This window comes from Pithys albifrons, chromosome 8 (assembly GCF_047495875.1).
Source record: "Pithys albifrons albifrons isolate INPA30051 chromosome 8, PitAlb_v1, whole genome shotgun sequence".
Classification (NCBI taxonomy): Eukaryota; Metazoa; Chordata; class Aves; order Passeriformes; family Thamnophilidae; genus Pithys; species Pithys albifrons.
In genome coordinates, this window is record NC_092465.1 from 24845299 (window position 1) to 24989477 (window position 144179).

Sequence of the window (144179 nt, forward strand, 5' to 3'; positions counted from 1 at the left end):
ACTTTGCTCAACATCATTGCAGCACTTAGTGTCATCTGTTTTGTATCCAAGACAACTGATCTGAAACATCTCTAACAGTTCATGTGTGACCATGAAGAGATGCATATGATGTTCAGCCGTGACATGTTGCATTTCCTCACAACATGCCTCATGTAGAGAAAAGTTGTGATGAAATTGAAACATGTCAAAACTGTAGCAGACTGCATGGAAATCAGGTGGTAAAAACATCTTTTAAACCTATGAATGCACTAGTTGTATTTACTTATATTTACTGGGGTAAGACAGAGGTCTTGTCAAAAAGCAGGCTCACTCTGTGTAAGAAACAGGTTTTCTTGACATGAAAGGAGAGGGAGAGCTTGATAGCTTATATTGCATATTCTATAGACAGTAACGTGGACCCTATTGGCTTCTATAATATTTTGAAAATGCATTCACAATAATATTCTATTTCCATGCTAGCAATGTCAGTGGGAGTCCTGGTAGTATGCTATTTAGGCGCACTGAGAAAATAATAGGATTTACAATAGCTGGCAATTTGTTTTCTACTGCCACAATGTCTGCTTTTGTTACAGTCTTTGTAGCTGTTAGAAATTTCTTTCTGGCTATTCTGTTCATCTTTTGCATGGAAACGTTTCTTCAGTGTGAATCACTTCAGTATGAATTGGAGTAGTATTGCTGCCATAAGTTTTCTTTCCTAGGACTAATACAAATAGTGTAAATGTTTTTCCAGAAATAGTCATTCACATTTTTTAATGTTTATTAGTTCTGTCTATGGGCCTGATGGATAGTCTTACCAGCAGTACTAGCGTACTATTTCAGAAGGCAGAGTATACTGTGAAATACTGGTAGAATGATTATTGATTGTCTTTTCTTCCTTAATCACTTCCAATTATTGGAGGGAGCCTCCAGGTCTTACTTTACCAGTTGCCAGACCATTTTGAGGGGTGGTGGTGGTGGTGGTGTTTTTCATATGTGATAAAATAAGAAGGGAGGCGATGGAAGAAATAGTGTTTGTTTGTCACATTTTAAATAGAGAACTGTAGTCCTAAACTTCTTTTTGAAAATCCAGTCCAATCCCACAGCAAATTGAGTGTTGCTCTGGTCACCTACCACAAAAAAAAATAGTAATTAACTTCTTAATTGCTAACCATTTTTTCAGGTTAGTCAGAGCTGTCTTCTTACATAAGTGCCCAAGAGAACTCAATCCAGCGCTTGGACCCATACACCTAGCCAGTCTCAAACTCAGACCTATCCAACTCCATCTACTGACCAAAAGGTGCTTGCAGTCAGTGCCTGGCTCCTAAAGGTGTGTCTCATTTTGTGGCCTCATCATCTGACTCAGCAGCCAGTTTTTTGAGATGGATAGGGATGAGTCCAGAAGAAGCCAAACAACTAAGTGTAAGGCTGGATTCAGGGCCAGCCCAGTTAGGTGCAGTATAGGAGACTCCCACCTGAGCAAGCACCATGGGACACAGCACTTGGTCCCCAGGCTGGAGTCCAGGGGTTTCAATGGCCCAGTCTCAGAGGTACCTTCTGTGGACTAGAGGTAATGCATTTAAATGTTCTGTCTTTCTATACTCAAGACTATAGAAATGTAATTAATAATAATAATAATAATAATAATAATAATAATAATAATAATAATAATAATTATTATTATTATTATTATTATTATTATTATTATTATTATTTAATTTGCTGTATTTTTCCTGCCAAATTACCAATTAATGTAGGTGGAAAGAAATATTTCAGAGATGTATAATCAAGCCCAAAAAGGAACTAGAGATTCAATTGGAGCCTCTAACTATTAATGTATTAAATTATCCTCATGTATCTTCAGCTGATTATATCAAGTACTCTTCTAGAATTTGCAAAAGTAGTAATAAATTAAATTATAAATTACTATTGATTATTTTTAACTTATTATCCTCTAGATTTTGATATGAATATTGTGAACGGATGCTGAGACAGTGAACATAGGCATTGGTTTCAAACAGGTACTTAACATCTGCATAATAATTGTGTATCAGGGTTGTGTTTTATTCCATGCTCCATTGGCAGGTAATGATGCATTATGGCTCTTCTTTTCAGGCATATATGTATGCATCTGTGCACAATAGCAAGTTCCCTTCAGATGCAGAAAGACAGCTAACTAAACTGTTTTCATTCTTCTGTTAAGGATGTTCAGTGGGAGGTACAGAGGAGGAAGAAGAGAAGTACAAACAATTTTTCACATCTCATTGCCACACCATACCCCTTTTAAGCACCAGACCCTATGGAGCCATTACCAGAAAAAATCCTTTAATTTTTAATATAAATTTTTTAAGGGATCATTTCTCGCCTTCTCTTCCCTCCTTTTTGCCTTCTGGCACCCACAGAACAAGTCAACGTAAGAGGCAGCAAGTATGTACTTTCCCTTGGGCGAGATGCACTTGCTTCAAAGGGTACATAGATTCTTGGTTTGCCTGTTTCATTTTTAAAAAAATAACCCACATGGAATAAACATTCAATCAACATACATTTAAACAGATCATATATACAGGTATATATGCACGACAGAACGATTCCAAGAGTCAAGTTTGAAGATCCAGAAGCCATAAAATGTCATTGCCAACACGTTTTGTAAAGTATGATAATAAAAAAGTTCTGAAAATGCCACTATTGGCATACAAGTCATGGTGGTAGCATTAACCGACACAGAGAAATATCATTCTAATCAGTAATTTTCTAGATGTCAAGTTCTTTTGTTTCAAAAACATTTTGTTTATCTATAGAAAACTGCTATCAACAGTAGGTTTTAATGCAGAAAATTACTAGGCTAGATAATAGCTTCTATGACACTTAAATAGTATTATTCGTATTACTACAGTAATGCTAATAAATATGTAATTTCTTATTAATTTTGGCATAATAAATGCAGTCATTTTATAGCACATAAGGGTATCTTACTGGTCATTACAAAATTCCATTTCCTTCCAGATAGCTCCCTGCAGTTTTGTCTCCCAATTACAGAAATACTCTTGAATGCATTTTTAGAGAGCCACAAGTCAAACTAGCTAAAAAGACAGCTGAAAACTGACTTGTGAAAATGGACAGCTACTTGATTAAGTTTTTCTTAGCAAATTTGGCCTTGACATGCAATCGCAAATTAAGGTTTCACAGGTTGGTGGAAAAACATCTTTGCATCCTACTTGTCTCAGGCTGTCCACATAATCAGCTTTTAATAGGGAGAGAGAAGCAGATGCAGAAAATTACCCTCCCTTGACAGAGGGTCTTGTGTGAGTCCAGGTGGCCATGTGGCATCAGAACACTTTGGCACCACAGTGGAGAGTAAGTGCAGTTGGGACACCAACAGCAAACAGATACAGAGCTCTCCTACACAGCTTCACACCATTCCACTGTCCTTCGCACAGTCCAAGCACACAGTTGTGGCTGTGTTAGGTCCTTGTGCACAATCAGCTGTAGATAGATAGATGTATGATGACTGGAAATGAAAGTGTAGAGGACTCTGAAATAACACTGAACGAGTCAATTTCAAGGATAGGAATTAATACACTGTAAGTGAAGTACAGGTAGGATGTAGATGGATGGAACAGTCATCCAGTTAAAATGGAAACAGTTTCTGAAGTTTAAGCTCTAAACTGAAATCCATTTTGCTGTCATTACAGGAAGCTGTAAAGTTAAACTTAGCAAACAGGCTAAGCAACATCAACTGAAATTTGATTTCATGTATATCAGGTCAAATAACACATTGCAAATAAGATTTACTATGAGTTTAGTGTTCAGGAATCATTTGTGAACATATTTTTTGTATTTTTAGGCACAGAGCAAATAGCTTCTATATAAGCATGCCACAATCTTCTGCACTGTTTGAAAATCACTCATATTAACTATTCATAGCATGTCATTGATCATTTATCTCACAGGCCAAAATTTCCATTCTTGAAGGATGTCTTAGAATTTCCGAATAAAATAGAGATAAAATAACAAAGAAAAATACACTTGTGATATGTATGTGCAGATGAATACTTGTATTTTCTGAAATTTTAGTAAATATTCAGCAAAGACTAGACAAAAAAGTGGAAGTAAATACATTGTAGTCTTCATTGCTTAAGTCAATAACTAAGGGATGGTTTTAAGCTATAATCCCACAAATTTATCAGAAAAAATCATGTAGAAATATTAATTTTTTCCAAAAAGCAAGGAAAAAATAGCACTGAGTATAAAGAGTAGTCTTTGGATTTAAAAAAAAAAAACCAACAACCAAACAAAACCAAACCTGAAATAGTATTAATTCAATGGAGAAAGCAGCATAATAAAAAAACTTCATGAAGAAAATGAAAATGCACAAGCCAGCAGAATATAACTGAAAAATTCTGGGAATTAAAGAGAAAATTAACTTCTAGTTTATAGTTTTTTTCCTTTCTCTCTTTTCTCAATGGGAGGGGGAAAGAAACTGACTCTGTGATGGGCAGTTGGCATTTTGCCAGCTCAACCCAAGACAACTGTAAACTAAAATAATTAAGGCTCTATAGTCTAATTAATGTGCTTCATGCAAATGAAGATATAACCAGCATCTTTCATGGAAAAGGACAGACTACTAGAGAGAAGCTGCAGAAGTAAGAGAAAGAGGTTACATGAAAACAATCAAACAATGGTCTAAGAAAACATAAATGCAATTCCCTGAGAATAAGAAATTTTATCTGAACCAGAAACTACTAATAATTCAGGAATGCTAAATTTGTAGAAAGTTTTTGAGGCAAATCGAAAGATTGTGTCAAAAACCACCACAAATCCTTCCTTCGTCAGAAAGATAGATCACCTTAATGTTCTTACTCATCAATCAACCTTAATCACCACTTATAATGATTATTTTGTATTTTAACTTAATAGCCATGAAAATGAAAACAATTGTGATCACCATCTTCAGAAACCATGTGAAAATGTTCTGGCCAGAATGGGAAGAAATAAAGCTAAATGACAATTTGTTAAAAAAAGACTTGAGAAAAGTAGCAGAGTGATTCTACTATGAAATTAAAAATATGGCAATGTTCAAGAAGTCTAACGAGTCAGAGGACATTTCTGAAAAGATGTGTTATTCTAAAGAAGATATTTAAATTTCTTCTGGGTAATGTGTAAAATCTTGCAAGACAAAATTAAAGACATTTATCTTATTCAGTACTTATTAACTTTCAAAATAATAAGTAGACTCAATGATTCTATCATCAACACTATAATCAGATGTCCTATTTTCAGTTCAGAAAGAGAAAAATTTATTTCCCTTTACCAAAGAGCTTTATGAGCTTTGGTAAATCAGTGAGTCATGAGATCACAGTTCTTTGTCATTTTTTCCTACTTTTTTTTGGCTGCTTACTCTCTTGCAAGTGAAACATGAGTGTACAACAGTGGAAGCAATAAAAATCTTGAAAAAGTAGCCTGGCTCACAGAATACTATATTCTAATGTTCACATCAATAAAAATCAAGATCGCAATAGTTCCTATGAATAAAGGACTTGTGGATGATGGAGTTCACTCTTTCTAAAGGCTCAGGATAAACTCTTTCTCTGGTCACAGTGGCCTTGTTTCCTTCCTGAACGACATGAACTCAAAGCAATGGTAGACAATGAAAAGGTTTTTGTGAATAGCATAAAAAATATATTAACTTCTCATGCAGTGTGACATCTTTCCTGTTGTTATTCATTATTATATTCAGTAACAGGAATAGGAAATGCTACAATTAAACCCCCCACACCCACAATGGATCCTTCACCCAAAGTTAGTGGAATACTGTTGTGTTTGATGGTTTCATGCAATTCAGCCCCAGGGGGTTATAAAGCCACTAACACAGTCAGGATAAGAATCAAAAGAAGAAAAAAGAGCACGCAGCATTGAAGATCATTTTGCAGCTGACATTTTAACAGGCAGATGACATAGCCAGACATCATTTAAAGCAAGAAAAGCAACTGTTTAGGGAACTGTGCATAGAAGAGGAGCTGAGTATGTACATGTAGTTGGTGTATGTAAATAAAAACTGATAATAGAACCAGGGTTTTCTATTATCTACAAAATTTAGATAACCATTTGGCTTAGATAAAGCAAAACAGATAAAATCAGAATGCTCCTTCCTGGCTTAAAGCAGCCCAAAACAAAGGGGCTAATGTCTTTGAATTCTTTTTGCTTGTTACCAGCACTGACAATAAAAAAAAAGTTGCACAAATTTGCACAGATTTTTGTAAGGCATGTTTAGGTGGTTTGCTATTAATAAGACACTATTATAACATTGCTATAGCAACCCAAGAGTTATGGTTGAAAAGACAGTTTCTAAGCCTTTCTACCCAGGTGCTTCTAACTTCTAAAGCTTTTGAAAATTGTTTAAAATGCTAACTGGTTTAGCTTAAGTATTTCAAGTCTGTTGTTAATAGCAAACACTTTAGAAAAGATTTTTGGAGGTGAAGTCATGCTTGATGAGTCTGTGTGTACAAATATTGCACTTTGCATTAAGATGTACGTTCAGAAGATGGGAGAGTATTCAGTAAAAAGGAAATGAAAGGCAAAATACATGATGAATAAGGCTGTAAGTTTATACAAAAAAAAGTAAGCCAGTAAATTAAAATATGTGATATCCTCAACACCTGTAATGCTATCCTGAACAAAGAGATTAACATACTAAGCAGTGCACCATTAAATTACTAAAGTAAGGAGCATACACAGCAATACAAAACACTATGTAAGCACCAGTCAAGGTTATTTCGGGAAACAATTTCTCTACTTGTGTGTACAAATCCTTATGCTAACATAGGATCCAATTTACTCTGGCAGAAATGAAGCAGAGATGAGAAGAAGCCCATAAGCCTGTCATTGGGAAGTTTACCCTTCAACAGGTTGTTTCCCCTCAAAACAACAAGTTTTCACTCTACAGACATACGTGCAGGGCCAGTGGATCCGCTTGGTGGTATTTCTTGGCTACCGGGAGAAGCAGCTCCACTTTGTCTGCCAGACATTCAAGTCTCCAGCCCTCAGATCATCAACTGGTGACTGTACCATCATTATTTTTGTTTCCTGGCTAAAATGAAAAGTCCTAGAGATTCAACTCTCACCATAGTCTACCAGGAGCTCCATAAAACAGCAATATGCTGTGGATAAATTTTCCACATGGATCATTTCACACAGCTCTTTGCATAGAAAAGGACTCCTCAAAGGCAAAGCAAACTAATGACTCAATATGTGGGCTGACAAGGGGGCAGGTAAGTAAAAACAAACTGGTTTTATTTGAAAACATTTGTATGAACCACTTAGTTAACAATGATTCAGAAAACACTGTTTTCCCCCTCTTAGGATCCAGTTAGTCTTTTTCCCTGCAAATTCTGTGGTGTTCAAGAATTTTTGAAAAGTCAGAAAATAGTTAGCAATTACATTTGATAACTAGTCCCTTATTGTAAGGAAGGTTATATAGAAATAAGTTTGCTGTCAAAAGTGTTAATTTATCACTCACATGACACCTAGGAAACATAAGTATGCTGAAGCGCAGAAACAGTGCACTGGAGTTAAAACATTTTTGTTTCTTCTTTTTCTTCACACCTTCAATGAAGATATATGATGTTGCTACTGAAAACCTATTCATATTTGGAACCAGGTCATGTCTGAAACATGTGTAACATAGTCTATGTAAGGAAAAAGATAAGTAAATAAGAATAGTAATTTATTTTCTAAACCCCTGCAGCTACAGTATAACTTAACCCACTGCAAAATGTTAACCAAATAAGAATTGTGACATTCCACACAGGTGTAAATGAGTAATTACACACAGGACACAGAATGTACAGCAGACTACACAGGATGCAAAACTGTTACCCTTTTTACTCAGATTACTTTTTAACTGTCACTAAATCCCCCTAAGTAAAATGTTCAGGGTTTTTTTTCATATTCTTGGTTTTGACTCTGTGTGTGTCTGTGTGTGTCTGTGTGTGTGTGAAAATATCTCACATGTACTCACTACTTCTATCAGACAAAATAGGGTGAGTTACACAGGTACATCAAGAGTCCTCCAGGAATAATCGAGAAAAATTCTCTTCATGAAAAACAGATTTATTCTTTTAAACATGTTTTCTGGTGTTGTCCAAGTATGAATTTATAGACAGGAGTGATTCCCTGCCATTTTTGTTTGTCCTAGGTTAACTCCCTGCAAGATGAGTCCATTCTACTGCAGACCACAGTCATTTCTCATCATTATACACTGCACTGTACAACAGCTACTTTACTGTAATTCATGTTTTTTCAAATGATTTAGGTATGTTCTGCCTTGATTTCAACTGAGCTATTACTTATCTTTGCTCATTGTTTCTTACAGCATGTTTCACACTTGTAAGTTCTATACTCTTGAGAAATGCCTGTATTAAGAATTTCATAGTACCACATTAAGACTGAAATATTCCAAGCATGTGTTAAAGAATCTTCAACTTATACTGTCAAAAGGCAGTGCAACTGAAAGCATATGTTCTCTTTAATCTTCCTAAAACATACGTAACATAGAGAAATGTTTAAGTACTATGGGAACCATTTTTCTAACTATAGCCATTGCTTACTATTCCAATACAATATAGTGGTCAAAAACCCATGATGATCCCTTTTCCCAAATATTTATGATCTCAACAATACAATAGATTAAGAAACAAGCACCAGAAAGTAGTACTTCTGTGAATATCAGAATCCACGAAATCTTCTTGGTACTGGAGTTGTACATTATGACTAACTGGTTTATTACTCAATATTACCAATATACTGTGAGTTCAATTGTCATTGGACAGTAAAGAATACACAGGAGAAAAATAATTTCAAAGGTGCACCTATGGGAAAACCTAAAACCAGAGTTTGCATCTGGACAACTCACAGAGGAGATAAACCCAGACTAACAATATATCTAATACTGGAATAATTTTCTACTCTCTAGTAAAAATGAGGTCCATCTGCATTCTTTCTGTTCAGAGGATTACTAAATAAACTTTTCTTCTCTGTGGCCATCTTCTTTGATAACACTTAAAGACATTTTGCCAAAGGCTTACAATGCATTCATACAGTATAATCACAGGTATTTTTTCCTCAAGAAACTAGGCCTAAAACCAGCTGAAGGAGGCGCTAACAAGGAGCAGTTGGTTTATTATGGTGAGAGGTGGCGAGGCTGGACAAGCGGGCAAGCAAATGCAAAGAGCAGATCTGGAATACAAGGTGAAGTGAGGCAGTGAGTTGGGAGGCCAACCTGACAAATGAGAATGTAAGGGGAGGAAAGCAGACAAATGCAGAGAAAGAAAGATGAGAAAAAAATCAAAGAGGAATAAATAGAGGAGAATGGATGAGAATATAGAGATTAAAAGCTGGTTTTTTGGGGAGTAAAGATTGACATTACTTAACAAGTAGTCCCTCTGGAGGATATTTTCTCAAATTATTTGCAAGAACAAATTTATGCAAATTATGAGAGGAAAAAGAGGATGGTATCTCAGAGAAGGTGTTATTCACTCAGCCCTTCCACTTCTCTGAGGAAACAGCATCTGCTCAGTGCTTCCAAAGCAAGGAAGTGAAAGCTATCTTTATATAACAGCTGCAGATGTAGACTGCCAGGAAGTCCAAGTAGTTCATTTTTCCTTCAAGAGTCCCAAAGTTCACAGCTCCTGTGATCCACTGGAAACTTGTTGGGGGCTAAAACATAAACAGCTTGAAGAACCCTCCTGTGGAAAATATCAAATGTGGTAGCACAGATGAGTGATGCAAGCAATGGAACCTACAAAAGGAAAAGAAATCTATATATTTCAGGTGACTTAAGAGATGGATGTGATCAGAGACCCTGGATGTCATTGATACTCTCCAAGATGCAGCGAACAGGTTAAAAAAAAAAGAATGTTGCATACTACAATTGCAAGAACGAGAAGCTGCTCAGCACAGATATTTGAATGATATTGGAAAACAAACTTCAAAAAAAAGAAGGCTCATGCTCCAGGATTGCCTTGGGAAAGAGGTGATGGTGAGAGGAGTTAAGGAGCTTTACGACAGCTAATGAGTAATTAATGATCAGCAATGTATGTAGCCACTGGTACTGTATCTGTTTTGGAAATGTTACAAAAAATGGGAATAATTGTAAAGATTAGAATTATCTTGATCTAGGGATAAAAAATTATTTTGAGTTTAAAGTTCAATTAAAACACAAAAATGCAACTGAATGATTTTAATTCTTTCTCGATATTGGCTTAATGACGGTCAGAACATTTCATCAGCTCTTGTACTCCCCTTGCTCTTTGGAACATTGTGGTAGGCAGTGCTGAACACGATGTAAGACGCAAAACCCTCCATAACTGCCCATGCCCACCATGCCCTTCACACATCACTGATGGAAATCACATCCTGCACAAATGTGGAAAGGCAGACATCAAGAGAGTAGCACAAGAGTTACCATTCTGTTTCCATCACCTACTCCTACAGAGATTAGATCTCCTCATTTCTCTATTGCACCTTGTCCAGAAGAAACGCCATAGTTTGACCTTTCCTATCACAGCAACTGCTGAACAGTCCTTTCTTTTGGTGGCAAGTAGATGGTATGGAGGGAAGAGGCAAGGTTGGCATCTTATTTTCAGCTTTTGTAAAGAAAAGAACTTTTTCCTTCAAAAGAAAATGTCGATTTTATTTCCAGAAAATAGTCTCACAAGGATCGCAAGCAGTCTGTGAGGCTTGACTGTTTTTGATGGAAATGGGGATGGAGGGATAAGCACCACAGCAAACAGAAGCGTGTATTAGCAGTGCTCCTCTGCCTTAAAATTAGATGTGTTTCAAAAAACCCCTTCCTTCTTCTACTTTTTCAAGCTGATTATTTTCCAAGAAACTTTGAACTGAAAGTATCTGTTTTCTAAATTAATTTGGCTAGAATATATATAGATGGAAAAGACAGCCCAGAAGACACAGGTTATTCTGTATTTCCTACTAGTGGTCTCAATAAGCTCTATCAATACACACTGATTGAAGTTTCCAAGGACCCTGAAATGTACATAGTAACAATTCTCGTTTTACAGATGAAGGAACTCAGACCAGTTCTGTGACTGCTGGGGTCAGAGTGCAGCAATGCTATCTCATCTGTCAATCTCAGCTGCCCTTTCCCACAGTGTATGATCTTCTCTCACAAATTAATAACCAATATTACAACAGGCCACAAGTCTAAATTCACTCTTTCCTTTCCTCAACAGGGTTTATCTAACCTCTTTTCACTCTCCATTCTGACCTTTTCTGCTTTCCTCTTTTCTTCATTCATGCTTTAAGCTGTGTACATTGTGGGGAGAGCAAAACCAAATAACATTGTATTTTACCCTGAAGACTGTGATTATTCTTACCTGTTTCAGCAAGGGGTTCAAAAGTCTTCTATGTCTTCTACCGTCATGAGACTTACCCTTGAGGTTAGGAAAAACACTGTTCATAATGTAAAGTAGATGGCAGGAGAGAGAGACTGAAAATAAGTTGTTCTAGGTAGTGGCTAAAAGCCAAAGCTTTTAAGTTGAATAATGATATTCTGAAACTGATCCAAATTCTGTGGAGGGCCAGCCTATAGAGGGAAGCAAACCCCAAGATTCCAGGCAGCAGGGTAACTATTAGGGAACAGGTACACCTGAAGACAGAATATAAATCCCCCCTTTCCAATGCTTGGTGGGAAAAAGACTATTTATTTGTTAGTTTTAAGTTCTGTGGAATGTGGAAATCAGTCTAACTTAAGCGCAGTTCTGAACAAAATATAAATTTGCTTTTTCAGATATGATCTGGACAATCTCACAGCTCCTTTGTCATGTACTGAAGAATCCAGCAGCAAAGGTGGACAGGCATCACCCCAAATCACAAATAGGCATACTGTACATTTCTAGGGAGTGCCTTTTCCCAGAAACCTGCAAACTTCTTTGAAGGATATTAACTCCTGTGACAGTTGCATGATTACTGTCCATCAAAGAAGGTTGACCTAATCTGTAAATATGCTCAGGTCTCCTTACAGTACAGGCCTGTATTTGTAATTGAGTTTGTGACGTGACCAACATATGCCAAAGTGGTTACCTGAATGAATATCATGTGACTGACTGGACAGACAATTTGGGAATGTCTGAGTATACAGTCTTCGTGAATACCAAAGTGCCTTAGGAAATGAGCTTCACCAGCATGTAAAACCTATAAGCATCAAAATTGGGAACCCTCTCTTGTGGTGAGATCTGAGCTTGAAGGTAGATATATTTAAATTATACTACTTCCATTTTAGCCCTTTCAGCTGAACAGTATAGCTCACCTGCTCTCCTTGCTGTTTTGAACACCCCAGTGCACTGACTGGCACCATCTCATCTGGTTTTGTTAATGAAGGTCACAGTGGAGCTGTAAATCAACTCTGAGGTGGAAAGTCAAGAGTTCTGTACCTTGCACTCAGCAGCATGAGTTTTCTGTTAATGAAATACAAAACCAAACAGACATATTAGTTCACCTATGGAGCTCTGTAGGGTTTTTTCTTTACTGTGTAGCAAAGGACAATGGTAACAGAGATCTAGACACCTGAATGTGTTTCAGGAGATGCTTTCTCCCAATCGTTTCTCATTTTTCTCTTTTTATGGGGGGCAGAATCACAGATTAGGCCTGTTGGTCCTGAGCCTCAGCACAAAGGCTCTTCCTATTCTGCTGGATGTTACCTGTATGAACTGTGCTTTTTTGGTAGAATGATCCCATCAATAGCATAGTAACTTTTAAGACACAATGCAAAGAAAATAATTTGATTTGCACCTTTTCCATGTACATGTCTAAAATAAATTTGTGAATATAAAGACTGACTTGACTACTTCTTTAGTGCAAGATAACAATGAAAAACCATGTATAATTAAAGAGTTTTGCTTGCTTCTGTATTTCACACATTTTGAGTCACTATCCATGTCACCAAGTTTAATAGCAATTAATTTGATAAAATCCATCAATGTCATTGTATTTCTTCACTGAAAGAGGTATCAAACAAGTGTTTTAGCCAGTTATATTAGCACCATAGTACTTCAATATTAAGTTTGAGAAAGATAACTAAACAGAAAATAATCTATTTTTCTGGAGACTTAAAATGCACATTGCAAAATGTCCATTATTAAATGGATATGCTGATAATTCTGATTAATAGAACCATTTTGGTTCTGCATCTCCTTTATCCTTGATCTGATGCTGAGACAGGAAAGTACCATCCCAATACATCAGGTATCTACACTGGATATTAGGAGATATCATATATAAAACATTGATGTGAGTTACTAGTTTTTTTTCAAAACAACCTGGCCATCTGTTTATATGCTGGCATTTAAGCACTTAACTTTAAATACCCGTGTCCCAGTTCAGATGAATTTGATTCCATTGACCAAGATGCTCCCTATTTTAAAATTTCCACTCCTAGGATTAATACAGTCTACTAGCAGGAAGATTACTATTTAAAATCATGATCAGCCTGACAGCAAAGGCCAGAAGTTCATTCTCACACATAGCTGAAAGAGGGACAAAAATAAGCAGATCTTAGGAATAATGATCTCCATTTAGCTAATTAATTAAAACAACATAAGGTAACTTAGCAATAAGAATACCCCCGAGAATTTTTTTCATGGCTTTCAAGATCATGGATACAGTACAAAGTAAAGTCATCTTTTGATGTTAGATGAGTGGAGGCAGCTTCACTGGCATATTTTTTCTGCTGTTTTGAAGTTAGCACCATGTTCTTATTTATTCTGTCTTAGTACAGTCCCCTCTACTTTTTCAGCCAAAAAGCACTCTTAAAACTGCAGTATGTTAATATGCATATTAAATGTTATTGAGAACATAGTAAAATGGTAGTAATGATAACTTGGAAATTCAAGTATGAATAGGCAATACTGTAGTTAATCTGATCCAAGCAGAGTTGACATGCATTAAGCTTGCACTTCCTAGACTTTCTTACCAGTATTGCACAGAACACAAGAGCATCATTTCAGCCTAACTCTGGTTGGAAATTTCAAGTTAAGTTTTAACTGACATTTTCATTGTGCTAATTATACTTCAAACTTCCACCTCCTGCCCCACTGTGCCATCCTCATGAACAGCATACTCAGTGATATACAAGTGCAGTCATACAACCCTCCTACCTGAAAAGATGGAGTAGGTTAATTTACATATTTATCACATATTGTAAGTAAAAGCACACACTGCAGTGCCATACTGCATTGTGAGAAAGGGCTCCAGTAGCAGCTGGGATTACTGCACTGGAAAACACACAACAGCCAGTCTGTTGACATACATGTGCAAAAAGGTAGAGAAGTGACACAATGGGTTTTTAAGACAAAACATTTTGAGAAATAACTTCATTTGGCAGTGTAGCTGTGCTCTGCAGGGGCCTGGGGAACATCCTTGATCTCTCATTGTCTGCTGGGAGTGCAGTAGAGACAGGACACCTGGCTGGTCAGGAAGGACACTTATCCATCAGCTGCTCCCCAGCCAGCCTAGAAGTAATTAGGGACTCCAGAGAGAGGCTGGTTCAGTTCTCACTCAGAAAGGATGTTGATCCAAAGTGTAAAATGGAAATTCTCATTATAAAAAGAAACAAAAGCTGAAAGAAGAGTTTGTTGTTGAAACCATAGGACAATAGTAAAATCAAACTGGTCTCACACCTGCTAATCATAACTTCTTTCCTGGGCAAAAATTTCTGGCTGATGATACTGTAAGAGCTACTTGAAGATAGTTACATCTTGACATCACACAGATGGGGGTAATAAAAATGACTGTAACACTTAAAGCAGCTCATTTCTAAGTCTGCACCACTTCACTACTCAAAATACTTCAGAGAAACATTTCAACAAGCTGAATTACAAACAGAAACTCTCTGCCTGCCCTGAGGATCCAAGGCTTTCTTGCCCTTGAGTTTTGCCAGTGTATCTCCAAGGCCTAACTTTCCATCTCAGATGGCTTCAGCTGCAATTATTTAAGGCACTGCCACCCAAGCTCTCCACTTGGACGTAACTGCTCCAGCACAAGAGGTAACAGATCAAACTGGTGGAAGGTCTTTAGCTAGGACTGTCTTCTACCCCAGGCCTCACCACCATGGTGGGTGGAGGTCCATTCCTGACACATTTGCTCCTGCTGCAACCGCTATGGGAAAAACTCCCACTGACCAGGACTCAAAAGAGACTTCTAGGAGTTGCAACACCTACTTCTATTACAGAAACTGCCCAGCACACTTAGGAGTCTGGGCTGTGGAAGATCAGCCCTGCCCAGTTATTTGCAGGGGTGATTTATCATGATAGGGCCCTGACTTGTCTTTCCTGTCCCTTTGTGGGAGGTTAGGCCTCCTGAAGCAGGAAGGGAGTGGATGAATGCAGACAATAATGTTCCTAGTCAAAAAGCAAGATACCACAAAGTTACTCCACAGGAGTGTTGGGTAATCCTGGTCTTTATAGCTAAAAAAGGTATTGCTTCTTTACAGTAGAACAGGTATCAGCCAAGCTGGTCTTTTATCCAGTGCAGGCATGGTAATGGGAAATATGTATGGGCCTTTCCCCATAATTAGGCTGCATTCAGAAGTGTCACTGGCTTTCCAGGCAGGCAAATGTAAAGCATCGTGACTCATCACTAAAAGGTGTGACTGCTCTCAGGGAATTTGTAAGATTTTCTTTAAATGCTGATCAGTTCCTTCTTCTTCCCTGGGATGTCAAAATTTGAAGAGCCTGATGGGGACTAAAGTGTCAAACTGCTGATAAGCCAGATAAAGCTATTTGTGCCAATTGTCACAAGCCCTAAAGGCGATGAAGGAAATCTTTTACCCATCTAACCCCAGGGAAATAAATAGGTTAGTCAGACTGAAGCAGTAAGGAGCTGTCCAGGATCTTTTTCTTAATAACACACTCAGGATGGGCCAATGTAGTCATGTAAATTTTAATTATTACTTTTTTATAAAAACATCAATCAGCTTATGAATCACGTCTGCCTCATGTGTACGTTTCTTTCTGACCTCAGCTCAGTCAAGTGAGTTTGACTTTATAATTATCTTGCCTTCCTTTGGCTGGCATGAATGAGGATATTGGCTCAGTTACTACCAGCCCATTAACTTTCTGCTTTCACTCAAGCTTTGGTCTTTTGGAGCCAAAGCATTTACAGAGCCAAAGGTTTCCAATCTAAGAAGTCTGTACATAGCAGTAAGACATATGTTTGTGTATATACTTACAGATAATTCAATCTGAGATGGTTTAGGGGTGGAATATCTCTGTTTGTAACAGATATGAAATGAGAGTTTTACTAGGCCTTCAACATTTTTCACTACAACAGCTTCCATAGCAGATTATCACACACACCAAGAATGACAATACTATTTTTCTACACCCATGTGAGAAAAGGGGCAGATTTAATACTGGAAGTTTTCTAAAAATGCTGGTCTGCCAGGATTGTATCTATACAGCCAAATTCCCCCTAACTTATGATTTACACACTGCACTTTTGAATATATACCACAAAATAATTTTATTGAATTTGTGAAGTTCCTTATAGATGTATTGTTCTCGCACTTTGGCAGAGGTAAAAGTCTGCCAGTATTTACATTTCACTCTATTATAATCAAGCATCCATGATACTGTACTAAAAATTAAATATGTTAAAGCAAACTGAACCCACACATATCTATACATCAAGGATAATATTTCAACTAAAATTTCAAGGGAAAAAATTCTCTTTGTGACATTGCTTGCGGGTGAAATAATGCTTATTTATTGAGTGAAATATTCTTATGAAATATAAATTACTATTGTCCAGTAGTCAGACCAATCACTCCTGAATTTTCTTTATTTAATTTTTCTCATTTTTCCTATGGCTTTCCAATTAAAATGAAAATTATAGAGGTTAAAAGCTTGTGAATACAAGCTGCCTTCAACAAAAAAGTATGGTTTTTTTTTAAAGCACTGATACTCATTTGACATGCAGACACTTGATTGATATGAATGACTACAGGAACTCCAAAGGGGCCACTATGGTTTTTTTTCTTGCATCAATAATCCACACACAAGGAAAGAATTCACATAATAGAACACAAGAACTTTATGGGAACACTGAAATACAAACATTACACACATGACTTTGTGCCTCAAAAACATGCATTTACCTGTTATGTTTTTAAGTGCTTAATGCTAATCTGCCCATTAAAAGTCAGCACCCAACTGACCATTTAGTCTTTTAGTGTGTAAAATACAATTGTCAAATACAATATATACCAAACAGTAGGACTTAGTGTCTACTTCATAGGATTATGATAAAGATTAATTAATATCTGAAGTGCTTTAGTGCCCACTATTTTCCTATGGATTTAGATATTGCAGTTATCCAACATTATAAAGAACCCTGGCTAAACAGCTAACTCCTGTGTTAAAAAATAGTTGGTAAAATTCTCCTCCTGGCTTTATTCAAGCACATAAGGATTCAGAGAAAGTAAAGATATCCTGAAAACTCCTCTAAGAATCCCAAGTTCCAGGCATTGTGACAGGCTGCATTAGAGCAGTCTCAGGACTATTGCTGAGTTATAGCAGCCTCCAAAAAGTCATTCTTCAAACAACTGAAGCACAGCAGTTTTCTGGCTCTTACCTTCATCTCTTCCCCTCAGCCCCCTACCCATCCTTCCTCCACCATATTCCCATGCCAGGATTTGTAAGGTGGCAACACAAACCCAACAGATGGCCAAAACACCAGCTGACAAAGGGACCGGGAGGTGGTTTCCTAATGGTTGATTCCTGTCCACTGCCACACTGATTTTATCTCTCAGTTTGAGGACAAAAAGCTTAACCCCACTGTTCTTGTAAATTCTTGAAGTCATAAATTAATTGAAATATAGTAGCAGTATTGTCCTTTAGGGGCTTATCTTCATAAACTGCAATTAGGCCACCACATCACAGTGTAAGAATAATCCCATTTATTGTGAAGATTTTAAGTTTAAGGTATGACAGGATGAGCTGCAGCTACTGACCCTATAGCAGGCTTCCTGTACTCACTTCTGTAAGTCACTATATCTCTTTCTTGCCCAAGATTTTTGCCTAATCTACTTTCTTAGCACTCTGTTAAAATTGTTACTTATCTTGGGAAAAGACACGCCAGGTATTTGTACAAGATCTGCCTTACAAGGAGCACGAGTTGCAAGTTGCTCTTATGACTTGCTAGTATGACACTAATTACTAATAAAAACAGAATCTAAATTTTACCCCATATACTTAAAAATAAAATTAAAATTCATTAATTTCCTGGTTCTGCAGCCTGTGCCATTTATCTGTGGCACTGCAGCAGGACTCCAACAGGGGCTTTAACACAGGCTGCAGTGGGAACACACATAGAACAGAGAGATACATTGCTAGGTGGAGATGTCTCTACTGTCAGGAAAGAATGATTTTGTAAAGAAGATGAAGTATACAACTCTAAACATTAAGAATAATTTTCAGTTGAGCTGCCCTTAATCATGAAAAATGTATGCTGGCCTTATTTTACCATCTGTACACCCCTAAAATGGTTGGGGCAAGATGATCAAGCAATGATTTCCATCCCTTATGGTTTTCTTTTGAGAAGCAGAAAATGCCTTTCACCCTAGTTCTGGTCCCAGGCATTGCATAGTTTGCTATATAAGAACTTCATGTCAGGTGAAGGAGACTAGAAAAGTATTTTCAGGTGTCTGTGCAGTCCAAGGCAGTTGTTAAACTACTGTGTGCTATCAGAAACTTCTTACCTGGGCTCTGACAGAACAGGGATGGAGACAGACTCAAAAAGACATTAAGCTTCTGAAAAAAACATCTACTACCTTTGCAAGCAGGGCTTGTTAAAAAAACAAACAAACAAACAAACCAAAAACAAACAACCAAAGAACACAACAGCAACAAAACACAAACAACACAGGCAAGTGATTGAGGAAAAAAATACAGGCCTCACATAGGACTTCCTTAGGAAGGCTCTGCACTTCACAATGCCAACAGCACTTCCACAACTTGAGCACCCAATAAACTTGACAGAAGAAAGCATTCATGATGGGGGCATCAGTTAAAATTACACTGAAGTCAAATCATGAGGTATATGAAAAGCTAGAGAGGTTATTATGAGTAGATTTGTAACAATGGCTATTACAATTGGCATTTCTCCCTCTCCTTCAAACTGTACCATAGTTCTCAGTGCAGCACTCTTTCTGTGGATGACAACATAACAAACATAGCCAAGGAAAATACAACCTCCTAAGAACGTGTCATCCTATAGACCCAATGGCAAATGAACAAATATTCAGTCAAATAAATATCTGTTATAGCCACATGTTGCTGTAGTAAATCTGTTTTAATATAGTACAAAAAGCTGGGAAAAAAAATCTAGGTTAGCTTTTCCAGCAGTCTTTGTTAAATGGGCTTAATTTTCACTTTGTATCCTGAAAGCCACAGAAGCCACACAACATGTAGCAGCTGATGTGGTGTGCAACTCTTGACCAATCTACTTACTTTCATTCCACAGAGGCAAACTCTTCTAGCACTTTTTTTCAGATTTCTGTAAATTTTCACCAGAAATAAAATAAAATTTTAAACACTTAATCCTGACTTTCAAAGCTCCAGCAAGTCTCATCTTGAGCATCATCAACAGAAAGGGGGGGGGTGGAAATGTTGCCATGCTTCCCTTTTACTAATTATGCCCAGATTGCTCATCATGCCAGATACTGTTTATGCTTGGAATTTTCTACAGCATACCTCAGGGGTGAATTGCCTGTAGTGGTGATCTGGGAATTGTCTATAGCCTACTTTGACAAACAAACTTCTAGTATTCCTCCACATCACATCATTCAACTCTCTTGCCAAATCCTCAGCAGTGTTCAACTGAGCTCATTTCAGCTACCCAGAGAAGGGTATTCCCCGACACACCACTTGTTTATTCCCTCTAGAGCATGATATATGCTCTCTGACCCCGTCATCCTGCACAAGCTAAGAAAACATAGTACTTTTAAGTCATTAGGTTGTTGCTAAAGAAAGCCCTTTAGGTAAAAGCCATCTAGGCGAAAGCCCTTGTGCTGGACATCAATGTTAGCCTTGAGGTTCCACGTAAATTTCACAAACATTTACAGTAATTGTTAACTCTTTCTTGGTGTAAGCTAGCTATCCAATACCTCTTCTACCTTTCAAAGATATACTAAATCTTCTTTTACAAAACTGGATTTATTGCCAGTGCGCTCAGGCTCTAAGTTTGGAATATTTGTGTTCTCTCTGTTGGTGGGTTGCTTTGAGCACAGGTGTACTTGGGCACATGGCATGAGAAGCTCTTCCAGCACACACCAGCACCGCACACTTGTGATGGGACGGCAAATAAGCCTCATCTTCAGCCTGTACCACCTTCCTGTGACACCTACTGCAGCTGCTATCAATTACCCCCTTTCCTCCTTGAAACATTTGATTTGGAATGCTGGCTGCTCACGGAACAACTAACTCTGGTTTTGACACTGAATGCTCCTCCTTGGAGTGGTGAGGCTGCAGCGTGGCCGGTGTTTCTCCAGTTCCCATTGTTTCTCCAACGTGCTAAGGGCAGGGAGTTTTGGTGGCGGGGCGAGAAACCACCAAGGTTCCCATCGCTGTGTGGGCCTGCGCTGACACTGGGCGCAAGGCACGAGGTGAGAGGTGAGGGATGAGATGTGAGGTGGGGCGGCTGACAAGGCCAAGACTTGCGGAGACCCCTGGGCTTTGCGGTCGCTGGGCACTGGCCTAGCGAAGCCCGCGGCGATTCCCGCGCGAGGGCGCGGCGGGCCAGAGGCTGGAGTCCGGGGGAGCCCGCCGGGGCGCTGCGGGAGGCGCCGATCCGGGCCGGGCAGAGCGGCCGTCGAAGGGCGACCCCCTCGCGGCCGCCGCTTTGTCCTTGCCCGGCCCGGAGCACGCGCGCCCCCGGCCGCAGCGGGAACGCGCTTGCGCGCACCCCGGCAACCGCCAGGCGGGAGCGAGCGCCCCCTGTGCTTCCCCTCCCCCGCTGCCCGGGAGCGCCGCGGGCGGGCGCGGGGCCGGGCGGGGCCGGGGGTGGCCCGGGGCGGCCGGAGCCCCCTGCGCGCCCCCGCCCCGCTCCGCGGCGCGCGCCCGCCGCCCCCCCACCCCGGCCCCCCGGCCCGCCGCGGGAGCTCGCGCCGCAGAGCGGAGCCCGCCAGCGCCACCCGCCGGCCGCGGGGCTGCACCGCGCCTCCCCCCGTCCCCCCCTGCTCCGGCTCTCAATGTTCCACACTGCCCGGCCACAGAGCCGCCGCCGCCGCCGTAGAGCCCCCCGGCCGCCTCCGTCCCCTCCTCGGGCGCCGCGGGCCCGGCCCGGCCCCCCGCCATCCCGCCCCTCCGACCCAGCAGCGGGACAGGACGCCGGCGAAGGTAAGGGAGCGGCGGGCGAGACGGCCGCGGCGGCTGGGCGAGCGCGGTGGGGGGAGGCGGGGAGGAGGCGGGGGGGCTGGTAGAGGAGCTTTGTTCTTGTTTTCGGCGCTCGCTGCCTGGCGGCGGCCGGGGGCGCAGGGCCGGCCCGAGTTCACGCCTCACTTGGTGCACACGCAGGGTGCGGAGCGGGGCCGGGCGAGCCGCCGCCGCCCGCCGAGCCGAGCCGGGCTGAGCCAAGCCGAGCCGGGCTGGCGCTCCCCACAAAGCGCGGCCGGGCGGCCGCCTGGATCCAGCCCTGCCGCAGCTCCCGCCGCTCCTCCTCGGCCCCCCCGGCCGCCGGGGCAGCCCCCTCCTCCCCCCCGCCCTTCCCGATCGGCGGAAAAATGTCGGTCTGCCTGGCGGAGCTGCGCGGGGAGCGGCGGCGGCGAGAGCTGTGCAGAAGGTGCAGTTTGAATTATGCTTCTTCCCCCTCCGGCAGCTCTGTGGTGGCCAAATGCAGTTCTCGCTGCTGGCCATGTAAATAACCGGGGCTGCTGCTGCCCCAGTGGCTTTAAATGCATCGCGGGGTTTGTCCCCTTCCTAAAAAAAACCCCACCACCAACAAAAAAACAAACCCTGTCCTCCCCCCCCCCCGCTCCAGCACCCTCGCCAGCCCTTTAAATGCACAGAGCAAGTGTACATTTCCGTCTGAAATCAACCCAAGTGTTACTGGCAATGATGCATTTTCTCGGAGAGAGGGAGAGAGGGGGGATCTGGCGTTTGGACCCAATAAAATGCTTTGCTCCAGTGTAAATATTTACAGGGTATTAGTGACTTTTTAAAAAACATTTTCAGTGAGGTCTGTTATTTACAATGTGTCATAAGTTATTAATGTTCATTGCCTAAGTACCCTGCTAAATCTGTCTCATGCCTTAGAACAAAGTCGACAATTGGCATATTGTTTAAAGCATGAAAAAAATGCGAGTGGGTTTAAAATTTGGAAATATCTGTATTTTCAGAAGTGTAAATATTGCTTTGTGGCTGTCAAACTGCAGCCCTTGGGGATGAGACAAAGGAGTACATTTTGATTAATTTCTCGTTGAAACCGAGTTGACACCTATTCAAATTGTTCCCTAGAACCTGGGGAATGGCAAGAGAGAACCCTGCCTGTTCTATGAAGTCTGTCTCTTTTCTTCCCCAAAAAAGTTTCCCATGATGTCTGGTGATAGGCAGAGATCAGTGGAACTTGAGGAGTGACAGGAGAGAGTCCTGCCTGTTGTGTTAACTTTGCCTTTTCTCTTTTGTTTCCCCCAAAAAGTTCCCCACGATGTCCAGTGATAGGCAAAGGTCAGATGATGAAAGTCCAAGTACCAGCAGTGGTAGTTCAGATGCTGATCAAAGAGATCCGCCTGCACCTGAACCTGAAGAGCAAGAAGAACGAAAACCCTCTGCCACCCAGCAGAAGAAGAACACCAAACTATCCAGCAAAACTACTGCTAAGCTATCTACTAGTGCAAAAAGGTAATGGGGAGAATGAAACATACTGTACTATTTTTTCACAGTATTTGGAGTCGTGGTACTTGCATTGAACTTTTCAGAGCAGAGGGGTTCTTCTTTCAAAGCTGCATGGAAGGGAGCGAAGTACCAACTTCGGTAGTACCGAAGCCCACCAACAGTGTTTTCATTAATCCAAGTTTTGTTGGGGTAACATTTACACAGACTTGTCATATGTCTTTTGAAGAGTTGTTACAGAACCCATAACTTACAGCATGGCTGGGAGGGGAGCACATGAAGACGTTTTGTATTTGCAAAATAGTGAGAGAGCATCAGCTTTGGCTGTCTTTTTCTCATTTAAGTTTCAAGATGGGTATAGGGTGGAGTCCTCTTGGTGTATTTTATTATGGTCTGTAGACTGATGACAGGCAATGCTCTGTAATTAAAGAAGTCACAAAACACCAGTGGTTTCTGTAGGCCTCATGACTGGCTTTTCATGTTGATGTGCAGGAGAGCCTCACACACCTTGAAAGAATGGGTTCATTCTTCAGTTCTTTCAGGAGAAACTTAAGGGAGTTTTCTCCCTTAGGATCTGAGGATTTAAACCGTGAGGTCCTACAGGTAGCCTCTACCTTTAAATATGAGAATCTAGTTACACTTTTATTTGCTTGTAAGGTTACTGGCAGTCTCGCTCTCAAGATGTGTACTCTGGTAATTTTTGTAAGATCAAGTGAAATATGCAAACATTAAATCCCTTGATTCCAGTGATCTTTGGAGATGAAACAACTTTTCAGTCTTTCCCCTGGAGCTGCTTTTCTTTACAAACATCTCTAAGTATTCTGAAGCAAGAAAAGTTGTAAAATAGCTGTAGTAGCTTAAAATTTTGCTTATTCAGCATGAATGCTGTAGTTAAGACTTTTAGGAACACTTTAGTAATTTTGTATTGGGTTTAAATTTAGTAAATACTCCTTGAAATATGCCAAAATTCTTGCAGAGAATGACTGAGTGGCCTTAATGACTTTTGAGCTTGTTAAAGAAACCTTTTGAAATAGGACTGGCTAAAGAAAGAAAAGTTCTGGAACTACCATGTAGGCTTTGCAATTTGTTATTACTTACCTTTATTTGAAAAGCCGAGTTGCAGGCTTTTGGTACCTTTTCCTGTTGTCTTGCCTTTATTTTACTTTAATTGTTGCAAGTCTAATTCCAGTCATCTTAAATAGTTCAGTAGGTTTACTTAACTTATTGGTGGTAGTGCAAGGACATCCAGAGCAGTTTCTCTTAGCTCTTATTTTAACACCTGCTATTTGCTAAAATTCACCTGCTAAATTCGTTAAAATTCACAACGTTGCTCATATGGGTCCTTTTAGGAAGAGAAGTCTTACTTGATATTTTTAAGAGGAGTTTAATATGTGCCTTTTGAAATTGCACCTCTTATGTACCTGACTAACCTGTTAAATTGACAAGAAGTTTTTGATATTAATTTTCCAGATCTTAACTCCTTGGAAATGGTTGTAATAGAGTAAAGCTACGCAGGGATTATTTCAAGTTATTATATTTGCTTTTTATCATGTAAATACAGCTACTGTATAAGGTTGAGAGAGGAAAGGCAGCAGAAGGAGTGGAAACAAGTAAAGTTGATGCAGAGAGATTATTCCAGTAACAGAGACAACCTTGCAGATCTGCAAATCCACTTTTTAAACACGCTGCAAAGTAGTAGGTAAAATATTGTGAAAAGCGCATGTGTGCTGCCAGCGCGGGTCACTCGAGCCTCAGTCACAGGTCCGTAGCGCTGGGTTAAAGTCATTGTCAAATCTGCCCGTGCAGGCTCCCCCCCGCCTCATTTGCATATTAGCTTGAAAAGAAAATCTCTCTGGTAAAAAGTGCTCGGACGTGAAAAAGAGTTACTTTTCTGAATACTTGTGGGACATTTCTACCTGACACAGTTGTAAGTGTTCTGTTTACATACAGCGTGGAGCAGGAAAAAAGCTGCAAAGTTTCTCAGCTGTGGGATTTGGGTTATGCCTCTGAGAACAAAGAGGAAGCAGCCATGTTAGCATTACTGAAGGCAAAGCCAATCTTGCATTTAACTGCATGGTGGTAGAGGGCAGTGTAATTCCCTGATTTATTCTATAGACTATCTCAAATGCTTTGTGTCTGTTCTCATTTCACCAACAGAATCCAGAAGGAGCTAGCTGAAATAACCCTTGATCCTCCTCCTAACTGCAGGTATGTAACGGCTTCTGAAATTGTGAACAGTGGTAGGAGGTTAATGTGCTCAGGCTAAGAAATGGGAAACTTGGTGTTTATGACTGGTGATTGTTAAACAAAAATTGTGTACAGCAGAGTGAAAAACCATAGGAAACATTTGAAACTGAAGTTTGTTATTTTGTCTGTGTGTTGGAGGTGTAGTCATTAGTGATTGATGTACATAGTAAAGTGTATTCAGTTTGTTGTTCATAGCTGGTCTCTGCCTTTGTGAAACAATTATATGAACTTCAAAATATTTTGAAGCTTTCAGTCTAATATCTGCGTGCAATCTGAACTGCTTTTTGAGTGCTGAGTTTATAGAGTTTTCATGTCATTGAAAAGTAAAGAACTGTATATGATTTTTATATGATTTCTTTTAGTATGTTGCATAACAGATCAGCTGAAGTATTGCCTTTAAATTTATGTGTCTGTTAGTCAAAGTAGTAGTCTCTCGATAGAGAATATTTTTAAGGACGTTCTCGACTTGGGAGACACTTGTATTAGGCTTTAGATAATGAAATTTTAAGTGTGGAGGACTGTGTGATTTAGTCTCAGATAAAGTGACAGTTGGGAAGCAGGGCACTTGATCTGTAGGAAAGTTAAATAATGGCATAGTTTAGTTAATTTCTTTCAATCTTTTGCATGCTTTACTTTTGTTTAAAGGATGCATAAAAATTCTTGTTACCTGCAAGCATCTACTGTTCCAATTTGTAATAAAGCTACATTTGAATAATGTTGCTTTCATTCGATGTATCTCAATAAAATTTCTTAGTGCAAAATATCTCATTAGTCGATATGTAACAGTGAGCCTTGTACATGTTTTAAAAAATGTTGCAAATGCTTTCTGATTTTATGTTGGAATTGTTTGGCTTTTAAATAGTCAGAAAGGTTTGGTGCACATTTTGTGAATTTGATAAAATGTGAGCTGTTCTTCTGTCACACTAATCCATGAGCACAGGGACTAACCAGAGTGGTGTTGATTGAATGTGTGGTAGAAGTGTCTTACCCTGAGGATTGTGCTGTAGGCTGCCTGTGGCAGTCTGTTGTATTTGAATGTGGGGTCTGTGGCTCTCATTCAGTAAAGGCAAGATTTTTGGAGAGAGCAAGTGTCTGTTGCCTTCGGGTTTACTGTTTGGTTTTGTTTTTTGGGCGGGTGGGTGGGTGGGTGCGCTAAGTTTGTTTTTGTGAGGGATTTTTGTGAGGTGTTTTTGGTTTGGTTTGGTTTTAAATAACTGCTTTAAGTAACTTTTAATAAATTACTGGGAACTAGTTCTGTGAGAGTCATGCATTTTATACTTAGACCCGGATGGTAGGAAAGAAAGTTTTAAATGAAATAGAACACTGACACTTTGCCTTAGAGTTGCCAAAAAGATATTTGTAGCAGTTTCTGGTACAGCAAGTTACAGCTTTTAGAAAGAGGAGCTTCCACTTTCACATTCTCCAATACCATCTGATCCTTAGCTCCTTGGAAAAGCGTGTTCCTCTCGTATTAGCACAAGAATATTGCAGAGTGTTTTGCTTATGAGCTGGTACAGCCAGATACCCAGTAATGCTGTTGAGAATGATGAAAACCCCCCAATGTGTCCAAAATTATTCAAGTTTCTCTCCTACAAAGTGTAGGGGATAATATTATTTTTTGCCAGTGAGAAAGTCAATGCTTCTATTCCTGTAGATATTTTTAAGAGGAATTTAGGGGATTTACTCAATAGCATCCTTATGATGTGAGGGCATTTTTACCTTTTACAAAATAAAAAGTATTTACAAGAGAGGTAGGCTTCTTAATAACAGATGTGGGTTTTCTTGATGAACAGTTTGAACAGAATTTCAGTGCCCAAAGGATTACCATTAACATTGAAATTGACTTGTTAGAATGAGTCTTTCTGGTATCAAGAGGTAGATGCATCTGTGTGTTATGTGGAGAACAGTTGATCCTTGTAACATGCTTTCTTATAGGGCATAGTAGCACAGATTCGGCTACAGACAGACACAGCAGGCATATGACACCTTCATTCCTCATCATGCAACAGGCAGCAGAATGCAACTTTCTACATTTCTTGTAAAAGGAAAAGAATTTGTAAAAAAGGACCCATTTAAAAGCCTGTGTAACAGGCATATTAACATGTGCTTTAAAAATAAAAACCTGGTGTCATAACTTCTCCCAAAGACAGTTTTTCATGCACAGTTGTTTCTCATGGAGTTCTAGAGCACACGCTTATCATTTGCAGTCCACATGTTTTAAGCTTCACAAGAAGACAACTGCCAACTGATGCTCTTGCATGCTGATAGTCCTTCTGGTTACTTAGTTACATAAGTAATAAAAAAATAGCAATTTAAAAAATACAATAATGTGTTTTAATATATATTAAACATAAAATGTTACTTTAGCAGGATACAGTACAAATACTGGAGATTATGTTGAATTCTCACATGGCGTGTTAAACACTGATGTCTGCTGCCACTTCTCACCTACCAATGCAACTGCCCATGGAGTCACCCCATCAGAGTGGCCTCAGGCTGATTTAGCTACTTTAAAATGACACTGAGTGGTTGCACCGTGATTCTCATGCAGAAGAGGTGTAGGTTTCCCCAGCAGTTCATTTTCCCACAGTCACAGCTATTGCTATAACATCTGTTTTATAAAAATGCCAGATCCTCAAGTCCTGGGACTGCTGAGCAGGTCTGGGCTACACATTAACTTCCATTTTAGGTACAGGAACAGCAGAATGACAGGCACGGTAAAAATGACTAAATAGTATTTTTTGCTTGCCTGTCTCAACAGTAAAGATTGATTTCTGATTCTGTTAATTGGACAATGAACTGTTGAAAAAATCATGTTGTCATGCATCATGCTGTCATGTTTGTGAGTAGTGAATACGAACTGCATCTCGGGGGTACCCAGTATTAAACTTAGTATCTTTGTGCTGATAGCTTTACTCTTTAAAATGCAGTAATACTGAACTCCTGTGATTTTGGTGTGATTTTCAAGAAAGATAAAGCATCCAAACCAAAAAAATTAAATTTGGTCTTAGGGTACTAAACATGTTGGATGAAAAATAAGTGCTGCTTTTTACTCATATTTTCTCCTGTCCAACAGAAGAGCCTGAAACAAGTCAGTTACTGTCCAACATACACCGTAGCACTAGAACTCATAGTTAAACTGAGGACACAGGTATCTGATTCCATTTTTTTATTGCTTTTACTGGCTTAACTCAAAGCTGTGCTACTTGGTGCAGTGTGCTGTATTTAATTTCTTTTGTGCTTTTAATAGCATAAAGCAAAGCTAAAAAGATCTTGGCCCTATTGCTCCTAGGCAGCTCAGTTTCAAACCATGGCCAAGCACTTAAACATACTTCAAGGTGTGGAAGTGTGCCAAACCCCACCGTTACACATTCTCAGGAAAATGCTGCAAAGATCTTGCACAGACTGCATGGTAAATCTGGGCTGCAGAGATCCTCTTAAATAGGTTTGACATATCTGGAATAACTATTTTCAGCTTGTAGCATAAAACTGTTTAGATCAGAGGTCACTGCTCTGTAGTTAAGGTTATATCTGAGGCTGCTGTTCTGACTTGCCCAACTTGGAGGCTGCAGCTCAGGTGGAGCAGGGCACTGCTGGCTCCAACACTCATTGTACTTCCCAGATTTTAGGTCTGGCAAGTGGGGCCATTCCCAGGGGTACTGTGATTAATAACAGCTTCCTTTAGCTGTTTCTGGCTGTCCTGCTGATTCGCAATAGCAAAAATGTGTATTCCCAGTCTTCTTTGCTCACACTTCCTCATTTCCATTCCAAAATTAGTCATTGTTCATCTTCATGGAAAAGTTTTTGAAGCTGAATTTAGTAACAGTCATGTCAGCTTAGTTTATAGTTTACAACCCGTTTTACAACAAATCCACTTTAGTATAAACTTTGTCAGAAATGAATACAAAGACCAAATTCAGTGTATCCACTCAGAGCTTAATTCATGTGGTTTAAAAAGAGGTGAGTTGAAATAGTGCATTTCCCAGGCAAGTGGGAGAATTTAAGTATTTTGTATCCTCTTCTATCAGTTGGCTTTAATCTCTTCTCCTTAAATTAAATATCAGGTATTTGAAAACAAGTGGTTAAAAAGAAAAAAGTAAAGAAGAAAGGCCAAACAAAACACATGCCTTGGAGCACTGGTTGGAGAGATAACTTGCTTCATTCATAGCTGCTGGGAAATTAGATTTTTTAATGAGGGAGAGCTGCATGGATCACCCCAAAGGCTGCCTTCCCCATATCATCCTCTAGCCAGCGAGTGCCTGACCTGATAGGTTTGTTGGAAAGATTTTCCTTAATAGGGATTACTGTATATTTTCAGGCCTTGTATGCTAATATATACTTATGTGATTTCTTGAGCAATACTACAAAAGTTTATGATTTTGCTGTTTGTAGCCTCTCTCTAGATGTGCAAGTAGGCTGATGATTTATGAGTAGTTAATTTTAAAATTACTTATTTTAAAGTAACACTCCGAAGTATGTGGACTAAGCACAATTGGGAGCAAGACATGTAGGGGTTTTGTTTTAATACAGGATTCTTCTACTTCCTAAGGCCTGCATTTGTCCCTTTTATTGCTGCCACATCTTGGGCTAATTCTGCACTGCAGAGTGTTGCCAACCTCATGGTCTGGAGTTTGACAAAAAGAATGCCTGCAAAACCCTGGCAGATGAATGCTATTATTGGTTTAGTTATGGACCCATGAGTCCAGATGTTTGTAACTGTCTTACTGTGGTTGTTATTCCATCATTGTGGAAGCACTGCAGTATGTATTTAAAGCAGTATTGTGAAGGTATTCTGCAGAGCAGCAATGTAAGCTCTTTCAGCTGAGCTGTCTGAAACAACAAGGAGCAATGAACAATTGTGCTGGTGGTGCAGGCTCTTCACATGCAGAGGTAGTGCTGGATTTGAGTGAATGCAGCCTTGTATTTGCAAGAAAGGTGCCACAGCTAAGCTGGTAGAAGCCTTCCTTTTGTTAACATACTCTGTCTACAGTAAGGTTATAGGCAAATGTTTACTCTGCAAACACTTGTGCCTGTTGAAGATGTTACTGCACAGCTATGGTTTGCTCCAGTTCTGCCACAGAGGTGACTATTCCAGTCAGAAAGTGAAGCAGATTCATGTGATTACTCTGTAAGGCTCCCCAGGGAGAGGGAAAAGAAAAAAAATCATCCAAGTTTGCTTAAATGGTTTAAATAGGTGATTCAAATGAACTCTGCTGGGTTTTTCCTCTAACCCCTCAGAGTAGGCATTGTTCACACAAAGCATTTTGCTACACACACCAGGATATGAATAAGTCAATCCATTCCTTTGTCTCTCAAATGTGGTAAGTTTCCATCTCCCCTTTGTAAAAGCCAGGCATTCTGTTGCTTTTTTGAAATCTGGGGAAAGAACATTCTACATGCCATCAAATAGCAGGTCCTTATACAGTAGCACAAGTGTGTGCCCAAATCTTCACATGTCCTTTTTTTTTCCACTCAAGCTGTTGACTTTTTAGGTGAATGTCAGTCCCTTGGTTTTGTGTTTATTCTGTTAATTTATTATTGGACAAATATATTCATATTGCTAAATCTTGAGTTTTATTGAAAAATAAAAAAGTCATTTTTTCTTGGTTTCACCTCTGCAGTGAAAACCCCCTCTGTGAAAACTGTATGGTTGCCTATATAAGTTTATTAACACATGTAAGAGAGAGTTATGTTAGGAGTATGTGCAAAAATGTGCTGTGCTGAAGCTGAATGAGCAAAATTTAAAAAACATCACTCAAACTCTACTTAATAATGTATTTTCTGTCACATTATTCTTTTTATTGTCTCTCCATGCCCAGCACTTTCTCACTACTGAATGCAATAAATGCACGCTACAAGAAAAGAAAGCTGAAGTTTGCAGATGGTTCTGAGAACACAAACCCACACCAATTTTTCTAACACTTCCTTGCCTATGTAGAAGTTTGCAGTTAAAAAAATACAATGAAGAGGGTTCACAGGTCCCATAAGAACATGTTTGAAGTAACTCTCAAATTAATATTGAAATTCTACTTTTTAGTACTGTCCATCTCTGAACCTATTCCTGTGGTTCCTTCTATATCAATTCTTTCATTACTGAAAGAATTAGTTACTGAATGTAAGTCAGTGACTCACAGTGATTTAAAGATATGTTTATCAGGTAATAGCCCTGATTTATCTAGAATTATTTCTCCTAAGCATTTTCTTCTTCCGTTCTCATTCTTTCGTCCCTCTTACTTACCAGGTTATAGTCCAGGTCAGAGTGGGAAAGAGTGGTATAATTTAGCACAATGGTCAGAAATCTGGTGGGTTTGTATTTCTGTCCAGTTGCAGCAACAACTTTCTTTATGTGTGCAGAGTGGCTTTTACCTTATTTGTCAGCAGTCAGTGAAACTGCTTAAGGAGCAGGGTTGATGCAAATTTAGAAAGGCATTTCAGTAAAACATTTAAGTGTTAAGTAGAGCCAGTGTGAACTGTTATTTAACATGATTTTATTAAAATTGGGATAGTGGAAGACTGTGTAACTCCTGAACATTTTAAATTATGGGAATATTTAAATTACTTTCTTTTCAGTTGAGGAGAGATGACAGATCCACTAACTCAAAATGCCTCATATTTTGGGTTTTTTTTCCCCCGTGCTAGTATTGGCCTCTTGCAAGCTATAAACCAGGGTTTTTTACCAGCCCCCACACAGTGAATTTCTCGTGCCGGTATTCTCAGTGGCATAATTAACGCAGGATTATGCAACACAAATCAACATCTCTACTCCTGGGAGTAAGTTTTCATGCCTGCAGTTTTGCAGGTTTGACACTTGCATGAGCAGTGTCCACAGTGCAGTCCTACATGCTCCTAAATGTCTGTGTGCTAGTCAAAAGGTCATATAAATATTTCACTAGTTTTCATTAACATCTCTGTCAAAATGAAAAAAAAAATTCTTGGTTGTCTGTCTATTCTAGAGATGGGGAAATAGTTAAACACTTTTCATTCAGCTTCGATATTAAAGAACTGATGCTCAATATGTCTAAGTTATATCTGGAAACAATAAAAAAACCTGACAGACCAGGTTTTTAAATTATTCTTTAAGCATTGTTGTGCAAAAAATTGTAAAAAAAAGCCAATTAATATGGCTTTAGAGTTAAGGAGAAATCTGCTTTTTGAATATCTGTTTGTACAAAGCTCCTCAGGCTCTATGATAAAACTGACTGAAATACGCCATGTGTATGTGTGTATATAGGTACATATATATATTTCTTTTTCAACTCAAACTGTGCATTGCTCACCACTGCCAGCCTGTCATATGTAGTTTGTGATAAACAGCATGTGTGGCAGGGTTCTAGCACTGAATTCTTCTCTGTCAGACTGACTTGCCTCTGTGTATCGGTTCTTTACTCTGTTGCAGGCTTGGAACACCTAGTTTTAATCCAAGTTACCAAAGTATAAAAGAAGAGAATCAGCTAAACTGCATTAAAACTTTTATTTATAATTGCCTGACTACTTCCTATAGAACTGATGTATGGAGATTTCCTGGAGCTAGTGTAACTCAGGTTTGCATAGATGTGAACATTTTGAGACAGGTAATAGAGACATCATGAAAAATACCTTGTGCTTATTTTCTTGGGTTCAGGGCTGGGTAAACAGGAGCAAGGTTATCCAGCTGCCATCTCAGACAGGAGCATCTATACCATTAAGCTAGCCAGGAATGATCATGTTATTTTAAAATGCCTTACTTTGAGCCAGTAACTGCTAGTGATAAACAAGTCCTAGCCTGCTTGCATTCATTTGGGTTAATTTTCCTTGTGCAGAGTGCACTTCAGTGTTGCCTAGTTCAGAACTGTGGCTGAAGCAGTTGTTAATTTTGTAGCACTTACTGCAAAAACAGATTGGACAGATCTTTTAGAAACTCACACACAGATTTAGTTGACAGCATTGCAACTACCATTGTAAGCATCACTTTCAGAAACAAATGGGAGAAATTTCATTGACAAAACACCATGGTGACCTGTAGTTACCAGTGAGGCACTTTCAGGTTGGAAAATGTGTAGAGAGTGTCTGTAGAGGACCATCCTGCAATCCTTAGCAGTTGATGTTTTCATTATTGATGAGGATACTGGACTAGAGCAGAGAAATACTACATTAGCAGTAGACAATGGGGAGAATGGGGTTGTAGTCATATTGGAGGACAGGACTAGAGTGCAAAGTGTGGGCAAATATAGGAGGTGACCTTGAAAATACTAGGTAATTTAATAATGAGAACTGCAAGGCACAGCACTTTAGTAGGCATAATCAACTGCACAGGTCCATGGGGAAAAAAAGACTGGATGAGGAGCAGTTCTTCAGAAAAGGTATAGCCGTCTAAAGATCATGTGCTTTGAAGAAAAGAAGGAAGAAAGAAAGAAAAAGATCTTTTAATATAGAAGAAAGTTGCTGCAAAAGGAAATAAGGCAATTGTTGCTAGTCCAGAGTTGGTTGGTTGGTTGGTTGGCTATAGAGAGCAGGTTAAACTGCCATAACAGAGACCTAATTCAGATGTGAGGAGTACCTAGCTGTAAGAATAGCATGCAAAAGGAGGTTTGGGATCTACATCACCAGAGGTTTTTAAGAACAATTTAGGCAAATGACTGACAGGAGCAGTTTAGATACAGTAGGTTCTACCTTTAAGCAGGAAATGGACTAAGTAACCTCTTAAAGACCTATTTGACCAAACCATCACTATACAAGATTTAAATGAGAATGTTAAAGGAAAGCTCATCAGGAAGTGATTTTTCCTCTCAATTAAAAAGCTGTATTTTAAACAGGATTTTGTAGTATAATCATCCTGGAAAACATACGGGTTCTTTGATTCCAAGCAGCAACAGCAATTACTAAAAAAGTCACTGGAAGCACAGATTTTGTCCCGTTGTCAGTTAAAAAAAGCAAATGTGTTTTGATTTTTCTGCTAATTTATTATACTCTCCCTCCTCCTCCTAGTTTTGACTTAGTTTTGGGTCCAGTCCTACTTGAATTGCACGAAGTTGTCATATTCTGCTAACTAGAAGTAAGCTAGACATGTGTCATTGGTTCTCCAGAGGTGTATCACCTTTGTGAGAAATGAACAGCACTGGTCGTGCAGCAGGTCTTGATTTTTGATAATTCATGAGGTCTGTGCTTGGATTCTCTGCTTTTGTTACACAGGCACATAAGTACCTCAAATACTGCACTAAAAAAAAGTAAGGAACACTTTTTTCCTTCATAGAGACAGTTTGCAGTATATATGCAAGCCCTAAAGTGTCTGTGCACAGCACCCCAAATGGATCCAAGCACATCAGAAAAACTTGTATGCTATACTGCCTCTGCCCATGGATCCTGTCTTGAAGCCCCTCTGTAATCAGGGCTCAGAGGATTGTAGTGAGAATGTAAGCAGCCTGGCAGGTTTCCAGCTGATGAGTTAATGCTGCTATAAACTTCAGTAGTTCCTCTCTGAGGCATGCAGAAGGGTGTAGGCACTGGGAGGGTGGCCAGCAAAGTCAAAAGAACAGATGGCACAGCTGAAGGCCAGCCTCAGGGATTCACAACACAATTGTCTTGGAGGTAAGCTCCTCCCTTGCCAGAAACCCTTCATGTAGCTTCAGTGGCAGGGCTGGAAATCAGTCGGCAAATCAAGGTGTGCATTTAGTGCAAAGCCAGCCTGCCTTTGGGAAGCTGGAGTAACACAGCTGGAGCAAAGGCTGCTCAGCAGTGAAGCCAACCCATGGAGTAGTAGTACAGGGTTCTGCAGAAAGGCAGGGATTCTCAGTTATGCCAGGTCACTTCACTGAGCTTAACTGAGGTGGTTAAGGGTTGAACTCAGGTTATCACTTCACTCTAAAGCATAGACATGGAAGTCACCAAAATGTTGAAGCTAGAGTAAATCAGTAGAGCATCAGCTGGTCAGATTTCACTGGACAAATGGAAAACAAACACCAAAGAGAAACATGAGTGTTTTCCTTTCTGTAAGGGAAGGTTAGCAGGAGAAAGCTGTTATTGTTTGCAATTTGAGTAAAGCATTTACGCCTCTTACTTTCAAGTGTTTGGGGTGGCTTACTTACTTTTCATGGTAATACTGAAGACTAACATTATTTAAAGTCTTTGGTTTTTGTTAAGCCTGCTTGGTTTTTTTGTTTCTGAAATAGAAGATGGAAAATAATTTCTTATCAGTTTGAAGGTAAGCTAACAGTAGCAGTTGTCAGCTCTATATGGTTATTGTAGGTTGTGCACTGTGTGCTTCTCACAGATATAAAAGGGCATTCTGGGCAAAGTTCCCATGCAATGACCAGTTACTAGAAATTAGTGAAGGTGGGGTCAGGAATGGAGGAAATAGAGAGATGTGAGCTATAGCACTCAGATAAATGTACTGTTATCACTTTGTTTTCTTTCTGTATAGGATGAGACTTCAATAGGTCTGATAAGGGGTGAAGAAACTGGGAACTGTTACTTCCTGTTAACTGCACTTTTTTGTCTTTTGTGTGATTTTTTTGTGTTTTACATACAATGTCTGAGTAAAGCAAGAAGTAATTATTGGGTGAAGGTCTAATAAACCACATTTGACCCGGCATTGTGCAATGATGATCCTTACTGTTCTCTGCAGTGTACTAATGCAAGTGAAAAGGAGGAGCTGGTTCTGCAAATTGATGCCCAGTTATAAAAGTAGCACCTGTGAAACATTTTGTCTGTGGAACCACGAGTTTATAACCCTGAAGTTGTAGTTATAAAAAGTACATTATAGGTGTTTTCAGTAGTATATTTTTTTTAAGATATTAGAATATTGTTTCTTTTTTTTTTCTTTTTAACAGTTAGAAGGGTTGCTATTTTAGGCACTTTTCTTTAGGCAGTTGTTGGCTGGAGAGATGGAAAAGGTTTCTCCTACTTTAGCTGATTTTCCTCACCTTTATCCTTCTACCCCTTCAGACACAAACAGTGAGAAAGTACATTAGTGTTGGCTTCTTAATACAGTTATTGTGTGTTTTCAGATTCTCCTCAAAGTTTCTCTCTACCCCTTTTCTGTGGGAAAATGGTTACAATAACCTGTGTCTTGTTTGGGTTGTGGAGGTTTTCTGGCTCAGGGATTTGTTCCAGGTGGTGGATACAGAGAGGGCCCCTGGAGCATGGCAGTGCTGTGCCCTACACCACCCACATCCCAGTCTCTGCAGCCAGGTCTGTCACCGCACTCCAGAATAATTCAAATGCTGGAGAAGCAGATGCAAATTTTTTTTCTTTTAATTCTGTGTGGTGTCACCTTCTGCTTTTCATGGAATGAAGTTAATTTTGCACCTTGCATACTTGTAGTTGAAGGATGTGAATCGAGTTAGGCAGAGGGGTTGTAGAATGGATCAAATGTGTTTCCTGACTACTTCTGTTAGGTGATCACTAGTTAAACAGTTATATGGTGGCATTTTAACCCTCAGACTGAGATTTTTATTTGGAAATCTTGAATTCCCTGTGTCATTACCCCATTGAAGCCTTGGGGAGAGTTCTGTAATCTGAGACAGACAAAGCTTTGCTAGCCTAGAAATTGTAAGCCAAAATTAATTTGTCCTTGCAAATATCTAGGCTGTACCTAACACTGGAAGAATAAATCTTTGAATTTGTAACTGAGTTTTCTGGGTTTCTTGGCTATTTGATTCACATGGTTGTGGGCACATCACATTGTTGAGATCCCTGATATGGTGCTGCCAACTGATACAGCCTAAGTCCCAGGAGAGTGAGAGGACTGTGTGCTGGCTGGTTGTTCCCCTCTAACTAATGGGTACCTGTACCTTCTGCAGGCTGCTTAAGTACAGGATTGTGTCATTCAGTGGATAAATGTGACTTCTCATCCTGCTGGATGCTATTTAGGCTGTTTGCATTCCCTCTGAATTTCTCTGCAGGCTGTGCTTGATCTTTGTGTTGTAGGTGACTATTGCCTGCTTTTCATTCAGGCAGCACTGTAATAGAGGTTTTGGCAACTCTTCTTCATTCTCTGACAAATGCAAGTTAGTGTGCTTAATTTTTCTTTATTCTTACTTTGGAATAAATGCCAATAAAATCTCTTATCTGGATTGTCAGCCTCAGCTGTGCTTGCACTCTCTTTGTGTTTTCAAACATGGGAGTAAGGAGACAGGAATGACAGTGAGCACACCTCTTCCTACACCTGACATAAGTTGGATACCTCCCCTTTAAAATCATCTATCCAGGCTGGGCAGCTTTCCAATGAAGATGGCACATGCCTGCCAGTGTGACAGCAGCTGGTTTCAGGAGGTGGGATGATGAGTACTGTTTGAAAAAATACTGCTGCACTAATAGAAATAGCACTTTGGTTTTCTGCTTCTTGAAAGTGCAAGAACAGGTAATTATGAGAAGACCATATTTCCCCAGGTCTTAGTCCAAATCCATTTGTGCCCAGAAGCATTCAATGTTTGTTAACTTTGAAAGAGCCATAGGCTTTTGAAGCCTGAAGGAAAAAAAAGGCAACACTGAATTCTGCAGTGAGTAGTCTATGCAGTGCACTAGATGTTATTTCTGAAAGTAATTCTGTTGATCTTTTTCTGAAGTTGCTTGCTGATCACAGAACTGAGGGGTCGGTTTGGGTAGTTTTGCAGTAGATGCCATAAGCAATGAATGCTTGATGAGCAGTGTCTGTGAGATGCTGTGCTACATCTGCCTGTGCTTTCCGTATGCAACATCTCTCTTCAGTTCAAAGTCATCTGGCAGAGTGCAAAGCGCTGTGAGTCATCCTGGAACTTCTGGAGTGTGTAACTACTAAGCTAGGGGCAAGCCTGCCTTTTATCTGGTCTGTATGCAGAGCAGGACAGTCCAACAGTGAGAACAGGACAGAAAAACACACCTTTGTGCTGTTCTCTCCTAGGGTGGGTGGATGAACTGCAGTATTTTGAGTGCTGTTTGAAACTGCACCAGCTGCATGTGGTCCCAAGAGGCTGAGACCTCCATTAGGAGTGAACATGTTTCTAGGGTGCCCTGACTCTGTTCCAGAGCCAATAGCACAGCACTGACTGTGGCACCTCTTTCTCCTGGCAAGGGACAGCAGTGGCCCAATCTGCCAATGGTGTAGCTGTGCTCTGCTTGTAGCATCACTCGAAGGGACTGTGCTAACAGGTACTGTGCCCCTCAATCTGTCAATATTTTTTTCCTACCCTGTAACATTTTAATGTTTGAGTCTGGATCACCACTGAAATAGAAATTTGGAGAAAAAGATTTTCCTAAGGGAAGTTTGAAAGATGGAAGCTTTACAATAAAACCTTTCTGTTCTCATTTTTGGAATCTGCAATAAGTTGTTCCTGGTATTATTAATTCTTCTGGCAGGTGGAGTTAATTTGTGTATTAGTCTTCATGCTGCTGGATGAGTTATAGATTTAATTATGGTCCAGGTGCTCAGAGCTTTGCTGTTCTTCTAAATGTGAAATATAAAGAAAAAATAAGTCTGAGTAATTTTTTGGCTTATTGAATAAATGTAAACACCAGGAAACCGTGCCAGAGTGCCAGAATATAAATAAAGGGAGGATTTACTTTGCAGAGAATGTAATTATCTACTCCAGGGTATTCTGCTTTATGGAGAGGATTAGTGCTCTGCTTTATACGCGACACACCTTTTCACAGCTACTACTCTGTGTAGCAGAAGATTAAAAACTTTTCCAGTAGTTCCTTGTATTTCCAAAGTTTCTTTTGCAGTTACAGCTGATTACTAGTGGCCAAAGGTTGATTGGAGTTAACACAGCCGTTGTGAGAAACATTCCCTGTTTTCCCAGTAGGTGTAAATAAAGTGTTCCTCTTCATGTATGTTAGTTTTTCCTTCTCTGCCTGACACAGTTTTATTCACAGTCCTTGAATGTTTTCATACTTCTTTCAAAGCTACCTATATTTGTTTGTTTGTTTTCCTAGAACAGTTTTCCATCATACTTTCTCCTAATCTATATGAAAATTTGCTTTTTGATTGCAATTTAGTTCCATGAAACTCTTTTCATAACTGTCTGTTCACAATTGGGCTGGATACAAGATCTGTGAAAAAAATTCTGGTTTTACTGATATTTCATAGGATATTCGGGCAAGGGCAAGTGCATGAGCTATATATGAATTAACTGGGACTTATGTCTCTTCATTCCTCTTTTGTTTCTACCTTTTTAATTACTGCCTTTCTGCTTTGTGGCCCTGAGTCAGAAAAAGCACACCTTTCTCGTGCGTTCCAGGAAACGTGTATGTGTGTGTTTAAATGCTTTTCTGGAGGCAGTGTGAATTGACCCTGTTTCAGCTGCCACTAAACATCACTTGGCAGAGCTTATGGAATAATATTCCTGTTTTTCTGCTGCAGTATTGGAAAAAAAAAAGGACTAAAGACTGCACTCATTTAATATATTTCACTAATATGATATGCCATTTATTCATGCAGTAGTATGGCATTTTCAGATGAGGGTCAACTCATCTGCTCTTGCAGTTGTCCCCTTATGCTTCTGTAATTTGTGAGTTAGAAAAATGCATGTCATGATTTCATTTTTCTATTGGGGGCTGCATAACAGCTACTCTCAAGAGTCTGCTGTTCTTTGGACAGGAATAGCATTATTTGATGCAGCTCCTGAGGAAGCAGCCAAAAGTGCATGTTCTGACCTCATCTTTAAGTTTCTTCATTTCTTTTACTGACACTTAATGAACTTACTATCACAGCCATTAAAGATAATTTTATAGAAGTAGATGGTGTAATTATTGCAGTTGTGCTGGTTTTAGTACAAAGTCAGTTATTGATGTTGATTCTTCATTTTGGTCCAGTATGGCAATGCCAGTTTGCTGTGGTTGTTGGATATGAAGTCAGTGTTGGGTATTTGAGTTTGAGGTGGGTAGGGAATTTGTCCTGAGGAAATCTGCATGATTTAGTGCACTTTGATACTTTTGTTTGAGATAAGAAATTGAGTTACACTGAAAGGACCCTTTAATGTCTCTCATTTTCCCCCCAATTTGCTTAGTGCAAGGGATCATTTCCCAAAATTTTGCCAGTATCACTGGAGTCAGTTCTTTTTCATGGGTATTGACATTATGGAGAACTGTGAAATCATGTTCAAGATATCCCTAGTGGTAGTGGACCTGCAAGTGCGTTCTTAGAATTTTTTTAAGCTCTATTGATGCACTGCAACTTTTGGTCGGGGAACGTACACATGCAATTTCCTTGTTTGATTACATCTTTAATGTGTTTAAGTTTGGAATAAGATTAGGAAGTAAACTCTTCATTGGGGTTTTCCTATTACAGAGCCTAAATTTAGCCTCCTTTTATATACGTGCAATTTTGGATCATTCAGTACCTGCATTTTGTGGGAGGTTAGTGAATGAATGAACTGGGGGCTGATGGTGTGTAGACTTTCAAATCCTTTACTCAAGAAGGAAATGCAATTGATGTCAGCATGTTAATTTGACAGAGTGCATTTATAGGAGGCTTTATATAGCTGTTGGGTGTTAACTTAAAACCGTGTCTTCGTTTGCTACATTTGTTTGTCGTTTGTTGTGTTCTTAGGTTATTTAATAAAACATTCAGGGAAACACTAGAAGAGCTCCTGGACTTTGTCTTCCAAGCTGCTATTGCTGTCAGTGTTAATGTTCTTCATGTCTTAAAAGAAGCAGTCATTTTTCTTTACAGTGAAAGTATTATTCTGAAGAGTTGTTTACGCTTCATGTATTACTATATATTTTTATTTTAAAATGGAATTATATAGATAATGGCTTTTCCCGATGTTGAAAGTAAAATAGAGTGCACTGTAATTTCTGGAGATAAAAATGCTACTGTATAAAGTCCTTGTTAATATAAAAAATATGCAGAGAAACAATTCAAGATAGTGCCACACACTCCTCAGGTTCCTGTTGTTTCTGGTGGCCACTTTGGGTTTCAATCATGTATTTTTGAGACTGGTGGTATATAGCTGCACACAGTGGTGCAGTGCATGAAACAAGGTTTGCTTTGCACCACTGAATTGTCATCAGTTTGAGCTCGTTATTACTCATAAATCTTGGTTTGCTGTGAGCACACTATAGATGCTCCCTGTTTAGTGCTCAGCAACTCCTTCCTTGGAAATTGTGTGCCTTTTTAATGTGTCATGGCTCAATTATCACATTCGGTTTTGGCTGCCAAAATAGCCATATATATTGTCTAGCAAGTGACAGCCTGGGCCTTTATCTCTTCCTGGCTGTTTGCCAGCTGTTTAATTGCAGCCCTGTGTTTGCTGTGTGTCACATCTTATGGTGGTCTATTATACCCAGCTAAAACAATATTTTGAAAATGTTTCAAATGTAAACTAATTCTGTGAGACTTTACATCTTGTTATTTACATGATCTACTGAGGACCTAATGTAGGTCATTTTTCCCCCCTACAAATACAAACATTTGTACCTCCAATCATCTTAGGAATTTCCAAGGCAGAGAGAAGACATGATGGGGACGCAAAAATACTATCTTGTCCCCTTGAGAGGTGTAATTAAAGCTGTATCTTCTCATGCAATTTTTCATTTGTAGTTTCCAAGGCATTTTTAAAGCCTAATATTCTCTTTGTTCTGCCCTTTAGAAAAGAACAAACACACAGAAGCCAGGTGAGATCTCAATGGGAGTAGCAAAGCCTGTGAGCTGTGTTTCTGCCCAAATAGATACTTCGGGTGAAGACGCTGTTGGGTTTTGAGTGAATGGTGTCTTGGAGGGGCAGAGAATGATGCAGACACTGTACATAACACATTCAGTTTGGGAGCCACCTGCTTTCCAGCAGGAAGGACTTCTATCCTACCACCCCACATCACCTGGAACAGAGAGCCTGTGAAACCAGAGGGTTTCCAGAGCACTCCACAGCACTTAAGTGTGAGAGGAATCCTTGGGCTAAGTGCGAGTCCAGTTTTCCCTGCTCCTCTTTGTACAGGCACTAATCTCTTGCTCCTTTTCTCTCCGAAGACATATGTCTTGGAGCGTTTCAGCTCCTGAATGGGATTCCTATGTGGTGCAAACTGCTTTAACCCTGAAAGCAATGAAGGTACATTAGCTGACATTCTTGACTATGTAGATTTTTTGAATGAAACTTTGCTTTTCCACTGCTTAAAGAGGAAATCAGGATTTGTTCTATTGCTTGTTTAATAGGAAGAATAACTGTTTAACAAGAGAGACATGACGAAAGTCTTGGGAAACAGCTTTGCAGTTCTGAGGAGGACAGAACAGAAGACAGCTTAAGAAAGATCCTATTTTTGTGCAAAACACTAAATTTATAATTAAGTAGTAAGGGTTAGCTTTAAAAAAAAAGAAAGAACAAGATACCCTGTGGGCAGGATTAGATCTACAGGATTTTTTCTTCTTAATTGGAGAGGAAAAGGTCCCATCTAGCTAAAGCCATCTTGTGTGCTGAAAGAGGTTTGATATTAAAATGGCTTTTTTAAAAGGAAATAAAATCCTTAAGAATGCTCTTAAACCTACTTTGTGAAAAGTCTAATATTGTGTGAGAATAGCATACTCAAGTGTGTGCATGTTTTTTTTTCTGGTTAAACTGCCAGAAAAATTCTGGCAAATAACCCCCCCCACATACCTTTTTGAGAAGCTGACCTGTTTAAGTGGAGTTACAAAGTGCGTATTAAAAGATGTTTAGGAGAGGGTTGTACATATATAGGGCAGCTGGAGTGAGAGTAGTCGTGGCAGTTCTGCTGTGCTGTCACTGCATGTCTTTTCAAGAAATGCATCAAAACAGTTGCTAGTATCACTTTGTTGTAGCAGGATCTTCATAATTCTTGTAGTTTACAATGTGACTGGTTTATCTACTGTCAAAAAAAGGCCACTTTGCCATGCTTCAGTTTCTGCTTGACTAAACTCCTCGTTGTTCCATTAAGCTTTTGTGTAAGTGCTGTATTTAGTATGTTTTGCATGTGAACTTATTATATATCTCAAATCACGTTACTTTCTGGTCACTCTGAAGACATCATCAGCTAAATTTTTTAGTATACAGATAAAGTGGATGCTGAAAGGCAGCCTGACAGAAATCCTCACGCTTTATGTGCTGCCTGGTTTGATAAGGCAGGTGTGTATGAGTGCATTGACACGGAGGCTTTAGGCATCCCCTGATGTAGATGTTTACATGATTTGTTAAGAAGTCGTTATTTCTGGCGAGTAGTTGCAACACCCAGTTAAGAGATACCATCTCATTGAAAAACACTTGCTTATGTGTTAGATGTGGTCATTGCAAATTAGTGGTGGCCTTGGTGAAGTTTTTTTTACTATTTGAAATCTTCAGGTATGTCTTTGAGTTAGATACAAGGAAGTTAAATCCCAGCAAGGCTTATACAAAGCCCAGCTGGCAAATGATGCCACTTCCTTGTCATGACTGAACATTCAATATCTGCTTGACAAAGGACATGAAGGAGGATGCGATCAGGATGGGTCACAAGAATGCACAGCCTGTATGCCACTACACACTCATGAAGGCCTGAATATTGAAATAATGAAGTATTGATCAAATGCAGAAAACTGGTGGAAAGCAGGGTGTGCAGCAGAGCAGGGTTAGAGCAAGTGCCTGTGCTGCATTTGCTGTGGAACTGTTGAAAGGTACAATATGGTGCAGCCAAAATGCAGAACTGCCGTGAGCCGATGGTGTTTGGGGTGAGTGTGGGCCAGCTGCAGAACTGGTGCTTCTGGGTTTTGCTTGGCTTTTCATACACCAGGCTCTGCTTCCTCTTGCAAGTCCTGTTTCACATGCTGCCTTTGTTCACCATTTCTGACTTTTTGTATCTTCTCCCTCCCCCATCTCCACAGCTCTGAAGTGTAAATGGGACTGAACACTGGCTATTTTTCAGTGGAATATTTCTTTTATAATAATAGTTACCTTCTCTGGGGAATAAAAAAAAAGGAAAAACTATACATCTTCTGCAGGAACATGCAGCGTATTCTGGGTTAAAGCAGGCCAGGAAAAGGGACACTTCCCTTTCTTGTCAAATTGGCTTTGGTTTCTTAGATCCATCACACTAGAATGCAGTCCCGAAATGCCAATTTTCTTGTAAGGAGGAAGCAGAGCCAATTGATTTAAACTTCTAGTTGCATCTGCTGGCAATTTCCACCAGAAGCTAATTACAGCTCACAGCTATCTGCAACAGATGACTGACTGGTTCCACCTCTCAAAGAAAAAAGTTTAAATCTGCACAGGTTTCTTTTGCCTTGAAATTGTAAGGCTGGGATAACATTTTTTCAAACAGCTATTTTACACACACCAACAGAAATCTTCAAAAATAGGTACATTATTTTATCATACAAATACTGTTGGTAGCTCTTTTGAAATCAGGAAGGTCATTTATTGGGCTTTGCACTGTATTCCTCTTATGATTTCAATGCTACATGGTGTGCATGTTTAAATTCTGATGTGATTAGCCCAGCTCTCTTTTTGTGTTGTTAGTTCTGTAAATTACTTGAGGGTAACTAAAGTGGTTCAGAATTTTATGCTAAGTTAATTCTGCAGGTTTGAAAATGCTCATAAGTACTGAAAAATTTGCAAGTCTTGATACTGTAGTTCCACTAACAAGAATTTTTCAAGAGTGAACCTTTGCAATAAAGAATGGAGCGTGATTTTTTTCAACTGGCATCGCTAGATGGCGTTGTCTAGTAGTCTAACAGCTGAGAGTTTGTTTGAAATTAGATTAAATTAATGTAAATTAATAGAGTAATTAAAAATACTTAAATCTTTCAGTGTGTGTCTTAGGTATTTTTTTTCCTTATCAGCCATGCTTCTAATTGCTCAAGAGAGGGTGTCTCATTTAAGTCTTAGTTCTGCCTGTTGCAGCTTTGAGCAAGTAGTCTGCTGTAGCAATTTCTGCTGTGGTTCTTCACTCTTCCTTGGCTTGCTTGAAGACTTCCTGAAGTCACATGCTGAAAGACCAAGGCTCAGCCAGACCCTGTGCCACTATTTCATGCATGGTTCTGTATACAATTAGCCTCTTTTAATTGTATGCTGAAATATTAATGGGAGGACTGCTTGGAGGCTGCCAAGAGACACACAACAAAAAGCCATACCAGTGTTACTTTACAGAAAGCTCCTGGGATGGCTTTTCTTTTTTCCAAGTATGACGTCCACTGTTATTACCGGCAACATGAAATTTAAAAAAATGCTGTTTAGGGTTTTATTCTGTTGTTTATTTTGTGGTGCAGACACCATGCACTTTTTTTTTTTTCTGGCTGGTTTCCTCTATTTTGTCCGTGATCAGTCATGCTCTGGCTGCAGCACTGGCATGACACCACTGTGCCTGCACGTTTAGCATGACCTTGCCTGCACACTGTTCTCTGGCATGCTTTTTCCCAGGCAAGGGAAGAGGAAACCTGCCTTTCATGTCAGCAGTGTATTTAGCTGAAAGCAGAAAGACATCAGGCAGGTGGGTTTATTTGGAGAGGACGGTGAGGAGAAATGATGAACCAAGCAGCTTTTGTTTAGGGCTTTCAGTTCAACTCCATCGTCTGCCTCTTCTAAAATGTGAGAATTTGGCATAACCTACTCCCTTTTCTAGTTCATGAGCACTTTTAATTTAAGAAATCTCCTACTTGAAATTACAGTTATTTTAAAATTCTTCCTTAACTCATTGCAAATGTCTTTATCAGTCTACTTAAAACTAAATAATTGTTGTTGGCAGGAATTGGTGTAACTCATTTTTTGGTTTCTTAGTTTAAATAATGTTTCTAGTTTTTATCAATCAGTTTGTCTGTAATTCTACATTTAGATGTAGAGCGGGTACATCTATAGTTGTTTTAGCAGTTATATTTATGAAACAGTATCTTCAAAGACTTTATAGTAGAATATTAGTTGTAGGGTGATGTTGAGGATTTACATTAAGGCTTGGACACTTGTAAAGCAGTATCACATTTCACAAAACAATGAAAAATAAAAAAGCCAAATTAAAAAAAAACCCACAAAACTAACCAATAAGCATGTACCAAACTGTATTTTGATGACAGTTGGTCACTAAAGCTTCTGTTCACTTAAGAGATTTGAAATTAGATACTAGACCTGATTTGAGCTACTTTCTGAAAATCTCGGCAGTGTGTTTCTGTAGGTTAATGTAGTTCTTTGTGAAGCCTCACTTCAGAGAAATGGCAAGTGAGATTTAGGGGAGAGAGCAAGGTTGTTTGAGAACTGCAGCGCGATGATTAACAGCCTCCTCACGTGTGCTGGGGGGCTGTATAGGAATACCAGGACAAGAAAACCCTCAGTCTTCTTTTACATGTCCATATGTTTTTAGATCATAATAATTGGAGTAGCTATAAAGTAATCAAATCACTTTATGGGCTGATTTTCCATCACTTTGTTCAAGGTAATTGATAATAAAAGTACAAAATTAGGTACAAAAGAGCACTGGTGGGAGAGGTCTACATTCATTTGAACACCCCAGCCAGTGAAGTACTGAAGCACTTGCTTGTCTCTTATTGAGGTTGGTGAGTTTTAAGCACATGCAGAAACATTTTGCTGAGCTGGATCCTAGGGAGGGGAGTTAGTTAAGTGGGGCCAAAAGCAGAAAGAAGAGGGGAAACCAGCAGGGTGACCATGAGTTAGAAATAGCTACTGTGTTCATGATTTTACAGGGGAAGGCTCTGCCTGTAGCTGTGCAATGCATTGCTAATATTTGTACCAGATCTCAAAACCTCGTCTTCAAATATATGTGCTCCACCAGTGGCTCCACAAGGGTTTAGCCCTCTGTCAGGTCAGTGCATTTGGAAAGCACAGCCTTTGGTGCCTGAGCAGAGTGAGGAGAGAGGAAGCAGGGGAAGTGGGACCTGCCTGTTGTCCTCTCACCTTTGCCAGCCTTCTTGTAGCAGTTTCAGAAATAGACCATTCAAAGGAATAATGTTTCTGCCACATTTCCATCCCAGTGTGCTGTCTGCAAGCAGCAAGAGGTGGAAGTGTGGAGCCAGAAGTTGTGAAGAACCGCTCACTACATTCCTGTTTCATGAGCATAAAATCAAAGTACACATTTGGTGCTGGTTTTTTCACCTCAATTTTATATGAGAGCTGAATGCTCATCTAATCCTGTTTATTTGGGGGCATTCAGCACATAATACTAAATGTGCTTGATTTTTTTTTTTATTTGCAGGTCACCTTTTAATGGAGCTGTAAAAGTAAGTGTAAACTGCACCTTCTTTTGTCATCAGTAAGTGCTGAAGCATGTAATGCTCAGGGCAGGAGTGTCTGGGCTCCCATGTGGGAGAAGGGTGGGCAGACCACAGCACTACCCAGAAAGCAATGGGGTTGACAGGCAACATGGGCTCTTGTTCATTTGCATTGTCTGTTTGTACACTCCTCAACACTGCAAATACCTTTTGTTTTTTTTTCTTGGGATGCTTGTCAGAGGACCCTGTTGTGCTAATCCTAACAAAGACATGTTCAGAAGGAACAGTTTTTGCTCCAAAGAAGTTATCTGCAATAACTAATGGTTTTCCTGCTTGGCTGAAAAAGAGATCTGGATAGCTTGTCTTGATGACCTCCAGGTCAGGCATAATTAGGAAACAGAGCTCAAGTCATTACTCTGCATAGAGAGGTAGCACTTATCCCTTTCAGTGTCTTAGAGAGGATCTTTGTCCTTGGTTGAAGTCAATTAAATACATTTTCCACATGATGTGGGCAATTCCTGTGGTTCCTATCTAAAGTGAAGTGAGTATTGTCTGGATGCACTTTGCACCTATGCCAGAAATGCTGGAGTAAGCCAGCTGAAGCAGTCATAGTTCTCAACCCCCTTTTCTCCTGCCTGATTTGCAGCTGTTGAATTCATTAGCAGAGCACATAAATGGGCAACGACCCAAAGAAGGGTCAAATTCACAGTACTCTGTGAATGCTTTGGGCTGTAATCTGGAGTGGTGGTGGAAGAAAAAGTCAGATCAGGAGTCAGAGTGTCTTTTTGAACTGTCCTCTCCTGTAGCAGGAGCAGGTTGTAACCCCCAGCAACTGCTCCTGCAGACCCTTCTCATTCACTCCCTTCCTTGGCAGCTCTTGTGTTTGAATAGGCAATGTCTGCATATTCACGGTGATGGGAGGAGATGAGCCTTAGGGTGCTTCACCTTACATCATCCATCCCTTTCAGGCACCAGGCAGAAATAAGTGATGTCTGGAGGTGGCTGCCCAGCTGCCAGTGTTCTCTGTGTGTATCGGCCTTGGCCTGGGTGCTGTTCCTCCAGCAGTTGTGTGATCACTGAAATTGGAATTAAGTTCTCATTTCTTGAAGAAACTGTGTGTGTTTATTTTATATCACAACTTCTTGGAAAAAAAACCCAACTGTTTAACCATGACATTTCCAGGAGAGTGGGAAAAATCCTAAATGGAAAGAAATGTAGTTTTTAGTGGCTGTGAGAAGCACACTTGAGATTCTGTGTTTGAAGAGGCTGCCTTCACTGCAGAAGCTGTCTTCCTCTGCACAGAGCTGAGCTTCCCAGTGTAATGTCAGCATTGCAGATCATCTAAAGTAGACCTGATGTCTTACCTCAGTGCCAGGCATGTGAATTTCTCTGTTTGCTTTGAATTAGTTGCAGTAAAAAAAAAACATTTTGGTTTGCTCTCAGCACCTGAAATGCACCTTTATGAGATTGCAGGTGATTTCATCCCACTTATGTTTTTTCAGATCAAAACAGCTTGGATGACATTTGTTGGGTCTGTTCTGTGAACATGAGAGAAAGTCACATTAAGTTCCGGAAGTTGAGAGCTGAGAAAGGCCTCAGCCTGTGTTTGGGCAGGGCTGTGGTGAGGGCCACTGTGGTAAAGCCATAAATGCAGAGGATCAAAGGGCATCACACGACAAACCATTATGGTTTTAGGTAGAATGCCGTTTATTGACACACTGCAAGTGGTTTATAATAGGGTCAAAGCTATGTGCTGATTGGCTATAGTAATTTTCACACCATAAAGCAACATTTCTTATTGGTTATATTCCATATCTCACAACTCCAGTGTTTTGATAAAACATCCTGACAGTTCCCAGGTGCATCTCAAGAGTCCCGTGAGAAACTTTCAAGAGTTTTTGTGAGAAAGTCTGAGGAGTTGCCATGTGAACTCCTGGGGAGTGATTTCTTCTTTACCACTCAGCAGCAGCTGTGCCTTTGTTTATTCCTTGCTGGTAGCTGCTTCAATCTCACAGAGTCCATACAGTCTGGATCACTCACACGGCCATTTTCTGTAAGAAATCCCTCAACACTGTGGCCTCAGCAAGCTCTTATGTGGAGTCATGGACATATTTTAAAAGTACAGACCAGGCTTGCAGACAATGGACTTCTACCCAGGGGTTCTGTATCAATTTCTCATCTCCTCTGGGAGCTGTTCTCCATGTGAACTGGAGTGTGTGACTGCCAGCATTAGGGAACACTGCGCAGGACTGAGGTGGTGTTGGCAGTGAGCTCCCCTTCCCGTGCTGCCTGGAGGATGGCTTGGAGTGTGAAGCACAGGTGGGCTCCCAGGCCTCATAGGTGCTGCCAAAAGGCAGTTTCACAGAGGGAGGAATACTGTAAGGGAATACCTAATTATGCATTAGGCCTCTTACAGTAAACAAATGAGCCCGAGACTGTCCCCTAAGTAGTCTAATTCCTATTGTACAAACTCACAAAGGAGTAGTGGTGTACAGTTCCTGCTCTTCCTTGATGCTCACAGGTGCTCCACTCCTGAGCATGCTCTCTGCCTGAAATCCTGCTCTTTGGCCAGGTAGTCACTCTCAGCCTGTTAGATGTGAGACAAGGAGGGGGAAGATTGCTGTTTCCAGGAAAAGTAGGTCTCCTTGGCAGTGAGTGTTTACCTGGGTGAGCCAGGGACAAGCTTGGGTGCCTGCCAGTCCATTCTGAACCTGTGATTTGGCAAGTGTGAGGCAGTAGGAGGGAGGGCACCCAGCAGGACTGTGGAGAAGCACACCTAACAAATCAGTTTGTCCAGCTGTGTCCTCTGGGTAGCTGGGACCCAAGCACTCCTTTTCACATGCTGACCCTGCTGCAGGAGCAGCAGTCTGCTGCAGAAGGGAAGAGTAGATTGGCAGCCTTCTCCGAGTTCGAACCCTGGCAAGATGTGTGTTTTCAGGAGTGAGTTTGGAGAAACCCTTCCTTACAGAAGGCTTGACAGCAATTGCAGTGGCCAATCAGGACCAAACTTGCTTTCGCTTCCAGCATTGTGTGGTGAAAGGCAGCCCAGTTCTCCAACAGCCTCATCTTCTGTGTGCTCTTTCTGGCAGCTTCCACCTCTTTGCCTTGAAACATGTCTTGTGATCCTCCTTTTGACCAGAGAGTAAAAGGAGGCTGCTGCGGGTGGCATGGCTCTGCTCTGTGGTTAGCTGCAATTGCTGGCCACATCTGAGAAGAGCCCATGCTTCAGCTTTTTTCTGACCCATTCTCCAAACAACTTGCTTTTCTGCATCATCCTGGGGTTTCTGGGGTCTCTCTGATAACCCCTGGTTTTCGGTTGGAGTCTTCAGGATTATTTTTTCTTTCATAGCTTCTCAAATGTTCCTGAGGTCCTGCTGACATTGTCGCTTGACTTCCAGTCTGGCATGACGATGAGCTGAAATATACGCTCTCTTCTTTTTGTTGCTGGGCGCTCAGATTGTTGCCTGCCTCAGCTCTTACTTCCCTGTGGAGACCCCGGAGACAGAGGAAAAGGGCTGTGCAGGGACCTCTGTGTAAGCAGAACAGGGGACAGAAGTGACCACCTAGCAACTAACAGTGACAAATGTTGTGGGGAGAAGCACTGTCTGGTTTTGTTTGAATAAGGACAAGGAGACATTTATAGAGGAAGGAAAGCACAGTTAAAGCATATTTAATATTCATGTGGGCTTAAAAGCCCATAAATGTTTATAATCAAATAGATAATTCAAGTTTACTGAAGTATACCTTCAACAAGATGTTGCAAGCCTAAGGGCTTTGTGATTGCTTTGTAGATGGAGGGTGGACTTTGGTGAAGTTATTACAGTATTGACTTGATGGATTTGCTAACAGGGTGGGTAATCCTGTCTGGCCTCAGTCAAAGCAAAATAAATAAATAAATAAGGGAAGTTAAGAAACTAGTGCCAGCTTGTGGTATTGGCTGAGTAATCTCAAGCATCCATAAATATCTTGTAGCTTTTAAGTTATAGAAATATATGATGAGGAAAAGGAAGATTTCATTCAGCAGACAGGATAGTGGCAGCCAAGAGAATTAGTTTACATTTTTATTAGGCATTCTCATTAAGGGAATGGGAGGGCAGGATTTATACGCTTCCTGTCTCATAAGGCTTATATGGGATGTTTCAGTACTGAGATGCTTAAGCATCTCAAACTAATGAAAAGATCATTTCAGGGCTCTTGAACTGCTTTATAGCTTGTGATAACAGAAAAGATGTGTTTATTTCGGGAAAGATTGTTTAACTGGTAGAGAAATGTGGTTTTGAGCACTGCTGGAGCAATATGCCAGCAGTTGTCATGTGCATATGTAACACAGTAGCTGAATAGTGGATCTAATCTGTTTACCAAGAAAGAAAATAATAAGATTGTGGGTTTTTCCTTTGCTCCAAGCAACAATGAATTAACCTGAAGAGATTTTGTTTCTTATCCTAAGAGATTGTATCTTATTCTGAGAGACTGTGTATCTTACTTGGAGAGATTGTAGACGTTCTGGGAGACAGCTTTTTCTGTAAAACAAATACTGAATCTGAAAAAATTATAAACTAATTTTTATCTAAAGCACTGGTGGTCTGTTTCATTTTCAATTTTATTGCCTCTTTTTACACTATTTATTAATTCATTAGCTATACTAATTCATTAGTTATACATTATTAATGTTAATTATTGTTAATTGTTAAATGTTAATTATTAATTTTATTTCATTAGCTGTACATTAAGGTATACTTCATACGTATGCATTTTTAAATAAAAGCACAAATTGCTGTCTTTTTATGAATTTTGAATTAAGGACATTAATTCTTACTGGTATATCTTGTGTTTAAGTTTTTGATGTGTAGCACAGTATATTGATTTAAGGCAACTCTGCTAACTTTAGTGGCTTTAGTCAAGACTCAGACAAGACTGAGAACAGAATTTGGTCAAAGGAAGGCTGAGTATGCTTGTTAATTTTTATTGCATGGCCAGCAAAATATTTCCAATACCAACTAAATATACCAGCCGTTACATACCCTGCATACGTCCTGTGAAAAGCTACAGATTAAAATAGCTTTGCTGAAATCTTTTCAACCTCCTCCATTTAATTTGAGAGGAGCATCTAACCAGAAAGCATTTAAACAGAAAAATGCCCTGAGTTTTCGATCTTCACTGGCCTTTATTGCCTTCCTCTCTCCTGCCCTCCTGCATGTCCTGGATTTGCAACTAAAAGCCATTAACAGCTCAAGAGCTAAACCTGCTCATCAGACTGACATAGGCAGTGACTAGTCCAGCCTGAAGCGGAGAAATCACCTCTTCTTCCTTGCATCCCTGCAGTTCCCCGAGATCTAGTCAAGGTCTCTTATAAATCTTCAGGCAAGTGGAGAATAAGATATCCTCCTGTAGTGTGTTGTTAATAGAATGTTTCTAAAATTGTTCCAGCCAACATAAACTCTCTCTCTTTAGGAAAAGAAGGTAATACTGTGTATTGTGATGATCTCATGTATGATTTTAAGGCTCTGTTTAGTTGACCTCTTGCTGCTGACATTTGTAACATTTCCCAGATAATAAAACTGAGCCACTGTCTGACTTTCTGTAACCACTGAGAGAATTGTCCTCTCTGCCCTACTCCTCTCCACCAGTTCCCACGAATCCAGGCTCCTCAGCAGTCATGAGAATTCTCCCACCCAGTGTGGATCTGAGCATACTGCCTTTGTTTCGGTTTTGGACATGCTTTTGTACACTGCTCTTCTAAGTAAGAATCAAGATTGCATCCAGCTGCTCCAGACTATTTGAATTTTTTGAAAGCATGTTTGTCCTGGAACAGCCCCGTTGAAATGAACAGAGGAGTAGGACATGCCAAGTGTATCCTTGGCAGCTCTGAACAAATCCCTGCCTGATAACATGTTTTGGTTTTGTTGTTCAACAGTGGAATGAGTTTATTGAAATTTCAATGATCATAATTAGGTTTAAAAGTTAATGTTGTGTCAGCATGCAGAAGAGGAGTTTAATGTTATCATGGAGTCAGGTTTCAGACTTGGTGTCACTTGTTGCTGTGTGTGTGGTACCCTGCCAGGACAGTGACATCTGTAACCTCTCCTTCAACAAGTATTCCCATCTAAGGTCAGTAACGGGTCTAGTATAGGCATCCTGTCCATCCTTCTGGTGCAGGACATATGGGGGCAGCAAGTTGAGGGAACAGTATTGACCCCTTTCCAGACAGACATTTCTTTCTTTAAAATCCCATGTGAATATCTTCATTTGATGGCTGTTCCTTGGAAAGCACTGAGTCAGCTGATACAGTCGGGCTTGCTTTGTCAAATAACCAAATTACTCGCCACCTCAGCAGAGTTTATTTTTGGTGTTTCTGAGGAAAGTGTGAATAGAAAGCTACCACATAGAGTTTGAGGGTGTAGTTTATGGGCATTGGGTCTTTCTGAGGTTTTGCTGTTGTTTAGTTTTTGTTGTTACAACACCCATGGGACCTGCTGAAGTCTGGAGGTGGTGTTTGACCTTGAAAACTCCTCTCAGTTACAGAGTAGGGCACAGCCCAGAGGCCTGGATCAATAAACACCGTATAGATAGCTTTAACTTCTCAGCATTACCTGTGTTATGCCAGGCAAGAAAATGGATTGATGGTGCATTCAGATACAAACTGGCTTGTTTCCAGACTTCATTCATGGAGTCACCATGGACAAGGCCTGCTCATGCCTCCCTCAGCCACTGGTGTGTCACATATTCCCAGAGCAGAGCAGTGTGTGGCACTGAGGTGAGTTTTGAGAAAAACAACTGTAATATTTTTCTGTTTTATTTATGTGCAGCACACATTGGTGGAGTTTTTCTGCTGCTCTTGCTTCCTTACTAGTTACTTGTTTGTACTGCTGGGACCTGATCGTTCTTGAAGAATTCAGTCGTGATTCAGTAGCTGTTCAGAAATCCATGAGAGTATTTTTGTAGGTTTTAACTGTGTTTTGTGTGATTTGCCAATGTGTCTTCTGTGAGTGTGTCTGTGCTGCAAGACAGGGATATCCAGCCTCAGGCTGGTGAAGAAATTCCTTTGTCTATCAGGGAGAGCTGGTTTAGGTTAGATGTGCCACTGCTGGGGTCATTTTCTGTCTTATTCAGGAATACAACTATATTTTGAACGTAAGTCCTCAGCTAAAGTAAAATTACAGTGTTTGAGAAAACTAAATCCAAAGTAAGCATGTTTCTGTTGTTTGTGTGTTCATTAAAAACTGTTTACGTTTACAATGTTATTTTTTGAGATAGAGGGAAGATGAGATTATACCTTTACAGATGAAAGCCATTATCACTGGTGGGAGTCTGCAGAATAAATTATTCAGTCCTTTGTCTTTTTTTGTGATTATTTGAGTATTAACATGCATTGTCTCAAGCTCTGATTTAGCTACCAGTTGAAGAAAAGTAACATTAGTGTCATGTAGCTGAAAGAAACGCAGGGGCAGGGAAACAGCCTCTTGTGCAAGACGAGTGTGTAAAAGGTAGAAGTCAAGAGACTGAGAGCAAGAAAGCAACATCTCTAGGTGTTTGGCTGAGAATTACTGTGAAGAAATTGGGATTTTTTTTATGCCTTATCAGTTTTAAGCTTTCTTAGAGAAAATGAGGATTTGGAGTGCTAAGCTTGGAAGGAATGCTGCTTGGATAACTTTACAAATGTCCAAGTGTAAAGCAGTTGAAAATCTGAATATGCATATGTATTTTTATGTTAAGCAGACTTCTTGCAGTATCTCTAAAACTGTACATACAACTGTCCTGTACTGTACAGTCTCTTTAAATTTCTATTTGTTTCTCAGACTGAGAATGCTGGTTTTACCTGTTTTGATGTGCACTTTTGATGTCCTGTAGTATTTTATTTCTTATGTATTTGCTCCATTCTTATGTTATGACATTGGCATTAGTTTGATGTCTTTTCTAGAAAAAAAGCCCCACTGTTCTCCAAGAATTCTTTTTCTTATGGAGGTTAATAATTGTATAACATGTAATTCCTTTTGACAAGGGACTATCTTCTTCATAATTCTTTCAAGGGATGTTAGTGGTGCACTTGGCTCAGCATACAAGCCATAGATGTTCTTGAGTATTTTGGTATTTTGCCTGGCAGGAAGCTGGGTACAGACAGTTTGCACTGTCAGTTATAGATACAAAACATTTGTCTTACTGAGGTGGTGTCTCTAGTTGGGAAAATTTATTTAAGGTGGAGTATATAGTCAGGTAGTGAAAGGGAACATCAGGAAATTGTAGGAGGGTTTAGAATTAAAGTTGTTGTGTAACTTTGAATTTAGCATTACCTAGTTTATTAATATTTACTCATCTCTAATATTTTTTTATAATTTTTCTTGTCCTTTTCTAGTCTTCACTATTGAAATATTTCTATATTAAAGCTTGAAAATTTGAACTATGAGGAGGCTGAAAATTTACAGTCTGCAGAAGTGGTGCATTAGTTTTGTGGACCAAACATGTCAAAATTCATCAAATAACAAGGAGATAAAGGTGGGAGGAAGTTAGTGTTTGAAAGTTGCAATTTCTTTTTCTGTTATCTACTTTCTGATGACAAATAGACAGCTATGTTTAGTTTATTTGTGCTTGGCATATGGAGTGTACCATGTTGTTTGACTGCGACCCTTATCAATACCTGCTTCACCTTGTTCCTTGTCTCTGTGATCCACTGCTTGGAGCTGTGCCTGGAGACCATTCAAAAGCTAAAATCCAGCCTGTGCCAGTTTGTTAGACTGCACTTTATTGGATAACCTCCTGGCTTTTATATGGGTTTGAGGGTGGAGCTTGACCTTCAGAGCATTAGAGAACTTCAAGGCTGGGATATTTGTGAGATGGCTCCTCTCTCCTCCGTACCAGCTGCCCAGGAAGTCTTCCAAGGTGTGTCCCAATGGCACCCTCTCCCCAGGGCCTGTCAAGTTCATCCTTTTCTGTGCTCCACAAATTTCTCCCATCACATTACAGATCTGATCAGAATTTGTAACTCGAGGGTAGTTGAGCTAAGTGGATTAGTGTATGACTGTGTAGGCAGTCGATTTTTAAGTGACTAATGTAATTCTTATTCACAGGAAGGCTTGGCATACTCACTTAGTAGATCTGAGAAGCACAGAAATGGCAATCTGCAGAGTATGTATAAAGCTTTCAAAATGGAAAAAAGAAAGAAGGCTCATCAAAAATAGAGCATCATGATATGTTCCACTTCATATTGCTAATCACTGTCTCCATACCATCAGTGGTTTAGTGCCTTGTATCAAAGGTGTGCTGCTGCATCTTCCATGGCTCAAATGAGTCAGTGGTTAATGAGGTCATGCTGCATGCAGGAGGTTTCTCCAGGTCAGGTCTTCAAAGGGAGGTGCCTGCTCTGAAGTATTTGAGAGACATGTTGGAAGTGTTGTAGATTGACTGTTTCAGAGCGTATTAGGAAATCTATCTTTTCAAGAAACCACACTGGTAAAATTGCTTTAATAGTGATTGAAATTTTTTAACATTTAAAGGAAAGAACTCTCAAGTGTTTAGGGCATTCAGGATACCATGGGGAGCCAAGTGCCATGGGGGAAAATAGTGTAAATATTTTCTTTATCTTTAATACACAAAACCATCGGTTGGGCTCCTTGGAGCTGACAAGAGTGACTATTCTCATTGAATGCAAGGAAAGCATATGGAAAAAGTCAGAAATTACTGGTTCATCTCTTCAACATTGACTGTCATCAGGAGAATAGTACCAGATTTTGCAGTACTTCTCTTCATAGAATATATTTGAAACAGTTTTTTGCTGTTGCATCAGGAAAAAAAACCCCAACATTGTTGCTGCCCTGGCATTGCACTTTTGGCTCCTGCATGGCAAACCTGTGTGAGTCTTGAGTTCTTCATAGTTATGCAGTTCAGCCACACTGCTGCACATGGGGGCAGCTGTTCTACCCTGCTGTCCTGAATTCTTACACATGAATGAGGCCTCTTGCTTCGTTTCTTCTGAAGGCACAGGGGATGTAACATGAGGTAGAAGGGGCCAGTCATTTCTGAGTTTCCCTGCTTGGGAGCTGTGGCCACACTGGCGATGAAGGGATCAGATCATTCTGCTCCTGCCAAAATGCAGCTTCATCTAACCACAGTCTTTCTGGATAGTCATCCACATGTGAACAGAGCCTCTGTATCTATGTTTGCCACTTCTCTTTTTAGCTACAGAGGTTTTGTACTTAATACTAGTGTTTGCTTGCAGCAGCAGCTCAAATGAACATTGTGATCTAAGTGTCACTTGGTATGGGACATAGCTGTTTCTTCTGTAATCAGACTTAATGTTCCTAAATGCTTTTGATTATCATCTGCTGAGAACAATGTTTTAGGTACTTAAGTTAGTATTTTGGAGCATGGAAAGATGCTACTTCTAGCAGATGATCTTCAGCTACCAAGAAGTACAATGTATTTTAGGCTAATTACCTAAAATGCATGCATCTAAATACTTTTAAAACTGTGTGCTGAAAAAGGTTATTTTTATACCATGTAATTTACAACATCCACAGGGTAGAATTTGTACAAAATAAAAGCAATGGTACTGCTTCCAGTTGTAATCATGACAGAGTCTTTCCAGAGCAGGTGGCGTCCAGCAGTCTGAGTGTTTTGCCCAAGGTGAAAGTTCTTGCTTTGTTTCCTTTGTCCAAAAAGGTTTAAATAAAACATCTCCGATGTTAAACAGGATGTTCCCACTGTACAACTACCAAAAAGAGCTCATGGCCCTGGGCATAGGACACTTTTCCTAGGTATTTCAGAGTCATCTTTCCTTTGGTAGAACAGTGAGAGCGTGGTCAGGCATTTGCTTCACAATGAGCTGCACCTACAGTTACCAACCTTCTTCTGTGTTGGTTCAAACCCCTCTCAGCTCTATCAGCTGGAGGATTCATGTGAGCGGGGTCCATGTTGCTGCTTCAAACCAAATCCATGTGGTTTCTTGGTATGCATCACACTGAAATAGGTTATATCAAACTGAGTCTCCTGTGTCAGCAGCACTGCAGGAGCAGAAATAATCACCTCTTCACTCTTCATCTTTTTCACTGTATTCCCCAAGAGAAGGCATTTGACAATCATTTCAATTTTTGTAAATTGTAGACTTGAATGCTCAGTGCTCTGCAGAGTATCTCTGCACTGTCACCAACACTTATTTGGAGTAAAATTTTGTGGCCAGAATTGTTGCATGTGAATTGGTCCACTTCTCTTTTCAGCCCCCTATAAGATTTTCCTTTAAGTTATCCTCAATAAGCACAGCATTTGAGTGGCCGTATGTTTGGCAAAACACACAGTTAACTTAAAACTGTTTGTATTAATTTTTGTAGTTCTGGAGTTATTTTAAAAACACTACTTAAAGGACTTCTAGAATTAATAAATTTTCGCATAAATCTGGATGTGCTTGTACTTTTGCTCACATCTCCAGAAAAGTGCATTTAGTTCATTAGTTTCATGCTGAAGTGTTAACATTGTAGGTTGTTTTATTAGGAAAGAACAAAGAAGTCCTGCCTTGCTGAAAATTGGTTACACAAAAATAAGAATGAAAAGGTTCCAAAAGAGCTGATGCTAAGCATTGCAAACTGGATGAACTTGTGCAGATTGGAAAGATTTACAAGACTGTGGTAATTAGCTCCCAGCCCCTGTGGAGTCCTGCCCTGTGAAAGCTGCCACTGCTTGTGCTGAAGGGGGAACAGGAGGGGGATGAAGCATAACCCTGAAAAGCTAAATCTTTGTGTTCAGAAATCATCAGTGAGCTATTGAAGAGTCTCAGAGTACCCCTTAGGAAAACTACCTCCCGCATTTCTCCCTTTGCAGGATTGTCTTCTCTGCTGGTATTTTCTTGGTGCAGTGGGGAGGAGGAACAAGCTATCAAAGAGTTCTTTATGGCTTTCCCTGCCTGAGCCAATCTCTCCACCTGCCCTGCACCAGCTTGCTGTGACCTCCAGGGACTGCACCAAAGCTGAGAATTGCTGCAGTGAGACTGGCTGGTTACCTCCCCCTGCCCAGCCCAAAATGCCAGGCATGCTTGGCACTGATGTTAGAGCCAGGCACCTGGTGAGGAACCTTCTCCAGGGAAGTGAGGGAGCACGCTCAGGTGCAAGGGAGCCAGAGCCAAGCCAGAGTTTGGTCTTTTCATTATTATTATCATTGTTATTGTTGTTATTGCTACTACTGTTATTTTCCAGCACTGTTTTTTAAAGTTTCATTAAGGAAGATTTAAGCAAGAGAGAAAACTTGCCATTTGAATTAGTTTTGTAAGTTGTCTCTTGGAAGCACCTACCTACACCCTGGTTATAGGACAGGGTGTGTTTGTGGGGTTCCTGAAGTTCAGGCATTACTTGTCAGAGACTTGGGAGACTACTTCTGTACCCTGTTCTGACCCTTACTATACAGTCACTTTTATCAAGTTATTGTCCTGTCATGTTTATTATTCCCTCTGTAAAACAGAATATTGATCATCTTAAATATCTGCAGTAAAAATGGTTAAGATCAAAATTATATATTTACTACTAGTTCTTTTTTTGTTTGTTTGTTACAAATATTTAATCATCTAAATATCAGTAACAATCCAACTAGGCTAAATACTAGTAAAAATGTTTATCCTTTCAGCCCTGAATCTGTTAAGTACTATGAGCAGGCCACCTGTCTTAAGTTAATTTTTCTAGTAATGTTGTACATTAAAATTAGGCATTTGTAGCAAAGAAACAGCTTTATTGAGATTAGTTATCAGAAAGAACATTATTTTTCCTGGACTGCAAGTGTGTGTGGTTAATGGTGTTCGTTAAATTATGCTGACTGGGAATATGAATGGAGTTATGTATCAGTATTTAATATTAGGACATGTTGGAAGAGATTATACTTAATTCGTATATAACTAATGAACTTTGCAATGGTAGGCATTAAGTGTATTCTTTCTACTGATAAATCATGCCATATAACCTCAGATGAAAACCATATGCAGTCTGAGCCTTTTCTTCTGAAAATCACAGCCATTCCATGTCTGTGTTGTAGCGGTATCTGATTCCGGAATGCAGCGCAGCTGGTGCTGCGCCCTGAGCTATTGGAAAGAAGGATTTAGGGCCCAGGGTCAGTGCTGTCCAGGTGCTTTTGATTTGCCCGAGGTCTGAGTTGCTGTATCTACTGCAGGCAGTGAACAGCTACTCTCCAAACAGCTGCCTTGAATATGGGCTGTGGGAGAAAATTACTTTTCTTGGAAGGAAGTTGCAGCATATCTTAGTCCAGTGGTTCCAGTAGCCCAAGGTCTGCAGCAGAGTTCTGTACAGCTCGCAAATTCCTCACCTCCTTCTGAGCAGTGGCAGCTCCCTCACAGGCAGGGTACAAAGCCCTGCTCCCAAGGCTAACCCAAACAGCCACTGCTCCATACACTGCAGATGCCTCCACAGAGAATATTTGAAGAGTTTTGAAGAGTTACTCATTAAATTAATATTGTTACAGAGAGCAGCAGTTAGGCTGGATCTGACTTTTCAATAAACAGATTTTACTGAGTGAGACTTGTTTTGCTTAGATGTTTATCGACTTTTTTTCCCCCTAAAATGATTATTATTTTCACATTTTTCTTCAGTGTAGTACACCTTTGTGAAGTAAAATGAATTATATCAGACATTGATTTCTGTGTATTTGTATGCATGAAGCTTTCTCTATTCCTTTGAATTGCTTTGATTCTGGAACTAAAGCTGCTATTCACAGGGGGGTTTAATGTTTTTTATCCAGAAATTACATTTATATATTCTCTGTACCAAGTATTGCTTCAGTTGTCTCCAGTTCTGCAGTATACAAAACAGATTCTTATCCCCAGCTGCTTTTATTTTGAAACTCCAAATACTCATATTCTACTAGTGAAGTGTGCATTGCTGGGCTGATGTTTTAGCACCCGAAACAAGCCTACCCTGTGCTCAGTACAGGGCGCTTACTGTGCATGGTGTTGGGTCACTCTACAACTTATCTACTAAATGAAGAGAGTAGAATGGTGAAGAATCAGAGAGATGATCCTGAACCTCTCCTTTATAAATAGAACACTGCAGATTCAGGATTGCTCTTGAGTATAATTCCAGCATGTTTCAGGCCAGTTCAGGCTGAGCTGCAGCAGTCCTCCACTTCTGTCCTACTCTGCTGCAGCAGTTCTTGGACTGATGGCATCCATGCCAGTCTGCAACCAGCTGCTGCTTCCAGGAGTCCTGGCAGCCATCACTGGTTACTTCTCAACAACTTCTCAATTTGGAATGAGATTCAACAAGCACCACTACAGGTGTCAAGGGAGGGGAAGGAGTAAGAGGATGGGTCTGGTTTTGCTGAGATTCATTGGTTGTGGGACAGCACCAGTCACCTTGCACTTGGGTCTACTGGAATATGTTATACCCTTGAGATTTGCTTTATGTGTTCAGATCATCAAAAGCCTGTTTGCAGAATTGTTTTGATGAAAATACAAAGGTAAAAAAAAATGTGAAATCAGAGGTTAGATATATAAAACTTGTCAACAATTATAAACTCCTGCCCTGCATTGAATGTGAAACGTCATTATTTTGCTTTAAGCAGAATTTAAAGCTTATAGCCAGAGTTCTGATGTTCATTTCCAAGCATGAATCTTGTGGAGGGAAAATAAAAATGAAAATCGTCGACCCTCAGTGCAGGAAATTTTGTTAACCAGTGTGGAGACCAGACTAAGGACAGGCCTCCTGAACATTGGACTCTTGTGTTGAACAGGGTTATTGGGTTTTGGCTAATCAGGTTCATGCCACTTCGAAATGAGTAACTGCTTTCAATTCTTGATAGTCCACATATTTGGAAAGGAGCCAGACTTGAGGAGGTATCTGTATTGTATATGATGTGAGGAAGGCCTTGGTTTATAAACTGGGAAAGGACAATTTTTAAATTTTATTTTGTTTTTTTTCTTAGAAGTTAAAAAGATTTCCATTAGAGTTTTATGTTGTCGAGTTAGGCATCTGACACAGGGAGCTACAGCACAGCATTTTCTGGTTTTAGGCTATACAGCCTGATGTGGAAATGGATAGAGGCAAGAGGGAGGAAGTATTTAAAAGTAATGACAGAATTGCATTTGGAAGAAAGCCTGTACTAGCGAAAGACTGAACCAAGAGCTGACTTAGATGATGAAAATACAGACTTTGAAAGAAAATATTCAGTGCTTGCTACATGTTATCATTCAGGAAGTGAGTATGAAACAACTAAAAGTGCAACACTAATAGTCGTGTGTGAATGGTCATTAAATCCCTGCCTAGGTGTTTCTTATTCAAAGTGTTAATGGTGGTACTGCAGGCAGCCTGTCTGACTGGCTGGTTTTGTCTGTCATCTACTTCTGTGTGGGCAAGCTGAAACTTTTTGGCTGAATTTGAAAGCTGATTTTTAGAGGAGTGGGGAAAAGGCAACTCTTAATTGTATTGCTGTGAAGTGGTGGAGAAGCCCAGTCCTGGACATCCTAGAGACAGAGGAGGAGGTTCCCTGTGGGAGCACCAAACACGTTGGGTGTTCATGTTCTTGTCAGGTTCTTCACATTTCAGTGAAGGAGACTTCTCAGCAAGTCTGTCTTTCTTGGTCCTTCATGAAGTACCTGAATAAATTGTGTTCTGCAAATTGCACTTTATCATCTTACAACATTAGAAGAAAGTTTTTCCACAACATTAATGCCATTCACAAGTTTAATCACAGATTCTGCCTTTCGACTTGAATTGTCAGATGGTGGTGATTCTCTAATTCTCTCATGTGCTTTCTGTCTTGAAAAGCACTGTTCAGAGGTGTTCCTTTCAAATTTTGGATGAAGGCACCTGTCTTAGAAAACTTAGGAAGTCTTGTTGAAAATATTGGTAGGAAAGCCTAAACTGTATTTCTCAGTGTCACTTAGCTTTTTGACCTGAAGATTTTGCAGTGAATGATGGAGATGACTGGTGTGTAAAACACGTGGATCCCACAGACCCACTGAATGACCTGCTAACCATGTAATCTTAGTCTGGTGGGTAAGGGGTGGTCTGGGATTTGGAAGATTTCCATTGCAGTCCAGCTCCACAGCACACATTTTCTGGATGGCATTAGGCAGATGACCTGGTGTCTGAGTGCCTCCATTTTGTGTTTGTGGACAGAAGCCTTGGACTAAGGCTGCACAATTTCTCAGGTACCATGTGATTCTTTCAGTTTAAATTGCTATAATTGGCATGGAGGCTCAACATACCGAAGAATAAAATATATGTGTATCCCAAATGAGGGTTTTTTTATATTAGGGAGTTGAGAAGGATCCTTTCTCAGGGAAGAAAAGCAGAGTTTTCCATGTTTGATAAGTCCACTTTCATCAGTAATTTTGAGTGGAAGGAAAATGTGAACTGTGTACCTGCTAGACAGATTTCTTCAACAAAGTGATTTGGCTATAGTACAGTTTGAGTTTTATACTAACAGCAAGAAAATATTATGTTTTGACACTAATACTACTGGTGTTTCAACACTGATAGCAGGGAGCTGATCTTTTATCCTAAATTACAGCATTGTTATTATAAACACATGGCAGAGTATCAGGAAATGTTTCCCTTCAGAGGCTGTCCTGCTCTGTGTTTTAATAGGTAGTGTAGGTAATTTCTTCTGTGTAGACATAAGAGAGGGAGGGACTTCTATGCAGATTTTAAGTTACTTAAAATAAACCAAATGTTCAGCAGGAACTTTCTTCATTCCTGTGAGTCCTGAGATTTCTGTTTTCAAAAACAACTCCTGTTTAGTAAACTTTTTGGTGTATTGCCTGGGTACAACTCCTTTGTCAAGAGCAAAGACAGAAGCAATTTAATATTTTTTGTTACATGGTTCAAATTCAGTATTTCTATTGTAATTTAGCAAACTATGTTCAAAAGAAAAATTACAGGAGTTCTGCCTCCATAATTGGCTAGGGTTGTTCTGAAAGATGGAAAGAACCTGAGCAGATTTCCAACAGCAGAAAGGTCGGTCCTAGGAACTTGCAGGAATACAAGGAGGAAAGTAATGTTGAGCTGTTGTATCAATTAACTAATTTAATAGGGCTTTTGCCAGTGGAAAAACTGTCAGCTTTCCAAAATAGAATACTTGGGTTACCTATGTATTACAGCTTTGATGGAAGTAGCAAATGATTTGTTGCTCAGCTTCCTTTGGTATTCTTCTACTAGTGGCAAGTTTAGCATTGGAGGTTCTGTTATACAAAACCACATCTTTCTCTTTAGGATGAGTCTGCTGCACTCAGACAGGTTCCCCTGATGGTACAGTTGGGTGTGAACCAGAGACAGCCACATTATACTCTCAGGCAGAGCAGCAGACTAACGTTTATGCCCTACACTGACTACAGAAGGGTAATGACACCTGATTAAGCACAAAGCTAATCCACTGATGTTTTTTGAATGTGTACAATTTGGCCACGTTAGTATAGGTTGGATCAGCACTTTCCTTTGATCTGGTAGGAGAAGCTCTCAAGTTGGATTTGTTTTGCATTGAACCGTGTCCTCAGGCACAAACCCTGCACGGCTTTGCAAGGAGCTGAATTATCAGGGGACCCATGAGTTAAAAGTAGGTTTATTTATTTTAAAGGGTAGTTTCTAGATTTCAATATTAAGGGCATGATAGACCTTAGGGAAGTGACAGAAGAAAAGGTTTGTACGGTGATCTACACCCTGTGTATCCTCATTTCCGCAGAACCTCTGGGGATCTGCTAGAAGCAGTAAATAACCTTTTTCAGCAAGCAGATGTAGAAGGTAGTTCAGTGGCAGGTAAAATAAGAACAGTTGTAGCTATATAAAGGACACAATAGACCGAAACTTTTTCTTTGTAAACACTGACAGGTAACCTGTAAACCTTAATAATAGCAAGCACCTCATCAAAAAGTGTTTTCAACATGGTTTTGATACATTGCTGTAGACAGCCCACATGTGTCCAACCTTAGAAAAATGCTGTAATTCTAAAATGAGCGCTATACTTGTGGGTCCTTCCAGTGAAACCAGTATGCTTTCTGTGTCTAGAGGATGTACTACCCAGATTCTGTAAGCAGAGGTGCTTAGGCACTGGTGCTGATAATATGAATGCTGAGAGCCCTGGGAGAGAGATAATATGAATGCCCAGAGAGCCCTGTAAACGAGGCATTGAAAGATAAAGAAAATGGAAATTGCTGTCCATGCTTGTCACAGGCCACAGAACTGAGAGCCACCCACAAATGTATGCCTTTTAATTAATTTTCATTTCTTGTACTCTGTAACCAAAAATACAAGAGTGCCTCCACACTTCGGAAAAGAAGATTAAGAAAAAAGGGCTAGTGAACAAATTTTTTTCAAAATGTTGAAAATATCAAAGCAAGAAAATTATCTGAGCATCTTTCCATTACCATGTTTAACATTAAAGTACAACTACTGGTAAGTGATTTGTGCTCTCTCCAGGCTTCACTGAGTAACTCTCAGACAAGTTGCACCAGACAGAGATCCTTTGGTGAGATTATTTTTTGTTCTTTAATTACCAACAGCACCACAGTGTGTATCTGTAGCTAGATAAAAGCTACTGTACTGAAAGATAGTGTGTGAAAACAGAGTTAGACAACCCTTTCTCACTGCATGGAGAGTGAGAGGGATTTTCTTAGGTACTAAGCTTAGCAGCTTGAATTAGAAGCCAGCCCCCCATGCAGTCAGTGAATGGTAGGTGTCACCAGAGGGAGAAGGCAGAACCTTGGCTGCGGGGAGTATTTAGATGCTCCTTATGTTGCAGTCGTTATCTCTCTACCATGATTGTCTGGGAAGTCTGAGGTGCAAACATCAGCATCCACTCTAGATAACTGCATGGTAGAGATGAGTCTCCACCTCTGTGATAAGCTGAAGTTACCTGAGCTTGGGGCATTCTCCTTCCACTGGAAATGAGTTCATCAAGCTCAGAAGCTGAGATGGTGAGGCAGACAGACTCACTACGGATGGGATCTGTGTATTTGCCTGAATTGTACATGATGGTAGGATCGTTAGCCTCTAGTGGCATGGTACTGAACTAGAATAACAGCCAACAGCTGAAGTTGAGATATTGCTGTCCAAAACAAAGCTTTTGTGCTGGTAACATGCCTAGTGCCTTCTTTGCAGCAGGATTTGTAAAAGTCAGTTTCTGAAGCTGTGTTGTGGATTTTGCAGAACTTGACTATGTATCATTATCAAGTGGATTTTTCAAACGCAAAGTTGTGGACCATACTTGAGGGCGTTCCTTCTTCCTTTCCTTAGTACCTTCAGTTGAAATAAGGAAAACCAAAAAAGATACATTCTTCTCTTAAAGCGCTTCACTTGAAAGTCTTAAAGTCCACTTAGGTTGCTGTAAAATTCATAATTACACTATTGTGACAGAGTTGTGATTGAGCAGTCTGTGAAGAGCTTCAGGAGTTTTCCTTTTGCTGAATCTCATTTTGAGATAAACATTTGGGAAGTATGGAGGTAGCTCTTTCCTTACCTAACTCTCACTCCTGGTGCCCCATTTGGTTTGTTAGGTGCTGCCTTTGTGATGATCTTAGAGTTCTTTTCCGGCCTTTATGGTTCTATTGTTCTGCCTGCCTGGGTATCACACCTAAGGGCAGACCCTTTGAGAGGAAAATGTGGGAAAATATTCCACCACTTCAATCTGTGCTATGTGGGCACCCCCTGACGGTTTACTTGAGATGTAGACCAGTACCTTTGGTGTTACCATACCAATGATATAAGACTGTTTTAGAGTCTGACAGACTTCACTGTTAGAATCTTCCTAAAAAACAAACACACCTGCCCACCCCTAGTTGTATCCTATTACAGACCCGTATTCTTTATCATAATAAAGTACAGCACAGAGTTAACATCAAATCTAGCTAAATTACATTTTCCTTCATCCTTTTTCTTCTTAATTACCATGTCTCAGTACTATGAAGTTGCATTCTGTCACCAAATTTAGAGCCCAGTGTTTCAGAGGAGTGCTGTTGACAAGCATATTTAGCAAGTCCAAAAAGCAACATCCTACAAGCATATCATGTACATTGGAAATTTCTTGTCCTACTTTCTCATCCTGTTCCACATGGGCAGCTTCAATGCATTTTGATTTAATGAATTGTAACAAAAGCTGAATTTGGATTTCTGTAACCACTGTGTCAGGAGTCTTAACAGGCTTCTTGCTGGTGTGAACACTGTTGCATCCATGTGAATGTTCATTACACTGTACTGGAAAAGCTGTTCTTCATTTTCATGAAACTTGAGAGCCAGGGTTCAGCGGAGTTAGGTTTGAAGGACCTGGTGTGAACCCATGGGCCTCTCAAGTTTAACCTCACATCTTTTCAAATTCACCATCTAAAGTCACACTTGTAATCTGTTCACTGGACTAGCTTGGCTAGAGCATGGTTACAAATCCTTTGTCTTAGCTGGATCAGGTATAGATCCCTCAGTGAGGCGGCAGAATGAATATTTACTAAGATGCAGCCAGTGAACTTTATCTATTGTAAAAAATCAATGCACCCTTAATGTATGAAGTAAAACACCCTAATTTTGCAAATAACATTTTGTCATTTCGATTAAATTGTGCTGTTATTTTGTCTGAGATGTTTTTAGCCCATATGGCAAAAAATTAATCAAGTGGGGTTTTTATTGAGAATATACTGCTGGTGCATTTACTGAATTTGTGATGTCCTGTAAGCTAATTTAGGAGGGCAGCAGACTGTTAGCCATGTGCTGCAGAGGTATGCTGTGTGGCTGAAACACTGAAGTTGTCATCAGACCCATTGCTTCATCAAGATTTTGTGTTTTAAGGACAGGAGAGAATTTTGGTCCATATAGATTCCATGGGGGAGGTCATAAAGACCTGGGTCTGTCAGTGATGAAAAGAGGGGAAGAAAACCATAGAATTTCCCCACTGTAGTGCTCTACCTGGGTGTTCTGTCCAGTGTGGCAGACAGTGAGGAAGAGTCCTGGGCTGTCACTCATCACAGTTCTCAGTATTTAAGGTGAGATGCTTGAAGCCTATGCTTGAAATAAGACAGTGAGGGTCTTGAAACACCTGGAGAGCTTCCGGGAATAAAGAGCTCAAGTATAGCCCCTAGAAGTGCCTCCTGTGCCAGCCTCTTTAGTGCCCAACAGGACAGTATTTCTAGTGGGTGTATCAAAGAAAACAGAAAATTGTGGACAGAGTAAAGCTTTCTTATTCCCAGTTTCCAGCCTGAAGTTTTTGCTGTTTTCTGTGGGAATGGAGAAGTTAGGTTTACCCCAGGGAGAGGCAGTTCCCTCCTGGTGTCTCTCTGCAGCACTGAGCTAATGCTCTGTGGCTACGGCGAGTCAAAGGCAGTGACATTCTCTTGCGGCTCGGTACTCAGCCGAGCCGTGGCCTGAGACAGGACTGACTGTGCTCAGCCTCCAGTCATCCAAGTGGGTGTAACCCCACTGTCCTGCCCTTGTGGAAATCACTGCAGAGGCTGAGACTGCCATGAATAGCTCTGGTGTCTACTGCTGAGTCAGTCTGTGGGTTTGTTTACTTCCAAAAGAGATTACTTGGGTATGTATACAGAAGGCAAAGTGGATGGCTGTCTGAGAAGGATCCCTAGTGGAAATACACAGGTTGTAGAGGCCAAGTGTGGTGTCTTGTGTCTCCTCACACCAATAATACAGCAACTGCAGGGATTTTCAGGCTGCTAGTGAAGCGGGGGTATCTTTTATGCCACTGGAAGTGAGACACCAACTGTTAAATAGAAATTTCACGAACCTCATTCAGATGTAATGATTTAACATTTTAAAATTTTCTCCTTTATCTGAGTGCAGTTGCTGTTACAGCTTTGTGTTTCTGTTGACATTGCAGAAATATTTCCTCAGCAGTTAGGATGCAGTTTAAGCACAGTGTTTTCTTCCTTGTGCAAGGTTGGGACCTTGTAACCTTTGCCATGTTACCACCCGATCCTTTTATGTGTTGGTGGGGTAGTGGCAGCTCACAGCAGACAGCAACGGGCAGAGAACCACTGCACTTGGCTTGTGGCTACCAGCTGGTGGCTGCCGTGCTCTGGCTCGGGAAGGGATCACCAGAGTTTGGCAACAGGCTGGTGCCACACTTAGTTGTGAGTGATTCGCTGGGCCGAAATATATCACTGGTTTAATTCATTATTTCATTAATCTGATTGAATTGCATCCAGTTGTTAGAGGTGTAGGAAAGAAAGGTACGTGACACACAGGCAGAAGCACTAACCTCTGCATTAAACTATAAAGCGGTCATTAGGATATATAACACTGAAATTGAATTGCTCCATGGAAATTTGGGTTTTAAGCACAATACTAATTAGCTATATGCTTCATGATTGTCAGGAATTAATTGAAACATTTCAGTGGCCTGTGTGGGGTTTAAATATTGTCATTATTGCCCCAATATTTTCAGTTCTTACACTAATTGCTTTTTAGGGAGCATGAATAAAATTGTCTTCTGGAGCAACAGATGGTACAAATGGTTCATTATATCACCAAAAATGGACCTCTTTGCTTCTGGATTTCCCTTTTTTTCATAAAAATTGTCTATTATATTGCTTTCACTTCTATGCATGCGTTGCAAATAGAAAGGTAAGATGAGTGATTTTAGACCCAAACTTTATTTTGACAGCACTTGTAGTTTTTCTTTCCTAGCTGTGCTCTGGAGACCAGCACTCCATTGTTACCTGCTTTCATTCTGGCAACAGGAAAATAGCTACAGCTTCATCAAATAATGTTTTGTTTTTAATTAAATAGGATTTCAGCCAAATTCCCTAATTATTTTGTCCTGTTTATGAAAGACCTGCAACATTTGGTACATGAAATGTATACAAGATGAAAACATCCTGGAAAATTATGAATTGAAAGGGAATTGATAATCAAAATCAGCTTTTGTTTTTTCTTCTCAAGTATGATTTTAAAGTAAAAATAGCTCAGTTCTTGGTGTGGGGATTGCAGATGCATAATGCAGATTGCTCGTATTCCTTGTCTCTGATGATTGTCTCCATATTTGACTACATAGTACGGATGAATGTCCAACATGCTGTGTTACAGACTGCAAACATATGTATGACAAGTATGTGAGGTGACGTGACATAGAAAGAGCCTTAACACTTGGAGGGCTTGCAGGGAGGCTCCTCTCAGTGTTGAGCAATTCCAGAATCCACAAACTCCCAGCCTACAGTGGGATGTCATGCCCTGTCACTTGCTTCATGTGCAATCACATATGACAGTCCTCTGTGCCTGTTCCTTGGGACCACAGAAGGAGAAGGATGAGGGTGCTTAACCGTGTGTCTGTGAGATGTAGATGGTGCCTGGGAACCTGTTGAGGAGGGGAGAATTGAAAGGATCTTTTACAGTGCTGTGTTACTGACTTACCTGCATAGATGTGATGAATCTACCACGTCTGCCTGAGCTCCACAGTGTTACAGTGTTGTTTTCCATAGCAGTCACTTTGGATCTCAGGATGTCATATGTAGGACCTTTTGTGGAAGGTTAGGTTCGTTTTTACCCAGACTTGCTTACATATTTGGTTTTTTTCATTTTTTTTTTCTTTTGAAGAGGTTAGATGGTTACTCTGTGATAATAGCATTAATGGTAGCTCAGACATCAAGAAATGTGGGTTCATTATAACTTTTTTCAAAGCTTTACTTCAATAATAAATTATGCAATAACCCTTCCCCTAGTGAGAAATGCATTCAGTATTGTACTTAAAATAAACTATTTTTGGCTCTTCATCTTGTTGCCGATTGCCCAGAGGCATAACACAAATATACCCTGAAGAAAATAGTTATTAGGAATGACAGTGCTGTAAGAAGCTCAATTCCGTGTTACTTGATTCTCTCTCCCTTCCCTAGTTTTGCTGCCCAAGGTTGTAACATTTCACTCTGGCCTGTGAAACAAGTGGCAATAAATGTGTGTCAATGTACTTGAAAGTCCCATTTTTTATGAAGGTGTGATCTGTTAAATGCTTTAAGAAGATGGATGTGGTCAAGATGTACAACTTCTTTTGTGTATGAATATGATGTTACAGGAAGGCTGTGGTGTGGAACCTCAGAGCAACCACATATTCAAGAAAGCAGATCTGGGGATCTGTTTCTGACAGTAGAAGTCCAGTAGTTCATGATCAGTCTGTTTCATTGTTGTATCTCCAAGGGGACTGCAGAGTACCCAGCTTTTGTGCCAGTTTAAAACACTGAGCCCACTGAAAGCAGTTGAAAATTAGACAGATGTTAAAGATAGGGAAATGGTTTTTATTAATCAAAATGACTGCAGAAGGAAGTCCATAAAATGCCTCTCTCAAAGGTGCATTTGACTCTTTCTCTCCTGTTTTTTCTTTATGCAGTGCTGGTCCTAAAGGAGATAACATTTATGAATGGAGATCTACTATACTTGGGCCTCCAGGTTCTGTATATGAAGGAGGCGTTTTTTTCCTGGATATCACATTTTCATCTGACTATCCCTTCAAGCCACCAAAGGTAAGGGTAAGGTTTTTACTGTGTTTACTATTTTTTCACAGATGAGAAGAATGTAACTTGCAGCCAAGTGAGTGCACATTGCTTTCTAAATATCAGATTTGTTTATGGTCTCTTGAAAACTACAAGGTCCAAAATCTTGACTTGCAGTCTCAGAGAAATCCTGTCTAATTTATTTCCTCATTACCACAGTCCAGTTCCAAGCTTCACCAAGTGATAAATGAATGATAATTCTGATCAAGAGGTAAGATTCAAGAAATTTTGTTTCTAGTAGAAGACAACTCAAGACTTTAGCTTCCTTTTTCTTATTCCAGCTACTGAAATATATGTATAATAAAATCTTTTCTGTTGTGAAGGAGATTCTTTATTAAATATTACCATGTAATATTTAGCAAAATAAGAGAAAGCTAAAATGAGTTTACGTAGGCAACCAGAGTGTTATATTGTGACTTCAAACTACTGTGATGATTTCCATTATTATAAAATGTCTATTTTCTACTGCTAAAATCAGCAACCTTTTTTGCTGATGTTTTTAAGCAAAAGCTCTTTTTATTAGATTAAACAAGTCTTAACTTAAACTAAAATGTCAATCTGTTAATCAGAAATAGTATTGACACTTAATAAATTGTAATTTACTAACAGATATGAAAGAAGTTAAAGGTTCTTCCCTTCTCCCCTCCCTTACTGCCAAATTACAAGTCTTGACCAAGTTACCAGAAATGACACTGCTGACACTCAGAAAAGCAAATACATTCTACAACACAACATTCTACAACTTAGTGGCTTTTGTAGCTCTAATGTTGTTATAAACCAAATATTTTTATTAATTCCCAGAGTGACTGCAGCATAAAGAATTATATATAATCTATGTATCTCACATTTCTCTAAACCCCACACCATTTAATATGTTCTGATTTAAGACTGTTGTAATGAAGGGATACAGAGTTCTAGACAAATTCCTCATTCAAATCTTGTACGTTTGTTGGTTTGGTTTTTTTAAGAACATGATGATTTTTGAATTTTCAGGAAACATGGTGGATTTCCTCCAACGCATCATTAAAAAATAGTAGTGTTTCCTTATCTTCTTGTGCTTTATGTAATTAAAGCCTTTAAATAGTTCTGACTTTTTGTGCAGAATAATGCTCACATGCTCCATTGATATTAGTCTGAAATAGTTTAAAAACAAGGACAAATTTAGTTAATGTAATAACATTGTTTTGGCTGTACATTATATCCTGCCTAATGAAGGGTAAGACAAATATTTCATTGCTAATTTAACAAGAATAATACAACACTCAAATTTCAAATGTTGTTATTTAAATATTTTCATGGTCTGTATTTAGGATTTTGAAAGAAAGAAAAAGATCAACTAATACTGCACATGCAGACAAGTTCTGTCAACTTCTTCACCTTCAGAAACTACAGTAAAGTTATGTTTGTGATCAGAATGTTCTGACATGCAGTATTTTCATTAAATAGCTACAGTACTATAAAGCAGGTCCTCATTTTTGCTGTGGGTACCAGACAGGGGGCCTGCGTGAAAGCAGTTTGTGCACCTAATCTCTTCATGGTAGGTTTCTTAAAGGCAGCCGTGGCTACTCTCAAAAACTCTTGTAACCAGTTGTGGTTTCAAAGACAAGCAGAGTGGAGCTGCCTCCACAGAAGCTCTGCATAACTGGGAGCGCTGCGTGTGCTGCGGCTGCTCAGAGCCGAGGGGCGCCGTCCAGGGGCAGCACTGAATGACTCTGTCTCTTAATGCTGTGATTCCAGGTTACTTTCCGTACCAGAATTTATCACTGCAACATCAACAGTCAGGGAGTCATCTGTTTGGATATCCTGAAAGACAACTGGAGCCCTGCTTTGACTATTTCAAAGGTTCTTCTGTCTATTTGTTCTCTTCTGACAGACTGCAACCCAGGTAAGAAGCTGAGAGTTCACTGAAGTGTCTGCTCTAAGTCATTTGACTTAGTTGCTGTGGAATGTAATTTGTATATTTGATTGCATGCAGATTAAATAAAATTTAGTATTTTTTAAATTGAGGATGAAACTCTCCTGATTGGATGTGGTGTCCCACATTTAATGGTGCTTTCACTCCCATAGCCCAACAGAATGTAAATAGCATTAAGTCTTTTTATTCTCAAGGTGTGATGGAGAAAATAAGCTGATGTCATTGAAGGTCTGTACTGCAGGAGCTCCAGCAAGTGAGTGGTCGATCCAGGAAAGCAACAACATTCCTCTTGAGTTATAAATTCATAAATCCTGCATATCAGAAGGGGCCACAGGAAGTCTCTTCTCTTAAGACAGCAATTAAAAGCTTTAATCTTGCAAATGTGATGGAGGTGATGTTCAGAGAGATTCCTCCCTTTTTGAAGAGAAATCCTTGTTCCTGTTGGGAGGGAAGGAAATCCACCAGGAGCAGCACAGTTTCTCAACAACAACTGCCACCAGTGTTATTAGGCAATGAATGCTAATTGCCTGAAGTCAAGACAGGAACTGAGAAATAGTGCTAAGGTGACAGTTCATTTACAGAAAGTGGTCATAGTCTGGGAGAAATGGAGGAGCCTCTTTAGCACAAAGGTCTGATGACTTTGGAAGCAAACTGTCTCCCCTTGGTGTGGTGCTAAGAGCTCCACTATATCTCACAGCATTTACTGGTCTAGCAAACACTGTATTTTGGAATGGATTCTGTATTTAAAATCATGTGTTTGTTTTGTGTCAGTTTTTTAATTTAGTTATGGTATGGTTTCTGATGCATTTTCTCCTGCCTTTCACAGCTGACCCTCTGGTTGGAAGCATAGCCACTCAGTACCTGACCAACAGAGCAGAACATGACAGGATAGCCAGACAGTGGACCAAGAGATATGCAACATAAATGACAAACTACTTGTGCAGTGTGAAGGTGCAGAAGGCAGCTTTGCAGTGTGCAACAAATCTTTATAGCCTTTACAATACGGACTTCTGTGTATATGTTATACTGATTCTACTCTGCTTTTATCCTTTTGAAGACTGGGATACTGCCCCCCCAAAAAGGTAAATGCTATCAAGAGTAGAAGTTTGTAGCTGTAGATTAGTTATGTTTAAAATGCCTACTTGCAAGTCTTGCTTCTTTGGGATATCAAAATGTATTTTGTGATGTACTAAGGATACTGTTCCTGAAGTCAACCAAATATTATAGTGCATTTTAGCCTAATTCATTATCTGTATGAAGTTATTAAAGGTAGCTGTAGATTACTAGGAATTATGTCATTTGTATTAAACCCAGATCTATTTCCAATATGTGGTACATGCTGTTGTGGAAACTGTTTTAACTTTTACCTTTGTCAATTTGTAATGAAAGGATTTCCTTTTTCCCTTTGTAGCTCAGAGAGCACCCAGTGTATCATCTCAAACACAATAAACATGTTCCCCATGGAGTAGTTTCTTTGTTTTCCTATTTTAAATTAATATTTTAATAAATTTAATTATAGTAACAAGGCAGGGCCAATATATCACAGATCCCTGTGGGTATTCTTTAAATTAATATACATAAGCAAGGGTTTGCTATTAAGTGTTTAATGCACACCTGTGGATTAAGTTTTCCCTGTTTTGTTTTTAACAGAACAAGTGAAATTTCTACTTTTTTCTTAAATTTAGAACTCTTCAGCTCTTTCTCAAGTTGAAATGAGAGCATTGGATATGCTTACTCCAGAAGTTAATGTAGCTGGTTGCTTCAGGGCCAGTCCTGCTCTCAGAACAGACTGCCTTGGTCTTGCTACAAAGTAGGGCCAAGTTAGAGATGGTGCTTTTGTTTCTGAGTAAAGCAAGTTGGACTTGCTGATCAGGAGAACTACAGTTATCCGTTGAAAAAGGTCTTCCAAAGCATGATTGAACACTGTATCATCTGCCCAGAAAAGAGAGGAGGAGAATAAATTTAATCAGATTTTTATGACATAAAAACAGTTTTGGGGAAAATGAACCTTTGTTAGTAAAAATGAAATCTGTAAAACTGTTTTAAACTACCTTTTTTTCCCTTCACTTTCTGGCTTGAAAAATTTTGTAACATCTGTAAGTAACAGAAATACAGCTTTATAGTACATACAGTTTAAAAAGTAGAGTCACTAATAGTTTTATAATTTAAGCTTTTATAAGTTGCCAGTCACAATATTGATAATAAAAAAAGAGACTTGATTCCTTTAAATGATTTCTAAAATTACACTTAATTTTAAACTTTACAGTCCCACTTACTACCTGGTGTTTTTGGAGACAATGTAGCACTTCCATCAGTAAGATGGTCTGCTCATTTAATATATGAAAACTTAAGTTTAAATATTTAAGCAATACAAAAATTGCTAAAGATTTAGATCTAAAGTTAACCATCACTATACAGGTCCCTGTTTTTTGTATCACATAACCTTTGACCATGAATTGTCCACCCTACTTTAAATATTTCTACAGATTCCTGAAGGTGGCTTGAAGAACTGTGTATCCCAAATATCTCGATCTAGAAGCCAGTTTCTCTTGGTAGCTACAAAATAGCTTTAGAGTTCAGGTTGTAAAGTGCAAAAGGGAATGAGAAATGGGATCTGGCAGGTGAATATGCCTAAGTCAGGTAACAGACTAATGCCAGGAGATGAAGTGCTGGAAATCACTGCTGAATGTGACCAGAGTTTCTCATCATGTCATTGGATGTATGAGAAATAGCACAGATTGGCAAAGAAACAAGGGGCTATCACATCTGGGCTGGACATCTAAAGTCTGCTCACTGCTGAGCATTAGTGCACTCGTGGGTGACACGGTGCTCCTGTAGCACTCCAGTGACCTTCCAGTGAAGAGCAAACGATGTATTTCAGACGTTATCTGTATTGCCTACAGAATTTACAGATATTTATATCATAATATATTATGGTATAAAAATACAGGTTTTAATTCTAATTTTAATGTATTTTGGTTTTGTATTGTACCTACAACCTCAGATACCTAGGTGTACAAATGCGATGCCTTGTTAGTGTTGCCCCATCTTGCCTTCCTTGCAATTGGATCCTTTACACTGAATTCCCATCTTTTTTTTTTTAATTTTTGTTTGTTTGCTTTGGTTTGGTTTTTTTTGTTGGTTTGTCATGATTCTGTTCTTTTTTAATGTAGTTTTTTGTGTGTAAATTTTATATTTACTGAAGTAAAGGTTGTTTTTGTGTAAACATTTAAACTTAAAAAAAAAGAAGCTAATTTTGTTTCTCAAGTTCTCTCTGCTAAACCATGCAGTAGAAAGAAATTTGTATTGTTAAATAAATCAATTAGTTGTTAAATGAGAATGTGTGTCTGTTTTCATGGGGAGGGAAGAAATCCCTGCTGGAAATACATCCAAAATAGCAGTTGCAAAGAGCATCTGGTGTTTCAAACCTTTTTCTTGCTGGCTGTGCTGGGGTGAATACTGGGCACTACCAAAGCACAGCACTGATCCTCTTTTACAGTTTTAGTTTTCTGTTCTTCTTGTCACCAATTACTGGGGTCTGTGTTTGGGAAAAAGTGAACTGGAATGACATTTTTATGAAAGCACCAGCTGAAGATACTGCACACCCTCTTCCTCTCCATTTTGGATGGGGTTTTCTCCTTCTGTTGTCTTTGGGATTTGAGTGGGGAACACATGCAGCTGGTTGGGAGGCTGCCCAGACTGGTTTCTCTGATGATCTGGCATAAGGAGATCTCATGTGGGACCTGGCTGTCCCAGCCTTTGAGCTGTGACACTGCTGAGGAACTGAGAGGGGCAAAACTTTTCAGCTGAAGTGATGGCTACATTCAGAGCAAATACTTTGTCCTATCAAATGAGAAGGGATAGGTAAATATTATAAGAGTATTAAAAATAAATATATTTCATACAATGGAAAGGCAAATGCATATTAGCCTTCTGTTAAAGGTTCAAACAAAGGAAGATGGTGTTGGGAGGAGTCCCTCACTGAATTTTTCTCAACCTACCAACATAAAAGTTTGGACTTTGGAGTGCCAGGACTGAGGACAAAAGATGGCTGATGACTTCAGATTCCAACTAAATGGCGTGGTGGAGGGAGAAACAGAACTCCAGCACCTGGGAGTGGGAGAAGATTTTCCCTGTGTGCTGGCTTGACTTTAGGTTTTGGGCAGCTGCAGAAAAAAAGCCACTGCTTGCTAAGCTGGTGAGAGCTCTTTTCTGGCTCTGCTATTTGCTTTCCCCCCTCCATCTCTGGGCACCCTGAGCTTCAGAGAGAGAGTGAGAAGAAAAGTCTCAGCTGCTTCAGGACACACTGCAGACCTTTTCTTCCTGGGGACCGACTTAGACTGCAAGGAAATTCCTGGGAATTATCATCACTCCTCTACTCCCAGCTTTTCCTTCTTTTTGAATAAAAGACAAGGAGAAAAAGAGAGAGTCTGCTTTTGCCCCATGAAAAAGGCTCCATCCTGTACCATGGGATTTGTTCACCCCTTGTCTCTGTCTTGCTGGGTAAAGACTGAGAATTCACCTGGCAGCCAGCCAAGATGTGACACTGACAGTGTAGACACTGACACTGTCCATAAATATAGCTGCACCAGGAAGAACCTACCTTCTTTTTTTGAGTTGATCTTTTTTTGGTGCTGGTGGAGTAGTTTGCTCTGGTCTGTGTATGGTTATATCTATATCTAAGATAGATAGATAGATAGATAGATAGATAGAGCAGTTAAGAACAGTTATCCTTCTTATATGCATTTTCTAAATTAAGTTCCTTTTTCTTAAAATTTAATAAAGAGTTACATAGTTATTGAAGAAGAATCCTCTCCTCTGGTTTAAATAAACATTTTGGTTTCCCTCAAACTAAGACACCTTCCTATTTCTGTACTAATGTGCTAACGTGGGGTGCTGCTTCATGTTCTGTGGTGTCTTAGTGATGTGTGGTACATCTTATGTGGAGACCATCTTACTGGTCAGTGTTGACTAGTGATGGTTTGAAGTCTACAGCCAGGAAGAGAAAGGAGTCATAGAAAGCAAGATGCAGGATGTGGACCAGGCTTGCACAGCCTCGTAAGGGAAGCAGCAACTGAACAGGTCTTTTTTGTGCTTTGCTCCCTCCCTGCCCCTTGGGGGAAGAGGAAACTCTTCCACACCTTGTGGCACACCAGTTTCTGCTCTGTACCAGCCAATTTGTGAGTATTGCAGAAAGTGGGACGAAGTATCTCCCTTTCTTCACCATCTGTGGGAGCCAGATTTGTGGCCTTGATGTTCTCATTTGCCTGCACCATGACAGGAGCGTCGCAGGGCTCTGGCTGAGGGGCTGCGTGCTGGCTGGGTACAACTCTGAGCCACAGGGCAGCCTGGCTGCACAGCTTCCCTGTGGCCCTGCCTGGGTCACCACAGTGCTGTGGGAATGAAGCTGCCTCCCACAACAGTTTCTGCATCACTCCTGTGGTCTTCTGCCTCTGTGGTTTCATCTGTGTGGGCACAAGCATCAAAAGGCTCCTGACTCCAGGCTGAAGAGTGAATTCCATCTTGTCTGCATTTTTTTCAGCAAAAATCAGCCCTGGATATTTATGTGAAAGAAGGAAGGCTTGTGTAGGCATCCTGAACTAAAACAACTTCAAAGGGTGGTGACAGTAGCATGACTAAAAGGAGATTTGATTCAGCCATAAACCAGCATTATATTTCTGCAGTCCGTGCTATAGCCAGGGAAACAGATGCATTTGAGAGATCCGTGCTGCTTTGTGTAGTGTCCCTTTGATTTCACTTTGGTGGCACCACTTTAATTTGTATTGCACAGTAATTTCCAAGGCTGAACCACTGCTCCCTTTCCTTAACTAACCAACCCCGACTGAAAGTGGCTGCAGAGGGCCCAAAGACAACAGAGGTCACCATGTAATAAGTACCTGTTCTAAAGGAGGAACTGAGACAACATCATGGCTGCTTATGCTGCTGCCTGATCTTGCTGATGTCGATGAGAATTGGACACGTTCGACTGTTCAATGCATTCATTTTAGGTGACAGAGAGGATAGTGCACTTGGATGATAATTGCTGCAATGTTTACAGCACACAGATGCTTTTGCTTTTTTATGCTTAAAGAGGGAGACCTGCTTCTGCTTGTCTTACCCCACCTCTCTGCATGCATGTCTCTGCAGTGCAGTTGCAACTACCTCTGTTGCTGTCTAGAATAGATGGCATCCAACACACTAGCAACAAATTGAGGGATCCTTAAAAATAAAAACTACCAGGGAATAAGAGGCACAGTATGAAAAATATATGTATCTTCTCCCCTCATGGCAATGACAGGCTCTGTGTCTGGAGGGGTGTAAGATGTGATGGGACCAAATGCATGAATATAAACGCATAGAGTTGTCACTCTTTCATTGTTGTTGCCACTGCTCTTCTGCAGCTAAGACATGGACAGCCATATCTGTTTATGTGGTGTTTCCACACTGGGAAGCATTTTGGAGCTTTTTTATCCAAAGTAAATATCGCTTCTAACCATTATAAATTGTTACCATTGTAACATCCTTTGACAGTAAATGCTACAGGTGTGTGAAAAAAATATTTTCTTGATTGTTTCATTCAACCTTCATTTTATGTCTTCCAGTTTTGTATTGTGAGAAATAATGAATAATTACATCTGTTCTCCTTCTTGATCCCATTGAGGATTTTACGTACCATCATTACTATCAGTTCCTAGTAACCTCTTTCTTCCAGGCTGGAAAGTCTTCATTTATTTAATCTCTGCCTGTATGGAAGATGCTCTGATTATCCTGGTCACCCTTGTTTGTACATTTTGTAATTCTGCTCTAGCTAATTTTAAGGAATGCGAGCTCCACACTGTATGCAAAAGGTGAACTCACAATTCATCTGGAATGATGTTTTCTGGTTTGGTGTTCTTGCTTAGTAGCTTGAAATGACCTGCCTTTTTTCCATTATTGCTTAGCTAATGTCTTCATTAGGCTGTGTTCAGAGAGGCTGGAATATTTTTTCTGAGCAATAGCTAATTTAACCTTTTCTGTAGGTTTAACGGATTTGTCTTTCCCAATATCTACTGCTTTGTATTTATCAGCACCAAATTCATCTGTGATGTTATCTCCCAGTTCTCAGTATCATGAAATCCTTCATGACTCTTGGCACTCAGCTTTAGTTTAGTCTGCCTTGAATATTGACTCTCTGTGTGTGCTGCATCCACCAGGGGTGGGAGGTAACAGCAAAAGTAATAGCCAAGTGCAGTGGACATGTCTGTCTGCCAAGAAGTGATGGGTCCCTGAGGACAAATTATCATTTGGCTTCTGAATGACACAAATGAAAGCAGCTGCCAACTGTTTTCGTCAGTCTGGGCTTTGTCTCCCTCTACAGAACAAATGTCAGGTCATTATTTAAAGAGGAGCTCAGTGTGGATAAATTTCCAGAGTGCTGAATGACCTGTCATCCTGGAGATTAGTTTTCTGGGATATCATATAGGTAGAGAGGGACAAATCACAGATCTTGTGGGAGACCATTCCTCTGAACATAGCAATTGGGTGTTTCTCTGCCGGATACAGCTGGGTCAGAGTATGCAGCCTAGTGTGTGTTCACCAAGCCAGGCAGCACGAGTGGGGCTGGGAGTGCAGCGGTGATTCGGAGTTAGTGCTGAAGTACCGCAGTGCGTGATGGCAGTTCTTACACAGGGAAGGCAGCCTCGTGAAAGTGCAGACTCTGGGGTTGTGTTTATGTGTTTCAGCTTTTTAAATACACGTACATTTGTGAAAACTTGAACCAAGCTGGGACTCTTGATTAGCTCGGTTGTTTAGAGCATGATGCTGATAATGCCATGGTCATGGTTCGATCCCTATACATTCACTTAAAAGCTGGACTCAATGATATTTGTGGGTCCCTCCCAACTCAGAATATTCTGTGATTCTGTGACTGCATACTTAAAAAAGGTTCCCAGTAGTTAGGGTTCCTAATCTATAGGTAGTGGAATTAAAGTGATGTTATTTTGACCTTGTAGCCTGAGAAGAAATTTTAAGCACTCTGCTTTTTGCCCTTGCCTGCGTTTCCCTGTTACCTGGAAAGCTAATGTGCTGCCATTTCACTGGAGCGATTGGTTATTGCGTATAAGTGACATTTTTATTCTATTAATTGTTACCTGTTGCTGTTTCCAAAAGACTTTTTTTTTTTCAAAAGTACGGATTTAGTGAAAGAACTAGAAATATTAATATGTCATTTAAGCCTTATTCGGTGATTCAGTTGATATTTTTAGTGTAATTTACCTGAGTTACCTTTCTTTAAAAAATTAGAGTCTGAACTTCTATAACGAAAAACTAAAGTTAGGACGAATCAAAAGCGCAAACCGCGGACGGAGTCCGGTAAACCCTGGGAGTAGTTTCCCCTCGGGAGGGCTTTTCCACACCCGGCTGCAGGGGAGGGCCCGTAGCCGCCAGGTGGCGGTGCCGCACCGGGAACAGCCGCGCCGGGCCCGCGCTGGACGGGGCGGGGCGCCGGGCCCGGGGCAGGGACACGAGGACACGGGCAGGGGACACGGGAACACGAGCATGGGGACACGGGCAGGGGACACGGGGACTCGGGCAGGGGGCACAGGGACCCGGACATGGGGACCCGGGCATGGGGACCCGGGCAGGGGACACAGGGACACGGGCAGGGGGCACAAGGACCCGGGCATGGGACACAGGGACCCAGGCAGGGGTCACAGGGACCTGATAGCCTTCAGGCACAGACACAGCCCGCGGTGCCCTCCCAGGGCAGAGCGGCGGGAGAGGCATCGGGGCCGCAGCGTCACCCACTCTACGGGACGGCGCGACCATCGCGCATCCCGTGGGGATGGGTGGGTGCCAGCGGGAGGGTTTGCTGCCATTTCTGCTCGACAGCCGCTGCGTTGCACTCTAAGGACAGGCAACTCGCTTTAAAAAGTGTTTGTACCCCAGAATTGTTAAAAATAAGAAGGTGCAGTGGATCACTGAAATAACTGCTCCGAGCCCCACACTCCATCTCTCCCGAGTCCATTAAACTCTACAAAGTTAAACAGCACTTAGATAAGTCCAACAGCTCTAGACGAACATGAGGTGTTGGTGCAGCAGCTGATGCCTCTCAACTTGCTCATCCTCTCTGAGTGTCTCCTTTTTTTCAGGAAGAGAGACCCTATATTTAGAATAGTGGTGCTGCTCTTGGATGCCACTGATTCCAAAGAACAGGCTGTTAAAGAAAACAAATATGCAAGTTAAGAAAAGATATTTTCAACTATCTTTCAAAGTTAAATCCTTGCAGATGGGTAGATTTAGTCCAGATGGAGCAAAATATCATGTTCAGTTTCTGATTTCTTTATGAGATTAAATATTAGACTCCTGGCACCAGTAAGTTCTTTTTCCTCTTCTTATAGACCATATTAACTCATAAGTCCCACTCAGAGGACTGGCCTTGCAGTCCACTGTTTTTTTTCTCAGTAACAAAGGACTCTAACGGCACTGCTTCCTTTCCTTCTTTGCATGGTCCCTTCAGCTGCTCAGGTCGGTGTCTGTCCAAACCTGTGGCAGCTGGGGGGGAATACTGCTCTGTAAACTAGCAAGGTTTTTGCTGGCTTTTGACGTGCATTTGGCCACCTGAAGGGTGAGCTCAGCTTTGTCAATCAGGTAAAGCTCACAGTGGCAACTTGTGTCTTTCTCAGCTTTTCAGCTCGGGTGATACACTTGCCTACTCAGCCATAGTGCACTAATACTGTTCCTGTTTACCGCTCCGGCAGCGGTTCCTCAGTGTAACAAATGGAGTTGTGCTGGTCTGGCACTTTCTGTTTAAAAATGACGTATGGTTAAATATTTTAAATTTACCAAATTGCTAATGATTTTCAAAGGCTTTAATTGAGTGATTATGGCAGCCATTGATTTTCAGGCCTCAGTCTACACTGTAATTCAGACACTCCGCGGTGGAAGTCAGATTGAGCACAACCAGATTTAGCCATTACTCAGTGAGGCCTGGGCAATTATCATTGCAAATGTCAGGTATTGTGTTTGCCTTATTAACTTACAGTAAGAACTTGTAGTGAAGCTCTCAAATAGCAGTTGTCTTAAGATGTTTCCTGGGGTAGGGTTTTTATTAAAGACATCTACAGAGCCATAAACTGCAAAGGAGTATTGTTGATGCAATTTGTTGAGATGTATGCTATGAATGTGTTGTAAGTCTGCACATCTGTTGCAGGTGCTAGAAATCCTACAGAAGTACTGCCACATCCCACTGGCTGCACTGGGAGGAACCAGTACTACCTGGCTGCGGACTTTTTAAATATTCACCAATTTACACAGTCAGCAGCAGTGCTTGGAAAGCTTGTTCTAAATAACCAGGGTTTTTCCAATCAGGCCATGATTCAGGTTGGAAGTTTGGCACAGAGCAGCATTATGGGGAGGTCCCATGGCACTGTGCCCCCATCCCAGGCACTTCATGGCCCATCTGCCCCATCCATCACAGTGATACTCCCTATAGGCATTTTCTACTACATGAGGGGTCTTCTTGCTCATTTCCTAGAGGTGGTGAACCTCCTACCTGCTGTTCAGTGTGACCAGACTTTAGGGGCCTCCAAATTTCCATTTAGGGGTGGAACTACCAAGAGAGGAGGTACATTTCATGACCCAACTCAACCTATTTGCATAACAGCAGTTACCCAGAGCTAAGGAACATTTGCTGCAAAGTAGTATAAAAATGTTCACAAAACAAGAATCAACTGAGAATATTATTTGAAACCAATTTAAAAGTGTAATGACAAGGTAGTTATTCCTTGGTATTCAACTGCCAGCTCTTCAGAAGAGAGTGGATGAGCAATGTCCTTGGACTCAAGTGTTTGTGAAACATGAAGCTCTGGAGATGGAAATGTTCAAAATTCCCCAGGGATACTACCAGCTCTAACCTGCTAGAGCTGACTGTTACTGTGAGGATTTGACTGGATCTTGAAATCTAAAATTAAATATTTTTTATCATTGCAGACAACTGAGGGAGCTGACTTAGCTCTTTCCAGGTCTTGTCTCTGTGTTATTTTCTGCCTTAAGTTTACAGTAGTTCTTGTTTTCCTGCTTTTGTTATCATAATCTTACTCTGACATGCCCTGCCATTTCTTGTAACACATTGGGAGAGAGGCTTTGGAAGCTGCTTCTTCTGGTTTAAGAATAACCAATTTACTGTAGCAAGTGCCAAGCAGGCTGCAAGCACCAGATGAGTACACCTTTCCCATGGCTTTTATACTGTGCACCGGTACAAGAGATTTTTCTTCCAAGACCATCCTTCCAAGCCTTGCTAATGCTTTCTTTTCCTTCCACTTTAAGTATTTTGAAAGAAGTGATAATTCCCTTCAACTCATTATTATGAAAAACTGACTAATGTGCAGCTAGGAGTTCAGTCTTGAATTAATATAAGGTTAACACTCATGGCAGCTGAGTGATGGGGAAGCAGAAGTGGCTTTGGCTTACGCTGGTTTGCAGAAGGTCCCTGGAGGCCATCACACTGGCACGAATTATTGCCTGAAGGGCAATTACATTGGCAAGCATCAGCTGGGGCACCGTGCACCCTACTTTCTCACCTCATCATGCCAATTCATGCCGCCAGCTTTGTTCTGACACCCATCCTCTATCACAGGAGCAGGTGGCAAGGAGCCAGCTATGCTCAGTGTGGGGGTCTCTGCTCCTCAGAGAGCTGGTAACTGAGGGCCAGCTCGGCCTCTGCTGTGACTGCAAAAATCCAACACAATGCAATGGGCAGAAATAGAGCCTCACCGAATAAAACCCAAAAGCTTGGACCAGTCTAAAGGACTTCTCTGGTAAACAAGAGGAGGGAGATAGTGGGCGCAAAGAAAATAAAACTGACATGTTGGAGCTAGGCCTGACTGGTGGCAAATGAACAGATGGACAGCTCTACTCATCCTCTTCCTAGGGAGAGGGATGGTAATTCAACTGTGAGACAAAAGACATGGACAGGAAGGTGCAGATTTCCCATCCTGGCTGCCGTGCCCGCTGCCTTCTGAGACGGCTGTGATCCCACTGCGCCTTCACTGCTCTTATCCTGTTAGAGTTAGGGATGGGCTTAGGAGACAGTCAAAGCCTGGCCCTGGACTGGAGTACTGCAAGATAGAGGTTACCAAGAGAGAGGTTGTCCTGCCTAAAGACTGGCCCCTGGATGAGCTTATACACTGGTACCTGCTCAGGTGTCCTGGGCTCAGCCTGAGCCCCAGACAAGGACTAGGCTTAGGGATAAAACTGGTTCTGGAACTGTAAGGCTATTAATTAAATAATAAATTCATTTAATTTAATAAATTAATAAATTATGGGAAGACTGGAAGTCCAAGACTGAGCAGCCACAGAAAGTACCTGTAAATGAAAAAGAGAAGCACCACACAACTCTACTTGTTGCAGACAAAATGCCGCTTTTGCAGAGCTACCCTCTAATGGTGCCCAAAATATACTTCCATTCAGTCACAGAAACCAAGACATATTTGGAAAAATAAAATAAATAAAATTTATTACCACAGTTTAGTTCTGTATCCCTAAATGTTTACATGCCATTTACTGGGAATTTGCTTGTCCTATGCATTTCTTCTACATGCCTTCAACATTAAGAAATGAATGCTCTTTTTTTTTTTTTGGAGGAACTCCATCTTTCCTGGAATTATGGAGAAAAAAGGGTGGCAAGAACAGAAAAAGAAAAGTTTTTGATTTCATACATATGTAAAGTGAATGCCCCAGATGTCTTCCATGAAAGATTCAAACTTCACCATCCTAATTTTGATGTTGGCCTTACACCAGCTGCACCAAACCCAACAACTCCTGCACTAGTGCAGATGTGGGAGTTCTGAGCCTAAACTAAGGAAGACAACAGTCATTCAACACATCAGGAATCACTGTTAAATCACTATAAGAAGCCCTGCCAGCCCTGCCCTGCCCCATACATCCAGTGGTTACTACTGTCCAGTGAGGACTAAGAACTGTACGCACCATGACCTGCAATTTCCAGCCCTCTAACAGCTCAGAATGAACTACAGACCAACCCAGCTGTTTAAACCAACAAACAAGGAATAAAGGGGAAAAGATCTAGTTTTATGCAGCTGCTTTACAATAAATCAGCTCATTCTGGGGTCAGATGGGTGCTAGAGCTAATGCACAGCCATGGGTAAGTCTGCACAGCTGTGGGCAGGGGCAGAGATTCAGGACCATAGAGGATGAGAAGATGTCTATCCTTTTCAGTGGCAGGAAAATGAGCTGCCCTCTCCCTGCAAACTGCTTAGCTACTTATCTAAATCTAAATCAGTCCTGAATTGTGACCTGTAAGTTCTTCAAGATGGAAACTTCATACTTGAAGGTGCTCTACACCTGACAAGGAATTGCAGGACTTCCTTTCCTTTTACACTGCTTTGTAGTGGTATTCAGTTGCATTCAATTACAAATAACCTTGGAAATCTGGCACAGATAGATTTACCTGACCAGTTATCAGGAAGTCATATTAAATATTACATTCTCTCCACTCCTTTAACAGATAAGTCCATTATATCCTGTCAGTGTCTGGTCAACTTTCCTCTCTACTGAATGCTTCCATTCCATGATAAGAGATGCACAGACCAGAGCACGCATTTCTAGGGGTTTATTAAGCACCTGTCTATGGTGCTTAAACCTTCTCATCATTTAGACTTTATATATGTACTTAATATACATAGTGAAATAAGTTGTCTTTCTCTCCAAATACAAATCCTGTTGTATTTCATTATTTCTATATTCATCATGTTTAGTGTTCTTATTCAGACATAGAGTGATGCCAGCAGTGCTTACTACTGGCCACAGAACAGAAATCATGTGCTTTGTTCTTTCTGGTCTTTAGTAGTCATATGAAAACACAGCTACCTTTTTTTCTCTAGGCTGTGAATTGCATATTTTTTGACAACATCATAAATTACCCTGTTATACCTCTAGCCTAGACAATGACCAGCAGCATGGTCTCCCTATGTATTTTAACTTCATTTATGTCACTGTTACTTAAAGGTGGATTTGAACTTGTATCTGCTGTACATGTACAGGCATCACTCTTGTTGACTGGGAGGTGGAAAGTGTACTCAGTGTCCATTCCCCTCACTCAGCACTTCTAGGTGTTAGGTAGTGAGTGCCAGTGGACAGTGATCAGCAGTACATGCTACAGCTACCTTTAGTTCAGATGTTCACTGTGTTTTTAATTTTTTGTCTGGAGCCCACAGTGGCAGGCCCTCCAGCCTGCAGTACACACTGCCAGCTACTGGGGTGATGTACACAAAGATGCTCAGCACCAGGAAAGGAGGAGGAACCTTTCCTCTGAACACATGATTACACTTTAATTAGGCTTTTCACAAAAAAAAAAGTCACACTCAGGACCTGTGTGTTCAGTCTGGGAAAGACAGTGCTGTAGGAGCTGAGGAGATGAGATGAGGAGCACACAGAAATCAGCAGCCAGTAAGGACCGTGCAAATAGATGTCAGTGCGGTTTCCTGTTCTGGAGGACCTGAAGACTATGTCATTTAGATAAGAAATGTCAAATAATAAAGTAGCACCTGGGCCCTTGCCTAGAATTTTGAGTCCAGTCTTTCCCAAAGTTCACATGAACATATATTTTTCCTCAGGTTTGCATAATCAAGCAGATCTTATTTTTTCAGATGCATTCACACCAACTGATTTGGGAAATGGTCTGGTTGGCTTGAGCTTTTGAAATCAAACCTCTAATAATCCTCCTGAGCATGTCTTCTACTCCAGAGTCAGTTCATTGCTAATTAGCACAAATCACAGGGACATAACTTTTGGAAAATACTGCTGATGCACAGTGCATTTCAACATGGTATTCAGCACTACAATGTGATTTGTTGAGAACCTTGTTATAAATATGCTTTTGCACAAGAGAATCATGGCTAAGCAGAAAACCTTATCTAATCCTGTTTTATGCCACATGCCAGATTAAATGTATCAGCTGCTATCATACAGGATCCAGATGTAAACATGCTGTCAGCTTTAACGGTATTCTGATTTTATATATAAATATAAACCCTATGGCTGAAATGTCTTTGCAGTTTTCTCTTACCCATGTTGGATTAACACATCAACAGCTGTGAAAGAATGTTTTCAAATATGCTACAGAATCTTATTATTAAAATAATTTCCATACACAATGTCCAACCAAAGAAAATTTTAAACCTTGATTAATCTCTGCATCTGCTGCACACACGTGCACAAATATTAGGCTTAATATTTCAGAATTTCCTTTCCTTCCAAAACAGAATAAGGAGTTGATATTCTGAGAGTCATGGTATAGAAAAAACCCACAAACTTTGGGAATAGCAAAGGGAATTTAGTCAGGCACTGGGCTGAGAGAAGATGATAGTGCTTTGTTTTGATGTTGCCATTTGCATATGTGCCTTCCAGAACCTCCCCATCAGCATCCAAATGAGCAGCCAGAACAAAGTGACTTCACCTGACCCAAAGTGCAGAGGGGATTTTCAATAATTTCCATGAAAGACAATACTGATGAACATCATGTGCTCTTGCAAAACTTTTGGTTACATCAAACCTCCATTTCCTCAGTAAGGAAACAAGAATCTAGTTTTCTTCAGAAAGAAAAGGCAGGGCTCAGTTAATTGTGCAGAGATGGTTAGAGGAAAAAAGTTTTGAAAATTTTGTGAACAACACAGAGTTAGACCCATGAACCCCACAGCCCTGCTACATTTTTCAGTAAATATGTATGTCACCTTGTAGGGCGTTTCCTTTCACCACTCTTTTGTTGTCATCCACACCTCTGTGAAACTAGAATCACTTCCTCCCAGCTGTTCTGCTTTAGACATTTTCATTTTTCTGTGCATGAATGTCTGATTTCCTTTCTTTGCATTTTACATTTATCTACTTCTTTAATCTCATTTATAGAGTCCTTCTTTCAGTCCTGCTTCAATTGCATTGGAGATTTACACATCCTGCTCTTTCAATGAGGAAAAAAGTGTCCTCCTCTTACTCTATTGCACTATTAATGCTGAATTTACAGGTACACTTCGTAGCAGGATGCTTTCCATAGTTCTTTTTAGCCAAAAGGGAGAATATAATTTTAAACTGCAAGCAGTGGCAGGCCCTGGTCTGCTATGCATTTGAGGGAGCATTAAACTTTGCTGAGGACAAAAGACCCTCCTCATCTCTACCAAATCAAACATGCAAAAGTTTTCTTCCTTTTATTGTCTGTTTATGTCCAACCCACGTCCTCACTCATCAGATGATGGTTTGGGCTGCAGTGACCTCTCAGTCGCAGACTCTGATCTGCTGTTCCCTACTGGGCAGAGCACAGCCCCAGCAAACAGCTTCAGGCCATCTGCTGAACTCTTTCTGTGCATGAAGCTCCCTGAGGAGATCCAGCACTACACCTCATCCTTCCACTGAGCATTTACCAACTTGCTGCTGCCTACAAGGCAGTTAATAGAAGTCTCTTACCTACCTACTTTGTGCTCTTTTGTTGGATCCCCTTTTCATGGTGCAGCTTCGATTTTCAATATAAGCTATTTCAGCTTTTGGGTACAGCTATTTGGGAAGGGTGAATTTTTTTAAAGCCATATCTATGAATGAAATCTGTGACAGTCACATTCTGAGCCTTGGAGAAGACAAAACCTCTAGTTCAAAGACAATCTCCTCCCTCATCTTTGCTGTCTTGAACAATCTGAACAAATGTGACTATGAAGCAGTGAAAACATTCTCACATCTCTCTTCAGTTTTAAGTTTTCCTTATCTCTGGCTATGCCATTGATGGAAAATCTCAAAGCATCCTGATCCTACTGGAACAACCCTGTGCAGGTTGTGCCATTCAGTGACCCTCTTCCTTGACCTCTCTCATTCCATGATGGCAGCACTGTGGCTGTCACAGCTGCTTGTACCCGTGCAAAAGCCCTGTCCTACTCTAGAGGAAAAGGATGTAGTATACAAAGATAATCTATTGACAGTAACCTCTTTGAAAACCAAACCATTCTTAGCTCTATGTATACACATATACATCCCCATTCATCTTCATTTTGCCAAGCAGAGATATTTCTTATCTACTAAATATTTGGGGCTGAGGCACACTGGCAATTATGACAGCCATTAGTGTACCATCAAGAGAAACTGCGTGCCAACTAAATGAGTACACATGACACAGACTTTGGAAAAAAACCATCTTAAATTCAGAAATTGCTGTCTCTGCATTTGCTGTTTGAACGAGGCTGAAAAATAAGCATAGAAATGCCCCTCCTGAAGACTTGTCTGGTGATTTGCCTCTGAACAACACAATCCAGATTTCTCTGTAGTCCTCCGAGCGCTTTTCCCTTGTCATCCTTAGTTTTACAACTCATCTCCCAGAAGGAAAATTCTAACTCTGCTTAGTCATGTGTAGGGTCTCCTTCTGGCCCCTGACTCACACACCTTCACTATCACTAGGCCTTTCTAAAACCAGAAAGAGGGAAAATACCCCTCTTGTCTTCACCCTTCCCTTCCTGGACAGTGTTTTGGTGAGTCCCAGGCCGAAAACTGCCCCAGCACTCTCTCAACCATGGCTACTGACACCTGGTGGGCAGAGCTGCCCCCACACCTTGGGCAGTGGGCACCACTGCAGAGCACCAGGCCAGGGGCAAGATGGAAGTGCCAAAACCAGGCTGCTCATTTGCACGAAAATCTCTCTGGATGCCTGCAAAGCCTTCAGCATCCCTCTGGGAGGCTGCATGCAGCCAAAGTCACATGAGGCTCCTCTGGTGCTCTCCACATTCTGGCAGCAATCCCCCCACTTTGTGTGCTGGTGGGGCCACTTGGGCAGTTTGTTTTTAGTCAGAAATCAGGGAATCAAAAATAATCCTGCTGTTTCATGATTGCTTGTCTACATTTACATATTCTCCTATGCGTAAAATGTACAGCCTTATAATAAGACAGAGAGGATGATTTTCTTTTTAGATTGGTTAGTTTTAGGTAATAATTTTTAGTAGATGATAATTTGAATAGACTCATAGATACTCAGAAAGCTGGCGCTGGAAGGGGCCTCCAGAGCTGGTCCAATCCCACCACTGGCTCAATGTGAGTCAGCTGGAGCCAGCTGTTGACTGCCTACCCAGTTGGACTTCAAGTATCTCCAGGGAGGGGCATTCCACAACTTCTCTGGATCACCTGTGCTCATGTTTGACCATCCTCACTAGGTAAGACTTTCCCCTGTGTTTAAAGGGAATTTCATGCGTTGAATTGCTTCAAATAATGTTCCTGAAACATGTTGCTTTCAAACATCAGAAGAGTGTCAAGTGGAAGAGGACATACACCCTGAAAAGCACAGCCATGATACACTCTGATACTGAGTGTGATATAAAAGCTATACTGCTGAGAGCTTGTAAGGTTGGATGTGGTACATTCATCCAACAGTTCTTTATATACATAGGTCAAGTGGAAGATATTTTCTTGACTGTATCTCCTGTCCTTTATACAATTCCTGTTTCCCAGCAGCTCAAAATGATCTTTGGGTGAGATGCTGTTTCTGCTTATCAGGCCATTACATCCTCATTCTGTCTCAGTTGCTGCTAAATAGCTTCAACATGCCTGGTACAGTGCTATATATATGAAGATATTTCATAACATCAGTGTCAAATCGCATAAGCTCATCACTTGCATGACATTTTGTTTCTTTTTTTCCTCTAAAGATTTCATAGAAAATTGAGAAAAAATACACCTTATTTCCCTCAACCAGACTGGCAGAATTTACCTGGTTTACCATGAAGCAGAAGTACAGCTCTCAGCTAGTTCAAAGGTCCTTAATTTTCTTTTAAGATCCATCTTGCACCATTTTAACTCAGGTTCATCTTTTCTGATCCTCACCAACAGCCCAGCAGACGGATCAGACTCACTAATTCCACCAGAGAGGCTGTGCCACTGCTCTGTCCAGTCACAGCTGCCCTAACACAGAGTCAAGAGCACCTGATTTCTTTGTTTCACTGGGCAGGATAATAAAGCTTGCCTGAACAGCAGTGTTTACAGCAAGTGAACTATGCGAAATCTCCCCCCTCAATTGCTATTACACAGCTTGCAACCTTTCGTTCAGGAGATTAAGTTTGCAGTGCTTCGAATAATCTCTTTGTAATTGGAAAACTTTCGTTTTGACAGAGACAATGTGGCAGCCTCCCTGCGAGCCTCGCTACAAGCCAGTGCTGAGTGCCATCTGGAGAACCGATGCTGAAGTCAAGCAACAACATCCTGTCATATTTTATCTGGAACTTCGCAACAGAACAACTAATAACATCTTAAGCTTCATTTGTCTGGCTCTCTCATGCTCTTGGCAGAGGTCATAACCAATAGTGGCTTTGCTGATTTGCTGCATCAAAACTAATTAGGTTACAGTGCTCACTGACAGAGCCTCTCATGATGGCATAAAAGCCTCCGGCTTGAACTTTACTCATTATGTCAAAGTAAAGTTTCAAACTCATAAAACTTGCACCTGTATCAGCTTCTCAGTCACAATCTTTAACATCCATTAATGGTGCTTAATCAGCTTGATGGAGCCATTGGCTCCTATACTTCATTATTTCCTCCCTTCTTTAAAAATCCTGCTGGTGAGAAGTGGGGCTCGTGGCATGAAAACGCATGCCTGACATTGCAGATGCAGAATTCCAAGCACAGACTCTTTGCTTTTTGCATCCTTTACAGCAGGAAAAATGCCCTGAACTGACTCGATGGAGTTTGTATGTCATGCACTGAGGCGGCCTTCTGCCCCCTCTCTGGAGAAAATGTGGCAAAGATGAACTTTTTACCGAGCTTATAGGAAATCTATTCATTTACCAGACACTCTCAGTTTGTCTTACTGAATGAGTCAGTTTTAGAAGTCTGAGTAAAATTAAGATAACCGTTGCAGGAGGTTAAAATTAGGGCAATGCTCAGGGTAAAAGTCAGGGCACATCTTAACGGCTCTTAATTCAAGTGAGAAACCAGCAGGAAAGAAGATTTCTGTCTGCACAGAGGGAAAAGAGAGAAGTAAGGTTTAACAGTTTCCTGCTTAAATGTTGTAAAACATGTCAGCAGGGGGCTGTGACAGTAAGAAGAATTGTGCTTTCTCACAGCAGGAAAGTGGCACTTCACTAGACTGGCTACATTGATTATCAAGATGAGGCCGTGTTAAAGAGCAAGCACAGCACTTAAATGTATTTTAATGTGTGTAAGAATCATTATTAAAAAAGACAGCACAGTGTATTTGCTCTAAGATTTTCCACCTGCTAGCACTTCAGGGGCCACAGTAGTGACGACAGCTCATGCAACTTTCTTTTTTGTTTGTCTGATAAAAATATCCGCTGAGTCCAAGGGATGGTTGTCACTGTCACACAGCTGGATTTTATTGGACATTGGTGCCAGATCATCTCTGTTTGATAAAGACATTAGAAGTGTGTGAGAAGAGGGTTAAATCAGGATTTATTTATTTATTTCTAGGTTCAAAGTGATTAACATGCTATTACTTCATATTCTTGCACTTTCTCTTTATTTATTTATTTATTTGGTGGTTTTGGTGGAAAGCACTACAAAATTCTGGAACTTCTAATGCTCTTATTTGAGATAAAAGCTTTGAATTACATTAAATTCTTAATTTCAGATTAGAACATTGTAAGTAATGCTGCACCTTTAGACATGCGTGATTCCTCTTGATTGCTCTGCATCATCAAATCTTCTTACTTTTTCTGTCCTATTTAATGCATTTCATGCATTATAACAAAAAGTATGGAAAATTTTTTACCAATCCACATCCATTCCAGTGTCATAAAACAGAACATATGCTGTTCACCCTCAGGAGCATTTCCAGTTGGGAGCTGTATCTTTCTAAACATGAATGTACATCAGTGGTTGTGACCAACCGTGTGAATGAGTCTTACATGATAATGTAAGGAAATCAGGCCTGGAATATTGTGTTCATATTAGGATATTCAATTAAATGAAGAGACTGGATATTTAACAGGGAAAAACTACTACATGGTTAATGATCTGGCTGGATTGCTTTTGGAAAGGAGACTAACCTAGGCAAAATATGTAGGTTGATAATATGGTATTTAAGAGATTGTAGCTGTTAGAATCAAGAGATATTTGAGGAGGTTCAGATCCCCAACATATTAGGCACATATACACATTTATTGTTTTACCAGCTTTATTTCAGACTCCTTGTAATAACAGAGTTAATAATGTGCATAAATATGTGCAGGATTACAGCCTGACAATGGAAAGAAAATAGTTAGTATGTCATACACTACTCCAATTAGGAAGTAGCAATTAAAGGAATGAAAATTAAGACTGAAAATCAAGAGAGCCCTTGTCATGGAAGATGTCAGGCTATGAGCTGTTTTCCATGGTTGATGAGTGAAGTTTCATTGTTTCTGTTCTAAAACCAAAACAAAGCAACCACATTCTTAATAAAAGCAGAACTACCAGCACACCCTAAAATGGGTTAGGCATTCACCGACTGTAACTTCTGCATCCACGTGTCTGTCTCCAGACTGATATTTTATACCAGTCAAAACAAAAGCAGTATCTCATTCTATGTGCTTGGTGGGAGCTACAGGTAAAGATCGTTTAGTCCTTTAGGAATATGCACAATGTTATATGGCAGTATAGCAGCTAGAATTTCTGACTTGGGAACTTAACATGGACTGACAATCTTCACTGTCTCTAGAGTAAACTATTTTATTATTATTACTTGATTTAGAAAACTTAAAATGTTGAGACTGCTCTCTTGGGACAGAGCAATGAGCTGAGAGAGTGCACTGAGGACAAATAAATATACCCTTATTTGCATACATGCAGTAATATCACTGAGGCACTGAGGAGTCAGGAAAAAAAGAAAAACAACAACAAAATTATCTGCTGTATACTAATGTTGTGGTTTTTTTTAAAAAACAGAATTTGAGACCAGAATGATGTAACATGAATCAAAATATATAAAGCATGCAGGTCAAATTTTGAAAATAAGCTTTCAGAAGATAAGGTACATAATTTCCTATTTTTCTTAAACCGCTCAGCTGAAATATGAGCTTTAAAACTGTTTATCTTAGAGAAAAGGGTGTTGTCTAAATTTTCTTACCACATTAGAGGGTTTGTTGTGACAAAACATGACAGAGGCTGGGTGAGAGTACCCATTACTCATGCCTGCTTCCAGTGCAGGAGTGCTGTGAGGACCATGTGTTACAGCTGCTTTGTCCTATGAGGCAGCTTAAAGAGGGATACAATCCAGCCATAAATTCACAACATGAATTCCTTGCTGTAGAGGAGCTCTGCTGGATATAAATGTGCCACAGTCAATCTGTGCAGAGACATAAAAGCATGCTGGAAAAGAGGGAGCAGGACTGAGGCACAGTGAGATTCTGCTGCGCCTTGTTGCCTCTGCTGTGTGGGCACCAGGGTGCTCCTGCTGCCCCTGTGTGTGGGACTGTTCCACAACACATTCCACCCAGAGCTGCCCTCTGCTCTCCAGTGGGGGCAGAAGTGACTGTGTGAGGGAATGGCCTTCTCACGGAATAAAGGTCTGGAAACTGAAAGGCTCCTACTCCATCTGCCTTTTCCCTTGAGTTCTCACATTACACAGGAACAACTATTCCCAGCATTTATGTAGTACATTCTAATGATGTGTGCCAAAACTTTCCTTTCAGTAATGTCTTTGTAGCTCCCAGGTCCTGCAAATTTCTAGCAAAACTGAGTTCTTCAGATCATTGTCCTTCATGATGGCAGGATTCAGTTCTAACACATATTTTTTAGATTAAAAACCTCCCAAACATTGAGAAGCTGACAGTGGTCAATTTGGACACCACAAAGAAATCCAGAGGGTAGTGGATGTCACTGACAGAATAGCACAGGTTAAGAAAAATGGAGCTGAGAAATCGAGATGGGATTTAGACTTCAGCCTTTGGGGTGGAGATCTTCAGGTTCTCTGCAGGACAACTGCAGTCACCTTCTGTTTCTTGTTTTGCTAAGTTGCTCCCCCACAGCTGGAGATGGGTGCTGAGGAAACATCATGAGTATCCAGCCTCTCTGATGAAAGTGGAAGTATCACCAGTGTTTTGCAGAGTTGACTTGGCCCCTGAGCAAATCATGTTTGTTCTGCATTGATAATTTTTGGTGCATTTATCTACCTTTGAAGGTCTGTGTAGATTGCATTTTGTTGAGAGCTATCTCTGGGTGTGGTCATGACAGGGACTTACCGGACAGTCCCGGGTTTGGTGCTGGAGCAAAAGAGGCCCAGCATGTTCTAAGTGGTCAGAGTTTGGTACTTTCCCATGCTCAGCAAGAATGAGGTTTTTCTTTAGCTAGTGTGTTTCAGACATAGGTTCTGTTAAAAAAAACAACAGTGCTCCCACAGCCTTAATAAGGGCAGGCAGTTCAGATTGCTAATAGTGACAGAAATATAAAGACATATCTGCTGCATATCTTCTCCTATACAATTTAAAGACATCTGAAATAAGCATCAGCTAAGCCAGCCTATCTCTATTGCTTGGAAGGAAATGTGATATCTCCATCTGTTATTATGTTCTAAACACAGTGTTGCAGCCCATAAGACTTCTCTGACTAAGTAAGGTCCTGTGACTTTAATAGGACAGCCAGTCCCTTGGGCAAGGGAGGATTTTTTAGCTCCTGACATTTCTAATAAGGACTCAATTTTTTCAAAACCTCTGCCTCTGGAGGAGAATTTTTCTTTACTTCTGCTGTGGTTCAGCTGCCAATAAGCTTCTCGGCCTGTGAAGAGGCAGAGTTCAGCCAGTCTGCTCACAGTGTGGGATGTCCTTGGCAAGGCAGTGGCACCGGGCATTGCTGGGAGCGGGCGGGCAGCACCCTCTCTGCTTGGGTACCAACCACCTCTCTTATCAGGTGCAAGCATTAGTGCCTATATTTCACAGTGCAACGTGCAGCATTTGCAAAGGCCTTCCCTTGGCCAGCTGGAGGGCAAATGAAAGGGCTTTTTTTTCTTTGTGTTTACCTTCTGATTAAAAAAGTAACTTGCATCATTTTTGAACCCTCAGTTTCTTTTAGCTGCTCTCTGTTGCTGTAAATAGTTGACAAGTCCTAGAAGAACATTGTGAGTGTTGCTGCTTCTCTTTCTGCCTTCATGACAGGAGGACAGGAGAGAGGGGCAGATCTGAAGTCTTCACTGTTTCTCCTTCAATTTTCTGTTGCACAGAAGAAAATTCAGAAGACTAAACTGAATAAATCAGCCGTAAGGAAATGGGAAGACAGGAATTAGATCATAGGTAAATCCATGCTAGACCCACTTAAATGCCCTTTATGATGTTATAAATTTGCAGGCTTCTGCTTAAAGCTTTATCTGCAATTGCCTCCCTTCCCCTGTGTGTCCCTCTAACACAAGAGCTGACAAAAATATGGAAGGAAGCCAAATATTTTGCCTTCAAAAGGCAAGTGTAAATGTTGTCATAGCAACATAGGAAAGCAGAATGCTACTTTTTAAAGGTGGTGGTGGGGAAATGAGGAAGGGATAAAGGGAAGGAGAATTAGGGGTTTACAGAACACACAAAAAATGACTGTTCTAGGATGAGTAAATGGACAGAGATTTGCCTTGTGACCTACAGCTACTTGCCAAAAAGTTTGTGTCTGAAACATAGATAGCTGCAGTAAACTAGGTAACATCTAAAAAAGTCAGAATCTTTTCATTCCCGATGTATTATATGACAAAACCTGGTTAACGAGTGGTCACGCAGACCTTACCCAGGTCTATTATTGGAAAAAGGGACTGCCGACTAATGGGATCTTGCATTTTTATAAGCAGCTTGTGACATCCCATAGCCTTATCAAGATTTAAAAGTTTCCACTGAAACTGCCAGATACTAGATATTATAAATAGATCCAGGAGAGCAGATGTTAGCATATCTATCTCACATAAGAACCTCTGGTTGAGAAGCCTTTTCTTTCACTTGTGTCTTCTCTGGTGATGTAAAAGATGTCCCATTATGGTGTTCCAAAGGCTAGGTTTTCAGTAGGTTCAGCAGTGAACTGAATAAAACCGGCTTCAGTAAGAAAAAAAAACCAAAGGAGCCATTAAAGAAATATACTTGTAACAACATTAAAAGTACTCCTCAAAAAATTTGTTCTCATCTCATAAGAGGAAGCTGTGTTTGTTTCCAAAGCACAGTTGAAGTATTTTGCTTTAAATGTTTTGTGTACATTGGTTTATGTAGGTGGTGCATCAGGACGCTGAGGACTTGAGAAGCTGCTGTCAACAAACCCAAGGAGACAAGAAAGAGCCCACGGCCCTTTGGTGATTGACAGATTCAGTCACTTAAATGCTGAGCCCACAGTTGAAGCCTGAGCAGAGTCTGCTTCACAGAACTATCTGAATTCCACTGGAAAGTTTTTTCATTTTAGTTTGTTGTATAAAAATATCAGCCATCTGAGGAAAATTAATTTCCAGGACTTTATATAACATCTAAAATACTGTAAAGAGGATATTTTTAATGTATCTGCAGTTTGCTTTAGTATTATAGAATGAGGAGAATGTCTTAACTTGCTTGCCCCATTCCTGTAGCCTGTATTATAGATGTAGATAAAACTATTCAAAAGGAAACAGAAGGCTGCATTTTCATTGGAGTTGACAAGTGGCACATCATTTCCAGATTTATGAAGGTGAAAAGCTGAATAAAAATAGAAGAAATTCTGTCTGCCATATTTAAAAACTCAAATGATATTGCTAAATGCCTTGAAAAGAAACTGAAGGAAACATCATGTAAAGTAATTTTTCAGGCAGCTTTTGTGTCTGCCTGTATTTCTGTCTTTCTGATGGATCCTTTTAAAGCCACAGTTGGAAAAGGTTTTGAATGGCCCACAAGAATCTCTGTAGACCTTCTTCTCCTTGTCCTCTCCAAAGGCTAGTAACAGATAATCAGATAATCAGATGTAGGAAAAGGAAGTTTCTAGCAGCCAGAGTACTGCAGGTGCTTTGGCTGGAACAACTCACCATTTCCTCTCTCACTCTGCAAGTGTTAGCTTAGGGTGATAATGGCTAAAGATCGCAAAACTCAGATTGAAGCAAAACTGGCACAATGAAAATCAAGCATGAAAATGAATAACATGCCCTATTTTCCCTATAGAAACAAATCCATTTTTCACTAGCAGTAAAACAGATTCAGGGTATTAATTCTTACTAAATTACTTTCTAGTGGGGCCAGATGCCAGTTTATGAACCTGCCCTGGATCATGATTACAAAATAGGCTTTGGTATCACATCCACCCACTGTGAGTCCAGCCACAGAACCTTTCAGAGTGCCTTATTTGCCACATTCAGTGGCATAGGATGCAAAAAGGCTGTGGTTTCCTGAGGAACACACAGACTTAGTGACTGGACAGGCGCTGCAGCTCCAAGTCAGTTTTAATAACAAAGCATACATCTGGAAAGCCCTTTTCTCGTAGTCACCCTATCCCAAAAATGTTGGGGGATTTCCAGGTCGATCCTAAATGAATTCCTATACACGTAAATAAGCTGTAACCAGTCCTCCCTCTCTCACCAGAACATTCCCAATCCTGAAGTGTAGTTGTCATTATTTCCAGTGAGAAACTTTTCTTGCATTTTTAACACTGCGAGCCCCTTTGGGCAAGTTCAGATCTGGAGAATTCTGGGTTGGTCCTTGGTCAAGGAAGTTAGTTGTGATGCCTCACAGCCACAGGGAAGACTTTCTGACACTTTCACATGTAGAAAATACAGAAAATAAACCAAGTTAAAAACAAAACAATCCTCTGTTGCTTCCTCTGCTCTAGCCTCAGATTGTCACACTTGGCTTCCATTTATATACTGAGCAAGGCTATGGCTAAGATGTTTAATATGAACTGTTTAGCTCCCCAGATTTTATGGTATTGAACTTTACAATCATAAATTTCAACCACGGTTTGTATAATTTTATTATTAATTCTGAGTCCTGTGCAGGGAAGTAGCTTACTTTAAAAGACCTTTACAACAAAGAAAATATTTCTTTTAAGAGCACTGGAAATAGTACCACAAAAATCTAAGGGTATTTTTAAGAATGTCACTTTGGTTTCACAGCCTACATTTATGCACTGATGGGTCTCTGCAGCAGGTGGTTAAACAGAAAACACAAACTGTGCATAAACAGAGCTGTATGCATGTGTGTTTAAGGCTTCGGACACATGGCCATTTCAAAGGATTGTGACTCTTCAAGAAGTTTAAAAATGTTTCCAAAATCCCCAAGAAAATTAATCTTAGGACTAAAATAGTGAAGCTGAAACAGAGAAATAAAAGCAAGATTGTTCTATACAGCCTGCTCTGGCGGGGGAAATTCCTAGGCAATGCAAAGCAAACACATTTTAATGCTGCTCGTTTCTTACGACAAGTGAGTGTTCTGGCCACTGCAGCAGCCTGTGCTGTCTGTACTGCTGCACTCCTCATTGCCACGTGGTCCCACAGTCCATCTGGAGTACCAGCGCAGCACAAAACCATTGGGAGCCTTGTGTGAAGCAGAGGGACAGTGCGCTGAAAAAACTACAGCAGCGTTTGCAGCTCAGCAGCTCCAGCAGCCCCCAAACAGCCTTGCTGAACAGGACAAGGGAAAGAAAATCCACTTCTGCCCCATTAGCTACATGATCTTAATTGCTTTCTCTTGTAGAGATACCACATATCTTTGTAAACAGCATGCAAACGGACATGTTACACCTTTATCAAATATGCAAAATACGACTTGCTGGGCTATGATCTGCTCTGCTTGTGTATTTGAAAGCCTTTTCCATGCTTTGGTTCGGGTACTGAACATTTCTGACAGTTTGTTTGAGGTAAACAGAGCCAATCTGTCAGCATGATTCATTACCAGCACATCTGATAAGTATGACTTAGCTTGCAGCAGGCTTGTATGTTTTTAAAGCACTTGCCTGCTTTGCAGTTAGGAGATTACTGTGAGGGAAAGCAAACACAAAAGGACATAACCAAAGGAATGATGGATTCGATCACATTACAGAGGAAGTGGGATGATGAAGAGGTTGCTTTACCTAGCTCAGACACCTGGAAAGCACAGTGTGTGTCTCAGCTGCTCAGAAGTGTGATCCAGAAGCCCCATGCTGTGCACAGGCATCGTAACAAGAGGCTGTCATCACATACTGTCCCACATTCCCTTTTACATGTATTTCCCTGATTAAGTTTCTGTTTTGACAGCTTTTAAACAGTAACACCTTTCTCTTTTTGCCTCTGAATTTTCTTCCTTGAAAGGTGCAAATTATGGTTTTATTGTGGCCTGTTAGAGGTGCAAATAAGCATAACAATAGGCAGACTGGGAGAGTCTTGAAGGAGCAAAATATCAGGACTCAGTCCTGGTGAAAACTAACACATATATATACTGATAAGTTGGGGCTAAATTGTGGGAAAGGTACTTGTGAATTTCTTCAGGTAGTGTGATGTTCTGTACTTGCACAGGTTGGGAACTTGGTAATACCAAGGATGGGGAAGGCACAAGAGAACTAAGGATGGTTACCTTCTGGGAAAAAAAAAAACACAGCTTTTGGTGGCAATTACTACGAGTAAATGTTTGTGTCCTTGCTTCACTTGGCTAGAGCCAATTAAATGCCTTGCAGAGTAAAAGTTGTAACTCTCATTACTTGCTTCTGAACTTAATTTGACTTCTCATTCTTAGTATTACAGAAATTCTGTGCCTGACTCAAGCAGCACCACTTGTACCTGCTGTTATATGGAACAGAAAACCACTTCCTTGACCACAGCTTATCACTAGTTGTTTGTGACAAGGGCACATAAAACTATCATTACTGTATTGCAACGTTTTGGAGCTAAAGGCAGAAAAAGAGAAGAACCATTTTTCCTTCTGTATTTTCCTTCTACTCATGGAAATAGACTAAAAGAAATCTGTGAGTTTGTGTAGCTTTGTTTCTATATTTTCACATTATTAAAACTAAATCAATACTGGTCAGAATTCAAAAAGAATGCATATTTTATTATCCGCATTTATTTAGAAACTAACAGTCCAACACAATACATTTAGTTACACACTATGCATGCAACTTTTATTTACATGGAGACTGATAAAAAGAAACACCCCTCGGGGTAAAACTCTTGATGTTTAGCTGCAAATGAAAGGGAACATTTGTTTTGGACTGAAAGGAATACCTTCTCTTTCATTTCCATGCCAAGAACAGCAAAAGTTTCTTTTGCTACAGAGTTAAAAAGGTCTGTTTCACCCACACTTTGAAAAAGTAGAGCCTTTTTATCATGTACCTGCTGGTAGAGCTAAAGTGAACCTGGTTGAAAAAGAAGCTTAACAAATTTTTTGTTATCCAAGTCACTGGAATGTGTATTTTACCTTGATTTTAATTTTTAAATTTTAACATCTTATTAGAACAGCTGAAAAAATTGTAAAACTGTATGAAAATTGGCAAAATTTCATGCACAGTAACCCCTTTTTTGGTTTGGTTTAAACTCATTATTTTATGCTTGAACATAGGTACATTTTCACTTTCTAATTTTGGTTAGTCTAACAAAAGATACTGTCTGTGCCTGCAAAAACTCCTTCCTTCTCCTGAATGAACAACTGTCATGGCTGATACCATTACTACTACAGGAGTTTTATTACAGGGTTATAAAGTCATTTCTGTGGCACCAGGGTGTTCTTTATTCCTACATAGGGTGGGAAGCCCAAAGGGCTTTGGCTGAGCTAATTGTATGCAGGAGACTGCTAAGCTTGCAGTGTAACTACACAGAAGGCTCTTCACAAGCAGAAGCTGCTGCTTGAAGCTTAGAAAAATGAAGCTGTGAGTGGAGAAAATAATCCACATAGTGTATTTTATGAGTTTCTTCCCATTTCTAACATATACATGACATAGAAGATATATTAGTCTTTCTTTTCAAAGAAGGGTATGTTTTTAGCATTTACAGTCACAAATATAACCCAGCCATAATACATTACTATTTACTTCTGTCATTTAATTCAGCCAATTGCAACAGTTCTGCAATTCCCATATCCAGTTGTTTCAGTGAGATATGAGTTTCAGTGGTTAACTGGATGTTTTAGATATTTTTAAGATTCACACATCTCTTTCTTTTCCAAATTCCTAAATGGAAAAACAATCATCAGTTTAAATTCAAGTTTTAAAGCACAAGGAATGTAAAGTAAATTAAATTAAAATTAGCATTTTAACACCGTATATTTGAATTAGCATTTATTTAGTATTATTTTAGTAGAAGTGAGGTAGGAAAGAATAACTCCCTCAGCAGAAACACACTTTCATGCAACTGAACAATTTGCAGTTGAAAGCCTCAAACACCCCAAGTCTTTTGAATTAACAAAGGATTATTTCTAATTGTCTTTCTTTTCCCTCCCTTGCTTAATAAACTTCAGCTATCACTTTGCTGAGATTGGATATGAGTAGGGCAAAGTAGTTGGTGGTTTTGCGATGGGTACTTTTCTGTGAGCAGAGAAGTCCCAGCTGACACACTTTCATAGGCAAGAGAGCAAATTCTGCTGGGTCCCTTATCTTGGAAACTGTTGGTGAAATTTTCTCTTTTGTTCATTTTAAGTCTATCTTGAGTAAGCTACTTCTGCAGCCCGACACACACTTTCAGTGTCACCAAGTTACAGAGCATCACGTGACATAATATGTTTTGACACAACTAGATGTAACGTGGTGCACATGCCACAAGAAATAAAGAAAAGCAGAGGCATTTAATTCTTCCTCTCCTCAAAGGACTTGCAATATCCACAGGTGGTTGAGTTTTTCCTCATGCATGCCCACATTCTTGCTGGGGGAATGGAGCAGCTGAGGGCCCCTGAGCACAGCAGGCTGTAGGACATCCTGGGTGAGTACTGTGTTTCTGCATTGCCAACACTCGTGCAGCCCAGCAGGCCCTCACACGTGCTGAGCTGGGTGCCATACAGCACTGTGGTACACCAAGCTGCATCTGAGGAGTGTTCCTCCTTTGCGTACCTGACACACAAGGCACACAGGCCATGTCCATGCTGATTTTCAGCTCCCCTCTGTAGACAGCCATGATTGCAGTAAGGCAAAGTGGGCACTGCTACAGCCAGCGCCTGGCAGACAAGTTGCTGCTGCCCTTGCTGGGTGTAGCATCACCTTTGGGCACACCTGTGGCTCTGTTGGAGGTGTCCTGAGGGTTGCTGGGATGAAGAGGGAGGCACGGGGCAGACACAATTCAGCTGCTCTCCTGTCTATGCTGCTCAAAGCAATAAAGATGTAGTCTCAGTACTGTGTCACTTCCTGACATGCAGCAAAAGCAACAGGACTCTGTTGAGATGAAAACATCACTAAGCACCTTTTTTCCTTCAGGTACCAAGTATTACTTAAAGCTGAGAGCCAGAGGTGAGAGCTGCCAGATAGGTACATGGCAGTATTCTTGTCTTTAGTATAAAATGTCAGGCAAAATAAACCTTTGTCAGCATTTGAAACTGGTTACTGACTTTACAAGTGCTGGCAACGTAAAATAAATCATTCTGTAGCAGATGAATTTACTATATTTGTTTCTTATTGAGCATGCCAACATTTGTGGGGAAGGAGGAACTCCCTCTTCAGCTTTGAAGCTGGTTAGTGCCGCTAACGGCATGACCAGTAGCCAAATGATTTACCCCGCTCTCCTTTCCCCATCGGGGTACTGAGGTACAAAGCTGAATTTCTAAGCAAGTGAGGCTGCCCATTTTTGTTCTTAGTCAGGCAGCTGTGCCAAGGCAGAGCACAGGGCAAAGCAGTCCCTGCCACAGTGCCTCCTCCTGTACTCTCCAGTTACCTCAGCACTGCCCTCCCATGTGAGCCAGTGTCACACTTTCGACTGAAATATGCAGAGATGCAATTACAGACTGTTGCTTTTTCAGAGTCAAGGTCCCTGAGCAGTGCCATCCCACAGCTCCCTGCTGCCAGTGCAAGCAGGCAGTGCTGGGTGGACGCACACCAAGGCAGTTTCATTAATGCCTTAGTCATATGGAAGTTATTTTTTTAGGTGTTTGTGGTGTCGTTGTTAATTTTGTTTTAAAGGCAGAAAAATGCAGACATATTAATTGCTACACAATGAATGACATTGCCTCAATTGTGCCAATGTCAGGAGGATTTCTTTTCACTGCAATAGGTGATACTTCAGGTGCATTTTTCATTAATTTTACAATTCATCCTTCAGCAATAATTCAGTCAGTCTGGAGAGAAATGGTAAGACCTTCATTGGAATTGAGATGCCAAGTTGTGATTACAGGTTGAGAGCTGATGGTTGCAGATGACTTCATATCAAATAGCTCAGGGATTTCAGAATTTTTTTGGAAGTCTTTTCTTCTCCCATTCTATACATAGCATCTTGTTACTTGTTTGAATAATTGTTTTTTAAAGCTCTGTTTTCCTGGGAGCTGCCTGGGTGTCTGGCTTTCAGCTAAATTTGATTTTAACACATATTTTTAAACAACTGCTGTAAAGATGCTAAAGCACAGTGGTTCAGAACAGAAAGTAGCTAGTTATTGTAACAGGGTTTGATATTTTTATTGGAATCATAAATCACTTGATCTGGTTGGCCTTTGTACATTAAGATAAAAAAGAAGAGTTCATGTATGTGCATTGGTGTAAGTAAACACTGTGCCTGTTCCTGAACAAAGGACATTGTTGTGAGGTTAATGGGCTCTCCATCTTTCCCTCAGATGTTATCAGCTCTGCTGTGGGTATCTGATTTGCTGGGAAGAGATGTGATTCTCCTCTCTTAGGAGCTCAGATAACCGAGCATTTGCTCACCGCACCTGGTGGTCCTGGTGCCGAGTTCACCTGAACGTGTAAATCATAGAATCATAGAATCTGTTGGGTTGGAAAAGACCTCCAAGGTCACCTGTCTGGGCACAGTGAGGGCATGAAACAGCCAATTCTGAATTTCTCAGTGTTGGCAGGTTTGCATACACACATTTGTATGTACTGACAAAAATAAGCCCTGATGTGGTTAGAATGAACTTGAGCAAGAAGCACAGGGAGCCTTGGTCAGTTATTTCCATATTCTTCTGTCACTTCTTAGTTCACTGTTGGTTTGAGCTACATAACCAGTTTTGTTCTACATGATTAAACATTTCAAAGACACTGCGGGGGAAAGAAGAAAAAATTCTTAGAATCATTAAGGTTGGAAAAGACCTCTAAGCTCAAGTCCAGCCATGCTTTGAAGACAATTTTTGTAATAAATTCAAACCAGCCCAACTTATTCCCTGAAGAAAGATAGTTAGTCAATAGAAATGCTATGAAAGCCTAATTAATGACCAGTAGACACAGGAAAACTTAGCCAACTATATAGAAAAGTTTGGAAACAAATTTTGGAAGCACACGGAACAAAAGCAGTTCCTGTAGAAAGAATTTTCTTTTCGTACAGGAAGTAACATCAGCCTGTAAATCCCTTCTCTGCTCTCAGAGATGTTTCCCATATGGGTCTGAAGACATTTTAATTTCCATATGTCCTGAGATAATTCCTCAGCCTCTGATCCTACAGCAATCCCAGATATCAGATAAAACACAGCCAAATATTAGATGGGATGTTTATACATTTATGCCTTGTGAAATGCTTTGAGCAAACTTTTTCTAAAAATTTAAATGTATTCCTTTGCTCCCAAATATTTCCATTTAATTTAGCATACCAGCTTCTTTATGGACTAAAATCTTTCCTACATTACTCAAGAAACCATTTCAAAGCTCATAAATGAAATTTTATGAAATATGTTCTTTGAAAAGTGTATCAACCTCTGGGATTTTGGCAGGAAGTTTATTAGCTTAAAAGATCTTAGAAAATTTTTGTATAAAACTGTGTTTTGAATAATGAAAAATAAACACAAATGCTACAATTTTCTACAGTGATTTTAAAAGAAATCAATGCTTGACAAATTTTAAATTAGTCACCTAATTAATCACCTAATTCACTGTGCTTGATCTATAGATCTAATATAAATTGGCAAAATACTTTGAACAAACCTGCAAAAATGATAATTAAAAAATGTAAACATGAAAAGATGTGCAGTTGCAGTTTATGAAATGAAAAGGACATTTTCTCCTTTCTAGAAGAGGTTCTGGGTGGGTATCAGAATTTCTGATTTGGTAAGAGATTGAAGCTATTCCCAGGACTCTGCCTTTAGGAAAGGGGGTTAATATTTTGATGGACAGTGTCACAATGGTTGAGATAAAAAAAAAAATTCTGTCAGATCCAGCTCTGGGAATTTGTCCAATGGGAACCAGAAAGATGGGATGGAGGTCAAACATTCTTAGGATACATGCCATCATCTTAATTTGAGACCTCTTTATAGTTGTATAAGAGAATGAGTTAGCAGAGGATACTGGGGCAAAGGTGACATTTAAACGAATGGAGATGAATGATTGTTGTGACCACAGTTTCCCATTAGGCAGCTGTGGAAGCCCAGTGGCCAGCACATGGAATAAAAAGATGGATTTGAATTTTGAATATCCAAAATAGAAGCAAACTCAAAGACAAGAATTAACATTATATAACTAGAGAGTATAGGAGTTTTTCAATGCTGAAATCTGGAGCAATCTCTTACTTCATCAGGGCTCTTTTCAAGAACCTAAAAATCATCCTCATGTAGTAAGACACCCACAGCCATAAAGAGATCACCATAAAACCTAATAATTAAATAGACAAAGAAAATCAAATCATGATAAAATTCTCCACAAACAAGAAGTGACCATCTCACTAATCTGTGCTCTTTTAGAAGGAATCGGAGCACATCCGAACATTTCCTGGAACTTTTGCCTGCTTTATATACTATTTTGTAGCTTGAGGGGAGTCTGTCATATCCAATGCCTTTTTATTTATCTGATCATTGAGAAAATGAGAGCAGTAAGTCCAAAACTAATTTCATTTTTCAGTCACTGATTCATTTAGTCATTTGTTTTCTGCTCTTGAACTTGAGATGTCTTTTAATAATATGTGGGTTTTTTTTAAAGAGGGTTGCCATGAGTGTATTGGCCCTGGCACAGATTCCTCTCCAAGCACAGAGAAGCCTCAGGGTCATAAATGTGCATTCTCTTGTACATAGAAGTATTTTGTTTCTCCACAGGTTCCTGAAGCAGTTCTGTTGGTGGCCCTGGAGCTGCTGCTGGGCCTGTTGTCTGATTGAGCTGCAGGGGGTTGTCTGGGCTCCTTTAGCTTCCCAGTTAAAATTTCTGTTAGTGAATCCCAGATTCTGAAAAATTTAAACACTTTGAAAAAGAAAATATGGTTCAATTTGCCTTCAAGAAATCCATTTGTCAAAACAAATACATAAACTAAAGGCTGTGGTTGTATTCCCCTTAGCAGGAATTCACGACCTGGCCCACTGACTTCCAAGAGAAATCAGGCCCACTTTGTACACTAGAGGAATGACATCAACAGGGAAAGATCAGCCAGGTTCTTATTCAAACTCTGTTATTCCCTTTGTTCAGGTATGTGATATGCTCTGTCCAAACTGCTGTGCAGAAGAGTTGGGGTACTAAGGGCTCATCCACAGTAGCTTGTGGTACCTTTGCTGTGCAGAGCCTTAGTCTTCATCAAGATTGTGGTAAAGGCTAAAGGAAAGGAGCAGTTCAACTTTAGAAAAGACAGCTGGACTTTTTCAAAAACTCAGGAAATGTTTGTTTGAGATTTTTTCATTAGGCTTTGAGTTGCAACACTGGGGTTGCTGTTTAAAAAGGAGCTCAACACATTCATTATACCACTGTGCACTCTGCTGATAAATATGCAGAGAAATGCAGTCTGTTTAATCTGTATGGGCATTCAAACCCTCTGTAATAGTTGGTAGAAATTCTGGGCTGAATAATTATTTATACTGCAGGAAAATAAAGCAATTCTCACAGCAGCTGTTGTAATCTTTGTAGCAAAAGCAGGAGAGTTTGTGCAGATGCTCCAGTCTTGGGAGCCAGGGAGGCAAATGTATCAGAGGAAATACCAATACATGGTTTTGCTTATTTTCTTCTCACTAATCACAGCTACCGTAGCACCAATTTCCTGTCAACCACCATTTTCTTTCACCACTGTTTCCTGTAGTGCATTAACACTACTCAGGTTCTACCTTCTCTTAGCTGACAAAACTGTACAGTAAAGTAACCATGTTTAAATAATCCACATCTTTCCAAAATGTGAATTTTGCCTTACTCTCATGAATAGGATACAGAAATTCTCCTTTCTTCTGTACTAGGTTCATATCTCAGCTAAAGAAATAAGTGGTTTACCAGAGCAAGCAGGACAGAAGCAACTTGTTCTGGATGAAACAGAAATTACAGAGATGGCATTTCTTTCACAGGTCTGGACAGAGGTATCAATACCAAAAACCTCCAAATGGTTATGTGTGTTGGTCTGGACATGTGCTTATAAATGACTATTAATTTCTCTAACATAGATGTATTATTGTTTTCTTGTAGGTAGACAGGGGGCAACTAAAAAAATCAGCAAAATATAATTCCCTGTTGGAGCAAGACTCAATTAATACTTCTTATCTACAGAAACAGATAACGCATGGCATTTACTGTTGTCAGACCTATTCTGCCCTCAGAATTCTTCATCTCAGAAAAAGTGTATTTCAAGAGAAGATATTTGAAGATAGTGATTAAGTTAACTCCAATCTCCAGGAGAGGAAGGAATTGTAAAAACAAAAAGCATATGGAAGAATTCACAACAAGATGACAGGACAGTAGAAAGTGGGCCGGAAGAGAAGGAGGAAGATCAGGAGGAGAGAGGATAACTGATCCTTGGTAGGAGAGAGAAATGATTGCCACATTCTTCTCTTGGTCCAAGTTCCCATTTCACTCCTGAGATGATTTCTCACACACTCCGTGTTTTACACATTTTGTAAATAGAAACAGTGTTTAATATGTTTATGGTAAAACATTAAAGAAAAAATTCCGATGCGCATTTTCTTTTATGAGGTGAATTTGCAAATCAGATGATACAAGATGTAACACCAATGCCTTCCACCACAGCATATAGAAAAGTCACAGTAAGTAGTGTACTAAGTAATACATCTACTACATGCTGGTCTTTTTTTTTCATTCTATGTCTAATGTAAAAAGTTAGTAGTTGTGAGGTTTGGGGTTTTTTTTGTCCCTTTTAAATAATGCAGATGTGTCCTACAGCATCTGTATGAGAGAAGAGAGGTCACAGAGCAGGGATGTCTGTAGTACCAGTGCTGTTTGGTGCAGATTTGTTCTCTAATTTGGGATTACTCCAGCACAGCTCTATCTTCTACATAGGTGAACTTTTACGCTATGGTAAGGATTTCTGTTGCCAACCTTAAACCTCTTCCTGAGTTTTACAGAGAGCAAGAGAAGGTGGAGAGACCTGGAAGGGCTTACTGGGAGGAAAGGGGTTAGGGCACCACACTCCTCTGCTCTTTGTCAGTGTGTTTTAAAGATTCAGGTCCATGGCCAGATGTGTTGCTGTTTTCCACACAGCTAGAGAAGACACATATCTAAGATGAGTCCACCATCAGTCAGGGTGGGACACATTTGCCCCTCCAGTCAGAGGCAGCAGAATGACTTACCTGGATGACTTCTACAATGATGGATTTAACCACTAAGTCATATAAGTGTACCACTAAAAGGATTGCACCATGTCTGCAAAAAGATCTTTGATTATTTCCTTCAGAGTTCAGCATCACCTCCCTTCCTGAGGCTCATTTTTAAGAGGCCATTATTTCCTTCATTATCTGCTCTTGTCCCAATACTGAGACTGGCTGTAAATATTGGCATATGGGTGTATCTCTTTTGTCTCCCTGTAAACTCACATTGTGTTTACAAGACTATTGCCAGTGCTGGCTGTCAGGGCACCTCATAAGCTGTCTTAAGGACTGCGTGAAGATGTTGATTTGGATTGGAGAGCACACTGATCATAGTAAAACTTTGTAAAAATACTCATGCCACTAGAGTTAGTGTTGGGTGAGCAGTATACTGAACAAAGCAACACCTAAGTCACCTGCAATCACCTGAACCTGCTTTGCTTATTGACTAGATTCAGTTAAAGGATTATTGAAAATGAAATGGAGCATAGACTATAGCCCTGAAAAACTATTAACTGTGAGGTATTCACAGGGAAAATAATTTCATACTCCTTGTTCCCTCTCCTGGCTCGTACTCTTTTCACTTGGGAGATCCCCACATCTCCCAGACAGGGAAGCCTTAATACAGCAGAGGTGGATGGCTTGGGAAACACTCTTTCCATGTGTGTCTCCAGTGGATAAACTTGCCCAATACCACTATTTCCTCATAAGAATGTGTAAACTTCTTCTATTTACCATGTCACAATTAGGTCTCAAATAAAATTGCTCATTATAAGTAATTCTTAGATTATTTTTCTTATATATTATCATACTGCTTAGCTCTAAATCTCTAGGAGAGAGCACAGGCCACATCTGAACTGCTACACCACTATATGAAGTGACTTACAGGAATCAGTGCTTCAGTGAAAAGATGTAGTGTGCCAGTTTTCCAACTGTTTGGATCTGGGCATGTTGTCTGTGATGTGTTGGCTAGTCAACAAATGAAGAGTAGTTCTACAACAACTAGATGCCTTTAGAAGATAGCCCATTAAAAAGTATTTTAGTTAATCAAAGAAAGATTTTCCTTTTTCTGCTGTTTTCAAATACTTTCTTAAATAAGAATCCTGTAAGTAGGTAAGTTAATGCAATACAATGTAGTGGAATAAAAAGCCTTAAAGGATGGTCTCAGGCTCACAGCCAGTCTAAGTCATAGACTATATCTATTTTTATTTCAGAAATGACTAACAGCTCAGTTCATGTCTTTCCCAGCTGTAGCTATGCAGCTGAATGGGGAAAAAAACCAGATGTTCACAATATGAAAACTTCCTCTGATAGTTCATGAACTCACAAATGTGTATGGTAGGAAAGTAGCCTGTTTCTATCACAACTGGGAAGCACAACCATCAAACACAGCTTGAGACCCAGGCCTGAAATTGTTTTACAGCAGAACAGTTCTAGGCCCAATTCCCAGGACACAGCAAATCCCAAGATATAGGATCATGTATTTTCATTGACATGGAAGCTGGTATGATTTTTGTTTACAAAAATGTACTTGTAAATGCCAGTTTCTCATAAACACATCACTAAAATGTCTGTGACAGAGTTTTTTAAAAGCTCAGTTGGATTATACAACTATCATCATTGTTATTATGATTCAAGTACAGAAAAGGACACTGGAATTAAAATTACTGCCCTTCCAAATGTTTACACACACTGCCTTTTGGATGCTGTGGTCATTTGTGTGTACCAGTCAGTCACCTGAGAATTCACAAAAGCAGGCAGTGAGCAATGGCTCAGCAAGATCAGATGTGTGATTTGCAAGCAATGTGTGATTTCCCACACACGCTGCTTACTCTTCTAATTCAAAAGTAAAAAAAACCCAAAAAAACAAAAAACCAAACCAACAACAAAATTACCGAGGCTATTTCTGTTCTCATGTATTTACACAGAAACTTTTCCAACAGTAACACTTTGATGATTCCACTGCAGCAGTATCAGATATTTGCTTAGGGAGGAGCTGTACTTCCAGCACCCTCAAAATAAGGTATCCCCAGCTCTGTCACTATGGGGAAAAAACAGGCACACATTCTGAACAGAAGTGCAGCTGCTGTGCCTGGATGTTCCCCAGCACCCTTCAACCTCTTCATGGCCTGCTGATCTCTATCCCCTTGTCTGACTCTCAAGACAAGCCTGTGCTACTTTAGGTTTCATGCCACAGATACTGGACCCTAAAACAGAGTATCATGCACTCGAGTTGCCCCTTTCCACTTCTGGTGGGTATGGCTTTGCTTTCCTTGTTTCCTTTAACACATTGACCTTGGCTCCAGTTTTGGCTCACCTGTTCCATCAGTTCCCCTGGTTCCACTGGTTCCCTTATTTTATTACAGACCATTTGAATATGATACCTATAAGCGTCACTTAAATGTTTACCCACACTATGAGGGTCTGATTTTATTTCCGGCTTCCAAATTTCTAACTTTCCTGCCCTGAAAACTTTACTGCAGATGACAATCTCGTGATGGCAATAATTGCATGTTCAACAAATCTTTGACTGAAGACAGGCTGAAGGAGAGACACAGTTATGCTCCCATTGAACCTGAAAGATAATTCAAGTTCTTTCTTCTCTTCCTGTGAGTTTAGTTTTTCAGGGAAGTGAAAGTTGTTGACCTTTTTTTTCTGGATGTGAAACATTTTTTTTAAAAAACAGGTTTGTTTAAGTGGGTTTGCAATCTCTTCATTTTTGCAGAAATTACTTCAAGTTATGCCAACATCAAAGATTTGTGTACAGTGGAGGAAGTTCATGTGTTTATGGCATGGAGCCAGGGGCTGTCCAACTCTCCAGTCTCCCCCCACCTTTCTATTGCTCCTTGTCATGGGAAAGACAGACTTGCTCAATGTCCAGCCTACTGGATGTTTTTCAATCAAGCACATGAAACTTCCTGCATGTTTGTGTCCAATTCTTAGTTTTCACTTCTGCCATCCTCACCAATTTCAGTATTATTAGCACTTTAATGATCTATCTCTAACAGAAAATGTTCTTGCTACGGTGCGACTTTTTATAGGTTTTGATTGCATAAAGGGAAACATGTATAACATGGAAAAAAAGATCAGCAGGTTAATAACATTCTTGCATTCTCAGTTCAGAAAACCGCCTTTTGGGAACTGTACTCCAACCTCACTCCAACCTCATGCTGCAATCTACAAAGTCTGGGTACATTTCCATCTCTCCCAATGAGTTGGATTAAAGATGGCATTTCACGGTGATATCACCTGGTACAACAGATTTTACATTAGTGTCAAATTAGAATGAACTTAAAAATAAGTGCACAAAATAAGAACACAGTTTGCAACCCAAACTAACATCTGCTACTGTTTAATATTATTAAAGAAATCTGAGATAGTCAGGTTTTAAACTTTTGTTTTGCACATGCACAAAGCAGTGCTTTTAGGTACACTGAGGTTAGGAACTGCATGAGTTGTGGCTCTGTCGTTGTCCATCTGACCAGACTTGTGGTCCACTGTGTACTTAATAATTGTCTCCAAAATTCTTCTAATCAGGTAGTTGTTAATATATCATGTAGGTGATGTAGCCTTAAAAGAACTGCCATTACATCATTATCATCCACAGTGGGCTAGAAAAGAGCTATTATAAAATGATTAGTCAGTGTTCAAATCAAAATATCTATGGAAGCTCCTTTATTTACAGAGAATAAAAGAAAAAACCAAGCCAAACAAACAAACAAAAACCTCAAAAGTTTTAATGTTTATTTGCTCTCTGGCAGCCTAAAGAAAATTTAAGTGGGTGTCAGTTTAAAAGAACCCCAAGAGACAGGACATTGTTTTCCCTACACAGATGTCTTTTAATCCCTGTAGTTTTTCTGTGGGAATTTAGAACCAGGATCTTGTTCTCCACCCACATGATATTAGTAATTGTCAAAATAAGAAATTTGGCAAATTGAAGCAACAAACACCTAAATCAAAAACTCCAATAAAAGCCTAGCAAAGCATGCAGTGAAACCTTCCAAATTATGAGGCATGGACTTTGTGTGCAGTTATAGAATCATTCAATGTCTAATCTCATGATAAACACCCCTTCATCTGCTTCTGATATTGAGCATCCAAAGGCTGGAACTTTAACATAGAGGAGAAAAACCCTAGGAAATCTCTGGTTAAATAGAGTAACACTGATTTATTTGGTATGCAGCTAAGGACAATATTAGACACAAACATTCTGAAACCAGTTAGTCTAAAGAACCTCTGGGAAAGAGGTTTTTCCTTAGCAGGTGTTTAGTTGCCCACCTCTCTGAGGTGGCTGGTGGGCAGGAGCTGATCATTCAGGCTCAGGAGGATTCAGAAGTGCAGCCTGAAAGCATAGGGTACCTCTGAGACCTGATGGCCATTGAGGGAGGTCCCACTTCTGCTCTTCCTACCCTGGAGCATTCCTTCTCTACCTCTGCCCCTGTCTCTCAGCTCTGCACAGCCCCCGACACTCACAGATCCTTCTACAAGCCACTTCAACAGTACAGCAGAAAATGGTCCGGTTTGTGTTTTTGTAGGTCTGTTTTTTCACTGGATTAATGAGCTACAACATCTCATGGGAAGCTCAGAAGAATGTCATAGCTGGCACTTAGTAATTAATGAATGTAAGCAGATGGGATTTTGCAGGTAAATGTTTTGGAAAGGACAGAGTGACACTATCATCTTTCAGCAGAATTGTCCAGTTGGAATCCAATGACCACCCCTCTCCTTCTGCTGGAGCTTCATCCTTGCTGAGAAGCACCCCAAGCATATACTGGACTACCCAAGTGATGCTGCTGCAGGGAACAGACTGCAGTATGTGGGTTGTGTGCACCTCACATGGCCTGCAGACACTGATTTTCAAAAATTGCTCAGTCAGCAACCCTAGGGGAATAAACTGACCATAAAATCAAGATGAAGCTCCACAGAAAAGGATTCTGGATGCAATGTTCATAAAGGCCTGCAGCTGGACATAGACTATGCTCTTCAGGCCTTGCTTTCACTAAGAGGGAGTCAGACAGTGTATCTAGGAATAGAGGGGACTGTGTGAACAAAACGTTTTTCAGACCTCTATTTAACTCTATATTTAACTAAGGCTTATTGTTTAAATCCACTCAAACTGACATTTACTGATGCAGGTTAAACTCAGCAGGTGTAGCAAATATGTCAGTCATGGTATTGCCTGCTGAGGTGTGCTCAATTCTCCCTCTGATCTGATAGCTAACCTTTGCAGATGACTTCTTGTCATTCAAACAGGGAATCTTTCCAGTTACAATTTTAAGAGTGAAATGTTGGAGTCACATAGACTGAAACAGGAATGAGCATTACAATACTCATGGGCAGATACTCAAAGTGAAAAAGGAGCCCTCTCAGCCTTCTGGAAATTGTTCATATTGTTCCTGATTTTAGTCCCTAAGAAACTTTCAAATGTGATTGGTAAAAATAACTAGCTAAGTGTAACAAGATTCAGCCAAACATTTTACATTGTGTTCCTATTGTCAATTATTTATTTAGATTTGTCTAATAAAACCATCTATATGTGATTTACTGATAAATTACAGCATTAACTCTTCACCTGGGACTTAAGCAGGAGGTTTTATGAGGATTTTACAGGGAGTTGTAGCCATTCCTCCCAGTACTGAATAGTCACATCAATGAACTGGACATAACATATCAAATCATAGTGAATAAAATTTGCAGATGACTCAAAGGTGGCCAAAGAGGTGAATCTCAACAAGGACAGGCCAAGAAAGTTGAAGCAAAGTGTGCTCAGATACAACTACATGCCAAATACATCTAGGGACAATGAAACCAAACCCCATGCCCAGCACAATGCACTGAATCTTGGAAAACACTCACTTTCAATAAGAGCTAGAAAATGTGGACAACTAAACAAATTGTTATGCTCTGACTAAACAAACCCATATGCTGTCACTAAACAGATACATGCAGGGTGAAAATAAGGGATAAAAAATTGTAACTGCAAGTTTCTAATCAACATAGATGATATGGCAACAATTCATTCCAGGCAAGTAGCCTTATTTTAAATGGGTATTAAAATTAAAAAAAAAAAAGGAAAGAAAAAAAAAAAAGAAAAAATAGCCACAAGAATGTATCAAAATTTTTTTGAATGGGAGAGACAACAAATTAAGTTTTTTTACCGAAGAGGGGTGATTCGAATACCATGCACAAATATGTGCCACATAAAAGGAAGAAATTCATATTGCAGATTCTGTAACCTCATGGGAAAAGTCATAAGAAGAACAAGTGCCTGGAAGCTGAAGCCAGTCAAATTTAAATGAGGTATGCTAGAGTAACCTTAAATGAACATTAGATGTTATTAGATGAACCACTAGAAAGAGCTACTTTTGAAGGTCATGTACTTACAGTCACACATTTCCTACAAATAGAGAATTGATGATCTACAGCAGGGTAGGGTCTATTTAAATACAAGTCAGACATTAGTGATTCCTGCAACATTGGGTTAGCAGGTGTTTAGCAGGTCATGAGCAGTATCTGATGGTTCTTTCTTCTTTAAACTCTATGAATACAGGCACAAAGTTGAATGCAGTACATTGCTTTCTAATAATTTTTAGGTGCTTCATTTTAAAATATTGTCTGACGTCTGACCTGGCCAGTATCTTTGAAAGTGATACAATAGTATGCAGATACCTGAATATGCAATTTACGTGTAGGTGCCAAAAGAATTCTTGCATGTCTCAAGATTCAGACAGTACAAGATTTTAAAGAAAGAATGATAGAGGAAATGTGACTTTGTAGTCATTAATTCTGATTTTTTTCTGGCTTGTCACAGATACAGAAACAAATCTAGAAGACAAGGAATTCTCATGGATTTGTTCTAGACTCCCTCAAGTTGCAGCCCTTATCCACGTTTGTAGATATATATTTCTGAAAGGAAAAAACCCCACAGATTTGTGAATTTGAATAAAATATTTATTGTATTCAACCTTACTTGCAAAACTACACTGTTACTGACAGTAGGAAACAGAAGAGCTCGTTTCATTTTTATTTATTCCTTACATCTGAGTCTGTTCTCCACTGAGATATCTAGCACACTGTTCTTAGCTCTAGTAGTGACACTGTACTTATTGGGAATTTATCTCTGATTTCAATGAACTCTATATTGTACAAGGAAATAAAGGTGTAATGGATTATTTAGCAAGAGAGCCTCAGTATATGCAGAATAGCATAAGAAATTAATTTTTACTGAGTGCCTAAATTTAGAAAACATGAAACAATCAGAAATATCCATTCAGATATGCTGATATGAAAGAACCACCTCTAATGAAGAGAACAACCTCTCTTAGAAGAATCTGTTTCCATCCCTTTCCTTTGAAGAAAAGTTTTGGGACTGCTCTTCACCAGAAAGAATGACAGACTTCTTAGGTTAGGTCTCTTTCCCCTGTGTACAACTGTAATGGTGGAAGGGTTATCTCTCTGCTCATGGTTTCTTATATTGATATATAATTACATGCATTGTGTATACAAACATACAGATACTGAGTTATAAAAATAGCAGGTGATTAGCCTCACATTTGTGTCAGAAATTCCTGCTACACAATCTCAATCCCGATCATTAACTTTTTTCCTGAGACCTGCTCTATTTTTTGAGAGGTTGTTGAGAGATGTCTGTATTTGCTGGGCTTTTCGGTTGTTTTCTGTAACCATGTAAGTTTAACACTGCATGCAGAATAGAGTAGTCAGGGTCCTGTGCACAGGAGTTGAACTCTATTGGTTTCACACATCATTTGAATTAAAGCCTTTTCCTAAAATTGACTTTGATTTTATTTATCCTTCACATTCTCTAGAAGAAAGATTTCTTCTCCTCATGAGCACTGGGAAAATTGGTCCTAGCAGATTCCTAATCATGTAGAAGAATCAGATATTCAAATTATAAAAATGGAAAGCACTTGATGATGGTCATATTACTCATTTCCAGAAGGCCCTGCAATTATTTGTGTTCTGGATGGGAAAATATTAAAATGCCATTTGCATGACTGATGTTAAACCTTCTATCTTGTAGTTTTGTAGATGAATTACTGCCTCACAGGCACTTTGTGTTATGAAAACATTTTACATTCAACTGGAATAATTGCACATTTAACTTCAAAGCGACAACCTGCCTGGGGTATTAATTTGTCAGGTCCACATTGGAACTCTAGAAATGTCAAATGAATCACTTCGGGATAGAGCTGTCAGGCACCACAAACTATTCCACCTTGTCTGCAGTCTCTACTACAGATATTGAATCAAAATTTCTCATAGTTCAGGGGAACTGATACCTGACAACCACTGAGGAATGTTTATCCTGCTTGAGCAAGACTTCTGGGTAGTATTACAAAATAAAGAGCTATTATATTGTACCACCACCAGCTTGCTCTATTGCTTTTAAATTGGTTTTGTATGCACAAATATCTGTGGAGCTTGGGTATGTTCCTCATACAGATAGTTATTTAATCTCCTTTAAATTAAGAGGAGACCGTGAAGTTGGTTTTATTTTTGAATCGCTGTGGTAATGAGCGCTCACAAAGAGAGAAGAGCCCTGGTAATACAAGCATGAATAATGCCCAAGTGATTTCGTTCATTGACTTTACAATGTTCCTGCTGGTTACAGAACCATTTGGTATTAAGATCATCATTGCTTTTAAGGTCTGCTGAGAAATGTGACAAAACACCTTAAATTTTATGCCAGTTTCACATGTTTGTGATTCAAAATCAGCAAAAAATATTTCACCAATTTCTGCCTTTTTTTTTCATACCAAGGATCAGATGATGAGTGGGGCACACTAAACAATGCAAACTGAGATACATCTGATGGATACGTGGCATCTGGGGACAATCTGCTTGTAACTGCTTCAAGATTCAGCCTTCATGAGCTTAAGATAGCTTTTTCTTCATTTGGCAAGGATGATTTCACAAAGACAAAGCCAATAGAAATAAAACTCCTCTACTTAAGTAATGCATTAGTGATCTTTTGATCACAACAAAATACTATATTTTGCTGTTGAAATAATTTGCCTGATTAAAATACATGCAGAGAGCTGATATGAAAATCAATTGTGAAGCAGTGACTTATTCTCAATATTTACTGAAAAGCTTTCTTCTCAGAATTTAGTAACGTATAATTTCAAATATATCTTTACCTTAAAAGTTATGGCAGCATGGGAGTTGCAGATAACTTTAAATCATATATAATCTTTCAAAGTTGTCATTTGGTTTATTATGTTTACTTACAGCACTGTTGCTTCAAAATTACTTCATTTGTTCAATCCTTGCATTTTCCAATTTATGTTTAACATTTAATAAAATGAACCTTGTTTTTTTAAATTTTCTATACATAAATTTAGAAGGGAAAAAGATGTATTTGTAATTCAGATCTGGTATTTCTGGTTACTTCTGTACAGCTCCTCCATAACAACTTGATATCACACTTGAGATAGTTCTGAAATATTTGCAGGCTAAATAACTCTGAAAACATACATTAAAGAGGAAACTGGTGCTATCACCATTATTGAAGTAAAATATTCTTGTCAGATCTTTCCAATAAATCAGTCAATGAGGCGGTTGTTTAATTTCTATGATCTAATATCTGCTGCTACTTTTAATTAAAAATGTATCTAATCAAGTAAACATTATTATGAGTAAAATATTTTCTCCTTATGAATTTTTAAGTGTCAGAAAACACATCTGGAACTTTGCTTAATAGATCATAGAAGTGTCCAAATTTGCCAAGAACAAAAATACAGACAGCAAATTTCACGATAAGGATGGGGTCTTGTGTTTATTTGAAGCAGACTGTAGAGCTGATAGATAACATAATGAGGGCTTCATTTAACCACTCACAGTAAACCATTTGTTTTGCAAAGCAAGTGGTTTAAGAGAAGGCAAGACACACTGAAATTTCAAGTGACCTGATTTCTATGTTTTTGGCACTTTCTATAAAAAAGTGCATAACAAAACCTGCCATATATGAAAGTATATTGGCTACATTTGCAGAGAATTGAGCAGCTGTTACTCAGTCTAAGTGACTCAAAGGCAGATGACAGTGCTGAGCTCCCACAAGGGTGACCAACCACTGTAACTTTTTTTCAGGGATGTGGATGTACTGAAATGTGTTAACCTGGGAGTGTGCTCCAGTGGGGAATAAAGAATTCAGACTAAGGGAAATATGGGGGTTTGCAATAACTGGATGTGCATCAGAGTCCAGCTCCCTGCTGTTTCCTGGAGCCACAGCAGCAGCGGAGATAAGTGCTGGAGGTGAGGATATGAACAATGAATGGAGTTATATCTACATCAGGGAATTCATAGTGATATGGAGGCACCTCAAGTAGCAGAATACTGGCCTGTAGATGTGGATGAAATGATGGAGAAGCAAACAGTCAGTGCTGTCACTTATTTACATGGATCTGCATTTATTTTTCTATGTCTTTGAGGTATTACACAAGTCATATTTGCTGCTGAAAAGAGAATGGGATCTTGTTGGAAGCTGCCATTAACCTGCTTGCTGGTGCCACTGGAGTCAGTGAAGACCTTGCCAAGGTTTTGTTTTCTTTGCTGTAGGGATCAGCACTGTGAAGTTGAGAGGGGAGGCAAAGGCTGCCTGTTGTCAAGAATCTGCAGCACAGTTACATCAAAATGATCTTTCATCTAGCTGGACTTCCCCTAGAAGGACAACCCCACCATGAACAGAGGCACAGATCAATCACACTCAACATCTGGATTTTACAAGGGCTTAAATTAGGATTTGCATTTCTCTGGGCCCTCTGTACAACTAAGAGATGAGAGAGGCATGTCCAGAGTGATTTAGCTATTCCAGCAAATTAGCTAATCCAAATCCAAGAAACTCTCATGTTCATGTAAGCCACAAAGAAGCCAAGATTAAAAAAGCACTATACATAAAATAAGGTTCCTAACTATCTTCTCCATTTTTGCCCGTTCTTTTTACAAATTCTCACTGAAGTTAGTGGTTTACATGTGATATCTTTTATAAGTTAATTATAACAGCTTTGACACCACTGAAAATTTGCCATAAGAAGACTCAGTTAAGGTCTATTATTAATTTGAGAAATTATTTGAATGGACTATTCAACAAATAATTATTCCATTATTATATTCCCCATCAGCCTTTCTTTCACTCTCCTGAGTAGAAAACTTTATGCTGTTAGTTAATGTTCACTGTGTAAAGTTGCTGAATTCCTCAAACTGGAGGAGATAAGTAAGAATAACAATGGGATACACCTAGCAGAAATAATACAATTTTCATTTAGATAGTATTTAGATTGCATCATGACTGACTGCACAAGAGTGTCCCTGTGAAAATGATGTTTATTGCTTAACTAGAATCTGTTATGAAATCTCAATTTTACTTTGTAAAACTCACTGTTTGGGAGCAACTTCTAAAATGCCATTTGATAACTTGCAATTTTTATTCTTAAATTAATAATGCATTCGCACTGTTTTCTTGTGAAAAAAAGGAGTTTTGTTCAAAGTGCTGGTAGGCAGCAAGATATCATGAGTGTTGTCAGACTTAAAGCACGCAGCTTTATCAAACAGAGAATAAACCCACGTTGTTACTGCTCTGTGCAGGAATGTCACAATGGGAACCTCTGTTTAGAGGAAGGTACCTCAAGGGCACCAAAAGAATTCTTTTCATCAGCTTCAAAGTGAAGCTGCTTTTAATTCAAAGGCTTGTTTGCTTTTCTAGAATAGCTGCTAATCTGTTTCTGTGGGATACTCTACTGATACACTGCAGAGTGCTTTCTGCTTACACTTGGGTACATTTGTGTTCACTGTAAGGATTGCAGGGAAAAGAAAAGGAAGAGAAGGTTTCTGCAGGCAAACAGTGAAATGAATTCTTGCATTCATAGAGTTGGGCACAGGCACCCATTTTTTAATGTAAAATTTCAGCCTCTCTGCAGTTCCAGATGAGTGTTCTTTGACTAATGACAGCTCTGGTCCTCATGCCTGTCTGTAGGAGGAGCCACCAAGGTATTATGGCGAGATAATCCCTATTGTGCCATGAAGGAAGTCAACAGCTCAGCTCCCACATGACATGGATTTGTGATTTAGATGATCTGTGCCTGTAGGTCTGTGTGCGTCAGCTGTAGACTTCCCTGCTGGCATCTTCTTTGGCTTTCAGGTTTCCCTAGCTCAAAGGCACTGGCTTCAAAATTAGCATTATTTGCCCTAGACACTTAACCGTGTCCTTGTGAATTGCATCAACAATATGCAAATATTTTAATATTTTGAATATTTTTTACAGGTGTTTTTGGTTTTTGGGTTTTTTGTTTGTTTGTTTCAGAGGCACAGTGCTTCCTGCCAGAAACCAGAATGCAGCCCAACGTCTAGCATAAGTTTTCAGCGGAAGTGCTCAGAAATCATGGACATACTGTCTGCTGAAATGAAGTCTCATTTCAGTGGGGAGTTGAAGGCTATGAACCACACACTCCAAAATTATCCTGGAGGGTGACAGTTACATTAATAACAAACACCTTACACTAGAGAATGATAAACTTTGCTCAAAATCTACAGACAAAGTATCACATTTATCAATGCAGATCAGGGTTACTGAGGGAACAGGGGACCTCAAGACAAAAAATCTCATTAAGTTCCTCCTAATGTCCTATTGCAAAATCAAAAGATGATGCTAAATCTAATACACTTCAACAACATGACATGAGAAATACAGACAGCACTGCATTCCTTATGACTTTAATTATAAGTACTACAAGTTTATACTTGTATAAACATATTCACAGCTGCTTACTAGTACTAATATATATATACCTATATTTGGTTGTTGGCATCATGAAAATAAAAAAGAACTCTGAATGAACTGGAGAAAGAAATATCATAGTTTTTATTTTTGTGTCATTCTACAAGTTCACTCCTGGAAGTTAGCTTATAAGCATCTGACTATATATAATCTTAATTAGTAATTTTGCCTTCAGTGCTTTCAGTTGATAATATATGGATTTTCTAGGAACTTTACTCAATTAAATTGCCGTATTTAGCAGTATTATCTTCTCAGATTCTTTTTCAAGCCATGGGAATTATTTCTTGCTGTGCTGAGGCAATGGGGCTTTCTCTCTTAATTCTTATCATTCCATTAAGTAAACCTGCTGAGCAAATAGCTGTTATTATAATAGTGTAGATTTTCTACTGCTCCACTGGAGTGAAAATAAGGTTGATAATTGACCAATATGTTATAGCATTTATCCAGTGTCTTAATGTAATACAATCCCTATTCAGGTGTTCTGTTGCCTATGAATATTTTAAAAAAAATCAAGTCTATATCAGTAAGAAATTCTGGTTAAACAGTAATCAACCATATGGGCTGGGACTTAACTAGTCAACACAGAACAACTGTCCTCCAAAAGAGAGGCTCATTCTTGCTCTCAGAGTTTCAGTTTGTTGGCTACTTCTCTATTTTGTTTAATTTCTTTTATAGATTCTTATATTGCTGATCACTCCATGAGTTTTAGGCAAGCTTTTAAAAGGAGTCAGATAAATGTATTTACTCAAATCAAACTGAATTTGCACTATATGAACGAGGTTTTTCTTTACACTGGAATTTTCCTTGCTTCTCTTTAACTCATCAAGAAATACTGACTTCTTGCAGTAAGAGCTATCTAGAATGAACCTGTCTTTTTTCGCCTCAGTATACAGATATTCCAGAAAGAGGAGGAAATCCAGCTTACTCTGAATACAGTGGAATAGGCACTGTGATCTTCCACTGCAGAGTTCATGAAGTGCAGAAAGAAATCCCTGTCTGCATTCCTCACTGAACACTAAGCCCTGTAAGAGATCCTGCTACCACAGGGGCTGGTTCCCTATATAAATTCAGCTGCTTGGAAGGATTAACATTATTAATGGCAGCATTTGCACCATTTTTTCAATCTGAGACCATGGATGTCAATCCCTTTCCTGTCCTCATTCAGGTAGAGGCCTATAAAAAGGAGAGGGCTGCTGTCCTTTGACTCAAATTCCTTTGTGATGGGCCTTTCAGGAATTCAACATGAATCAGTATGGTGTAGTTTAGAGGACAAGAGAAAATTAAAACAAAAAGCAAGCCCTTAGAATTATATAAATCCTCATGAAGTTTATTAAAGGGTTTGGGTTTAGATGCCTGAAGTATAATGTTTTGGGTTTGTATCTTAAGGGATAAGAGAGGAAGAAAAAAAAGCAGAACTATAAGAATTTAACATTAAGAAATCAACAACATTTCAAAATAAGCTTAACAAAAGAAACTAATTTCAGAACAAAACACAGACAACTCCCAGAAATGCAAGAGGTATTGCTTTCACATTGCATAGACAGAGAACTTGGAAAATTTTTTTCAGAGTCCGAGTTAATGGCCACTTCCTTGAAGCATCCAGCATTTCAGTTTTCACATCATGAAGAGAACAGATTGAGCTCACCTGGCTGCTGTGTTTAAGACAGGATTAGAGACTGAAAATACTGTTAATGTTTTCACCTCCCATGAGTTGTTTGGGCCTGTTTCACTCTAGCTGTAGCCATGTTTTGATCAGAGGACATTTTCCTGTTAAGTCCAGCATGAAGGGTCGACTGAGACTCTATGAGCTGAAACCCTCAAATTACTGATGATAAACTTGTATTAGTTTTTCATAAATTAATGTTAAGGCAGTGAATTTATGTTCAGGGAGTAAGTAAATATAACTCTGAGAAAAAGAAGTATGTGCTATGGTAATCAAGACAGCAATTTAGCTTTGTGTTTATCTTGGCCCTGATCTTTGCTCAATGATCAAGGTAGTTTCCCTAGACAGGACCGAGTGTGTCGATGTAAAGGCCCTTTTCATTCTTTGATCATGTGCTATTCTTGCATACCTTTTCATTCTTTCTTTCCTTTTTTTTTTTTATTTAACTATTTCAGTTTACTTGCTATTTATAGTTGCCATGTTCAGATATGGGAAGAAACTGAAGCCACATCCTTTTGCTAGTCTACAAGGACTTCAAGGTTTTTCTCAAAACAGAGTGTAGCTTATATTTTTCCAGTTAACATTTTTCTTCTCTAACATGGGACTTCCTGTTATGAAAGAATAACTTGTATAACGAAACACCAAAGTAAATGCTCAGTTTATTAGGAGTGCAGTTGTAGAACTAAGTTGATTTTGCTGAGGTCTACCATCCCTTGGGAGATTATTGACTAATCCATAAGAAATGAAAAATAACAATAATTATATCTGCATAAGGTAAACAGTGAGTTTCATATGGAAATAAAGACAAAAACTTTTACATTCCCTCCACTTCCCAGCCTTACCGTGTTACCCTAGCACAATAAATATCTAGCATTTATGTTGCATTTTCAACCTCTTTACCTCTATCCCCTCTATCACAGCGTACGATACTGTAATAATGGATGCACGTTATCAGTTGATACTGTAAATGGCATGAATGCAGATAAAATGAAATCCTAGTTTCTCAAGGAAAGACTGAACCCAGAAATCTGGCCCCGATACTATGCTGATGCTGAGGGGCTTCCAGAGTGCTTTTCAATTTCACTAGTTCTTGGGCTGCTTGCTTCCCTATCAAAAGTCTGGCAGAGTCTTTTTGAATATCACATATGATAATTCCATGTTTCCTTTACAAAGACTGAAGGCAGTCAAAACTTTAGGTGGAGGCCTATGCAAAGCAAAACCTCATGGTATATGTTTGGCAGGTGAAGTTTTATTGGCCTTCGGTATCACAGGAAAAAAGTGAATGTGAATGACATTGGCGAACCCACAGGCTGAGAGGGCTGACAGCAGCAGCAGGGTCTCTGACAAACTGCCCAGTCATGCAGCAGTGTGTGTGCCTGGGCCCTTGCACTGCTCTCAGGTGCAAACCAAAAACCTACTAGTGATTTCACCCAGTCCACAGGTACATTTGTTGTGGCTGGAAAATCAAGCTCCAAACTCTGATACAATCCTATACGCAGTGTAGAACTCAAGAAGGTCGTATCAATATGCTTGGAAAGATCAGACATTTGCATACTGTGGATTGTGATGAGAAAAGGTTTCATAGAGGGTCACACAGTATTTTAGACCAGAGTGATTTAGCAGCAGACCAGTTTTCCCAACAGTGAAGTGTGAAAACAGGACCTAACTAGTGGTTTCAGGGGATTTCTGTACCCACAGACAAGCCAAGGCCATAACCACTGTGGGATGAGCAGTTTGTGCAGACAACCACAAGGCTGTGGGGGATTAAGAGAAAACACTCAAAGTCAGGCACAGGTTTTCTTCCCTCCTGCCAGAGGAGGTCAGCTGATCCAGAGATTTCACATTTGGGTCCCAGTGGTGACCCCAAAAGGGGTTAGTACCAATTTCTAAAATTTGAAAAACCCTGATCTAGCGTAATCTTCCCTGGTTGTCCCAGAAAGCTTGTGCATTGCTTTTCTATCTGTAATCTGGTTGACATTTCCATTTGGGAATATTTGTATTAGGCAAGGAACCTAAGATCAACTAATGTTTCTAGCATGTCAAACTGAGAGATAGGCTGCAGAGATTCATGAAAAGAGTTCTTTTTTAGATATGAGAACCAAAATCAGAAAAAACATCTTGTAAATTTTCTGTTGAAAAACTAATATTTAAAACTTTTAAAAATCCATTTGTTTTAAATATAAAAAGTTTACAGAACTTGTAGGAAATCCACTTTGGGGATATTAACTCTCTCTTTCCATAGTTTTTTTATCTCATTCCTTCCTTTTCCCAAGCCACCAATAAAACACAAAAATGTCTGAAAAAATAGCTGTTAGAACCAGTAAAATTATTTATTTACATATATAAGTTGCCTCATCCAAGGATTTTTGTCTGTAACACACAATGTGTGGCATGCACTATCAAGCCTTCTTCCCTTCAACGGCAGGAAGATGTCTGATCTAATTCAGAAAGATCATCAGTTAACTATTTTTAAGAGTAGCATTGTTTTCACATAGACAGCATTGAAACCATATGGTCTTTCCTCTTTCTTGTCTTGTGCTTTCATCTAACAGATATTTATGTTGGAAAGTACTGGAAAGCATTTAGCTTTCAAATCTATCCCTACCTTCTGGCACTCTGCTTAATTTCCAAGTTTTTAGAGCAATGAAACCAGTGTTACAGCATGGAATTATTTTTCCCTTTCTCATATCTACCTTCCAAGTCGGTGTTCAGTGCTACTGAGGAAACAGAGCAAGCTGAAAAGGAGCAGCTTTGTCTCAAAGTTTTTAAACTGTTACATGAACTAGTACAATGAAAAAAATCTTTCAAGGGCATACATGGTTTTCTATGAATTATGCAGTAAAAACTAGAGAAAAATGTATGTTGGGTGGTAAAATATGTTAAAAATATTTATTCTGTAATCATTCTGCATTTTAAATAATTGAAATAATTGTAAATATCTCTTATGAATAGGCTCATGCTGGAGTCTGTCTCATTTAGAATGGTACTTCAGTTATGTGTCTGTGCATAAGGACAGCTCATCTGAAGAATAAGAGTTACACTGGTCTTGTTTACTTGCAAATCTGGTATGTAATCAGTATTTTCTGTTGCTGGAATGTGACTGATGTCACAGACTGTCTTCTCTGAGCCAGCAGCTCCTTGTCCCCTTGTGTGATATGTGCCAGGGGACGTGATGATATGCACTTCATGTCACATGTGGATGAAGTAGATCCCTGTGCCCTAAGGAGAAGTTCATCTCAGCTGCACCCGCCTGTTTGCCAGAGTGCAGGTTAAAAGAAGTTCAAGTTGTGGGCAGTGAATGAGAACATTTAGGGAACTATAAGTTGAACCATGATCCTCTTTGTGCAGATGAATGCTTGTCTGTGCATTCTTCCATCTGCCTCTGAAAATCATGATCATGCGTCCTTTGGGAGCTAGGAGGGGCAATCATGCAAGAATAAGTTAGTCTGTGCCTCCTTACATCATTCATTGCATTTGCCTTGTTGAAATGTACACAATAATCCTCATTGGTGCCCTCCAGATCAAGCTCCTTCCCTACCATTTATTTCCTTGCCTTCAGAAGCCTGTGTTTATTTAAGTTTCTGCACAAGGGTCACAGCAATTTTGTGAATGTTGGTTGCTAAATTTTGGTGTTAAAACCAGGGAATTCAATATGCAGTGATGCACTTCAGGTCTGAAGAGGCTGTGGGGCCACCCAGCAGCAAGGGTGAGAATTTTCAGAGGAAGTGAGACACATGAGACAAACAAACCAAAATAACCTGTCAAGGTGATTCTTCAGAGACTGAGCTGGTGCTGCATGCCATGAGTGACTCTGGCTAACTGGAAAGTCATACAGAAGAAAGATTATGTGTGGAAACAGTTATTTATTATTATTTTCAGTTTTAAGGGAGTTCAGAAAGCTACATTTGTGCATCTTCTGTCTATACAGCTCTGACATGTGACCTTTTAAGATGCTTACCCATCAACAGTTACATACTGCATTTTTATTGACATTTTAAATTCTAGTTGCTTTTCCTGACACGATGCAAAATTTCTTTCTTCCTGGGACAGACAGTTACTTTCATCCACAGGAAGCTCAATTCAGGTACAGTGTTCTTGTTACTGTCAGGACCATGACATGTACCCAGCATTTATCGTTGGACCCAGTGGTCTGGAGGGTCTTTATCAAACTAAATGATTATGTGATTCCATGATAGGCTCTGCCAGCTCTCAGGGAATTTTGAGTGGCTCTCTGGGACTTGAGTTATGAAAAAAGACCACCCACTGCACTGGAGCTGCCACTTCTTTGGGAAAACACTCTTGAGTTAGCCTGCCTGGAGTTGAAACTTTTGCAAATGCAAAATACAAGTATTTAAATAAAGTGAAGAGCTTAAAAATTAATTAACATATTTGGAAGTATTTCATGTTGATTCCTAGCAAAAGAGATGAATGTCAAAAAATCAATGTCTAGAGAAACACTTTTTTTCCAAGACCTGCTTTTAAAGGAACTATACTAAATATATTGATGGTAGAATAAAAAAGTTAATTAGAATAGCATGCTACTAACCAGTAAGATATGCATAGATACAGATAATGTCAGGGAAAAAGAAAAGCAGCCACCCCATTGGAAGTAACTCTTAGCCACACCTAAGAAGTTAAACACTAAGGCTAAGAGGGTCTACATCTGCAAGCAGAAACCTCAGCATAGGTACAGAGGTCATTGGCAGAAAACACCAGCCCATTAACCCCTGTTGTGATAGAGATTAGATATGAGATGCAGCCTAATGACTGCAATCTGAGGTTACCTGAGCCACTGAGGACTTGGTCCCTGCAGTCAGTTTGAACTCTACGGGTAAAAATTAACTGTGCATATGCCCATGTTTTTTAATTCTTTCTTCTTCAAAATCTCTCATTTGAGCAACTGAGCATGAAACCTCTCATATTGTCATATAAACATCTATAAAATCTAACTACTTCCTCTTACATTGTCTTTATTCACTGTCCCTTGCTGTTAGGGTTTAAGCAGTGTTGGTAGCTCAGTAACCAGTACTTTTCTTGCTTCTTGTTGAGCCACAAGAAATGAAACAGTAACTCTTCCTTCCTACTCCGGTCTGGCTCCAGGGCAGGAGCTGTGCACCCATCAGCTGCATGGCTGTCAAGTTAAACAACTCGTAATAGGGAACTCTCCCACCCAACTGCTTCCCCCCCTCATAGCCCTTGCCATTACTCACGGCCAGGGCTCTGTTCAGGTGACATGGGATCAAATCCAGCAGAAAATAGCAGGAAAAAAAAAGGCTATGTTGCAGGCAGAGCAGGAATGGGCTCTGGTTCACCACAAGCATGCACAGTGAGTGGGTTTGGATTGCAGACTATAGGGTTAGATTGCATAAATATTGCCCTACTGTATATTTCTTCCATATCTGAGTCCTATCAGGTGATTTGAGGTGTCTTGATTCTACTAAGAAAATAACAGCAAGTCTATGAAGGTATGAACAGGAATGTTTGTGTGTTCAAGTGTCCCTGGTTCTGGAGCTTGCTCGAGGGCTGCTGGAGCTTCCCTATAGACCCACATGGCCTGAAACCAGCCGAGTGATGCCAGTTAAAGATGATACGTGGAATGCAGAGCCAAAACTTTTCCACAGTAAGGAGAAAAATAAATAAATTGCTAACAGTTTGCGAGGCTTTTAGAAACTCTTTCTGTATAAAGCTGTTTTTCAATCTGTCATCAATCTGCAGTAACCCAGAGAAGAAAAACAGAGCTATGGTATCAGTTTGAATGTCAGATCCAGTTGTAAAAAGCTGTTAAAAACATAGAAAGTCAAATTTGGAAGATCTCAGTTTCATATTCCTGGAAAAGAATGCATTGGCAGAGACATGAGCAGAATTTTTAATTTATACAAAGAGACTTTGTCTAAAACATGTTTATGCTCCTTATTTGACCAGTCTTTGGAACTTGAATCATTATATCTTCTTGCCTGAGCAGGAAGATGTGCTTTCACCGTATGAGAACTTTTAATCTGCTACTGGCATGGGCAAATGCAGAACTATTTTTCACCAATTTTTCCCTACAACTATAAAGAATTTCACAAAGTAAATACTGTGAAACTCTTACAACTAGTGATTAAAAAAAACCATTCCAAAATATTTAAAAGCCCATCTTGGAGCCTGCAGTTATGGATAGTTTCCAAAGATTACCATAGCAGCTTTAATAGACTCTTTCTACAGTCATTTCATGTTGTTTTTCCTGTCTACAGTTTTGTCTTCTCAAATTGAATTTTTTTTTTATGAATGCATTACTTTCTGCTTCCAAGATCCACATATAGACTCCTCTGTTTCTTCCTGCGGGACATTCCTCCTACCCTGCTTTTTCTTTTTATTCCCTCCCCACCCCCTCCTGCCCCTCAGAGTTTATAAATCAGGAGCTTGAAGGGAAAAGCCTTTTTATCACATGGAATAAAGTCTGAGAAATAAAATAGATTTTCTAGCTACCTCTAGCAATTTCAGTGGCAGGAGGGGACTGGAATTTCTCTACTTCTTCTCTGATGCCTCCTTTTCCCCAGAGATTCCTTGGGTTCTTGGGTAGCACATCTGAACTAGTCAACAACTCAGCCCCGTCACAAATGCACATAGTGAGAGGAGAGTACAGGAGGTCTCTACAATGTAACACAGGATCCTGGTGAACTTGTGGCTACTGTTTGAAATCCACCTCATGGCAATGATTCTGGACTGTGCTGGAATCTGCCTATCATCTTCCCAGCTAGACATCTTATACCAGCCTTCTGTGAGCATGGGTGTAAATTCCTGGACTCTGCTTATGCTGTAAAGACACAATATTAAAAAACTGGTGCTCGGACAAACTGCTGTGTTTACTTGCTCCTAAAATATATTGAAAATACATTAAGACTCTGTTCACTTATTTGTAAAGCATTTCACAGTGTTTCCAGATAAGTCAAAAGTTGAACGATGATTGAATACGTTCTTATTTATGCTAGAGATTGGCATTGTCCAAAATACTGCCTCAATAGCCACTTTAACAAAGAGACTGCTACTTTTCTGCTAAATGCTACAGATCTGTATGTACCACCTAGATTTTTTTTCCTGAAGGTATGAGGGATTCTAGGAAAATAGAATAATGTCTAGGAATACTTTCAGAATGTGACGACAAATCCTTTTAACAGATCTGTTATTAGAAAAACATACAGTGCCCGGATGTGTTGATGATGTGTTTTAATTTATTTAATGTAAACAAAGATACTAAAACTAGGAAAGCACTGTGGAATTCTGACATCGGGGAAGTTACAGATGAGAGGCTGCCAGTAGCTACACTCAGTTATTACACCTCTGATACTACACCACTGATATTTCACTGCCCTTGGAGTACACGTCCAAAGGATTCTATTTCACCACAAGATCTTGGAAAAATGATTTTTCATAGGATCTGTAGTTACAAAAGCTGTAACACCAGTCATTCATTTTACATGAAGATCTTTGAGAAGAGGTATTCCTTCTTTTTTTCTGAGGTTTGTCTCAATGAATTTTCAGAACAAGAAGTAAAAATATTCACAGAAGTGAGGAGACTCATTAAATCATTTGTCATTTGCACAAACCAAGCAAGTTACTAGGAAAACATATGAAAGATTATTTTTATTCTGGGTTCAGATTAAAAAGAGCCATATCATAGGGAACTTGCATAGAGGCAGTGGTAAGAGATCATGTAGAAGGGTTTCTCTGGTGTTCCCATTAACACATTGCAATTCACACCCAGGTATGAGCCTTGGGGTGTCACAGTTGCTCGTGGACATTTAAGATTAAATATTAACATCCAAAGAACCATAAGGATGACCAAAAGATGAATAACTAGATTTTGGATGTTTAGCTCAATATGTGTGTTTTCTTCATCTATTTAAAGTATCACCACAATGTCAGAACATTGTTTCTAAAAAGAATTACATAAACCAGATTTCTTGTTACTCTTGGCTCTTTGAAACTGGCCAACAGGTTCTTGTGTAAAAGCAGTTGCTAGACATTTACACATGTTGCATTTCAGATTCAAGATGGGTAACTGTATCTCCAGCTCAATTTATAATTAAGGGATTAAGTTAATACCTGAAGAAGTTTCAGAAGGCTTTTCATGCTTTTGAACAATTTACTTGGTCACATAGTTTTGAAAGTGCAAAATTCTCTGGTGGACTACAAGCCTTTTAATGTTTGAGAAATGTTCTCACAAGACAGAATTAGTCAATGGTTCTTGTTTACATATGATATCATGAAGATGAGGAGCTGAGCAAGTTCTGGGTTAAGCTATTTCTAGATAAATCTAAAACTGAAACATAAGGAGTCATAATATTCAAAATTTTGGCAGGGATATAAATCCTCATGCTTGCACTTAAAGGTACAAAAGAGCTGCTGAACAACAGCAAGAGGGAAAATGTTTTTCCACAGTTTAATGAGGCATATAAGTTTTTTAGAACATTTTCCTAAAGTAATTATATTGAAATCAACATTATTTTCTTTAGTTATTCATATTGCATTATCACTGTAATTTTTTTTTAAGATCTAGCAATAATAAGTATATGGAGACAGAGGATAAAATAGCTCCACTGGAGTGCTAGACTCTTTAATCTTCAGTGTGTCATTAGCAGCTCTGGCTCTTTGTAAACAGAAACCAGCGGAAGTGAAGAAACATAATTCATATACATTGGATTTCTTCCCAGTTCCTAATTTTCCATTTTTATCGAGTCTGTGGGAACTGGTCTCAATCCAATTCCCATGGCATTTAAAGAACTGGTTAAATACAGATATATTTGTGACTACAAACATGCACACATAAAAAAAAAAGGTAATTCACAGGAGATCAAAACCCAGTTTGTGCCTTCTTGAAATCAGAATATAAACTTTGAAGGTTTTTTCCAACTTGTTCTTCTGCAGCTGCTCTGCACATAGAGAATTCATGGGAGGATAACATTGGACACTGCTGTAGCTTTATATAAATGCTGAGAAACTCCCTGCCTAAACTTGAGGAATAAGCAAAACTAATGAGATGAGGAGCTGTCCATAAGTGAAAAAGAGTCCAAAAACCCCCTAGTGTTGTGAAATTTCTATTTCTGCTCTGCAAAGTATTCTTGCATAGCAAGAACACTTTAACTCATGAAACAGCATGAAGTGTTGGGTCGTTTTGTTCTGGTACACACCGCCTAGCAATCATAGAGACCAGTGTACTGTGTATTAGAAGTAATAAATTAAGTACACTTGGACATTTGAAATATGTGTGAGAGCCCAGAGCCAAGATTTTGTAGAGTTAAAGCCAAGATTTTACAAGTTTGACTGGTCATGTCATTGAACAAAGGAAAGGCAGAAGTCCCACAGTGATGAAGACGCTTCAAGACCACCCAATGGATGAAGTCGGGAGACCACTACCCAAATTTCAAGCCAAAAGGAAAGTTCCACCCAAGATTTTGCCCAGTCATTAATATGGAAATTAGAAGGTGTGACTATGAACTCAAGACTGTATAAATGGGTTATTTTACACAAACAAGCCGGGCAAGTTTTTGCCCAATATTAACTGGCTTGCCTGCAACGTTGTTAATAAATACCTTTTCTGCTAAAAAGATAAAAAGCTTCTTAAGAGTTATTTATTTTGAGGCATTTTTCACTATCAATAAGAGAGCCAGAGGACAGAGAAATGGCAATAGTGCACATTTTGCCCTTCAAAATATGTCCTTGCTATGATGTACACCACATATTTCTGTCATCTAGTGATAATTTTCTAGAAACAGAAGCAGGAAGAATTGTTCATAGTAACCACACTGCATCTTCAGTGCTGCTCTCCAAGTTGTGCTTACATCCCTCCCTGGCTTTGTTTGGATGTAATCACTGTGGCACCAGTGCTTTCAGTATCAGAAACCTTGGCTGATATGTGCTACGGTACAAGTCTTCCTGCTGTCATAGAGAGCACCATGCTAGAATTGCAGAAAGCTAATATAGAGTTCCACCCAAATACCACATAAAAAAGTACTGAAGTATTCTAAAAATGAAAATGTAAAACTTATAAAACTCATCTGTGTTCAGACAAGAAGAAATCAGACACTTGGATTTGATATTTCTGAACAAACTTTGAGAATTTCCTCTATAAACAATTGGCCAAAGACCCACAAAACCGAGCACTGTACAGCTGGTGAAGCAGTTCAGGGTTAAATGAATAGTCCAACCTTATAGCCTTTGCTGCATTTGTCACTTCATGTACAAATAATGTGAGAGATATGGCCTAGACCCAAGAAATCGTAGTGTCATTTATGAGCCTAGACTGATTATATTATTGCTATAGTTTTGTTGTTGTTTTGGGGGGAGGTTGTTTTTTTCTCTTTTTTTTTTTTCTGGGTTATTTGTTTGGAGTTTTTTCCAGTAAGTGAGCAATAGCAAATATAACATGAGATGAGAATCCCAAAGACACAACTGCAATCTGGAACTGAGGATGATGGGATTAAAAGTAGTTTCTTCAGTGTACCCAAAATGAGGAGGCAGATTCTCTGAGCTGCACTCTTCTTTAACAGAGGTATTTATCATGAGAATCAGAGAGCAAAGTGAACATATGATAACTAATGAACTGCAAAATACAGCATGCCAAGTAGAAAAAGCAGAAAAGAAGCTGTGTGAAGATCAGACTGCTTTTCTGGAACACTTCCTGCTGTCTCAGTTATCTCTTATTTTTACTGTGGTATATTAGCTCTGACTGCATGAGTCAAAGTGGAAGCTCTCATGCCGAGAGAATTGTAAGTGTCTGTATGGAAAAGAAAAAGATACCAATTCTGTTCCTTTCCTGTTGGTACATTTTATTTTTTAATAGTAAAAGCAGCAGCAACAGTACTATGAAATACTTCCTTCATATAAGAAATTCTAAAAGTAACAATGAAACACAGAGGGGCCTGAACATAAAGTCGTTACAGTGGCAAACTCCCATTTCCAATCCATGAGCTTTGCTCTGAAGGGATGGCAGAGCATGCCAGGCAAACCCCTTATAATGGAACTGTTGCCTTGAGCAATGAGCAGAGTATTTGGAAGGCAAGTGCTTTTAACAAGGCAGGGCAGAGTGAGAGATCTCGCCTTTGGGTTGACAGTACTACACCTGATTTACAGACACTCTGGGTTATAATGATATCTGACAGTGGCAGTGGAGGAATACCTGGGTTTCTGAGCAATTTACTGTAATAGAAATAACCTGTTTCTTGTGACTACTCACCACCCTTCCATCTGCTGAACATTTGGAATAGACATTTTCCATCCAAATTGGATCAGACACTAACTACACTGGCACAAATGAAATGCTAAAGCCAGCTATTCCTGCTCAGAAAAATTTGTCCCAGACAAAGCTTAAAATCTTCTTCCACTGATGACATTTGACATACTCTGTTTGTTCCAGCAAAATGGGTCCCGTGTAATAAAACAGGATTTTACAATTCTATTTTTCTACCATTCAAAACCCACAGCTCTCCATTTTCTTGAAGCTAAGAAAATTGTGAAATTGTGAGCACTTTCGGTGGGATAATAATATAAACATTAATGGTAACACCAAGGAGGTATTTACAAGATTGCAATAAATGCCTTTTAGCCTTGAACAAATTTTACTGTGCTCTGTGGAAATTTTCAACTGTCCCCCTGTACTTCAGGCTCTGAGACTCAGTTGATGCAGTCCAGGATTTAAAGCAGCCTGCCAATTTTAAATGAATATTTTTCAGAATGCAAATTGTGCCAAGCTGCTTCTTTACACACCCTTTTTCATTTATTTGTCTTTTAAATGCCAGTTTACATAAGTAAACACCAGTTCATGAACTTCTGGGTTATCTGTTCTACTCCCATAGTGTTCTGGTTTGATGAAAGACCAGAGCTTTTTTTTTTTTTTTTAAATTTCTGCACCGCGTAACAAAGCCCTGAGATCTACCTGTAGAGTGCAGCTTGTCATGTTCTGGTATTCCTCAGGGTGAGAATCCCAGCATTTGAAACATGAGGACTATTACTTTATTTTACAAATAAAGATACAGTAACAGAAGTTCTTGTCATGATGTTCTTCAATGAATGAGGATTAGATCCTCTTCGTTTCGTAACGTTTTTACTTCCCTGTCACCCTTTTATTTTCTAGATTAATCTCTTCCTTTTTAATAAAACTTCAAGGAAAATGTGATCCTGTTATGTACCGCTTTAGTATTTCTTCAAGTATGGGTCCAGATAAACTTTCATGGTTAAGTTGATGCTGGGACTTAAAAAAACAACTGTGTCTTTTAGTCAGGTATAGACTTTAAATATTTGCACTTCCATTGAGTTTTAATGCAAAATATAAGTTTTGAACATTAATATCTGATGCTCTTTGTGTTCCAGTGGGGATATATCTCACTGAAAGAATCTATTGCTTAGTAACGATTAATATATATAAATATTTATATAAATTCTTGTAACTCACCACCTATGCTATTTTTTTTTTCCCAGTGCCATAGAATTTGACGTTATTTGTGCACTGGAGCAAAAATGCACCTTTTATAAATTTTTTTTAATTTTTATTTTTTTCATACAACTTTCTAAATCTGGAGTAGAATGATGAGATTTGGAAACAGCTTGGGAGGTTTTCTTGTTTTTATCAATGCTTGGCACCGCATGCTTTCTGTGGCAAGCAGTTTTCTTTTCACTCCACTTTTATTTCCTTCATTGCTGTCTTGGAGCATATGTCTGTCCCAATGCCTAATTCCAGAAGATTTTCTTAATGCATCTGAAAGCACTGACCAAAGAGAATGTGCTTCACTACTAAACATTCACAAGAGCACAAAATTGAAGTCCCATATTTTCTTTTTTTTTCAATCCTGCAGGACTCACACTGATCTCATGTAAAATTTTAAAATTCACTAAGTTTTAACTTTTTGCTGACTATGCTGTTGAACATGGAACATTAGTCCTTTGGCAAATTAAGTTTTTCAGGATGTTTAAAACTAATTTAGACATTTATTCATTCAATTTAACATTATTTTATTATTTAACAATATGATTCCAGAATTGCTCAAGCTATAGTTTAGGGTATTTTGAGATAATTAATATTTGGACTTTTAATTATTCATGAAAGTCTTAAATTTTGAAATGGTGAATAAATTTTGGTTTATCTTCTTGACTCTAGTTGTATTTTTGAAGATGTCATAAACCCAATAATTATGTGCAAAGATTTTTGTTTGTTGGTCTCAAGGGATCACAAGAAGGTGGAGATATAAAACTAACTTTTCAACAGCACACAGATGAGAGACAGAACCTTTGGGAGCTTATGGCACCAACCAAGGAGCCTTTGTACTAAGTATTTCTGCAGCAGCATCAAGTCTCCATTAACAGTTCCGTGATAAGAAATGACACCAAGAAGGGCTCTTTGGTTCAGTTCAAGATCGCTTCTATCAAGGCACAGCTGTTTGAAGAGTGATGTGGGTGATGTGAGCTGTGCTGAGGGAGCTCAAATGCCACTGAATGGCCTTCTGTGCTTTCTTTGGGACTGGCTCTGGTACGTTGTTAGCCATGGTAGTTTATTCCTGGTTTCTTCTCAGTTTTGAGTGTGTATTTTTCCTGTTACTCCCATGAAAGAAATTCTTCATGTGGAAAGAAAGAAAGTAGGTGGGTGCATTGTTTCAGAAGGACACAAACATACTGTGACAAAGATGAGGATTGTGAAGTGCCTTAGTTACTGATCTCCCTGTCTGTGAGCAACTGTTTGACAGACTATTACACTTCTTAATTTATACAGAGTAAAGAATGAGTGGAATAAGGCCACTGGTTTTATTCTTAAATTGAATTAGGGATTTTGCTGGACCATATATACCTAAAAAAGGAGTGACGAGGGGTATATCAAGGCAAAGGTGAGAAAAAAAAAGGTTAAAGATATTAGGAATATTTTCAGCTTAAGGGAGATGTTAAAAGCTTAAATTTCTTCATTGCATCATAAATATTTATTAAGAAGTCCATAGTAATTTTTCCATGTAATATTTATGTGAGAATAAGACCATGGAGAATAAAACTTACTATGGAAGAAAAATATTCAATAATTGTAGATAGACATCAGAGTGGAAAAGAAGTATTTTTTTTTGTATTTCTGTAGAGAATCAAATCTAAGAAGAATATGTAACTTCTAAGGTAGTTTCTCATTCCATTACATAGTGTTATGTGCTTAACATGACAGTTAATTTCTTTGGTGTTTCCAAACTGGCATAAAAAGTCATTACTCTAAAGAGGCTAGAACTTCTCTGCCTACAGCTGACACTCTTATGGCAGAACATGACCATATTGTTGCAAGTTGATAATAATAATAAAAATATTGAAATTAAATATTACAGAAGACATAAAATATGTAAAATAAAATATTAAAATTAAAAATTGCTTAGTTGCATCAGTATTATCAAGTGTAGTCTGTTTACTGTCAGTTCAACATTGTTTTAAAAGGATTTAACAAACTGTGTAGCAAAAAATGCCATTCCTTTTTTTGGATTAAACTGTTGAACAAACTCGTTTCAAAGAGAAGGTGAAATATTCTTCCCCAAAATTATCAATTGGAGTTGAAAATAGCATTTTCTGAATTAATTTTGATTGTTTTCAATAAAGAAAAGCAGAAGTCCAAAATCATATGGCCTTGAAACAACTTGCAGCAAAATTTAAAAACAAAGTGTTTCTACATCAGAACAGTTTTCCTGTAGGAATTGAATTTCTATCTATAAATAGTTATCTCCTGTTAGCTTTACAAAAATATAAAAATATGAAACAAAGCATTCCATTTAAACATGAGGGTAGTGTTTTGCTATATATATAATTGGATTTTCAGGGGGTTATTCCATCCTGTCTTAATATTAATCTTTTTCCAATCCAGACAGTCAAGCACATATGCAGTTATTCATAGGGCTTTGACTCTTACAATTTGCAATTGTTTCTCATGTTATTTGGAAGCAACAGGTAGAAGGCAAACCTCACAGGAGTAGAATACAATAGAAAGAAAAGTTTTTAAAAGAAAGAGGTGTGATGGAGGCAACAGATCAGAGAGTTCTCCCATCAGCTGAGGCACCAGTCAATGTTACTGAACAGTCTTGGAGAAATTGCCTGGTTTATTGAAGAGCCCATTATCTGATTTACAGACAAAACATGGAGAGATGAGTCCTCTATAGAAGAGGAAAGATCAGAACTCAGATCAGACCAAATCCCCCATTTTTCCCTGTGTACTCTGTTCACAAGGTGTAAGCCCCCCTATGGGCAGATCTACCACACAACTCCAGTATTGGGAGACCCTTTTGGCTATGATGCAAGTTAGACTAGGGATCAACATAAATTTGCTTTCAATCAGACTGAATGCACAGATGAAACAGCTGTATGCAAGCCACAAAGGTGTCCCCACGCACCAATTTTGAATGGCAAGCAGTCTGACTGATGCAAGACCAGGAGGACAGGCATGTGGGATCTCCAGGAAGGCTTTTATGAAGAGCAACAGCATCTTCAGCCCCTGAGTGAGTGGTAGTCAGGAAATATACCATCAAGAGGTGAGGAGTAGCATCTCCTCTTTTTTCCTTCTCCCAATCCTGCTGGGTTCCCACAGACATATAGCCCAGGTGGTGAAGAACAAACCATAGCAAACACGTCAGCCTGAGAGGTTGTTGCCACTACCCCCAGTCAGAACAGGGCTCAGTTTCCATAAGGCTTCCTGCCCATTGAAGGTTGCTCTGCTGTGGTTCTTGCCACTCTGAAATGCACTTTCCCATGGGGAGAAGAGACTGGACCTACACAACATGAGATCACTCTTTAGAAGAGGAGTAGTGGAGCAAGGCCAGGACCTAGCTGCTTATGTAGTGTTGGCTAAGGTAGTGTCAGCATTTATATTGGTTTTCAATCATGACAAAAAGGAAAGTCCTTTCATAGCTTATTTAGCCAGGAAAAAAACAAGTAGAAACAATAGATTGGCATTTTCTAATAAGATATTTTTCCCATTTTTTCAAAAGACAGTATCCATCTGTTTCAGCATCTGCTTAGTGTAGTTCAAAATCCTCCTAAAACCTACAAACAAGAGATATGGTTTCACTGCCTTCAAAATGTCAAGATCTAAGAATTTCTTGGGAAAAAAAGTTGCATGTGTTGTCATTATTGCTGCAGTCTCTGCCCCCTGTTTTCTATGTCTGTTTAAGTACAGCATGTAATCTCCATGCAATCTCCATTTATTTCAGCAGGTTTGAGAAAGGTGCTTGACTGAGAATTTTGATGCTTGCCAACACGAGTTATCTTTTAAACATGCAAAAACTTGCTCTGCTCTTAAAGGCACTTTAACCTTTGTTTGGTCTTTTTTGAGTGCCCTTAGAGCAATAATTAGGGATCAGACCATGTCCTCAAAGTACCACTTATAACATGAAACATTTGATAGAAGGTTTATTAAGTAATAAAGCAATCTGCACAGATTTTGTTTCCACACATCTCACTATCCAATCAGAGAATATGGAGAAAAAACCTGAAAAAACCTGCCTAAAAATCAAAAAATGTTACATTTTCCTGTAATTTCAACTAAGACTTCCTGGAGGTATGCTTTGGATCACACTTTTGCTCACACATTTGCTCCAGTGATCTAGGACACTTCACAAAAATAATCTGGTGTCAATACTCATAAAATAATTCAAGTTGGAAGGGACCGTTGGAGGTCATTCAACAGTTCTGCCTCATTGATCAGCTCACATGCTATGTTCATAAAAGAATCTTATCTCGGTGATCATAGCCTGATAGCCTAACAGATATATGTCTGTCTGGCATGTGAACACTTCTGCTGAGAACTGCAATTATAAATTCACTTTTTTTTCACACACATTTTAGACTGTTTTATCTGATTGAGCTTACATGTAAGTCTTGATATAGCAAAAAATAAGGTCACAAGATTTCAGTTCAGGCAAAAGAGAAGTGGAAAAAAGTACACTGAGAAACAGTTACTGTAGTTTGGGATGTCTTTCTTTTATCTTTGCTGATTGCTTAACTATATATTGACTTTTATAGAGTTTTATAATTATTGTACCTTATATTCCATAGTCTCCTTCCTATGCATGCTGACCCTTCTTCTGCCTTGTACACTATTGATTCCAAATGTGATCTTCCAGCTTGTGTTTCTGCCTTTCTGTGTTGTCAGTCTGAAGAGCGAGGTAGGCACAGCTTTCCTCAGAAAATCACTCAGTGTCTGACAGAGAGTACTAACATGAGGTGATGTAACCATAAACTATCAAAAGAACTGGAGGATTTTTTCCCTGTGGGAGCCAGATGAGATTCTCCATGAACCAGACAATAACACAACTACAAGAGACTACTTCCACTCAAAATATGTAGCAAATGTATTTCTAATCGGAATGATCCCCATGGTGTTATCCAGGGGTTTCAGACTCGAGGAATGAGACGTTATTCCACTGGCCTTTTCAACACTGAGGTAACCGCCCATTTTACTGAATGTCAGTGACCCATGGGAGCAAATGGCAGAGCAAAGGCTTCAGTTTTGCATCTGTTTTTAACACTGGCTAAAAACAAGATCTGCAAGGAAGGAAATGGTGCTCACCCATGTGTACAGATTACCTGCATTAGTCAGCAATGGTCTGATTTATCCCACCCATTTCTGTTCCTCTATTTCTTTGTCTTGCTGTCAGAGTTGATGCTGGTTCCAGTTAACATTTATACATTTCCATTTAAATTGGTTAGATTTTCAAAGAAAGGGGTTTGGAAATAGCAAGAGATGACAGTGACCAGTGACTGATACATGAATTGTGTTGACAATGCTGCTATCCTACTGACAAGTATCAGGGTGGAGAGTAAAGCAGGGTGAGAAGCACCATGATGCCTTAAGAGAGAGATGAAACACAGTGAAATGAAATATAACTGACACATATATCAAAACAAATATGTCTAAATGGCTGACCTTATTTAGATAAGGAATGACATTTACATGGCAAAAGCAATGAAATTTAAATTATTACCTTTAAATGGAAGTAATTAAAGAGTATTAGGCTACAGCAGTCTTCTGTAGAAACAGATATATGAGTTAGTGATAGAAAAGCCTCCATTCAGTACATAATTCTCAGCAGACTTTATCTAAAAGCAGTGTTACAGCATTATCATCAGAGTGACTAAAATTAAATGAATTAAAATGTCATCTGGAATTAAGTGAATCCTTTTATTATTATTCAGTCTGTCAATGGAATCCTTACATGACAAGGGGAAAACCCCCACAGTTTGACTGAGAAAATCAGCATGATCAGTGATTTCAATCTGAAATGTTTACTGTTTTCAGTAAATTTCTTAAAAAAGAGTAGTATTAAAGCTTCCTACTTATATATTTCTAGCTATATATAGAGATTAAGTGTATCAAAAGGATTATAAATGCTTTTGAAAGGTGTAGAAGAGTTGGTTTATATGTAGATTTTACTGAGAAATACAAGTAACACAACAAGAAATTTCTTTGAAATTAACTTTTTAACTGAGTAATGCATTTGGGAGAACAGTCCCAAGAAACAGAAATCGTATTTTAAAGAGTATTTAATTGACAGTATAAAACCAGAAAACCAGAGAGCAGCTGAAGTTGTGAATGTAAAATATGTTTCCTGTGCAGGTGACAAAAATATTGGACCCATATATTGGATACATGTATCACACATACA

At 39.6% G+C, this 144179-nt stretch overlaps 1 protein-coding gene across 2 annotated transcripts; it reads left to right on the plus strand.

Annotated features, from left to right (window-relative positions):
• Positions 1 to 21121: 21121 nt before the first annotated feature.
• Positions 21122 to 76914, plus strand: UBE2E3 (ubiquitin conjugating enzyme E2 E3). Of its 2 annotated transcripts, none has more exons than XM_071562467.1 (6): positions 21122 to 21383; positions 22681 to 22883; positions 25032 to 25082; positions 71497 to 71629; positions 73397 to 73544; positions 74401 to 76914. In XM_071562467.1, the coding sequence occupies exons 2-6, from the start codon at positions 22690 to 22692 to the stop codon at positions 74496 to 74498; spliced, it is 624 nt and encodes a 207-aa protein (XP_071418568.1). In that variant the 5' UTR covers positions 21122 to 21383; positions 22681 to 22689; the 3' UTR covers positions 74499 to 76914. The 2 variants fall into 2 exon arrangements, with proteins under 2 accessions (XP_071418568.1, XP_071418569.1); XM_071562468.1 differs by lacking the exon at positions 21122 to 21383 and adding an exon at positions 21769 to 21825.
• Positions 76915 to 144179: the final 67265 nt, after the last annotated feature.

What these genes read in the sequence shown, in the direction of transcription:
- UBE2E3 (XM_071562467.1), top strand. Translation starts at nt 22,690, where the DNA reads ATGTCCAGTGATAGGCAAAGGTCAGATGATGAAAGTCCAAGTACCAGC. An exon ending in ATCCCTTCAAGCCACCAAAG is followed by an intron (nt 71,630 to 73,396) that starts GTAAGGGTAAGG and finishes CTGTGATTCCAG; the next exon opens with GTTACTTTCCGTACCAGAAT. An exon ending in TCTGACAGACTGCAACCCAG is followed by an intron (nt 73,545 to 74,400) that starts GTAAGAAGCTGA and finishes TGCCTTTCACAG; the next exon opens with CTGACCCTCTGGTTGGAAGC.